Source organism: Leptosomus discolor, chromosome 3 (genome assembly GCF_034619465.1).
Source record: "Leptosomus discolor isolate bLepDis1 chromosome 3, bLepDis1.hap2, whole genome shotgun sequence".
NCBI classification, from domain to species: Eukaryota; Metazoa; Chordata; class Aves; order Leptosomiformes; family Leptosomidae; genus Leptosomus; species Leptosomus discolor.
Genome location: NC_141393.1, coordinates 13,179,275 through 13,283,680, shown reverse-complemented (window position 1 = coordinate 13,283,680; position 104,406 = coordinate 13,179,275). Strand labels below are relative to the sequence as shown.

The following is a 104,406-nucleotide window of genomic DNA, read 5'->3' as shown; positions in this document are numbered from 1 at the left end:
ATAAAAGCCTCAGTAAAACAAGCATCTCAGTCTGGAGCCACACAAGGGTTGTTTCTCTGAAAAGGCACCAGGAACAAGTCACTGGGGAGGTGACAGCGAGGGCAGCTGCACTGGGAGCAGCTCACAAACTCCGCAGGCACTACACCCCACTCCTGCTTCCAGCTGAGCTAGGCCCCATTGCATACACCTCTTTTCTTCCAGACACCTCTTTTTCCATCTCCTTACCTTCTCTACCCGGTCCAGGACCTTCTGATGGTTATTCCCCTCTTTGGATTCTCCAACCACTTTCAAAACAAAAGAGAGCAGCCAAAAAAGTCTCATACAACATCCCCCAGCACCTCCCACCACTGAGGTGGGAGCTCAGAGGTGCTGTGTTAGTGCCTGCAGGGCCAGCTGGGTTGAATGACCACATATGATCATCATCCCTAATCCAAACACGTGGCTTGGAGTCATTTCTCCCACAAAAGCCTGCCCGAAACTAGCTACTGGTGCTTTATAGGCCACAGCTGTTATCAACAAGGCCCCGACATCTGGGGCTCAAGAAAATTGTTGGTCTGCGAGGGACCGTAAATGAACCTGTGACTGTAAGGTTGAGACCAGGCCAAGGCTTGCACAATGAACCTGCTGCCAGCACCCACCTGGGCAGGGGTCAGGCAGCAGAGGTGCAGTCAGACAACAGATTTCCAAGGAAGATTTTGGGTTTCCACTTTCCAAAGCAGGCACGCAATGCCATCGCCAAGCCAGGACAGCTTTCAGCCATACCCAGTCGGTGCAGTATGAACAAGGGGGGGGGGGGGGGGGGGGGGCAGAGAGTTACAGAGGCATAGAAATGCTTGCTTGAGCCATTTCTTGCAATCATTTACTGTACTGCTGCTTGGTGCTTTGGCTCTCCTTGTCGCTCTTGCAAAAAGGCCTTGACCCTGACCCTGCACAGACCTTGTGCCAGCCCCAGGTAACTCTAACTGCCCCAGAGTCCAGGCTTCGTGGCCAGACGAGAACATAGGTAACACACCCCTCGTTTTGAAAGGCATCCTCCATCGCGCCTTCTCCTCTTACCCATGGGTTCCTGCTGTCTCACTGCTCCACAGAGTGCTGTGAAAGCCCCTCTCAGCAGATCAGTTCAGCCTCTACATTGTAACTTCCCATCTAATAAATCACTCGGGCATCTCTGTCATTCTTTAAAAAATTAATCCCCCCCTCCATTTGAAATACAGTTGACTTCCACAAACAGAGACAAAAACCCACTAGATCGTTTGCTGTGAAACGTGCTGGAGGAAGAACTGTAGAAAATCATTTGTCCAAGATGAAAAATACCCTTAAAGCTCTGGGGCTGGGGCCAGCTGAGCTCAGCTCTTGCAGAGCAGAGGCTAAAGCTGGAGCAGAGGCTGCCTGAGGTTGTATGTCCATCAGGAAAGACCCGTGTCTCACCTCTTGCCTGCAGAGCAGCCAGGACTGCCGTCTTTGGGAGCAGATTTAGGTGGGAGTTTGTGTCAGTCAAATTATTAATTAATAATCTTGAATACTTCCTATTAGTCAATGGAAATTATTATCATTTAGCTGCACATTGCATCTGTGAGCCGTGAACACGGAGCTGATTCACAGCGAATCGTGTTTGACTCACGGATGTCTGGTTCCGGCCAAACCTCCCACCATAAGAACTGCAAAGGGTACGGGACGAACTGGGGCTTTTGGCTCTCCAATGCAGCTCTGCAGCCATCTGGGTGCTCCAGCTGTGGTTTGGGTGCCGAAACCGAAGCAATCAAGCAAATAATACTTCTTCTGCATGGGGGCAGGAAAAGGTGAACTCTTAGGAAAAAGAAAAACTGAATAGCTTCTGTTTGTGCTCCGAGTTTGTATGCTGACCATGATGTCATAGGGTATGGAATATCCCTGGGGCCAGTGGGGTCAGCTGTCCTGGCTATGTTCCCTCCCAGATTCTCATGCCCCTCCAGCCTTCTCGCTGGTGGGGCATGAGAAGCTGAAAAGTCCTTGACTTAGTGTAAACACTACTTAGCAACAACTAAAACATCAGTGTGTTATCAACATCATTCTCACTCTAAATCCAAACCACAGCATTGTACCAGCTACAAGAAAGAAAATTAACTCTAGCCCAGGCAAACCCAGGACAGCTCCTGACCTCTGGAGGCCAAGATGAAGCAAGATCAACCTTTTTCCTTACAGCCACAGAAGAAAGCAGCCTGAAGAGCCCAAGCAACACTTTCTAGTGCTTTTTTCTCCCTTTACTCTCAGATCAGTGTCACCTCCTGTTCCCGGTGGCTCAATGGCTGTAGGTGCTCATCTGCTCCTGCCACCGCAGCTGCCAGTCAAAGACAAGACATTATTCACAGGCAGGATCAGAATGAGCAGAGATTTTTCTGTTAATTTTGGCAGAGGGCTTGACAGAAGCACACGCCTGTCTTAGTATGAGTCATCTTTGGAGGGCAATGCCTGTCTCTAGATTTTAATCCTCTGTTGGAGGATTGTTGGAATTGCTGTATGACAATGAAGCCCAACACCAGTATTGTTTGTGCTGTTCAGACATTTGGCTTCGTGTCTTTCATGAGTGAAACTTTTTTTAAAAATGCAAGATGGGATTGTGTTGTGGTGAAAGGGTTTTTACTTCATTTGCAATAGGGAACAATCGAAACAAGATACTGAATCCAAATTAAGTTCATCAAATGAAGAAAGTGCAGGTCAGAGAATGAAGATCTCCAGCTGGTTGGCCATTTGGGTCAACCCACCACTGAACGCTGATCAAGTCAAGCCTGAGAGTGCTGTGGGAAGTGAGAAACAAGATGCTGCAGAAACTGCAAGGTCTTGCTCATACCATGTGTCCACCAACGACCAGTGTAGGAAATCTTTCAGACTCCACTTCCCATTAAAATCAAGCTGTGAGCAAAGACATTGGAAGTACAGTTTACAGCTGTTTTGAAGAACAGACATTGGCTTTATCCTTTGCTTCATATCTACTTGTACATACAGTGCAGTATATAACTGCAAGTATGGCCAAACTACAACTGCTGCTGCAGTCTCCTCATTCCCACAGCTTACCTCGAGAAGTGCTGCTGCACCTATTATTGGTAATACATGGCTGTTATTTTTTCACAAAAATAGGGAGAACGCAGGCAGCCTTTAAATTCTTGTACTCACAGCTGTTTCCACATAACAACATGCCATTCTTCTCATCATGAAGCCTTCTCCCTGTGATATACAACAGAAGGATGTGGGAAACAAAGAAATGTCCTTGGAGTCTCCAGTCTGTGAGTACAGAAGGCAGCCGTTCTGACTGCGCCAAGGAACCATATCCAAAATACTGGATATTACATGGTACAGACATCATAAGGAGTTGTTTGTTAAGATTCTTAGTTTTCTCTTGCACGTAAGGGGCAGCATCATCTTGAGACCTGAACTGGAGGTTAGAAAACACAGCTTCAGTTATTGACCTTGGAAAAATCACATCAACCCTTTTTAAACCTTGTTTTCCTGTTTGCAAAATGTAGGTGTAATGCTGGTTTTCTTTAATCTGCCTTTGGAACGTCACAGTTGGCCAGGTAAGATGAAAGGTACTGAATTTTCTCAAAACAAAAATAAAACCAAATGTCTTCTGAGAGCAGAGTATTAATAACCCAGGAAACCACGCTGGCATTTGGAGAGGGAATTTCATTGTTAGAGACTGGCTGGACTATTGCTGTTTTACTTCCAAGTTTGTTCATGGAATACTGGAGAGGAAATATTTTTCCCTTACTTGAAATACAGCTCTTCAGTCACCCGTAGATTTCTTTGACAGCCTGATGCTGTTCTGAAGGTGAAGTATTTTATAGCAATGTCCCTGGAGCACCCATGTCTTCTTTCTTTTGAGGCTGTAAAAGCCAGTTCACTCAGCCACTTCCTTGGGTCCAAGCTGGGGCCTTGTAATTAGGATACTGAGGAGGCAAGGAAGGTGACCAGAGTGTGAATATTCAGGATCCCTTTCCTAAAACCCCAGTTATATGTGACTAACTTGCTGCTTTTTGGTTTTTTGAACGGCCTCTGTACGTTCCTCCTCTTAGCTCAATTTCATCAGTAATTGCGTCGTGTGAAGAAAGCAGGCTGTGAAGTCAGACTGAAGGCTGACACACATCACCCCACCCACCCGAGAAGCTGCAGTCCGGCTGCTGGACCGACTTCTCAGGGTGCTCTGCAGGCTGTAACACAGCGAAGTACCTGAATAATGCAGCTCCAGCACCCCCCCCGGTACATCCACACCAAAGGCACCGCCATTTCCAACGTACGATGTGATCTAATCCTGTCGGGTGAAGGACAAAGGTTACTCCAGACACTTATGTATGTTCTGCCCCACTTGAATTTTACTTCAACATTTTGCCGAACTTTGGGGGCCTATTTAGTGAAAGCCGCCTGCTTTCTGACATGTGGAGTTCTCACTTGCCTGGATACGTGCATGGCTCCGGGGGGTGAATATTGCTTGTTTTAGTTGCTACTTCCAGTGGATTTCATGCCAACTGAACATCCAGGGATGCATTAGCGTCACATGAGGAACGCAATACGCCAGTCAGCAGTTTCATTTGCAGTTTCAGCCTTTTCTGTTAAATGTTATGGCTGTGCTGCTGTTCCGACAGGCAGAGCGGACAGCACAAAAGCTGATGGGGGCTTCGGAAACTGGGCGAGGACTAAGCTGAGGTCTTGCAATAAGCTCCTTCTCTGACTGGTTGGCAAGTTTTAGCAAACCTTTTGAAGTTATCCATTTACCTCAGATAACCTAGTGTTGAGAGTCTTAGTCAGCATCCGCAAGGAATGTCTTCGCTGAGCTAGCATGGCCCTGCCTTGGGGATTTGCCTTGAGCAACAGCCCCCTTTGGCTTAGCTTCCTGGTGTGTTTTCAAAACATCCTGGTGCTGGAGTTGCTGAAATCCTGCTTGGCTGTACTGCCAGGGAACATATCTTGTGCTCTCCTTGCAAGCAGAACCGGACTGAGGGGGCTCCACGGCTGGTGGGTACAAGGACTGGCCCCACTTCATTTGAGCCTGGTCCCTTTTCACTTCACACAGCATTGCTTCAGGAATGGAGCCTGGCATCTTTAGCTGGAGTTTTGTTCTTTGAAAAGACAGAGAGTTACATGACATCCCTTCCAGCCCAAACCTTTCTATGATTCTATGATGACTTTTCGAGTGATCTGGCCACCTCTTAGAATAGAGTGTGCTGGAAGTGGTAGTTCATGTGTCAGCTGGGAGCTCTTGGGAATGAAGATGCTGTGTACATACTTATTTGCACAACTTGAAGTAGAAAAATGAAAAAAGCCTCTTGTTCTCTAAGCCAGATACCAGCTGCCAAATACCTTTTATGACCACACAGACAGAATACCACAGGAGCGGGAGGCGTATTTCCTAGGTCCTTAATGCTTCATTTTCAGATCTGCCTCAACATACAGAAGCTCTGACCAAAACTAATATCTACACTTTTGGAAAATGACTAAAATCAAGTTTATTATTCCAAACTGAAACAACATAGCAAATGCATTTAAGTTATTAACTCCAGAATGGATTAGCCTGGCAAACTCTCTAGCTCATCCACTGAAGAACCTGAAGAATACGAGCAGCAGTCAGCACGCTGCCTTTATAGTCTCACTCTCGAAAGCTTCGGTAACAACCTGGGAGAGAAGGCCACAAGAACTATCTGTGTTGTGCGCACATCATAACATCATCCCCTGTATTAATCTTAATAAATAAATTGTAAAAAAAAAAAAAAAAAAAAAGACCGTTATTTCCATATCTAGCTGAACCCGTGCTCCTGTCTCCCTAGAAAAACCCGAGGGAATCTGAAGGAAGGGGTGGCTCTTCCCAGAAGCCTTGCCTGCCCAGCCCCACCAACCCGTGCTTCTTTTAAGATCCTAAGAGAGACAGCAATAACTGGGACAGAGAGATGGACATTGCCCTTCTTAATCATCTAAACTTTTCAAGGCCCTTAGGTGTCGTTGCCTGGGTGTATAGTCTTGGCATGGATCTGCCACAGGACTTCATGAAGCAAGCAGGAGCCGGCCCTATCTATATCAATGATGATTTTGAAGCTTTAATTCTACCACCCAACTTCAACCACTGCACAAAAGAACGTTAGGGTAACTTCAGAAATTTCACAATACATTAATGACAATGCCAAGTGCTGTGGATAATGTTATTGTTGTGGTTATTGCCATACCTACTTTAGGGCACACGAAGGTTTTTTTCCTTAGTTTTTCACCAGTGCATTCCAGAATTGGAAACGTTTGCTCTTCGCTCATACACACCACCATCCCACACTGGTAGCAGAGCAGCTGTAATAGAGTTCTCCAGAAACCCCACAGATCTTGAAGGCTCAGCCTCCATGGGTGAAGGGCATTGAGGCATCTGGGGCCACTCGGACTCTGCAGCAGTTCTAGATTTCTGAGACAGTTCATACAATCCCACTAATTTTGATGGAAAAGCAGCTGTCTCCTTACCAGTTATTGGTGTCTGAAAAGCATTTTCTGGTTCAATATATATATCACTGTGGGACTCTGTAACTGAGTTTCCAGGTGTAAGACCAAGTTGTGGATCTTCTAAATGAAAAATGTCTCCCAAACCTGCTCCCTCTGGCCTGTTGCGCTTCAGCAGAGGTTTACTTCCTTCCTGATGTTTACCGCCAGTGAAATTCACGCTGCAGTCTGTGCGAAGTGATTCATCTTCTGAGCAACCACAGTAAGTGTCTAACAAACTAAAATAAAATTACTCCAAATGAGCGAGGTGAGTTCTGTGCTGCCAGGTCCATTTCCCACCACAGGAATCACCGAGATACCCGAGCGGGAGGTTTGCTGCCGTCTCCCAGTGCACAAAACTGTCTGGCACAGGGGCCAGCAAAAGCAAAGCAGGAATGTTGGAGAGCATTTTAGCGAGTAGAGCACAACCCCCAGTGGCACTCTGCAGGAGGCTATCACCGTTACCATTTCATAAGTCACTCCACACATCTTTTTATGCAACTTCTATTTTGCAACAGAAGCCTGTTAACAGCTTTTTAAATACTGCTTCATGAAGAACTAGTGGAACAGTACTTGAAAAGGCCTCTCCTCACGAAAAAAAATAGGGTTGGGGTTTTTTTTGCTTTAAAAGCTATTATGGACTACATTTTTTTCTAATACAGAAAGGCAACTCAACAGTATCTTTACAACTAGTCATAAACAGGTTAAAAAAAAAAATGACACTGTGAAATATATTGGAAACCATTCTTGCGTATTTTAAAGCACTAATAATGAAATGCTTGGCTAACAGGGCTAACAGTTCAAATCGGGAGAACCCTGTGCATCGGTAAAGCCAAACACCCTCTGCCCCGCACCCTCCTCTTCCTCACCACCCCATCGAAATGGCATCTTGGTACAAAAGAACATGCGTCTGTCATCTCTTCAGCCCACTGCTGCTGAGGCTACTGAACGCTCCTCTGACACAATTATGTCTGCTCCTCCTCAGACCAGCCACACTTTGGACGGAGTTTTATTCACCTTTTGGTTTTTTAGCCTTAATTTTAAAATATATAATGTTTTATACAATTTGCTAGAAAAAAACCCAGAAATCTTTGCCTGAAATTACTTTCTATTGTCCAGTATGACTTACTCAGATGTCTCCCAGGTAAAATTTGCTTTGTGGAAGATAAAGAACATTTAAACTAAGTAGTGAAGCATCAGAAAGATACAAACAGATCTGAAATTCAGGTCACTCCTCCTTTAGGGTGCCCTCACTATTAACCAAATTGAAAAACTCTTCATCAGCAAGACACACCACTGGCCATTTATGCTCTCACACGTTTCTGTACGTGGGCCATCCACAGCGCAGTCTAGGTGCATCTCTATCACAAAACTGAATCTGGTTCCCCCTCATTCATCACAGCACAGCATTTACCCGCCTACGTTTTCAGGGTCCTTTCCTTGTTACATTTGGAAATCCACCAAGTTTAATTGATTGTTGCAATTTCCAGGACAATTAAAGCCATTTTTCTTCTCTGTTGCCATCCATAATCTAGACTGTGTGGCATGCAAGCTGGGAGCCTTTCGTGAGAGCAACAGGGGCACCAGCCATTTACCTCCTAAGGCTCAAAACCCCAAAACACTACAGAGTAGTTTCCTTCCTGAGTGAGCAGCAGAATCAAGCGCTTCTGAATTCAGTATCCCAGGGCCTTAACGCAGCCGTGATTTCAAAAAGACTGTTACATATATAGCAAGATGTCCTGAGGAACTTTAATGAAGCCTCCATTGTCAGCAGCGTAAGCTCTAAACCAGAAGGCGAGGAGAGAACGTAACACTTCTACAATGAAGGTGGTGAAACACCAGCACAGGCTGCCCAGGGGGGTGATAGATGTCCCATCACTGGAACCATTCAAGGTCAGGTTGGACAAGGCTCTGAGCAACCTGATCTAGTTGAAGGTGTCCCTGCTCACTGCAGGGGGGTTGGGCTAGATGGCCTTTAAAGGCCCCTCCCAACCCAAACTGTTCTATTGTTAAGAGACAATATTTAGCTTAAATAAGTAAGTTTTAAACAGAACGAACCACTTGGAGTTTTACTGTTGTGTGACTCCGTATGCTCTTTGCTTGGCTTTACGTACTTGGCACAAAGCAGCTAGACCGAAAGCTTTCACCTGGAGCCCCTGTACAGGTAACACACCTTGTGCCCATTCCAGTCAGCCAAGGCCTCCAGAGCCAGCAGGAACCCGAGGGAGGCATCAAGGCTACAGCCGCCCCCAGCAGCTACAGCCGGTCACGGTGAGGGCCTGCCTGGCTGGAGGGGTCAGAGGATCCAAGGCCAGAACCACCCGTGGGCACAGGAGGATCACCCAAGGGGCAGGTGCAGTGTCTGTGAGGTTACAGGCATCCAGGGATTGCTGCTTGGGTCCCTCTCTGGAGGCTGACCCAGCTCAAGCTGTCCTGCTGCTGCACCGGTCTAGTGAATGAGCTGCTTTTGTAAGATTCAACACCCAAAACTCCGCAGTCGGAAACCCAGGGGTTGACCATTAGCACCAATTCTGTGACAATTTCAACTTATTTTAGACATTTTGTCATGAGACACCATGACAGGGGTGAAAGACAAATGCCCCACAGTGACTTGTGACTTCAAGTGCTTGTGTAGGTGCCACAAGGTAACTTCTCTAGTCACCAGGAGCTGGAACAAGCTGTGACAATCTGGCCATATAAAGCACTGGGAACTGTGGGAGGAGAGTACCTTTGAAAGGCATTTCCTTCCAAAAGCTTGGGTTCTGAACCATGGAAGTGAAGTGGCACCTATTTCCTGTTACTGTTGGCGGTACCTCCTTTCTGAAGCAACATGATTTAGTGCAAGTGTGGTCTTGAAAACAGAGAAGTCTCAGTGGGGCAGCTGGAATTGGACCTTTTCACCTTACTACAAAAGAATCCAACACATGACGCTGTTGGCATGTGGTATTTCACCTTAGGAACAGCTCAAACATGATTATGAAACAGAACAGAAATGGGAAACTGAGTCAAGAGCTGCCGAAGCAGGGCAAGACGCTCAGCACCTGCCCTGCCCGCTCCTTCCTCCTCCCAGAGTTCACCAAACTCAAGCTTGTTGCCAACACCAAGCGTTACCCGCCCAACACCACTGAAGGGCCCAAGATCCACAGCCAGCACCCAGCAGGCGGGGGAAGCTGCTGCAGTTTCCTACCAACACCTGCCCTTTCCTGCTGCCACTCTCCTTCAGAGCTAAGGGCCAGGGAACACACAAGGCCGCACAGCCTGGCCATTTCCCAAAGCCTGTACGATGCAGCACGGCCTCCCTTCACACGCAGACCTTGTCACATCACCTCAGCCCAGCCTGACAGATCAGCCTTCCAAAGTCTTCAAAAAAGTTGCTGGTCTATCAACCCAAGTCAAACCTACCTTGAGGCAAACTATCGCTTTTTCAGAGACTAAAATCGCCTTGCTATCTTTGAGGCCTGCTTGACTCCCTGCTTCGATGAGGCCCTGGTTGCACTGACGCTGCAAAGCACACGGTGTGGCAGCTTTAACGAGGCAGCAGCCGGTACTCTGAAAGCAGCAACTGATGCCAAGAGAAGGGTTTTGCTCCCAGTTAACAGACAAGTCAGCAACACAACTCATTCTTAACACTTTTATTCTTACAGTTCTAGGTTTGAACTGTACATGCAGAGTTGCATAAGTCACAATAGAGATTTACAGTGGATTCTATTCTATGGCAGAGTGCAACCAGAATCCTTGAACAGTATAAAAAACAACTTTAAACATCAAGACCTTGTTAGGAGCAAAAGGGTTAAAGCTTCCCCAAGTATTTCAGCTCTCCTAGATACCTAGTTACTAGGTACAGTATGTTAGACACATTTAGAGTTGAAGAGCTGTGTAACACTAAACACACTCGAACATCCTGGTGTCATACCATCCTCGTCACTTCTTTACCCCATTTCCGGCAATTAAGAATAAGTCAAAAACCCTGCCACCTGCAACCAGCTAATACAGACAAAAATAACTACTCCATACTTGCCTGTTTAGGGTTGTACAGTGTTAAAGAAAATATTCCCTCAATGGCATTTGTATCTCACATCAGCTGAAAAAGCAATGTAACAAAAATAAAGGTATAACATCTTTGAAAATAAATATAAAGAGGGAATGCAGACAAAGTGTCAAAGATTTTTTTTTTGGCAGGTAACATTCATAATATACAAAATATAACTTATTCGTATTAGCCAAGGAAACATTCATGAGTTCCTGTAAACTGTTTTAATCCACCTCCTCCATGCGCGATGTGTCATCATCTCCTTCAAGAGGCGGCATCTCCTCAGTAACCGCTGCACTGGCTTCCTCCGCAGCAGTATCATCTTCATCGATGCCTGCAAGGGAACGCACCTACCATTAATGCTGCTGCCAATCTCATCTTGCTTCGCCTTCAGCCCATCTCAGGGTCCCCCCTCTTCCCCGAGCACAAGGCAGCACCAAGGCCACCTCCAGACCCTCAGCACCCCGCAAGGGCGTGTAACCACACCCAGAGTTTACCAGAGACAGGACCGATTCCCAGCTTACCCAGACCAAGTTTGATCATCCTATAGATGCGGTTGGCATGTGTCTGAGGATCTTCCAAACTGAAGCCAGAGGACAGGAGCGCTGTCTCATACAGCAAGATGACAAGATCCTTCACAGACTTGTCATTCTTATCAGCCTCTGCCTTCTGCCTCAGGGTCTCAATGATGGAATGATCAGGATTGATCTCCAGATGCTTCTTTGCTGCCATGTACCCCATTGTGGAGTTGTCTCTTAATGCCTGCGCTTTCATGATCCTCTCCATGTTGGCAGTCCAGCCGTATGTACTTGTTACAATACAGCACGGAGAAGTAACTAAACGATTGGACACAACCACCTAGGGAAGGGGATACAAAGTTTCCAATTTCAACATGTACACGGCATTTGCTACCCCCACCGATTTAACCAAGGCTCAACTTTGAAATGCTGCTGCATGTCATGAAGACCTGAGACTCATGAGACAGAGCTGAAGGGTTTATAGTATCGACTCACCAGAGCCACTTCACTAAAGAACAAAGAACAAGACACCCTGTGTCTTGTATAAAGCTGTATCTGGCACAGAGATTACTCTTTCAGAAAAGGCAGCTGGTAAGACACTGTCTGAGCCTTCTCCGCAGCAGCTTAATTTCAGATCATTAAGCTTGTTACAGACAAACCGAGCACTAATAATTACCTTTTCTACTTTCTTTTCAAGGATGTCTTTCATTATTTTGCAAAGGTTTTCAAACTTGGCTTTCTTCTCCTCCTGTTTCTTTTTCTCTTCCTCATCTTCTGGAAGCTCCAAACCCTCTTTTGTTACAGAAACCAGGGTCTTGCCTTCGAATTCCTTCAGCTGCTGCACGCAGTACTCATCAATAGGCTCAATCATGTAGATCACTTCCAGGCCATGCTTGCGAAGACGCTCCACAAAAGCAGAGTTGGCCACCTGATCTTTTGTTTCACCTGCAAGAAGCAATGCCACAGTTGTGCTTTGAGGCTCTGCACTGCAAGGTAGCAGCTCATTTATTTTCTGAAGAGCCTATGACACATCTCCAGCAACGCCTGAAGTCCGTACCAGGAAAAAAAGGGGCACAAAATGGATATGACAAGCTACTGCGAAGATCAGGCTGGCCTGACACAACTCAAGCCTTTCAAGCTGACATCCCAGCTTGAAACACTTCACTAGTCTCAAAGTGAACCTACAGTTCCTGGAATGCCAGGTAAGAAGTGTTTCCCATTCCTGCCACGGAAGAACACCGCGAAGCCCTGTACGACAACATTTAACTTCTGAAAAAAGCCCTAGTATCTGATGCCAAACGCATCAAAACTGCTCTGAGCATCAAGAATTCAGATCCTCCTGACCAAATTCATTACCTGAACTTTGAACACAAAGCCATCTTAAAGGCACCTCAGACTCTAAGGTGGACTTGCTGAGGAAAAAAACGGTGGGTAAGCTGGCTGTGCAAGGGGCACTTGGATATGCAGCTAGTACTGCTCTCCTTGGGGACACGGTACCATGTAGCCACCCCAAGAAGTGACAGCCACATCCTATACACCACCATTCCCTGTATTTTTTGAATCCACCAGGACTGATATTTTCTGTTTTCTAACCCCAAAAATGTAACCCTACCTATGCACCTACGTTTACAGACAGTTTCTGTCACCAACTCACCAGTAATGTAGTAGACATGTTTCTGGTTTTCCTTCATCCGAGTGCAGTAGTCCTTCAGAGACACCATTTCATCACCAGATGCAGATGTGTAGTACCTCAGCAACTCAGAGAGCTTCTTGCGGTTCTGGGAGTCTTCATGTATACCAAGCTACAGAAGTACAAGAGAAAAATACTAAGTGATTCCTTCGGATAAATACCAAACTGTGGTAGTTTAGTATTGCAAGGCATAACAAAAATCTGTAGCTTCTACTATCAGTGTTATTCAGCAGAAAAGACTACAAACCTTTATGTTCTTGGAGAATTGCTCATAGAACTTTTTGTAGTTCTCCTTGTCTTCAGCCAACTCGGTGAAAAGTTCCAAACATTTTTTCACCAAGTTCTTCCGGATCACTTTCAGGATCTTGCTTTGCTGCAGCATTTCACGAGAAATATTCAGAGGTAGATCCTCAGAGTCCACCACACCTCTCATGAAATCTGGAAAGTGACAGTGACAATTAGCTTCACAGGTCTCAAAGAAAACAAAATTACCCATCACCACCTAAGTGGCTTTGCCCTTTTTAAAATCAGTTTCTACAAAATTCTAGATGACACAAGCTAAGCAGTACTTTTGACTGCTCAGATGAATTCCTGATCAGCTCTGTTCAGGACTCACATCTTCCCGCTCTCAAATTTCTTTAAATGTGAACAGAAACTACAAAATTGCTAAGCAGTTTCTCTAACACTTTTGGAAACTTTTTCCTGAAAAATATACTCACTCAGGTATTCAGGGATCAGTTCCTCACAGTTGTCCATGATGAAAACTCTGCGTACATACAGCTTGATATTGTTCTTCTTCTTCCTGTTTTCAAACAGATCGAAGGGTGCACGCCGTGGGACAAACAGGAGAGCTCTGAATTCCAACTGCCCTTCCACAGAGAAGTGCTGTGAAAAAATAAGATGGTAATTTTAGCCCGCTTGCACAGCTCTCACTTTACTAACCATGTAACAGCTCTTCAAATGCAGAAGGCAAAAGGCAACATCTGAGATTTCAGAAGAAATAGAGCAGGAAAGACACTGGTCAGGACAGGCACTTTCTCCAGACAGACCTATCCAAGTCCTGTTCAGTGGCCAGCAGCCAAGCAGACCCATTCAAAAGACATACTCAGTTCCCTGCCAGCTTCAGGAACCATGGGTGTTCTTACAGCACTTCCCACTACAGACACACACAGAAACGTCTCACCCACCCATCCCCTTTAGCTATAGGCCTTTTCAAAACTAAGCTACAAACCCAAGTAACTCGATTTCCATTTACCTGGAATCTACTTTTACGTTTTTCAATTAGCCTTGGTAACAACTAAGCTACAAACTGGGAAGGCATCTGCACTTACTTTTACCTACTGCAGGTTTGACTGAATCATAAACACTGCCTTACCAGTAACTAGAGTAATTGCAGCCAAGTGTCACCCTCACCTAGTGACGCGTTTGAAACAGCACCACTCCAAATACTAAGCAACTTATTGCAGGAAAATGTGGGACAACGGATCAGAGTTCAGCAGTGTGTTTCACAAGCTTCCACCTTTAGTGGCAAGAATTGTGCCTGAAAAAAGACAAGAACTTACTTTCACAGCCAAGTGGTCTTCCCAGTCGTTAGTTAGACTCTTGTAGAATTCTCCATATTCCTCATTGGTTATGTCATCTGGATTCCTGGTCCAAATGGGCTTGGTCTTGTTGAGCTCTTCCTGATCAATGTACTTCTCCTTAATCTTCTTTTTCTTCTTCTTATCTCCATCCTTCTTTTCTTCTTCTTCATCAGAACCAACATCCTCAATCTCTGGTTTATCTTCTGTCTTTTCCTCCTTCTCTTCCTTCTCCTCTTCCTTTTCCTCAGCCTCATCATCGCTCACCTCCTTATCACGTTCCTTCTCCACCTACAAGAGATCCACTAGTTAACTCAAGAAACCTACATGTTTTATCCTTAACAACCCTAGTGGATCCCTTGTCTCACAAAGCCAGAATCTACATGAACACAGTGTTAAGTTTTCCTCCTAGACTCAACTAAGGACTTGCATTCTGGGTGCTGAGGCACAAATGGCGTTTTGTTTCCATGTGCTTATACACTAGTTTATGCAATTTAGTTTCCTTAGACTAAATTACCACTAACAACACCTCAAGATGCGGGTAACCTTCTCAATGGGCTGGAGACTGCGCTACTACTAGCTTGGTATAACACATTCTTACTTGGGTCTTGTGAAAACCCTCCATTAAGAGAATTAAGCTTCATGAGAGCTATGTCCATGTAACATCTGTAACAATTTCAATTAGAAAAACACACACGGACTCTTTCTTAAGTATCTAAAAGTCACTTGTTTTAAGGTGGCAATACTTAGTTTAGTAGTATTTCAAGCAAGGTACATACGAAGAGTGTAATAGGATAGCCAATGAACTGAGAATGCTTCTTCACAATCTCCTTGATTCGCCGTTCTTCCAGGTATTCAGTCTGATCTTCTTTCAGATGCAGGATGACTTTTGTTCCACGGCCCAAAGGTTCACCTAGAGTGGAGGTCACAGGCTTTACACATGCAGAAGACTAGACTTTGACCAACTCTGAAACATGCCTTCTTTAGAAAGGCACTGCTCTATCAGTAATTTCTTCACCACTGGGGAGACTTCTTCATACAGAAACAGCATTACACTTACTGTGGCCAGCACCTATTTCAAGTAAGCTCAAGAAGGCTTTTCACCATTTAGTCTGTTCACTTGTTACCTTTCATATTTCTGTGCGTGGACTACTTGTAACAGCCTACAGAAGTATTTCCACATACAGGCTTTGAAAGCTCGGCCTTCACTGTAATGCACCATTTACTTAGGCACACCCTCACCGTTTATCAAGGCTTAGTCAAACTAACGGCCGGAGCCCAGCTGTGCCTGGGCTTCCACTGGCACACCACCAGCACACTACCAGCTTATCTGTTTTTGTCTTCTTCAATGCACAGAGTACGTATCTGAATGGCAGCCATCTTTAGAAAGCATACCTGGGCAGAAACATTTACTACTCACCATTATCAAGCCTGACAGTGAAAGAGCCTCCAGCGGACGACTCCCAAGCATACTGCTCATCATCGTTGTGCTTGGTGATCACCGTCACTTTTTCTGCAACCAGGTAGGCAGAGTAGAAGCCAACACCGAACTGACCAATCATGGATATATCAGCCCCTGCCTGCAGTGCTTCCATGAAGGCCTTGGTACCAGACTTGGCAATGGTGCCAAGGTTGTTGACCAGGTCAGCTTTGGTCATCCCTATGCCTGTATCCACAATTGTCAAAGTACGATCGTGCTTGTTTGGAATCAGGTTAATTTTCAGGTCTTTTCCAGAATCCAGTTTGCTTGGGTCAGTCAAGCTCTCATATCTTATCTTGTCCAGAGCCTTTAAGAGAAGAGGCATGTTTTAACACTCTTGGACTATTCCTAAAAATTTCAGTAGCCCTACTGACACAAACCAGGCTACAAGTTAAGGTACTTACATCTGATGAATTGGAAATCAGCTCCCGCAGAAAGATTTCCTTATTGGAGTAGAAAGTGTTGATGATCAGAGACATCAACTGAGCAATCTCAGCCTGGAAGGCAAAGGTCTCCACCTCCTCCTCCATTGGTTGGTCTTGAGTTTGCACAGCTTCCGGCATCTGTAACGAGAGGGGGAGTTGAAATCCCACCCCGAACAGCTTGGTGCACAGATCCTTTCCAGGCAGTGACAATGGCATTCTGAGAAAAAGCTAGTTAACTATGTGGTTTCAAATACAGCACCATAGGATCATAAAAAAAGACACCCAGATCTTATTTCCTACCAGTAACAATTCAGGTTTTGAGAAACGCAGAAATTAGGGGTTTTTTAACTACAGGCTTGCTTCACACTCGCTTTGGTTTGCACCGTTTCGAATACAGGATTTTTCCTCTCCTCCGTTAATTTACAAATTGCTGCACACCCTTCCTTCCCCTCTCACAGACCAAGTACGCGTTACAAGAAAGAAAAATGCGACGGCGAACCCAGCCCGGCCCTGAGCCGCCAGCGGCACTTGCACTCTAAGCCGGCTCTCATCACGGGGTCCCCTTCTCACGCCCGCCTTGCACTGCGCCCCGCTCCCACCCCCACCACCTCCAGCCGCAGACACCCCCCGCAGCTCTACGTGACGACCACGCGGGCCCGGCCCAACTCGCTACCGCGCCCCGCACGGACGCGTTGCCCGAGGACACCCCCTGCACCAGCCCACGCTCCGCACGGCAGCTCCCACCCCCGAGGGGAATCCCCTCCGACACGGCCCCAACGCCGATCGCCCCGCCGCGGCCCCGAGCCACCGCCGCCGACCAAGGCGGAAGGAGTCGATCGCCGATCGCGCCCCTCTCCGATCGCCCCAACCGGGCCGGCGCCCGTTAAGCGATGCAGCGCGGAGCCGCCGGGCGGGAGCAGGCTCCCCGCGCGCCGCCGCGCAGCGCCCCCTGCAGGCTGTCCTCAGCAGCAGGAGATTCTAGAAACTGCCAGAGCCTTCCCCGCCCGCCCTCCCTCCCCCCCCCCCCCCCCCCCCCCCCCCCCCGCCTTCCACCCACTCGCGGTCAGCACCAGCCCCGCGCAGGGCGCACCGCCCCCCCCCCGACCGGAGCAGGGGGCACGGCCAACAGCCCCCTTCCCCTGCGCCTTCCCCACGCTCGCCCCCGCCAGTCCCTCCTCCATCTTGGGCTCTCATGGCCGAGCGCCCATTCATTGCGAGCAGGGCTGCCCCGCTGTCCACCCCCAAACCGCGACTGCCCACTCCGTAGGGAAGCAGGGTCGGGTCCCCCTCCTGTAGCCCCTGCGAGGGGGGAGCTGGTCCTGCTGGCACGCCCCCCGACAAGGAACAAGCTTCTCCGCCCGCCATCTACGCCTCCCTCCCCCAGCCTAACACCACCATCCCCCCAGGAGCTGCCCGCCGGCTTCTCCCCCTTAGTCGAGAGCCAAAAAAAAATGTAACTCTGTTAAACACCCGGGCTTCAGAGGCATCACCCCCTCACTCCCTTCCACCCATACCCGGACCCAGCACCCCTCCGAGCCTCCTTTACGGGGGCTAACAGGGAAAGAGGAAGGGCACGTCCCGCACCACGCGGCCCCCGAGATTGCTCCCCCCACCGCCCCGCATCTCCAGCCCCACATCAACCGGCGGAGTTTGGGCGAATAACGCTCCCCTAGAGGAGCCCCCTGCCCGCGTACAGCCGCCTGCCGCGGCGGCCGCCCCGCCGCTCACCTTGGCAGGGGGGGAAGGGCTGCCGCTCTCCTCGCTGAAGCTCCGAACGCGCTACACCCGCTCGCTGCGCCGCCACTAGTGCGCGCTCCCCGCCGCCCGCTCGGCTTATATGCAGCCGGCGCCGCCCCCTTCCAGAACCATCGGGAACCTTCACTGACAGGCACGGGGGAGGGGGCGGCACGGGGCGGGGGGCGACGGGGGGAATGGGGGCGGAGGCTCCCGGCCACGCCGCGAAGGGGCGGGGTCCAGCCGCTCGCAGCCAATAGTAGCCGTCCGCGACGGGTGCCCGTCAGAGCGCAGGTCTCGCGCGGGCGTTTTCCGTTTGCCGCTAACTCCTAGGGCGGGGGTGGGTTCTGCGCATGAGCCGCCGGCTGAATGAGCGCGCGCGCGCGCGCGCTCCCCTTTTTGTCCAACCGCCGGCTCGGCCGGGGAGTCGGGGGGGAGGGAGGGAGGTAGCCGGTAGGCGCATGCCCGGTGGCCTCCCCGGGTGGCCGTTGGGCGCGCGCGGCGCCGAGGGGGAAGGGTGCGGAGGGGCTTGCGCAAGCGGCGGTGACGTTATTCGCTACGCTGCGCCTCTCCGAACGTCCTAGAACCGTCCGGGTGCGCCTTGGAGAAGGGCCTGGAAAGCGCAGGGCTGCCCCCGCCTCCGCCGCGGGAGAAGGGCCCGGCGCCGGGGTGCGGGGCGGGAGCCGCCCTGTCTCCCTTCAGCCCCGGCTCCGCTGCTGTAGCGGCAGCGCAGGGCCCGGCCGGCCCCGGGCGGGTTGGTCGCGCCGGGCGGCTCCCCGCAGGCCGGTTGTGCAGGTGGCTGCGGCTCCGCTTTCCCCTGCGGGCCGGGGCTGCGGGGCGGGCTGGGGAGGGCCGGCCGCCGCGTCCGTGCCCTCATGGCAGGGCAGGGCCCGTCTGCTCTGCCAGGCGTAGCCGGGTGAGTCACGGCTCAGGGATGCTGCGGGGAAGCGTTTCGCCTAATCAGGGAAAACAAAATCGCTTCTCGCACAGCGAGTTCAGTCTGCAAGTTGAACAAAACCGTGCCTCGTAGTCTCTAGTTGTTCGGGATAAAAAGAGTCAAGGGATCGAATCCGAGAAGCTCAGAAGACCTACATAGCTATGCAGTTACTTAAGGATTTAACTACTAGTAGTAGAGGTGGATGCCACTGCTGCTCGATTTGTCAACCCCCCAAAGCCTGAAACCTGCCCTGGGGTTCTCAGCCTGGACGTGGCCTTGGCCATCTAATCTCTGGGAAATCTCAGCTTGTGTTCAAAGGGCACAGCTACAGACGTCTTTATACATACATTTATACATCTTGCATAAAGGCTTTGGTTGATAAGTACACGTCTCATTCTACCTGGTAGCTCTGTGATTACGGCATTTAGCAGGGGGTATTTTTATATCCTGAACGACCTGATTGGGAGCAGGGAGTTAAATGCAGGTCTTCCTATGTCTCCGGAGAATGATCTGCATCACATGTGTTCCAAAGCAGGCTTCTGAAACTTGCTGCTTGGAGCTGATCCACTTTTTGGGATATAAATACCAAGTGAAGCTACATGTTAGAACTGTACACTGATGTAAGCATGAATCTAGACCATCTCCCTGCTCTAAAGAATAGCTGGTTTATTTATTTGATGAATAAAAAGCATCTAGTTTCTGTAGCAAAAATTCATCCCTGGTGCAACCTCTTGACGTTTTCTGTTGGCTCTTGCATGTACCCCAAACTGCTGTCTAGTTCAACATCTGACTGACTTCTGGGAATCCAGCTTCTGTATGCCTGACCTGCCCTTCTTCCAGTTCAGCACCCTAAATTACGCTGGGTATGTGCCCCATGAACTAGCTATTACAAAGGTCCATTAACGTATTTAACCAAAGATGCTTATGCTGAATTTAACATTCTTAACATCCTTTATCCTGCAGTTTGACCTAAACAAGCAAATCTGATTGAATCAGGGCCTACAGACTGGATTTATTTGCAGCGTTATGTCTTCCAGGGAGTTTTCAGCACTTCTCAGTATCTGACAAGAAGATACATTAAGCATGCGTGTAAGACATCACATGGGACCCGTCAAGGACCTAAAATTACAGCTTGTTTCGTTGCAGTTTCTGCAGTATCTGGATCAGTACCTGCATTGGTGCAATGACTTACAGGACTCTGCCCTTCTAAATAGTGGTGTTACAGCTCTCACCCAAGCAGTTGGCTGAAATACAGGGTCCTGCAAGTTATTTTAATTAGAAGGAAAAATTAATTGTGGTGTCAACAATAACATGAGAGAGTGTATAGATGAGCTGCTGCTCAGCACACAGGAGAAATCAAACTGTAACCGTGAGGTTATTTGCTCACAGTTCTAAGCCACTGAGGAAGCTGGATTTCAGCCAACGCTCAGCCTAGAAGGTTCTGCAGTTCTGTCTGGGTCACCTTTTTGGTGCTTACTCTGGCTGGTGGTTTTCTGTACCTTCTATTGAGTCTGATCTTGTGGTGCTTCTCAATGCATTTCTTTTCCTTTCTCTCAAACACACACCCTTCTACAAAATAATAAGCACCGAAATCCTTTCTGGACTATGACGTGTTCCTTTCTTTGCATAGTGACTGTGATTTCAATGGGCCGACAGCTGCTTTAGTTGTCTGCTGCTGTAAAGCAGCTTAATGGCTTTTTACCACTACCCTAATAAAGTGTGGCAGTTATACCCAAGCATAACGGTGTAACTTTCATGTTTTTCTTAGATTAAAAATGGTCCTGGTATAGATTCTATAGGACACACCTGTCAGGCTGAAACCCTCTTATATGCAGATTCCATTAACTGAAATGTTTTCTAACATTTATTTGGGTCAAAATAACGTCAGTATTTTAGAGAACTGCTAAGCTATTACAATTTATGGAAATCTGTCCAAGCATTTTTTCCCAGTAATACCCTACTAAAATTATTTGTGCGCTCTCCTTTTGAGATGTCCAAAATTTTAAGAGTGCCACTTCTATCGAAGTATTCAAGATGTTTTTCTTAAGAAAATCTTTTCCTTCCTAATCTCTTGATAAATGTGGATTCAGTCATTCAGGCTTAGGGATGTGTGTCATTTTAAGCATGTGAAGCCCTGTGGAAGGTTTTGCCTATGTCTGCAGGATCATGCACTTTTGTGCTATCTAACATAGCAGTCATATCATTCTGTTTTCCCTTTTGTGATCGTGTTACTCAGCTTTCAAAAGCAGTCTTCAAAAGCAGTCTGATTTCTTTGGTCCAAATTGTTTGACAAGTGCACTAGGAGAAAGTAGTGTCATACCAAACCATCTAAGTTTTCCCAGCTCTACTTAACCCGAGTTCCTGTGTGCCTGTGTAAAACAAGGATTTTCTTCATGACTTGTGGATAATCTATATTCTTATTGTTCTGCTATGCCATGAGGGCTGGTGAAGATAGGCACTTTGTTCCTATGGTTACTCTATTTTAACCAATGCCAGTTTTGTGTTCCTTCAGTTTTAGGCTAAAAACACTGGTTCCAAACTTGGTTTCTGTCAGACTTAATTTGGGGGGAATATCTGAGCAAATTAGTTCCATTTTTTCAACCAAGAGATTAATATAATTTCATATTTTAACCAATAGTTCTGTTAACGGGAAATACTGAAACCTGATATTTTCAAGTCTTACATTCACACACACTTGTCCCTCTCATATCCCCTAGACACCCCTGAGCCCTCTCCTCATCGTCCCAAACCTGCCTATCTCATCTGCCTTCCTTGAATGTTCCAGCGGGGCAAGAAGCAGTAGGTGCTGCAGCAGGGGCACACGGGTATGCTCGGTGAGAGCCAGCCGAGAGCCAGCCATTGCCTCCTAGCTGTTAGGACAGGCAAACAGGCAGGGCAAAGCTGAATTCTGCCTGCCCCTTCCTTCCAAAGAGGCAACAAGAGCTGCCCGCCTATTCATTTTTGCAGACCTTAATATCTCTGTGATCTCTGTTCTTTTGTTAACTCTGATTAAATTGCTTAAATAGGGGCAAACTGTTAGGGAGGGACAGATGGACAAAAATATTCTTCCATTTTCTTTCAACGACTGTGGTAGCCAATGTCTGAGGGATGGTTATATGGGATTTCATTTTTTCTGATTATACAGTATTAAAATAAATAACATGGGACAACTGCTGTTTATTCACTAAGATTTACTCCTTCAAACATTACTGTAAATGCAAAGGTGAAGAATGCCAGCCACCACAATATTAAATTCTACTTCAAAATTCAGCCCAGGCAGGTTGTTGATTTGCCATTTTCTTGTCAGAATCTGAGCAACTCTTGCTTTCAGAAAATTCAGATTTGAGTCAAATGTTGAAGAACCAGGTCTTCCTTAACCAGAAACTGTTCCATACCAACAACACATGCTGCAAAGTTAGATACATTAGATACATCAGTCCTGCATTTGCTGATTTCCTGAGGATTAGTCCCATACTTGTTCCCCATGCACATTTGTGTTGTAATAAGAGTCTTTAATTACACAATTTCATAGAGCTCCTTGCTATATGAAAGTTACAAAATGAAAAAGAACAAAGTAAAAGATGACTGGAAGATATTCAAAGCATTGAAAAAACACCCAGAAAAACTGGGGTTTATTCTTGATTCTATCAAAGGCTTCTTCTGTGTTGCTGAAGACTTTCTTCATTTTTATAAGCCACAAAGAAATTAAATTGCATTTGCATAGACAATTCTAACTCCAGCATTTAACTAACTTTTGAGTGCTTGGTGTTGTAGCCTTAATGCTTTCAGAACATTGCTTTAAAATTAATTCTGTTTGAGTTCTAACACAAATTTGTGCTTCAGGGTTTACTTAAGGAAAACAAACCAACAGCAACTGAAATTACCTAAACAGTAGATTTCAGAGACTGAGGTAAGTAGAAAGATGTGGTAATATGTGTCTAGTTTTCTTTAACACATGGAATTATGCATGTAAAATCTGTGTTATCATAATGAAATGTAAAGCTGGCTAGGGATCTCTGGCTGAGCAAAGCTTCGTGCTTTCTCAAAACTGTTCCTCAGGCTGTCTTGTGTCCTACTTTCTCATGTCTTGCTGGAAGACGAAGTGATCGTAAGATCTTTAGGTCACAAAAAAAGTGATTCATACTAGAAATAGGATCGATAGTCTCTTAGAAGGAATATTTTTGCTGTGAAAATGTACTTAAGACATCTTGAGAACAAAATCGATCTCATAAATGTAGTTGTACTTCTGAACTGTAGGTGGCAGCAATAATTGTATGCACCAAGGGCAATATGTACCCATCCTTCTTCCCAAAAGTTTATGGTTCTTGAAGTACGTGTTAGGGAGCGTGATAACTGTCAGTCATTGCTCTGAGAAGGAATCTGATGGGACTTAAACTGTTGAACAAAAATATATTTGTTATAGCAAAGGTCAACAATTCCACTACTGACAAATGTCAATTATAACTCGTAATAAAAGCTCAGCTGTATAGGAAGGCTGGGAGAATGAGTGTGGAAAGGCCTGGATTCATGCAGTGTTAACAAGGCACCAGAATAATTGTTTAGTCTTATAATAAATTACTTTCTATGCTGTTTGTTACAAAATTAATAGATGAGGTTATGTTTATAACTGCTACCATTTGATATTTTAAGTTGGTCCTCATCTTAATACTCCCTTGTGACTCAAAAAAGGGATAATGTCTCTGCAGTTTTATATCACAATTTACACTTTCCCACAATAAATGCATAATTATGCACTTCTTAGCTGAAATTATATGTACAAACCAAGAATTGTACCTATGCAAACTTAGCAATGCAGGACACTTCGTCTTCCACAGAGTTACGAGTGTTTCTTTCCAGTATCTGGTTCTGCTCTTTTAAGAGCACTATGAGATGCCTGCAGTACCTCTTTGCAGAAATGTGTGCTGTCTTTGTCCAGCATGGGACCAAAAAACCAGTACACACAGTTATTTAGTTTGGATAATGACAGTAGAATGTCATGCTCATCAGAACCCCCTTCAATCAGGAATAGTTACATAGTTCTTTGGAGAAAGAAAAACAGGTATGGTGGCAGCTGTAATCTTTATTATCTATAGCTGAGAGCTTTTTTCTATTCATAGGCATAAGTTTCAATAGATCCTAATTCAGAAGGAGAGGAAACTGGGAGAAAAAGCTCTTCCAGAGAGCACGAGATTTGACTAAAAAGCCCCCAGACAAAGAAAATCCTAGACTTCCCATGAAGACATTAAAAATTATAGTGATGGTAAAGTTACATCATAGAAAAATAACTTAATAGAGCCTCAGCATCAACTAGCATGGAAATAAACCTGATACTTTTTTCTCTGTTTATGTTCAATTCCTAAGAACTGGATTCAGTATAACAGTAAAGGTTGCGGGTGTTGTACATGTAACAGCTAAACACTGTTGCATATTTACTAGCAGGACTGGGCATGTATGGAGCACTTACATACCTTATGTTGTGTGCGTGGTAGGTTTGGTGATAAAACTATCCTTCCAGTCACCTTCAAAACAGTAGAACTAAAGAGTAAAATCTTAAATTAAATCTAAATTAATTAAAACAAGAAAGATATATATATCATTGGAAACTATGTCAGAAAGCATGTATTCTGTACTTCACTGACTTATTCTTGATGCAATAGTATTTATTCTTCAAATTACTGAACACAGATGCCATTTCAGAGTTGAGTTAGATAATTAGGACATGACAGAAAAGTCGATAGTAGGAAATAAATTTTGGATTTGTTTTAAATAGACACATGGAAGGTAAGTTCTAGTCCTGAATTTTAGGCAGGTAAGCAGATGCTGGGGGAAGTCACCTGTACTGGAAAGACCACATATTTTTATGTGAAGAAGATTTTTGTATAAAGAAGATACTATATTACATAAAGAAGACATCTTTGGCATCAAACTGTTCTAGTGCCTTCAGCAAAAGCAAGAAGAACAATTCTTGGAAAGGCCTTCATACTTCAGAAACACTTCCAAATCAGCCACTTCTTAATAAGCACAGTTCCTAGAGACAAAGAAACCTTCAAAGAAAGGTTTACCTTAGAAATCAGAGGATTCAGGAAAAGAGTGAGAGCAATCTGATGTGGAGGTCACTTACAGATTTAGTCGTAAATGCAACTTCAGTTAAGGAGTTGAGAAAGTGGGTTTACTAAGCAGCAAGGGCTGGAATCAGGGTAAACTAGGTTAAAAAAAAATAAATTACACATTTTTATTGAGGATACTGAGCATGCAATAACCTCAACCATCCCACTTTTAAGAGGGCACAGAAATGGGAAGAATTGAAGAATCTTGCAGAACTTCTGCTAAATGGGTGCGGAAAAGAATCTGATAAACCAGGTTCTAGAAAGGATTTGCAGTGAGGACTTTTAGTTAATTATTAATTTTGAATTATGGATCAAAACTAGCTCTGATATTACGCTGCCAAGTTACCTTGGATCTGACCAGTATGAAGGGAGCAGTGTGAGAAGGAACAGTAAGAAGCCTTGGCCGAGGGTTTCCCATCTTAGCTTAGGAGCTGCACATAACCTAGGCCCTTGGCTCTGATCCTTGCCTGAGCTGTGCTGTACCTGTGCTTGGGTTCAGCCTTGTACTTTGCTGATCCCAGCCTTGCCATGCTGACCTGACTTCTTGGCTTGTCCTTGGGCCTACCTCATTTTTACAGATTTGTGTGGCGATCATTGAGCTATTGGGTGAAACATCACTGCACGAGTTCTCTTCTTGTTCAGGTACTGTGGGATTATGACCCTTGTCAGCACGCTCACTGCCCCTGCCTGCCTTGTTTTCACCCCTGGCTCCCGGTTCACCCTCCCTTGTGGAGCAACCTGCTCTTTTACACCCTGACAGTCCAGTCTCTTCTTGAAAGAGGTGTCCAGGTAGAACACTTCATATTCTAGAAAACTGCTTACAAAACTTGTTATAAGTCTTCTTTCCTTCTGATGGTCAAGGAAAACTTTTAAGAATTTTACTATTATACTTTTCCTTGTCACCTGCGTAATTCTTCTCTGCTGTAATACCTGTGAAGAAATAGGTCAAGTCAGCTATTCAGAATTTAATACACCTGGACTATACTATGAGTCTGCTGCATACCTACAAGTTTCAAATTTCATCATGAAGCATGTTTCAACAAAGGTTTCAGAAATCATAGGAATTTTAAAAATCTGCAAGTTCAGATTCCACATTTTTCAGGAAGGGAGATTATTAGCATTTAAAATAGATGTCCATGAAGTTGATTCTTCATAGTACTTCAAACATAGGATATAGCCTTTTGCACTCTGTACTTGTAAGAAAAAGGCAAGAAATTAGTTTAAATCTGTCCATACGTTTTGAGTAGACTCTTTAGTACATGGTTGACAGGTTTTTATTTGTTCATATTTCAGACAGTACTTTCATTTTATTAGAGAAGAATTAGTAGGGGAAAAATAAGGTACTAAAATTATGGAGTACTTTAGATAATCACAGATTAAGGCTTCACAGCTATGCATGATGAACACTCTGCTTAGGCACAGTTTAATGTTATTTTCCTGCTGTGTCAGATCAAAAGATTTATTTCTTGTGAAAAAATAGGAGAGCTCTGAATCCCAGCTTCCTCTCCACAAAAGAATGCTGAAAAAAAGAATAGTAGCAGTAAGATAATTCTGATGAAAGCTGACTATGAGTAGGTATTTTGAGAAATTTTGTCAAGAGCTTGTAAGTACTTGATTAATCATATACAAATCTATCTGTAGGCTACAGTAACCAGGCATAGTGAATTAGAGGTAAAGTCGGTTTTCATCTCTTTCAAAGAGATGCTTCCTGTCATACAGCAGCAAATCTCCTGAAGTAACTTGGCTGAAATCCCACTTTGCAATCAGCTGAGCTGAGGGTATTCTTAGCCAGTTAATATGCATGTCAGTATAATGCAGCTGCTCTACATTATGAAAGTAGGACAGACTAGAGTTACTAGAAGTCACCAGGTTATTTCTTGATGGGAGCGGTGATGGCTAATACTTGCCAGGAGATATTTCCGCCTTTTTCTCTCATCATTGACAAAACAGAACAAGAGACGTGAAAAAACCTCCAGAATGGCTCTTTAAGCTGGGTGGGAGTAGCATTGGCTCCCATGATTGTTAAACTTAAAACAGTTTCAGGTGCCGACAGCCCAGGATTTCTGCATCTCCAATTTATTTGGGTTAGATATGACTCAAATAGTGAGAAAGTACCTTTATTTTGTCAAATTTGACTTACTTTTTAGATGTCTAGTGTTTAAAATAAAAGCAGCTAGTTCACACTACCGAGAAAAGTTCTTTATTATAAAATAAAACTACAAAAAACTGATGTTAATGTGGGTTTTTTGTGTCTTGTTCTTGCTGTCCTTCACAGTCTATCTACAAAGCTAAGTTGCAGGAAGGAGCAGTAAAGGATTGGGGTAGTAAAAGAGAGGATTTTCAGCTTGTCTTCCTCAGGGCATAGCTGCTCTAATGACTTACCTAAAATTGCATTTCCTTAGACCATTTGTTCATAATGAAATATCTCTCTTACCTCTAGTTCTGTAGAACTGTTCCACATTTATTCCATCTAACAGAAATACAGTTCTGAATTTATAACAAATATAACCATGATGGCTTGGCTTCCTTCTCCTTGGTTGTCTGAGACAGAACATTACAGTAGGCCATTCTTTTCTCTAGAAATCTCTACATTCATGTTCCTATTATATTCTTTAATTTGCATGTTATTTCCATCTTGATTGACTTCCCTGTACGTCACTGCTTTTTAAAGAGTAAACGTCATTATAGGTCTTACGAGAAGTATTTCCAACTCTGCTTTGCAGTTTTGTAGAATTCATTCATGAAACAATACCAATACACCTGGCATTCAAAGTACCTTTCTACATTGCCTTCCGCTCATCTGTTCTCAGTTTTGGAACTAGAGCCATAATAATTCTGCTTAAAAGCCACAATTACTAATTAGTCAGTACCAACCAGACCTCTTTCAGAAGCATATCTGAATATGTCAGGAGATTTCTTTGGCCCCCAGATGTACAACTTTAGGATATATCATTATAAAATATATATTCATTATAAAATACACATTCAGAGTTTATTCCTTTACCTGCATAACTAGAATCTTCAGCTACAAACACATATTTTCATTGTCAACTAGCCCAGATTTTAGCAAAAGCATGAACTGTGCCTTGCTATATTCACTAACATAAATGTTAGCTTTATAAGACACCCTCTGGGTTGGTGAATGAGAAGCTCCCCATCTAGATTTGACTGATACGTGGTATAACTCTATCCTACATAGACAGTACTCTTAAAGAGATCATTAGGAAAACAAACAAGAGAAATTACCACATAACGTAATGTAGAGTCCTTCTTGTAAATGTTAATGCCAGCAGTATAAAGACAGCTTAGTGTTGTACTAGTAGCATCTAGGAATGATGCAAGGACATTAGGTATGCAACTAGTGTTTCAAAGCATGTACTATTAGCATCTCAAACAAGGCACTTACAAAGAGTGTAATTGGATAGCTGATGAATTGAGAATGCTTCTTCACAATTTCTTTGATTTGCCTTTCTTCCAAATATTCTCTTTGGTCTTCCTTCAGATTTAGGATAATCTTTGTTCTACAGCCGTGGTGTTCCCCTTGAATGAAATCTGAGAGTTCTAGTGGCAGCACAAATGGTCAAACAGCAAGCTTTTTCTGAAATTAAGAGTTAATATAATTGTAATAAGAAATTCTTAATCATCATTGGCTACCTGATAATGATGAACTGGTGCTTTACACCCATTTTGTGCTCCAACAGATGCAGCAACTACAGCAATTATACCCTTTCAATGTATATTTCCCCCAACTTTCAAAATCCCAATGAAGCACAGCAGTACACAGCAACATATGAACTGCAAGAAGGAGTTTATAACGCAGAAATTTGTTAAGTTTGACCTTTTTCTTTAAGTGTTGTACATACTAAAAATGAAATGCAGCAGTGGTGCTGTATTGTGTGATACCATCTATATTCTCTTACTATACAAAGTTCAGTCAATGGTTATTACCCAGCCAGGGCAAACGTGTTGCTAAAGTTAGAGATACTATTATACGAGATTGTGCACTGGTGCTCCCACTGCTGTTCTGCAATACGCTCACTTGACGTTAGCCAGCCACAGGACAGAGAACAGCAAATTCCATTCACGAACATTTATTGTTATCAACAACAGCAAGAGAGCGTTGAATTGAAGGTGACATACATACTGCCTGTCTTTTCGCTTTATGAGCACAGTCACATCTGCAGTCAGGTAGGCAGAGAAGGAGCGGACCCCAAACTGACCAATCCTGGAGACACCAGCACAAGCCATGTAAAGTTTCACTGCCGGACCTCGCAGTAGTGATGAGGTCAGCTTTAGTCATCCTGTGCCTGAATCCGTGATGGTCGGAGTGCAGTTGTGCTTCTGGGTTAGTCACTCCCAGGATCCAGCTTGTTTGGATCAGTCACGGCCTCGAGTCTGATTTTGTCCAGGGACCACAACAGAAGGCTTGAGCATTCTCAGGATATACTTAAGAATTTAGGCAGTGTTTTACTGGCCGAGTCACATTAATAGCTAGATTACTTGCAACCAATTAATTGCAAACTGGTTCCCTCAGAAAGGTTCTCTTGCTGGAATAGAAAGTGTTGATAAGCAAGCATTTCAGCCTGGAAGGCAAGAGTCTTCTCTTCATCCATCTTCAGTTTGCACAGATTCAGTGTTAATAAGGATAAATAGGGCTGAAACCTTACTACATGTATATTTATACCCACACACTTGACTGTGGCATATGGCTTTTTAAACTGAGTGAAAAAATACAAATAATTTTGGATATGTGTCTTGAGAGCAAAGGACAGAGAAATATAATTATTGTTACAGATGTATCATTAATACTCCAGTGTATATTTTGGATTTTCACTTCTCTCTGATTTATAATTTCTTGCTTAAGATGAAGATAGCATAGGATGAATAATGTTTGATCAAGAGGAAATTAGTAGGCTTTTTAGTGTAGTCATCTTAGATTGTATTATAAAGCAAGAAAAGTCATCACAAGATTTGATTTCTTATCACTAACTAATTTCCCATTTACATTCTGGGACATCCCAGAGCTTAAATTTTACAGTTATGACAAAATAACAAATACTGGAGAGTCTCACTTTCCTTTAACCGAAACGTTACCTGTCTAGGAAGACGCTGAGGTGATTATTTAATTTTAAGAATAAGCTTGAAATTTCTCTGGGAGAATGGGAGATACTGGCTTAGTTGGTATAATGATGAGACTATTATGGACTTGTTCATAATCCATTCAAGTCAGAATAATACTGCAAGGAAACACACTTTATTGAAGGGACATGTTATAGCATAAAGTCTCTCCTGTTGATCATCTAACAGTAACCAAGTCTGAAACCACCTAAAGATACAGAGTTCCTGTTTAAGATACGCTCCTATTTAATGTTCCTATTTAAGTTATGCTTAAAACAGCCCACTTTATTCACCCGTTTTGAAGAAAGACCATGAGAGCCTTGTGTGTTGCTACTAGCTGGTTTTATTTTGCCCACAGTTCTCTCCTGTCACAGCTGTGGGAAGGAAAGGAGACAAGAAACAGAATACATTATAATTTAGACTGACTAGAAAAATTATGACAAGATTATGTCTGAATTTTCCAAAGGAAGTGCTGGAAAGAAACATACTGTGGCCACATTTCAGCTTACCTTAGCAGAGCAACTAATCTTCATCAGCGAAGTCTGTCAGTAAAAGAATCACTGCCATCACTCATCTTTCTGCAGAATTTGCTCTATGTAGGTAACCTTCAAACCACACTTTTTTAAAAAGTCAGCCCATCACGTGGTTTAGACATGCATCAGGAGAAAGAGAGTAGAGAGAAACTGAACAAGACTCCTTAGGCATGGAGCAAGGCAAGACAGGCGCTGAGAGTGCATTATTCTGACGCACCATGTATCAAAGGCTGACTGGGTTTGCTAACCCATATATTAGAGGCGAGCAGCCTCCTCATTTGTTGTTTAGAAACTATGATCCTCATCCTGCACTTTGAGAGCTTTTATAATCATTTATTCTTATAGAAGGTAAGTAAAATGCTATCTACTCAAAATAGTGTTCACTTACGTTGATATTGCACAAATATAAATAATAACGTTAAGGGTAAACGTACAGAATTACAGAGTGTTTGAGGTTGGAAGGAACCTCTGGAGGTCATCTCATCCAACCCCTCTGCTGAAGCAGGATCACCTACTGCAGGTTGCCCACGACTATGTCCACGAACAGCTGCTCTAAAACAAACTCTTTGATGGGTGACACCCCTCTGCAATTACACACAGTGGATGACAGCCCTCTCTCAGAACGAATCTTAAACCTAGACTTTCTGCAGGAGCAGCTGATTCTGCCCTGCCACACATGGCCTCAGCTCAAACAGCACTGAAGAACAGAAATGGAAGATCTCTGTATTTGTAAATGCGGAGGATGGCTAAAGTGCATTAATGGACTGGTCATGTTTCTGAATGCAAATGAAGATAGTAGCACCCTAACTTGTGAGATTAATCCATTAAAGCAAAAGAGAAGCTCAGAAGCCTTGTTAATAATATAGAAATGAGGATTCCTCCTCGGTGCTTGCATTTTCAGTCCAGTGGGCAAAGGGGGGAATATGGGTCTCTGTCTATGCCCTACTATCCATCTAAGAGCTGGGATGTGAAGAGTTCACCATGAAGTCTGCCTAGTGTGCAATGCTGTTAGAATTCACCAGATGGGGCTAATACAGCAAATATAAATATCCTCTATAAAAGTCATACTGAACAAATAGATATAGATAGGTAGAGAGTGTGCAATGTATGTTTGTATATATGGCATAGGGAGTTTTAATGTTCTAAAAGTATTTTTCAAATTTATTTTTAAGTTCACCTCCTCAATGAGTCCATTATTCATAATAGATACTTTGTTTCAATAATTTTCTATGCATTATATGTTTAACTATTCAACTATTCCCCACCACCCCACAAACTGGTAGCTGTCTCAGGTTAGATCAGGCTTGCTTATTTTAAACTATTTTTAAATCTCTAAACAACTATAAAACCACATATATAAAAATGGAAGAGTATATGTTGTCTTCAGTTCCTAGATATTATGCTTTTTTCCCTACGCTTAAATAAAAATACAAATAAAAATTGTAAAAATTAGTTTAAGCTTATAAATATGTAGGCTTACCCTTTTCATATGGTACACCAATACGGACTGATCCTGTCTCCTAAGTCCATCTCCCAGATTTAGTTTCATCTAGAGACTCTGAACGTATTTAGACATCACAGTAAAGTTTTATTTAGCTGATTTAAAAAAAAAAAAAAAAAAGGAAACCCCTGCATGCCAGTGCATCTATCAAATGTCCTCATCTGTGTCAAATCACTGAATCAGGAAGTTAGTATTTGCAAATTGAAAGTAATTGCCTGTGAAAGATGTCAGACTGATGCCCTCTATATTCTACTATGACTTTAAGAAGCAATTCTACCACTATTACTGTCAAAGTGGATGACAATACATTAAGATTTAGTATGTAACTACCCCTATATTTGATTTTGGTATGTTATACCTACTTATGAAAATAAAAATAACAGTGAACAAATAGACATCAGATGGCATTTAACTCAACCAACTGAATAGCTATTGGGAAATGAGATAAATCTTGTTATACCTAGCACTTGGTCATAGAAAGATGGAGGCAAAAGACAAGGAATGTCACACTAACGTGCATACCTGATTAAATGATTACTGCTAAGTATATGTTACATAAGAACATAATGAGCTGGATAAGGATGATTGTTTCGGGTAAACCAGAAAAGCAGGGACCCAAGAGCCTTCTCAGGTAATCTTCAAACCACACTTTTCTTTAGTAATCCCATCACTTGCTTTATATATGCAGCAAGAGAAAGAGAGAAACTGAACAAGTCTCATTAGGCATGAAGGAAGTCAGACTTCCAGTTAGAAAGGCACTTAGACCACTGAAAGCCTGAGTGCTGATAATTTTTTACATTAATTTTTTGTGTGTGTGATGAAATTATAATGTACATAGGATAATGACATAATAATATATGCATCATAGCAACAAATCCCCATTCTCCTCAGCCAACTTCTCTTTGTCTTGTAGATGACAAAATCCCTATCATAAAAAAAAAAAAAAATCCACTTTGATGGAAAAACTGTATTGAAAAGTTTTGTCTAAACAGTTCCACAGTTCCACTCACCACAGTTCCACTCACCAGTCTGAGTAAGTTCTGGACACCAGATGGATGGCAAAGACTTGTAAATTTAAATTACGCCCTTCTTGACTTGCAAACAAAGTCATGAGCATGACTGTGATAATGACCATAATGAAGCCAGCACATAATTCAGAGAAATAAGGTCTCCTTTCTTTAAACGTGTAATGATTCAACTAGCACTGAACGAACAGCTTGTGCTATGCAGTATCCAAAGCTCCTGTGCTTCAGCGAGCTTACAGAACTCACAAAAAGTCCCATTAGAATATCATCTATTTGAAACTTCAGTGCTTCATCTAAAACAATTTGGAGACAGTCATTGCAGCCATGGAACTGAAATTATACTTAGGACACTAATGGAGAATCTCCTCCTATGACTGGACTGAAAGCAGATAGCTGTCCTTCTTCTGAAGCTCTCTGCAACATGTTTGAGATAATATTGTCTCATGCGAGAAAGGTGATAAGGGAATGCAGAAAGTACTAACAAGTTTTCAGTCCCTCTTTGAGAAATACATCAAAGCAACAGAGAAAGATCTCACCATCTGTTAGGTAGACGATCTGCGGGATACTGAGGAACCTAGAGTAAATGTAAGACATCCACATACATACCTCTCTTAAGAGCAAAATGTTCAGAGGCTCTTGATTCTGGTCACTTCTTAGAACTTACTTCTTTGTTTTAGGCTGGTAAAACTTCCCTTTCCTTGTCTGTTCAAGTCTGTTCTTTCCAAGGACACCTTTCTCAGCTTTCCTTATCCCTGTTCTGCTTAGGGAGTCCTAAAGCACACGATGGCATCCACTTTTCCTGCCTGGATGACTGTTAACTAACTGTTGCTCACACCAGCTTCAGGTTGCTTGGCTGACCTGCAACACCTACCAATAACCATGTATTATCATAACCACAAGCTTCCCAATGAAAACCAGCTGAATGAAGTAGCTGATTCTGATGGAAGATAAAATAATTTTGAAGCATTTACGAACTGAATCTTTTGCTGCTTAAGTTACAAACACACAGAAGTCTATTGCAGACTGCACTTTAGGAGTGTTCTTGGCCTTCTCAATAGCACCGCATTCTCACACTGCAGCACTGATCAGCATCACTGTCTAGAAATTCCAGTTTTGTAAGAAACTCAGCCGTTGCTGCTGGCCAACAATCAGACCTTGCTTATTCACAGGTTTGTCATTCCTCAGTTGGATTACAGCAATACTGTATATATGGATAAGATGTCTTCCATAATCAGGGAGTTTTGAGAAGTACATAGTGCTGTAGCACATCTTAGAAACACAAGTTATTTGTGGGCATATCAAACCAATCTCTCTGGCTTTCCACAGAATTTAAATTAAATTCATTATCTCAGTCTTATCTTCAAAGAACGTAATTTCCAGGACAGCTACGGCTTCAAGATAAGAACTGTTGTTCATAAGAACAGCACCCTTCACTGTGGAGGTGAGGTAGTCTGTTCAGGAGACAACTTACAGAGAGCCGATTGCACACAGCAAAATGAAGTCCTTCAAAGATGCAACAGACTTCACTGTCATCCAATCCCAACTGCAAAGCAGACTTCTTTTACCCTGTCTTCTTCAATCCAAATCTTTGTTTTAAAAAATATCTAAGTAATAAAACCCCCCAACAATGAAAACAAAATGTTTCACATGCTTTTGCTCTTGAGGAGGGATGAAAATACAAACAACGTGAAACTTACTTGATAACACCCTTTCACTTTGTAATACATATCATAGTGCATTATCTCATGTATTTAGTGTTAAATGTATGTAGTGGTTAAGAAGAGATTCTTAATGCAAATGAGGAGCTATGAAATTATGCCATAAACAATATTTTCTCATGATGAAAGCAAATTAGATGTATTTTAAAGTCCATGTAAGTCATTAGAAACTTATTTCCAACACAGTAATTATTTTTCGTCTCCCACTTAAATGGAACTTGCATGCCCTTCTCCTCACCAGCCTCAATCTTTTGACTAGTTCAGATGTGTTGCTTACATAACTCTGTATGCCTGTGTTTGTTAATAATTCACACACATTCATAATTTGTTAAAATTTGACACATTGCAGACTCTTTTGACTCTTAAGCCAGTCACACACTAAATGCCTAAATTGCTTTTGGCATCAGAAGTCCAAGCAAGATTTGACAGACCTACTATAGTTGGCACACACTGCAGAGACGGTCTCCTGATTCCTGCCTCATAATCTGCAGGCCTTGCATGCTAGAATAGATACTGTTTGCATGGTGAAATATGGGTGTAGACACCATCCTCTCTTTTTTTTTTTTTTTGGCTCAGAAGAGCTGGTAAAAGCATCACTAATATCAGTTGTTGCACTTTTCGGGAAGTAGCAGATGGCATTCAAATTCAAGCATAGAAAAAGTTTTGTTGATAACTGTACTTGTATTGCATCAATTTTAAGGATGCAATTTCCTTATATTGCTCTGCAAAAATCAGTCTCAAAGGGCCACACTATTTTATTAACGTTAGTGAATTTTGCTCATGTCTGTTTTCAAATTTGCCAAAACATTTGTGGGAAGGCACAATACAGCAGAGATTCTGACTGACTTTATTGGTTGTGCGGTGCGTACAGAACACCACATCTAGGGGTGCCCTCATGGGATCATTTCAGAACTATCATCTTTGGTTAGCTTGACACAGAATAATTTACATGTGGTACAGAGAATTTTTTCATAAGGCTTATCTCTGTAATCTCTTTTTTTCCCATTCTTTAACCAAGTATTTGATGAGCATTGTTGATGGGGCTGTACAATAGTGTTCTTGTGACTTGCAGCTGTGTTTTTCAAATGAATATTTGTCTTGGATTCTCTGTGGAATCTCTCAGCAGCTTTTATTGATGTTTCTTGGTAAATGTTAAACAGTACATGAATTCTTTGACTTTCTGCACCATCATGTACTGCTGATAACCAGGTACTTGTTAACTTTGTTTATTCTTTGAATCACACTCATTCCATCAGTGACAGATGGCCTGCTGTGGTTTCAGTATGATTTGCATTCCACATGGTCCCTCTACCAGAGTTTTCTGCTTTGTTTCTCAAAGTGATCTATCCATAGTTGTCAGTGTGTAATGAATATTGAGTATTCCTGATTGGAGCAACAGTTTTGTGGTGGCTTTTTTTTTTTGTTAAATCCTTGTCTGTTTTGAGTATTATTATTGTTACTTCACGACGCTTGCATTTCCTGCCCTTTTTTTGGTGACTGTAAACATTCTGACCTTCTCTGTGGAAGTCCATTCATGAAATTTCCGCATGAAAGAACCACTCTTGAGGCAACAATTCTTAAAATAATTGCAGGTCTGCTCACCTAGTTTATGTGCTTTTAGGAGGTCATCAATACCATCTGGCAGGGCTGGCTGATAAGAGGACAAGACCTATTGGTCATTATTAATTGGCTTTAAGAATTTCAAGCAAGGCTTCAATACCTGGCCTTTTGGAATTTTGATTATCTGTACTTGTTCAGATATTCACTCAGATACATACTCTATTCTGCATTAATTAACCTGGAAATCTTTGGTTGTTTCATGTCTCAGCTACCTTGCACTAGTATTTTGATGGTCAGCAGCAAGATACTATTTAGCTGCAAACTAAATCTCTTTGAATTAAATTGATTTGAAACTAAATCCCTTTAACTCCCTAGAGTCTGAGTAGACTTCTGTGGTTGAGCTGATGTAGTAGAAAGAAAGGGAGGTCCTGCTTTCCTCTGGCTCTGCTGTGCATTCCTGTCCCCTCCCTTATAGTCAGTGTTTTTCATTTAACCTTATTCATTTCACATTTGCAGGGAGTTTAAATCTCTATCCATTCCTCTTTCAGAAATGGCTCTCATGAGGTCAGGTGAGCACTCCTGTTGGTGAAGGAAACAGCAGCAGCAATAGTCACAGTCAAGAAAGAAGAGAACAGGAGAACCCCTTTAGTAGCAGCCACATTAGACCAACACAGCTACAGCGTGAAACTACACCTTGAAAGGGTGTCTTTTATTGTTAATATAAGAAGGTCTAACTCTGTGCTGCTTATCTCCTCTTAGTGGCACATTCCCAGCTCCTTCCTTATTTTGGCGCTAGCAATTCTGTGATGAGTTGGATCAGACTGGTTGCTAATCAACAGTTTGCTTACCTGAGAACTCGTCATGTCTTTATGCATCTTATTTTTCAAGTGGATCTGACTCACCCTTTGGTTGCATGATTACTGATGCAAGGGACGTAATGGAAATACATACCTGAAGATACAGGAGAGGTCAAAGCCCTTTTTCACGGTTGGAGATCAGTCTTAGACTAGCTCAACTCAATCACAAGCCTGTAGCTGGACAAACTCTTCAAGCTGAAATTGCTGCCAAAAGAAAGGCCTGCCTCCCTGCCCAGTGCAAACAATCCTTTCCAACCCTATGCCGCTTCCCTCTGACATTGATCTGGTTCACCGTGCAACATAGTTGGTTGTGTAGTCGCATGATGATCACAACAACGAAGTGAGTTATCTGACAACCAGTTTTTCAGGTTAACATTTCAGGTCAGCTCCCCAGCCTGGCTCTGCCTGCAGCTGGCAGGCCAGCAGCTGGCGCAGAGCTGGAGGGATGGCGGTACTGTCTGCTTCATGGGCAGAGTGGCTTTGACATCAGAGTACACCCGCACACTCGTATTCGCTGTCTCTTAACTGACTTACCCACAGGACCCCCCCAGCAGGGTCCAGCAACGCCCCCCGACCAGCTTTCAGGAGCTGCCAGGCGCGCCGGCAGTAACCTGTGGCCAAAGCTAGCCAGGGCAGAGGCAAACGAGCCTGCGAACGCAGCCAGGGCCGTGGCACCCCGATTCGGCTGCCCCGAGGCGGTGGCTCTCGCCTGGCAGCCATCACCCCCCCACCCCCCCCCCCCCCCCCGCACCGGCACCGCTCCGGCTCCAACGGGGCACCCAGGCGGCGGTTCCCACCTCACCCCACGCGCTGCCGGGGCAGACGCCCACAGAAGGAGGTGATGGGTCCCTGTGGGCGCGAAAAGCCTCGCCTCACGCCCACCCGCCGCAGCCCGTCCCCCACAGCACTGGCCCACCCCGCTGCGCCGCCATGCTGAGCGACCCCCGCCGCGGGCGGCCACCGCCCACCCGACGCCCCGCCCCCACCCAGCAGACCACGCCCCTTCCCCGCGAAGGCCCACCCAAGGGCAGGCAGCCCGGCGCGTGCGCAGACGCGCAGTAAACAGGCGCCGCCGCTCCTCCCCCTTACGCCGTTTGCGTGGCCGCCTCCGCGCAGGGCCGCGCGAGCGCCGGCGGCGGCGGCGGTTGCGCAGTGGCGCTACATCCGGGCACTGGGGCAGGATGAATGCTCCTTTCCAAGATGGCGGCGGAGGGAGGAGGGAAGGAGATGAACGAGATTAAGACCCAGTTCACCACCCGGGAGGGGCTGTACAAGCTGCTGAGCCACTCGGAGTACAGCCGGCCTAACCGGGTGCCCTTCAACTCGCAGGGCTCTAACCCGGTCCGTGTTTCCTTCGTCAACGTCAACGACCAGAGCGGGAACGGGGACCGGCTCTGCTTTAATGTGGGCCGGGAGCTCTACTTCTACATCTACAAGGGGGTCCGCAAGGTACCGGGGCTCGGCCGCTGGGCTGGGGGGGGGTAGCGGGGACTCCGCGCCGGCAACCCGCCGAGTGTCCGCCGGCTGCCAGTGGGGTGTGGGAGCCCCGCCGCGGGGGGCTGCGCCGTGGGCGGGGGGCAGGGACCGCCCCGCCGGGCCGCCTCTGCTTCGCCCCCACCCCGTCCCCGGTGGCCTTGGGGCTGGCAGCTTCTCGGTTGCGGCCCCGTTGTGGCTGGGACTTCAGCCTCTCTCCCGATTAACTGGGCTATAGGGTAGCGGTTAGGGGAGGGGGAGCGTTAGGCTTGCGCTGGAGGGCTGTGCGAGGGGACCGGCGCTGGCTCAGTGCTAGCGGGCTACGTTAAATGTGGTGTCACCAACGGTACCTGTGTGTGTGGGGGGCCCTTTAGAGGGATGCGGTTGCTTGGGCCCTCCTTGGCGTGCAGGAATAAGGGTTGGCTTTCCATTGGCAAGGCAACCCTGGGCCTCCTTCACCTGCTGCTTCAGGTCCGAGTTTGCTGGACTCTAATGCCTGTTGTGATTATGGTGGTGTCAAATCCATACTTCCAGGATCTTTCTAGCTTTGACTGAATGGCTGCGGTATTCACTGTAATTTTATCCTTTATTGTAATTTTGAAGTATGGACTGATTTTAGGATTGTTTCTAAGTGAGAGAAGTGCAATGAGCTGAGTTTTAAATGTCAGCTAATTAACATAGAGAAAGTTACTTTTACAGGAAAGAACCATTGATGCACTCGAGAGAGACTCCTGACCTGCCATTATTTTATACTGGACTAATAGTGCATGCATTTGATCTCTCAGGGCACCATATTTATGAACAAACCCTTTCTGCTTGTTGTTTCTTAAGGCCCTTGATTTTATAGGGTTTAGAGAGGGATTCAGAGTGTGTTGTGCCAAATGATCGTGTGTCACTCCTGATACGCGTAAACACAGATACAATTAAAAAAGTGGGTGTTCATTATCTTACATACTTGGGGCTCAGCTGCCATGACATGAGTGCCTTGAAATCTTCCTGCCCTTAGTCCACCATTCAATATGGAATGAAGGCCCAGAGAACTAGTGACGTACACAAGGCTGTGCAGGAAGCTTGTAGATGAGCAAGGAATTATACCTGAATCTCCTTGTCTTAAGCTAGTGCCCATATCACTCTTCCTCTGTATATAATGTAAGCACCAACTGGAGAGTAAAGCCTATCTGGTTATTCGTTGACTGTGACTTAACAGATCTGATATTTCCTGTATAATTATATGGAAAAGGGTGCATATGGATTTTAGTTTTGCCCTTTAATAAATTTTAGTAATATAGTTGTGTTTTAAATAATGCTTGGACAATAATTTCCTTAAAAATGCAATGAGTATTTTATATCAAACAGTATTTTCTATTTATAAGCAGTTGCTATTTTTTACTGTTTACAAGGTATTGTGGGTGGCAATATCTCTGAAAATCTATATCCTAATCATTACCATGTTTGGATTCTGATTTCTTATATTCGTTTTATCCGTACAAAGTACCTGCTGAGTTCTCTTGCTTAGATTACAGAGCAGGCCTTTATGTAGTTTAGTAATGGCACATGTGATTCTTGCAAGTTATCTTAGTCATCTCTTGCCACACTTCTGAAAAATAAAAATCTAATGCCTGGAACTTCATTGAAAATAGGGAACTAAATAACTCCTTCAAGATATAAAAATCACTTTAGGCTGAGTATTTTAATTTTTTTAGCTGCTAAAAGCTGCTGATGTGATAGATAGAAACTGACAAAATTTTAGTTTGTCAGATTGTTAACTTGTGAGCTTTGAGGCGTACCTGTTACAGTGTTAAATACTTTTTTTCCTCTGGGTACTGTAAAACATGCGCATTATTGGAACAGAATTCATGTCAATGACCTTTTACAGTGTTAACAATTTTAAATACACAGTATTCTGTACATATAGTACATTAACATTAGTAAAGTGAACGAAGAGACAGAGCTGATATAGATTGAAATGCACTTAAGGAAAATGCTTTAAATGAGAATGGGGAAGATGGCCTGTCTTAAACTTGTAATACTTGCTGCTTTGGAATTTATTTTGAAACTATTTGAAACTATTCGGTTGGAAGTTACTATTTTGTCTATGTACAAAGTTGACATAAGAACAGGCTGACAGTCTCTGAGCTGATTATTTGAGCTTTTTGGAATCAAAAGTTATATCTTGTGGCTATGATAAAAGGGAGACAGCTATTGTTACCTAAACTGACAGTATGCACTTCTGCCTGAAACTGGACAAACTGTCAAATTCTGCATGTCTTCCTGGTCTTGGGAGTAGGAGAGGGACTTTATCAGTAGAAGACCAACCTATTTGTGATCCTCTGCATAATACAGATGGTAATAACTTCAGTTTTAACTGTTAATTCATAATTATCTAAGTATTCCTTTAAAAAATTTCCCTAATTACTCTGACTATAGTTTTCATTTTAGCTAAGTCATATTGGAGTATGAGTTGAATTTAGTGAAGCTGTGCTGTCTGTATATATTGGGTAGCTATGTCTTTTTTTAATCTTTTTTTTTTTTTTTTTAAGGTCTCCTTTTTTTCTTAGCCAGAAAAAGCTGTATTTTTACTAAAATGAGTGAAAGAACCACCAGGACTGTATTTTAAGTAACTGTGTCTGTTAGATACTGAAATAATTCTTTCATCGGTAATCCATTGCAGATGAGTACAAATCAAGTAAGAGTCACACTTAAGCCATGAATGACACTTAAGAATAAATAATGTAATATTGAGTCAGTGATACTACTTGAAAGGATTTTTCTTGAAATTGATGATGCTAAGCTTGCTTCTTTTAGTTTCCCTTAAATCCTGAATACATTGCTTCTGCTACGTCTGGTTTCTAAGTAATCTTTTTAAGTAGACTGCTAATGTATGTGTTCTGTTTAGAATATTTAACCTATGTAAAGAAAAAATGTTTCCAGGGATGTTTCTTTACCCTTGATCCTTTTTTCCAAGAAACTTGGTGAAAAAGTAATGCCTAGCGTCCAGGACAGCGCTGTGGAGATTGGAGTGCCAATAGACAATGACAATAGTTTGGTAGAGAGACAAGAGAGAGTTCTGGACAGCATTTCAAGCTGTCTTTAGAGACTTCTTGAGGCAAAAAGGTATTTTCTTGCAACTTTATTCTTCACCTCTTTAAAAAGGAAGCTGAGTTTCTACTGGTTTATGGTTACGTGTTACCACTAAACTTCACCATTGCCATGAAACATGTTACCGTGTTTCTGTGTTTTCCATGCCACAGAAAGCACATCAATTATGAGCCAGTGCATTGTTGGTTTTATAATGAAACTTACTCAGCTCTCTTTGTGTTAAGAAGGCAATGCAGGCTTCCAGAAAACTGCTGCTTTCTGATTTGGATCCACTGAAAAAAGAAATGAACCTATAGTTTAGTAAGGAGAAATTAAACTGTGATGGAATGAGATGTGGTTGCTTTACTTAATATAAGTATATAATTATTCTCAACTGAGTGTCAATGGACTTTCCCTTTCAGTTCTCTTTAACTTTGTCTTGAGGTTTACATGTATACAGTGATCCCTTGCTAAACAGAAGGGGTAAATTTTCATGAACTCATGTAGTTCTAGTGACAGCTGAAAATGGTGGTCTAGCAGTATAGTATCCTCTTGGCAGTGCACTCCTTGCTGTCTTTGGCAGTGCTCAACCTCTGGTTGAGCTAGTTCAGCTTGCTAAACCAGCAGCAAAGTACTTGCTGTTTTTCTGGGCAGATTTTCTCTTGATTTAGTGAGTTGAACTGTCTCATCTTGGGGTCAAATATTAGCAGGCACAGTGACAGCAAAGAAAGGGTTGAGGGGGGTGAAGGAGCAAAGCTACACCCTTCGATGGCCTGGGCTGTCCGATGGGATCCATTACCTTATGAGGTCTCTTCTGAATAAAGCCTTTAAGTCAGATACAGTGTGGTCTGTTCTTGGGGCATTGTTGACTTAATTTTGATTGAGAGTTATAGGTGTTAAAGGAAGCCTTTTCTGTTATTTTGGGTGTTTGTTTCTTCATGGAGTAGGGTTATGAGGTAATAATTCAAATATTACTGCTCAAAGTATAGTGCATTGATGGTTTGGATGGGTTGCTTTTCCTGCAGCTCCAAATCAGGAGGTAGGGCTGTTACTTGATTCTTGCTTGTGAGACAGTCAGGGTACTTAAATATGTTTTGTGGCCAGCTTTGCAAAATGATTTATTAGTTGATTCATTAGGCTGGAAAAGGAGTGTGCTGTCTTGTCTTCCTTGCCTTAGGAATGACTGACAAAGAAGGCTTTCTAGATTGCTGCTGACATTAACTATGAAACCTGTTTCCCTTTCTACTGGGAAGCTGGTGCATTTTCCTTTAAGAAATTGTGTGTGTGATAATTAATGTGTTATTCTTTGTGTATTGTAAAGGTTTCTGGGCAAGTTAATCTGCAACTGTCACTACAATACAGTCATATACAAGTACATATTAGTAGTGCAGAGTCTTAGTTTTTATGTAACATATTGGGTTGTTAAGAAATTTGAATCTGTAGTTTATGTTATTACATTATGTTAAACTTCTTGCATTGTATTTAAATTCTGACTACCTGCTCTCTTAACATGTGGCAGACTTTCCTAGTATTCATTGTTTCATTTTTTTGGAACCTCTTTCTCACAAAAAGAGGCTTTGTCTTTAGCTCTGCTTTTTTCCTGTAGCTACCTAAAGTAGCAGTCCGTCAATAACTATAGAATATTATAGTAAGTTGTAATGGTGTTGAAGTAGAAACATATGTAGGTGATAAGCTCAGGTTGGCAGAGGCGTGGAGGGCAGAATCTGTTGACTGTTTTTACAACCTTACATTGAGCAAGTGGCTTAGAAGTAGTTATATTTGTAGTCAGATGAAAGTAATCTCGTATCTCAACTTCTTTTATTAAGACTTAGCATATTGACTGTCCCTGGTTATCAGTAAAAATACTGGTGACGTGTAGGATTTCTTCCTTTGCAGTTTTTGAATTACCTTTTTTATGTCTGGCTTGATATTGGAGTCTTGGTTGTCCAGTTGAGCAGTGTTATCCTTGGTAGTGACTTTCATTCTATAGACTGTTCATTTAAGATCTTGTCACAATGACAGAATGATAATGGGTGGCATTTGTCACTGTGCTTAATATGTTGCTCTGGGAGGAGTGGTGCAAGACGGTTCTGAGTTGGAAGCTGGAATGTGTGGAGAAAACCAGTGAATTTTCTCAAGATGTGGTGGGAAGTTGAGTTTATATTACTGTATATTTAGAGATCACTAAGCTGTGATCAGGCCTCCGAAAAATATGTACATTTTAATAGCATATATGAGCTATAAAAATGCTGAGATTTGTAAGGATCTTTGAAGATACACTTGCTCTGAAGCAGAGGAAAGTATACCTATGTCTTTGACCAGTCCTTAAACTTGCTGTAACAAGAATTCCACAGCCTCCCTAAATAGCTTGTTTTATTGCTTAGTTTTCTTTCTACCCCCCAATATGTAACTAAACTTCTTCAAGGAAAAAAAAAACCAAGCTGAATGCTGTTACTGTGGACATAGAGGGCAATTGACTATTGCCTTTGGCTTTTATGTATTTGAAAACTTGTTAATTTGTCCTCTCATTTTTCGTAAGGTAAGTAAATCTAGGGTTTTTTAACCTTTCTTCTCAGATCATGAGTTCCAAATATTTGATTGCTTTCCTTGATAGTAGCTTATGTAGCTTGCGTTTGTGGTATGTAAACTAGATGCAGTACTTCCACTGTGACTTCAGGGCAGAGTGAGGGAGAATGATTGCCTTCTGTGTCTGTCTTATAATATTCTTGCTAAATGTTTTGAATAACGTTGACATTTTTGAATCCTGCTTATAGTGTTGACTCACTTGGATTGTTTCTGATTGTATTGCTGCTTTTCTCCTTTTTTTATCTATGCTTTGATTTTTTTTGTTGTTGTTGTTGTTGTTGCTTATAAATGCCATGTAACATTTTAATTTAACTTTGTTCTGTTAAGTTTATTTGAGAGTGGTTTTATTTCCAATTCGGTGCTGCCTACTGCAAAAAATCCTTCCAGTCTCGATGCCATTCACAAACTTGATGTGTACTCTCATTCATTAATGAAAGTATCTCATAGAACTTAAAAACCATGTGTTGTGCTTACTGCTGACATTTTTTAGTCCAGTTGTTTTTCCATAAGACGCTTGGATTCATTTGGTGCTTGCTTTTGGGAAGTTTACCTTGTGTCCTTTTTTCCTCTTTGTCTAGGTGCTTACGGTCTGATTTGTTTCGGTGGTTTTGATACCAGGGAAAGGTTTACTACTATGACTGTCGAATTCTACTATGAAGTGTTCTGCGTTTAAATATTTATTTATACCAGAATCAAACATCACTCTTATTGTCAAAGAGATGACAGGCAAAGGTGGCTAATGGAAGTACCACAGTAAAGACAGCAGAAGTTTTCTTAAAGGTATCTGGTGCCATCCTGCAACTGGGAAGATATTCTTTTTCTTTGCTGGAGGAATTTGCATAGCCCACACTTCTCAGGTGTGCCAGATGTGACACTCTGTAAATCTATTTTGTTCCTCTTCAAAAGGGTGTTGTAGATTTTTTTTTTCAAGAAATCCCTTGATTTCTTGCTGAGTTTTTTTTTCTTCTCTGTCTTGTAGATAATAGTTGTTACGTTGGGACTGATTCACCAGTACTGTGGAGGTATTGTGGCTAGATCAGTAGTACTTTACCTGTTGATCTGTGCTTGTGAAGGATTCGAAGGTCTCTTGGAAATTTATTTTGAGTGTTTAATGGATGGATATACTTACCACCTTGAGTTTTAGGATATAGATAGATGTTTTCTTTCTTAATCCTAGCTGGCTGTAAGGACTGACGAGACCTGTTACAAAATGTTCCTGTAGCGTTTTCTGAAGGGTGGACTTTTTTGGTAACCCCTTTCTTTAATGACACTTCTGAAGGAAATGGTTAAGAGCTAATGTAGGTTACAGGAGTTACAGGTAGAGTTCAGTGTTTAACTTTGTTGTGAGATTTATATAGAGCATCTTGGGTTGCCTTGAGTAAGTGGAAAGACTAAAACACTAGTTTAAAGACCGCTTTAAAATTGGACTGTTGCAGTTAAATGTTTCTTGCTGTGGAAGGGAACGAAATATCTGCACTTGACAGAGCTTGCAAGATGATTATCTGGGGGCTGCTTCTGAGTTGTAGGTAGTGGCATTAGCCTGTAGTGCTTTTACTTCTGGCCTGTGCTTCAAGCCTGTGTTAACAACTCTTTGACTTCAGTAAGCTATTGCAGTATGTCCTCTGAAGGATTACTCTCTGAGGTAATAGTTCCTTTATCTATGGCTGCCTATTTGGCTGGCATGTTTGAGAGTGAATACTAGACTATGCTGGCCAAACCCCCAAACGGGTATGCAGTATTTTATAGGCAGTGAATTTTTGTGTCTATATGTGGTTGGTTGCTTGGGGTGTTTTTGCCACTGAGGGTATAATTTTTTGTTTTGTATTGAAGTGGATTTGTAGTAGTATTGCACTTATATGAATTCAGTTGGGGGAATTTCAATTAGTGTAAAACCATTAATTGTGGCACTTATTGCACTTGCAGATTGACAAAATTTTAGTCATAATGCTTCACAGATGCTAATAATGGTCATTTGTGACAAACACTTTGTGTCTGTAGTGAGTTTTGTGGACCAGCTTTGTCAGAGTATTTACAAAAATGTTGTGCTATGTGTTTAAATTACAAGGAGTTTGCATTATGCTTTGACATCTGACAGTCTGCAAAACAGTTAACTAGTTAACTGTTAATGGTTAAAATGTACATTGAAGATACCTCAGACTCTAATTAAACATTGCCTAGACCCATCTCTGAGAGGATTGCAAGCCATAATTGCCTTGTTTGACATTCTAGAAGCAAATTTAATGCCCTAGTTAAAAGTATTATTGTAGTCCTCTGGCTAAAGGGAGCCATCTGAAATACTTTCTTTTGAAGGACGTGTATCCAAAGGCCGCTTGCTGTCCAGTTGTCATGACTATGAGTTGACACACTTGGACAAATTACTGCTTGAAAACAGTGCCAATAGTGCCTAATAATGCTATTGTTCTCTCAGAAAGCTTAAGGAAACCAAAGAGTAACATTAAAAGTGCCATGCTGTAAATTAAAGTAGTAATATCCTGTTGTGTCCTCAGAAACAGAGTATTTTTTCCTTCCTTACCTCACCCCACTTGTAAGTCCAAATGTGTATGCAGTTCGTCTTTGAGCATCTACACCCCTCCCATTTCTTGTCCCCGAAACTTAAAATAAAGCAGCTGCTTTTACTTGTTCTGGCTTCTGTTTAGCAGACTGTTGGTAGGCTAGACATAGCCCTCTTGTCTATGGGCAGGACCACCAGCTGCTACAGCAGAAATCTTTCCAGTGGCAGTGTCATAACTTGCTTTGGGATTTTTCTCTTGCCTTTTTCAGTATAGCTGTTCATAATGGAATGATAGATCTCTAATAGAACTTTCTGCAAATTGATTTCAGTTTTGGTTTACCAGCTGTAATTTGGCTTTAATTTCATGAGTTAATCAGAAGGTTCTCATGTGGCTGTAATGGTCAAAGAAATAATAATTTTTTTTTTTTAAATTACTTTTTATTTTTAACTCTGTGTGGGATTGGAAGGTGGCTGTATTAAGCAGTTTTTGGTTTAATAATGCCTAATTTTTGTACACCTAGAGAATGTGAAATGCTAGTCTAAGCAAGAACTTAGTAGGGAGAAAACATTGGATGTTACGAACAAATGTCGTTATCCCCAGTCTACTAGGAATAAAAGAGAAGCAATTCTTATTATCTTACAGGAAGTTTACATACACTTTGTCAGGAAAGTGATAGCACATAAAACTTTGAGAGGACTCTGGTTTATGGCTTTAATGTTCCTTTTCAGCTAAAGAAAGGGGGAGCAGTGACGACAGGAGACTTAATGGATGCCAATACATATTGAAACTATCTGTAAAAAATCCACAGGTCTGATGAAATAAACTATAACTGTCCTTTATCACAAGGATAACTCAGTAAATATGAGTAACATAAATGTCTTCTCTTCCTGACTAACAAATGGAACCGTAACAAATAGGCAACCCTACAAGTCATAGTCTCATCATATTTTAACTGTGGCAATTTATTTCTAAGGATTTTTATTTGGTCACAGTTCTTGTAACTAAGACTTCTACAAAAGTTGTGCAGGTTTTCTTTAGATTTGAGGTGAATGTTGGAGCATGGCCCTGATAAAAGTTTGAAACTCATTGAAATTGAAGTTTTAGAAGTTATTGTAGATTGTTTTTTTGTTATTGTCATGATTTCTCAGGTTTTCTATTGGTTACTGTCCTCAGTATTATAGAAAAAGTTATGCAATGATTTTTTTTTTAAATCATGTTTATAAGCTTTAAATTACAGTTTAGATGTTTGGATTTGCATAATTTAGTGGTCTGAATGGCAAATACTACCTCTAGAAATCAACTTTAACACTGTGTTGTGAAGCCATAGCTAGATGCTCAGTCTGCATTTTCCTTCAAATTTCCATCTTTATTTCCTACTAGGATCTATATAGCAAACAGTTGATTTATTTTTCAGACTTTCTTCTTAAATGAAAGTGTTTCTAGAGGGTTTATTGGGTTGTGGTTTTTTTATCCTTTTTTAATAGGACAGTGGGCCAAGACCTTCAGTAGCTACCTGTTTGCACTTAGGGTGTCAAGAGGCTGTATCCTCAAAAAATAATTTGAGGGCAGGAGTAGTTGCATGGCTGGGCAATACTACTTTTGAAGTTTGATAGCCTGTACACTGCTGAATGCAGCATTTCTTACCTGTCTCCTAGCCAGTCTTGCGTGTGTCAGTATGTGTCAATTTAAATTGCTACTCTATTGCTTATAAATAGCAAAAAAAAATTTTTTTAAAGTGTGCCTGTTCAGTGTGATGTATTGATCCAGGAGGAGTTTTTTACCAATGATGACTTTCTGAAATACAGGGTGGAGCTTGTAAAAGAGAGGTGCTTGGGTTGACTAGGGAATTACACTGTTTAGTAGCATTAGCTGTGTATCTCAACAGGTGACTTCTAGCAAAATGTTGCTGTTACTTCAAAATGTGGACTAATGCTCGATCCCCTCTAAAGGAAACTGTGCAGTTACGTTCACATGACATGGGGATGGCCTGCCTTTCTTACCCTCAGCACTGAAACTGTGGTCCCTTGTGCAGAATAACTTCTATCTCTGTGTCATGTACAGTTAGCAAACTGCAAAATTTTAAGGTGCTGTTCTAGGTGAAGTTTCTAACCTTCTAACAGTGTTGTCAGAATAGACTGTGCCAGTGAAGTCACTGTTCAAGTGTAGTTCTGTGTTTTAGCCAAAATGCAGCCTCTATAAATGCAGTAGTCTGAACTGGGATGGTTAAGTGTTGGCACGTTAGCACCTTTGAATTGGAGAGATGGGGCAAAAAACCGTTCTGAACAACTCAAATAGAGGCCCAGATGAAGCTGCCTTTAGTGATGCTCAAGATGATTCATACTTTTCCTCATTGTTAGAGTAACAAAGTGCTCGTTGTCAGTTAAGCTACTGCAGCAGTCTAGAGGCAGCTTGCTCAGCTGGTCTGATCTGTGTTGCACTGTAGCAGCATGCAAGTCTGTTCCCTTTGAGCAACAGGTAGCCCCTTTTGCAAAAAAAGTTTTGGGCTGGCATTGATCTGGTTGATCTGTGTATTGTTTTTTGTTAGTCCTAAATTGACAGAGGCTTTGCTTGTATGTAAGAGAGCCAGACAAAGGGGAATGCTAGTGAGATCAGTGCTTGGAGAAGTCCAGTTTTATGACACTAGAAAATGATTCTGCTGTGCTTTCTTTTCAGTCATTTGGGAACCTTGTCTTCATTTGTGTCACCTCTGATTAGTAGGTGTCTTGCAGCAGTGACGCTTCCAGTGCAAGTTGATATAATGGAGAATTTAGATTTGGACAGTCTGCTGTTACCAGTGCTGGTTAAAGGTATGATTATTTTTGACAGCAGAAATCCCTAGCATGCGTAGTATTAGTATGGCCGTATCAGTGGGAGTGATGACTTAATAGCTGGGCTGTGTTCTGTCAGTAGCCTGACTGTGTTCAGTCCTGTGCCCTCATGCAGGCTTCTGTTAGGACCTTTAGCAAAATGCTTGAGATGGATGTGGGCAGTTACTCAGCGGCCAGCCTACTGTCTGCAAGAAGATTAGTAGGTGACAATAGATAGTCTGATCACTCCCTCCTACTCTTGAGACAGAAATCAGCCTGAGGAAAGAGGCAATGTTGTGTGACCATTTGGTATGTTAAACACTTCTAGCCCTTTAATGGTAATTTTTAAAGAAAGTGATTAATAGTAGGCAAAAGGGTTGTTTTTCCCACATATTATCTGTACCAGTGAAACTGTCAGCACTTACTATTGCTTAAAGTATCTTAATACTTTGCTTGCTTTAAAAAAAGGCTATTGGCAAAGCTAGTGCTGAAATTGGGAACGGGCTGCCTTTTGCTCTAAAACTTCTGAAGCAGGATTCTGGTTTGCAGATTAGGTGGTATCCTAGACCTTGTATGTATGGGATTGTGGGAAATCTGAGTTCACTGCAGTGTATCTGTTAGGGATTTGGTCCTTGATACTTGTTTTCTGGTAGGGTGTTCTGTTCCTATTCTTGTTCTGTAACACTTTTTTGCCTTGTTGGGTTGGGTCGTTATGGAAGGAAGATGCATTGCAAATGAGCCACTTCAGGACAAGAGTTAAGGCAAATATGTTATTTAATCTGTCTGTTACTAAATATGACCACAAAAAGCACAAACCAATGGGCCTCGTTCTGGTTTTGGAGTATGGGTTATACATTTGTTTGATAATTTATTCACATAACTTTTGTAGGACTGTTCTGGGGCTCTTAGAATAACAGCCAGTTACATCTTATTTTTAGTACAAAAGTAATTAGGGCTTTGTTCTAGTAATATTTTGTTAACATGATAGAGTTATGGGCTTAATAAAACACTGTATCAAAAATGTCCAGCATTCCTGTAGGGCTTGCAAAATCCAGTAGTAGCCAGAAAAGACCTAATTCTGACTTGCTGGACAGGCATCACCGTGTTGTGTTTGACTCTTACTGAGCTTTGTAATGAGAAAAATATAAATTGATTAACAATTAACTGCTACAGTGAAGTAAGTTTCTATAGCAACAGGGCAGTGCAGGGTACAATTATTCAGACTGCTTTTCTGTAAGAGATAATTTCTTCTTACAAGCAGTGAATATACACTGTTGGACTAAAATATTGTTTTGTTATAGCAATGGCTAGTCCTGAGCTCTTTTGTTGCTGCCTCTAATCCGCCGCCCCCCCCCCCCCCCCCCCCCCCCCCGAGAAATAACTTCCCCTTATGTGATGAAAAGGGGATGGGGGAAACTTTCAAAGATAAATACCAGGATGATAGACTAGTGGGAACTCAACCTACTGCTGCTTACTTGTATGTTATTTAGTATGATGGAGCTGTACTGGATATGTTGTTATGCAGTACAAATTTATACTTCACTTCTACCTGTTGACAAGTCTAGGTGAAACTGAACCTGCTCTAATTTAATAGTAATGATCTCATAGTAGCTTGCAAATTTCAAGTAAATCAGTTTAGTTTATGCCTGATGCCAATTCCCTGAATCAGGCAGGCTTTGGGGTTTTTGTTCTTTGTATGTTTAAAGTATGTGTATATTTTGTTTCAGTACTTCAGAATACGCTTAAAGAGAGAAATGTTCTACTTCAAGCTTCACTGCTAAAATTGGAAAAGATTGAGGTATTGTCAAGGGACTGCAGGTATTGGGGGATTTTGCCCGTAAAGCACACTTGTAAAGCCAAGTTTTGAGTGTTACTGTATCTTGATCTTTTTGAAGTTGGAAGAAATGACATTTGAACAACTTCAGTGGTGAAGCTGCAGCAGCCTTAGTCTTTCAACAAGGAAATGGTTTTGTGTGATTTATTTTAAGGATACTTTGGATGTCTGATCACTTGAAAGAAAAAACAAAAGCAGCACTTCTGTCTCTGGCAAGCTGTATATACAGTCAACCTCAACAAATGCTATTGATAGGTGTGCATTTTTCTGATATTGTAACAAAAACATACCAATGTTTTAGAGAAGAAAAAAATAAGATTCAAAGCTGAAGTGAAAGTAATGGCTTTGAGGGTGTGACTGACTAGAACACTAGTACAACAGGTCAGGTAACTTTTTGTGAGTGCGTGGGGAGGAGATGAACAAGTCTGAGATGACGCTATCATTAAGCCATGCGATGTTTCCAGTTTATTCCATGTTTTGAGAGCCATCTGAAAGCAGTCTTCCAGTTCTAATTTAAATGGGTGTCAACTTTAACAGGTATAATTTTCTAACCAGTTTTGCTTACAGAGCTGAGCCAGTTTAAACAATTTCCCAGTGAAAGTAACTTACTAAGTGTTTAATAGGTATCCCAGCTGAGTCTGCGAACTGAATGAGAGCAGTTGCTGAATTGTGCCAGAATGTGTGGTTTTACTTGGAGTCCATTTGATATTTACATACGTATTGTCTTTATTTTAATTTGCTTCTTGCATCTAGTATATGTATCTTATTTTTTTCAGATCATCTGAATCATGCCTCATTCAGCATTAAAAACAGGTGAGAGAGGACCCATGGTTAGTGTAGGTAACAGTGTGACTAGACTGTAGGAGTAGGAGGAAATGGAAGGATCCACTGGAAGATAAGGAACAAGAAGGAGATTGTAGAATCATAGAATGGTATGGGTTGGAAGGGACCTTAAAGATCATCCCCAGAGCTGAACACAGGTGAGGTCTCACCAGAGCAGACAAGGAGAATCACCTCCCTTGACCTGCTGGCCACGCTTCTCTTGATGCAGCCCAGGATGTGATTGGCTTTCTGGGCTGCAAGCACACATTACTGGCTTGTGTTCGGTTTTTCATCCACCAACACCCCCAAGTCCTTCTCTGCAGGGCTGCTCTCGATCCACTCATCGCCCAGCCTGTATTTGTGCTTGGGATTGCCCTGACCCAGTGCAGGACCTTGCACTTGGCCTTGTTGAACTTCATGAGGTTTGCATGGGCCCACCTCTCCAGCCTGTCCAGGTCCCTCTGGATGGCCTCCCTTCCCTCCAGTGTGTTGACCTCACCACACAGCTCGGTGTCATCGGCAAACGTGCTGAGGGTGCACTCAATCCCGCTGTCCGTGTCACTGACAAAGACGTTAAACAGTACCAAAGAGATCACCAAGATAACTATTACTTTTTTACTTTAGAGCTATGAATCTGTTAACTTAGAGATTGTAACTATTGAGAAAGGAGTTATGGTTAACTAAGCATAAATCTTAAGTGAACCTTGCAGAACTTAATTATGAAGTGTAGATAAGAAAAGAGATAATTGTTACAGTACACTGAATTTTCTCAGTTCCTTGAAGGTGAGGAGACTAAAATGTGTTCTTCAGTGCATTCCAGTCTTTACACAAGGTGATACATTCTTTACACAGCATGTGACAGTCCGTAAGTAGAATTGCAGCATGAACTTTATTCAGTGCCCGTGAATATTTGTTATACTCTCTTCTATTCTGAAATCAGTTGCTTTTTAATTCACCGTATTCCTAACAGTGAAAACTTCTGCTAAAAATGCTTTAGCTGTCTGTGACTCCAGTAACAGGCAGGTGTTTTCTTAAGGCTTATCCTTGATTGTGTGTAGGTAGAGAAAAACATGCAAGAGTGCTACTCAACACACACCCTACCACAACAACAAACCACCCCAAAAACCGGAGAATTCTTAACTGGTTTGTGTTACTTCAGTTCTAGCTTTTGAAATTCTGAGGTAGTATACTGACTTCTGTGTTAGTTTTCTGTTTTGCTTAAAGTAAAACGTTGTCTCCCTGCGGTGGGAAAAAGTTAGTGTGTAGCATGTATTATATAGACAGCTTTATTTGAAGTTCAGGTGCTCAGCCTTTCTACTGTAACATTCTGATAGTAAGAGAGAATTGTAACTTAAGTTCATCTCCTTGTATGGACTGGCAATTTTATATTGGTATAATAGGCATTTTAACTGAGGAAGGTCTAGAACCTTAAACTCATCCTGTTCTGAAATAGGGAGAGAATTAAAATGCTCAGTTCTTGATATCTTTTTACTTATTTTACTGATTACAGGGATTGTGACAACTGTTTGAGAAGAGAGCTTCAAGTTGAGGTCTTCTAGTTGTGGTTTTGGAAACACTTAATATTTTCATTGGTGAAGTTGGGACAAAGAAGTACGAGCATGTACCTGATGGAAAAGTTCTTGTAATAAGGTTGGGAGGCATCACTGTTCATAATCAGAGTTATTTTATAAGGAGAAACAAGCTGATACCAGAACAGTAACTGAAGTGAAAATTCACTGAAAAAATATCTAGTTAGGGAATTTTTGCTTCAGCCAGAAAACGGAAAAGATGATAACCAGAGTGCAATGTTGATTACAAGCTGAGCCAGCTTGTGATACAGCTGTTGAAGGCAGGAGAAGATAAATGCAATTCAAAGTTCTATCAAATGAGGTTTACCAGTAGAAATAAGGAAGTATCTTTAGTGCCATTGTACAAGGCATTGAAAAGATGGCTTTAATATTATATGAAATTCTCGTTGCTTGTGTTGATGAAGGTGAATGTCAACTCTGCTACTAGGAGAAGATAGTGTCTAATGTAAAAATGGAGAAGGAAGACTGTGATTTTTAATTAGGTGAGCAAATCAATCACTATTTTGTAAAGCTCTAAAAGGAAGAAGAAAAGAAAGAAGATAATAAATAATATAAAACTTTTTCTAGATGTATGAGACACGTTGCTAGATCTCCCACGAATCCCAATCATGCAAAATTTACCATTGATTCAGAAGGATCCTGCTCTTTGACCAGCCCTGCTGTAAGCTATTGCTCATAGTTGAACAGCATAATGAAAATACTGTGGTGTGATAGGCTACAGACTGTATGGGAATGTCTTGGTTTGAAAGACAGGTGTCTGGGGAGGAAGGCAGGAGCCTCCCTTGAAATGGAAAGTGCAACCCCCTTCCCTCCAAATTATTATAATTTTGAAATTAACGGGCCTTCAGGCAAAGATATGGGGAATAGGAATAACAGTTCTTTACTAATAAATATATATATATATAACACAAGGCAGGGAAAAACAAACAACCCACTGGTTTACACTGACAGAGTCAGAAATACAACCTGACACCCTGTTAGGGTGGCAGTAGCAGTCCGATAAGATGCTGGCTGCAGTCCTCCTGAAGCGATGGATGTAGTTTTGCGGAAGCAGCAATCAGGTAAAAGAGTCTGGTCTTCCTCCGAAGGTCCAGTGGTAGGTAGGTAGCTCTTGCCCTCTGGAACTCCAGTGGGGGGGAAAACTCCTCTGGGAATCTAGTGGAAGAAGGCTGCTAGGGTGTTGGAGATCTCAGTTTATATTTGGCATGGACTGCTTGGCTCCTTCCCCCCCGGGCGGAGCATCTCACAATGGGATGGGGAGTCGTGAGGCAGTTCCTTGATGGGCCATTGACAGGAGATAGTCCAGGAGCAGTTATCGATGGGTCAGGCGATAAGGCATTGTTGTGCCCAGTAACAGGAGATAGTCCAGAGGGGGGAGGCAGGGAGCGCCGCCCCACCTGGTCTCAACAGCTCCTGAAGATGGTAATAGAATACTTTTTTTTTCCTTTTGGCACATTTTACACTGTAACCTAGGACAGGGAAGTACGGAATAGACTTTAAAAAGAGGTAAAACGTTTCATCCAGAAGCTTCTTAGAGAAGGTCTTAGAGCCAGATCAATAGAATGAAGAAAATGTGTTTATAGTGATACAAATCCAACTATCTGTGTGGTACCCAGCGAGGCTACCTTACTGGCTTTTACATCCAGGAGCGGAAATGGGGTGTAAGATACTGTGGAGTGGGAGGCAGTAATCATAGAATGGTTTGGGTTGGAAGAGACCCTAAGGATCATCTAGTTCCAGGCCCCCTGCTGTGTCTGACAGGTCTGCATTTATGTAGCAGGCGTGGGAGGTCAGAATTATTTCATCCTATCTTTAACCATGAGCGGAGTAATTTTCTTGAACAGTAACATCAAGTAATAGTGGGTGCATTAATTTATTATAAAAAGAGGTGACCAGCCAACCCTTACTACTTTTTTTTTTATCATATGGGTTAGTGAGACTGAAAAAATGAAGCAGTAAGCCTTGTTTTGCTTCAGGTTTTCCTAATCTGTTTCGTAGTTACTTTTATATGAAATTTTAGTCTGCTGAGGTATTTGGTATGTTTTCTGGTAATTAGGAAAGATTCCACAGGCTTAAAACAGCTGTTTTCTTATTCTTGATCCTGTATTTGAGATAAATGATTGAAGAAAGTTCTTTCTTCAAAATGGAAATTAAGAGAAGCTAGCAACTGTGGCTTGGCTTTGCCCTGCTAATGTTAATCTTAGAACTTCAAGTAAGTTAGCCAGTTACCTGTCCCCTCTTGCATCAGAACAGAACAGTTTTCCACCAGGATACAAGTTTTAATATATGGAAACTGTATTTCTCATTCAAATGCATTCTTGGAACAAATTTTCCTTTCTGCTGTGAATGCAAATTCTTGATTCACAGGAGAGAAGATCGTGTCAAATAGAGACTCTTTGCTCTTCTAGTATAGCTCCTTATATAGTGAATGTACCTTGTTCCTCATATCTGAGTGCTTTCTCTTTATTTGGTAGCTATATGCACATCTTTGGCAATGAAGTTCCCCATTACCCTCCCATCTTAACCAACAGCAATAATCCTTTGAGGTTTGTAATAGTTAATAAGGTGATTACTCCAGTATGAGAATTGCTCACTTCACTCTTTGGAATACATTAGAATGTTGAGGTGTCTTGATCAATATGCAACACTAAACAGTTAAACAGAATTTCAAGTAGGGGCTCAGGCTGCTTGGTTACCATGGCAAACACAGTAGGAAATTCAAGCCAAAGTTTGGAAAATAAGATACACAAAAGAAAACTTGTAAACTGAAATAATCACCTTGGAGAGCAAATGCAGTTATTTATAATTTATTAGAGTCTGTTTCACAAAGAAAACAGTACTAAAATCCTATTTTATCAAGCAAATCTTTATTGTCAGTACAGAGTTTTACACAAATCAGGCCATATTCACAAGCAGGGAAGAGTGACATTCTTTGTTGGCTTGCCTTCTAACTGTAAGGGCATTGAGTGAATAGAATAGCCTCTTTGAGACAGATAAATTACTTAAGGACTGTAATCAAGGTTGACATGTTTTCAGCGTGCCATGTCTTGTTTAACAGATGTGACCAGGATAGTCTAGAGAGATATGTAAAGATGTGTCTACATTAATGATTATATGATCTATATATATTTAATGATTTGTCTGTATTCAAAGAATCATAGGATCATTTAGGTTGGAAAAGACCTTTAAGATCATTGAGTCCAACCGTTAACCTAACACTGCCAAGTCCCTCCTAAACCATGTCCCTAAATCATGATTATGTATATTATATAATTTTTTAAATTATTTGTGCTTGTTAAAGATCTTGGAGTATTTAGTTCACTTCCTGCAGTTGTTTGTCTTGAGGCTAACTAGCTGTAACAAAGATCTCTATGTTGGTATTTTAATGGGGTGATTTTCAGGTTGATGGGTTCCCTGTTTAGTCAGCTGCCTTTGAACTGTCTGTGAACACAGTATTTCATGTTGGAGTCCAGTCCTGATATTATTGCATGTGACTTGCTGTACAGTTTTCCGTAGGTGTGGTCACATGCAAATCATGCATTATTTTTTTTCTTTCTGAATGTAAGTTAGTATGTGTATTTATATGCATCTTTTCCAAAATCTCATCCCCCCAAAGGGGAAGCTGTTATATAGAAAGGTCAGTCTGGCTTGAGAGAGACACTGCTTCTAGAAACTTCCTGAAGATCAGGGCTAGAGTTGTGGTTGGACATTGTGTGCACCTACCCTGACATGTGACTCGACTTCATCACTTTATGCATTGTGTAATCTGGATTGGGGATTATGTTAGCTAGTTGGAGGCTGAGGGAAAGCAGTTTAGGTTATTGCTGAGAAACTACAATTAATTTGCCTCTGCCTTTATAGCACATGGTGTGTCCTGGGAAGGAAGGAAAGCTTGATGGTGTGATAACTGGGAAGTGGTGTTACTGGAACACAAAGTGTTGGAGGTGATGGAACATGCAGTTTAGTGTTAGGCTGAAACAGCGTTCAGGAGTTCTCACGAATGTTAAGTGTCAAGAGGTTGAGCTGCAAACTTGTTACAAATGGTAACTGTTACAGTGAATTACAGGTTAGTCTGTGCTTTTTGCTGACCTCTGCAAAAAAAGACTTACTATCACTTCATAATTAAAACAAGAGTAGAATGTGAAAACATGTGGAAGACTGTACTAGGGTTTAACTCAAAGGAAAGTAGGATCTTGGAGGCCACAGGAAGTGATGAACTGTGCCGCTGATTAGCCACAGTAAATAAAACTTTAAGTAGCTTTCATCCCACTGAGTTTAAATCTTGTAAACTATAGTTCTGTGGTAGATCCATAACTTCAGGAAAAGAAGTAAAGGAGAAGAGCAGCAGAAACTGAAGGTGGACTGATTTGACTAACTAAATGTCAAGGCAAGAGGCAATTGTAAGAAACTTGGGAGATACAGTTATGCTAGGTGGATGAGCAGGAGTGTTCGCACTAACTCTGGTGGCACAAGCTGGAGGAAAAAAATTGAGTCGGTTTGGAACCACTACACGAAAAGAAGGGGGGATTGCTATAGATAACTGCCTTAATTGATCAGTACTTGAGTTCTGATTTTTCTTTATAGCAAGAAATGGAATGGGAAGAGTATTAGAAACAAGAATGGAGTAAATTATATTGCATTGTATAAATCAGTAGATCCATCTGTAAGTGTTCATACAGGTCTAAAAAAAGGATTATTACAGAGGGATTTAGAGAAATGGTGAAAATTGTGATAGATGAAAACTGTGGAAATACTGAAAAGGATAGGACTGCTTATTCTAGTAAGCAGTATGAGTGCTGTGTATATAAGGAACGTTGGACATCATTGCCTCTTCCTGGGATCAAGAAAGTATTTAGTAGAATCAGAGGAGAACAAAATTCAGAACAGATAGGGTTTTTTCCACGTATTTAACTTCATCAGGATGTGTTGCTTCAGTCATCTTAAGTAAATAATGAACAGAAAGTGGGTGTTAAAACAAAAATGTGGCAATATCCGCAGTTCCATGCAGTAGTAAAAGCAAGGAAATCCTGTAAAAGGCTACTAAACTTCCATATATGCAATGCAAATGGCTTCTTGAAAGAAACCTAGGATGGACAATAATCCATTAATGCTACTTACTTCTGGAATATGTATCTGCCCACTGTTGAAGAGATGGTATTAGAGTAATAGGTCTTGGATTGTGGTCCAGTTCTGCGGTCCATTATTATGAGGTATGTATGTGCCATGACTTGTTAAATCTGTTTTAATTTTTGAGGCAGTGAGGGAAAGACCAGTATAAATAAAATAAAAATGTGACCTGTTACCCATGGTTTATTAATAGCCCTGAGGGATCATTGTTTTGAACTTAAAACTGCACAGTGAGATCTTTCTTGCATATCTCCTTAAAAAGAGCTGAGTAGGGGGAGAAGAGGAGGAAGGTGTCTGCATTGCATGCAGAACATACGTGATTCTGAATTAGGTTTCTGTTAGAGAGTTTTTTATCCAGCAGGCTGAGCTACAGTTGAGCCAAAATTCTGTAGACCAGCCACTGGGAAGAGACTGTAATACTGATATCATGCCTTCTTTTCCCTTCTTCCTATTAAAAAAAGGAGGCAACTAATTACTTAAACCAAAAATAGAATATCTAATTCAGTTCACGTCTGTTGGGAGTGTGTGATACAGTGACTATATTCAGAGTTGTTTGAGTTTAACCAGCCTGTTTACAGATTTAGTGTGGCCAAACGTGTAACACTGAACTCAGTCTCAGTTTTTATCTGAATTGATCATGTCATTAACTGACACCCACAATAAGGTGAACTTGCAAAAGGAGCTGTGAAATACTGCTTTTGTTAGCTGTTGTTCAGTATGGGGTTTTGAGTGATTGCTTCGATGCTCAGGAACAAGTTAAAGCTCTTGTGCTCTTTGTGTTGCATAGTAGAGCAGTATTGTGCAAAGTGTGATTTAAAGGATTGGAGTGCTTCTAGGGAGGAAAGGGATGGGCTTTTTTTTCTGCAGGTCTAATAAAAAATGAACTTTCTTAAATACGTAGAGACAAACAACTTTTGAAAAGTTAAGGTACAATGTCATGTCATTTCCATGAAGTTTTAGTGATTTGATTATAGTGCAGCTGAAGATTGCTGGAGTTGCTTGGAGTGCGTCCTGTCTCCTTCCTGGAGTGTGCAGGCTGTTCCGTTTCTTTCGGAGATGCTAAGCACTGCTCGCAGACCTTTTCAGGACTGACCAGGACTTACTCTGTCTGGAGAGCTGTGCTGAGGGTCGTGGGCAGTTCATTAGAACACTTTGGGTCTGACCTGACTCTTTGAACAGCGTTGTCACAAGTTGTATGTTTTGGTCTTCCACTCAAAAGGAGCAGTGTCAGCACGGGTGTGAATTTTACCAAATGAGTAACGTGTTGAATTGCAAATGTTTGAAGTTTCTAAAGGAGCAATTTCAGTGACTTGAGACTTCTGTTGGGTTGTGAAAGGCGGAAGCAGCAGCAGTGTTCTCTGCTCAGAGTGTGTGGAGGGGTTCAAAACCTTGTTTCAATTTCCCTCAACCTCCCTGGCCTACGGTAGTTCAAGTGTGTTAAAGTTCCTGTCCTACTTCAGTGCCCTTTGCCCAGTCTTACAGAGAAACAAAGGGTAAGTTGATTTTGTATGCACCTGTGAAGTGAATGGGGATTTGGAAACAAAAAAGGATTTCACTTTTTTGGGGAGTCTGCTGTTCTGGGGTTTTCAACTTTTTTTTTTTTTTTTTAAATAAAAATGTCTACTTTTTCTAGAATTAACGGTAGACTGGTGCTTTCACCTTAGATAACTTCTAATAAGATATGCTTATCTGTACTGTAACCAGATAAATATTTTGGTTTATAGCCTTACTAAAATATATTTAACATTGTTGTGGTAAGTTGTAAATCAAAGAGTCCTTTATGTGTGTTCTTTATGCTGTTCACATCCACTTTCTTGATCTTGCCAGTTATATAACCACTGGTTCAGTTAATATCATGTAGATTTATTTCAAACCAGTAAGTGCTTTTTATTGTGTTTGAGAGCTTAGAATAATTCTTCTGGAAACAGGCTATGATTATTTTATTGGATGTTTCAGAAAACTAAACTGATCTTTGCCTAAATATGGATTTATGTCCAGTTGTCTGGACTAGAGCTTTTATCTTAATGTATGTGGTCATAGTTGTGTGCTGTATGAATAAATGCTGGAATCTTGTTAAGTAATGCTTTTCTCCTTTCAAAGCTCAGGTATGTCTCGTATGGCCCCAAGTGGAAGTTAAATCTAGATGGGAGAAGAAATGCAAGTGGCTTTGCACAAAATTGATCTTTAAGACTTTGTTATGGATGAATTGTGTGGAACACCTGAAAAAAATTAGGTTAAATAAAATTACTTGGTGTCCCTGTTTTACTAACAGAGCTGTTCTTATACAGTATCCTAGAAACTCTGTCACATGCCTTAAGTGTTCCTGTTCAGCATTTAATCAAGTGCTTTGTAACTTATAAAAAACCTTCTGCAAAGATACAGGAACCTATTTATGAGGAGCAGTGTTGTTCAGGAGCGTAAATGTTCTGTTGAGTGGAAATAAGTCTTGAAATGCTTTTGTTGGGAGTGAGTATACATGCAAATTGTTTTAAACTTTAAGTGAGATCGTTCAAAATATTTATGTATGAAAAAAAGTACATTGGAAGTTATGCACTGGAGCCAAATTAATAATGATTATGTCTTGAAGATCAGGATCTTAAGATTTATGAAAGTAAAATGGCACAAATTGGCAGCTGCACTTTCTGGAGACTTTCCAGAGAAAGGAAGCTATAGAGACACACCTTAATGGAAAGTCTTTGAGGCAGTATGTTAAAAGTAGCAGATTCTTTTTCCTGCCTGCTAATTGTTTTTGTCCCAGTTTCTTTTTGATTTCCAGTGCAACTTTCATCCCTTTCTCATAGGTTCCCTTGCCTTCAATTAGAGTGGAATAAGGGAAAGTGAATGTTCATGCTTATTTTTAGTGTTACTTCATACTTGCCCTTGTATTAATTGGCAGCAAATCCAGCATTGGTTGTGCTGTTGCGAGTGTTATGCTATTAGTACTTCAATTCATAGAGTTGAAAGTTCAGCCAAATTTTAAAAACAAAACTAAAAATGAAATTATAGTTTTCTTGAGGTTTACAAATGTGACTTTAATATAAAGCAGGTGCATTGCATGCAATGTTGCAAAATAGAGACCTAAAATTTCCCTAGCATTAATGGCTTTGCAAGGCTTAGGAGACACTTAAAACTAGTCTGTGTGTAGCCACAAAACACCTATTATGCAACCCTTAGAGCTAATCACATCAGTCAAGTAAGAGCTGCTTTTTCCATACCCATTTAAGAAACTATCCTTATGTTTAAGAAACCTAAAGCTATTTATAAATAGGGCAACTTTACACATGGTGATTTTTCTGCTGGCTTTTTGTAGAATACTAAAGAGAATTTATACCTCTTTTTTTTTAGTCTGTGAGTGTTCCCAGAAGCTTTCAAACTGTTTTTTTCTGGGGGCTTCTGAAGTGGCCCTGAATGTGTGTTTACTTGTACACATGCTGTGTTCATGCTGTTGAATCTGAAGAGGTCCTGGGACTGATGTGAGTTCTTGCCAGACATTAAACTTTCTACTGAGAAAGCTAAGGCCATGAGTCAGCAGTCTGAGCTTACATGCAGTTGTATTTGTAGAAACCATTTTGTTACTGGCTGGCTATGGCACTGGCAGCTGCACTGAAAAGTGTTTTATTAGGGCTTTGTAGTTGCAGGAGGCGTTGCCTGGACTTTCTGTTGCATATCTCATAAATTGAAGCAGAACTTTTGCTCTATATCATTGCTCATTATAGAGAAAGGCAACTGTTCCTGTAGTTTTCTTCCTGCCTGAGGTTCCTTTATGACATAAACCAGACCAGTTAAGTAAGCTGGAAGTGGTCATGTTGATGCTGCCTTGGTTGATCCTAAGCTTAGGATCTCAGGGTCATTCAGGTTGGAAGGGACCTCTGAGAGTCTCTAGTCTAACCTCCTGCCCAAAGCAGGGTCAGCTACAAGATCAGACCAGCTTGAGGCAACAGCGAAGTGACTACAAATTATTCTGTTGCTAATATTAAGTAAGCTGTATTTGGGCTCTACAAAAACAAATTTAGAAATCTACTTTGATAATAAAGTAATTAGAGGGATTTCCAGGATGAAGCATTGAAGCTAGTGCTTCTGGCAGAAACGTTTGTGTACAGAAACAATGGACAGAGTTTGCCAGAAAATTCTACAAAAGTGCCTAGGATAACTTGGTGTTCTGGCTGTGTTCCTCAGCTTTCTCTGTCCTTCAGCTAGCTGTGCAGGAAGGAGAAGGAGACCAGCACAGACATGGAGGAAGAATAAACAAACTGTAAGGGCCTCCTGGTTTAGGTTTTCCCTGTCCTTGCTGATACAGTGTGCAAGTCTGTCTTGGAAGACCCTGCCCTGTTCACTGGGGGATACTGTAAAGGCAAAGTGCTGCAGCAGGGGTTACATGGCCTCTTTTTTTCAGCTAGGGTTTAAAGAACATCTGTGAAGTTCAATAAAGTTCACTTAGTAATAATTCTAAGAGTTGATTTCTCATGTTACTTGTATAGCATGATAACAAGCACAGCTTTCTCAAATTTTCTGGTTTATAGACCAGGGATCATTAAATCCCTGGACAGCAAGGTGTTGAAGAGATATCAAGCCACAGGTAGTAAGTTGTGAATTCCAGGCTCCAGAAATGCTGAGGAAATTGTTTTCAGAAGTGTAATATCTTGGTTCTTTGCGCCCTCTCCTTTATTTTGCTCTAGAGTTCTATGTACATAGCCAATCTGTAATCTGCTGTTCAAGATCAATTAATTCTCTGGACAAGAGAGATTTTTTCTTAAAGAGGATTTTTGGAAGCAAAATTTTTATTAAATGTTTGCCCTCACTTCTGAGCTTAAAGATCTAATATTCTGTCTCGATCTCACTTATAGCTATGACCTATTGAAAGCCAGTCTCCTGGCAAATGTGGTGTTAAATACTATTAAGTGTCTAAAGGAAACGTTTTGATGACTACAGTTGAAATTATCTGAGATTAAATGAATAAATAACTCCTTTTCTGGTCTCAGGGATATTTTTTAGCTTTGAAGGAAACGTAGCATCTATGATACATTTCATTCAACTAAAATCTGTAGAAAGCTGCAGATGTAAGTTAGGAAAAGAAAAGATACAGGAAGAAATCACATCTGTCAAGGAGCATGATTAAATGCTGACTTGAAATAATGTGATTCACTGGGAAATCTTAGTATGAAAGCTCTAAGTCTCGGATCAATAGTACATAAAAAGAATGAATCTTGGACAGATATTAATCTGGCTTTGACCTTAGAATTACACACAGTTACAGAACCAAGGTTGTTGATGCCCATCCTACTCAGACATTTCAGACATCAGAATCTGAAAACTTAAATACTTGTTTCAGACTGAGGTAACTGAATTTTTTTTTTCTTCCTAGTGTTTAGGTATTTAAAGCTGTGGTTAAGATGTTCTATTTGACTGCCTTTCTGCTGGAAGTCATGATTCAGGGTGAATGGGCAACTGCTAGACTGTTAGATGATTTTTTTTTTTTTTTCCTTCCTACCCCAGCAGAGTGGGTGTAATTTTGCTGAAATAGCATGCTGTGAGAGTTAACTAAATGGGTCTAGGAAGTCCTCAAAACAGTTAAATGGTTCACGCTCTATTATGACTATGAATTTATCACAAAGAACTAAATAGCAAAGTTGGTCAATTTTTCTTCAGTAAGTGTAAGATTCTCTGGAGAGTTTTAATCTGTTCAAAGATGGGACTGGGAAGTTGTTGGTGCCCAAGTTACACCAGTTTTGTTCAGCTGGATCACTGATTTTAGGCAAGTGTTGTGTGAGATTCCTCTTGTTGCCTGATAACCATTATTCCTTGTTACTTTGCCCAAGAGGTACTTGAAATACCACTGTATGTTGGAGGGAACAGACTTGTAACGCAGGTATAAGCTGGCCAAAGTGCTAATACCAGAGTCTGGTTTAGCTAAGGTACACTTCAGTGGCTTGCACAGATTTTTATTGGCAGGGAGGATGGTATTGATTCTTAGCCTTGCATTAGGTGTCCCAGCCTTCTTTCAGTCGTGATTACAAAGTGTTGCTGCCATCATGAATCATCCACAATGGAGTAAGTTTCCCAAAGTGGACAGGCTGAAATAGTACTGGGTGTTTTTTAAGAAGAAAATCTGCAAGGAACTGGGACAGAAGGCATGCAAATAGCTTGCTAACATCTCAAGCAGAGGTGAGGGTGCCTGATCTGTGCTTTTAACCTCCATGTTTGGTAACACTTGGAACCAAGATCTTTCTGTTCTCTTTCAAAGTACATCACCATTCTTCTGAGAGAGGGGCAGTTCACATCACCTTGTTCAGTAAATAGTGTCATGATTTGACAGTTATGGACTTGGATATCACGTAAAAGCTCTTTTCTGAGAATCAGCTCTTCCACAAAATATATAGCAAATGGACTTGGTGGTGAACTAATGAAGTGCTGAGTCCTAGATGCAATTGAATTTTATGAGTAAGCATTTTTCTTGTTCTTATTAAAATCCAACAGCAACCTTAAACTGTGCAGAAATAAAGAAAATGTCTCCTAGTTCTTATGCTCATTGATTCTACCCTGTCTTTCAATTAAGAGAGTTTGAGACCAGAAAAGTACTTTTGTACTTGTAGATTTGACTTATCTCCAGGAGACAACTATATTATAACTGAGAACACTAGCTGCATGTAAATAAAAGACGGGGCATCACTGGCAGTAGAAGCCTAGTTAATTCTGGGTTGAATTAGTTTATACTCCATTTAAGTTCAGACAGATTGTCACTACCATCTGGTTTCCAGAGAACAGCTAGAGCAAGCACGGTGAAGTCTGTGCTTAGATTTAATTGACCAGAATTTCATGTCTTGCTAGATCTGTTATCACACGATTTCAGAAGATGAGGAACTTCAGTCACACCAAATTTGTTGGACAACAAACCCAAAAGCTAGTGACATGAAACCTCACCCAGACAAAAGAGGAAGGTATAGTTCCAGTCTGAAAATAGCTGCCTCTTGATTCTTTGCTGCTTAAAGTGATAGTGAGGATTCAAAAGAACAACTTGGGAATACCCATGTTTTCTGCTGGCTGGGAGAGTCTGTGGTTCTCTGGTGATTCAGCATGATTCAGGCTGGGTTCTGTTTACTTTGAAAGGGATCTTCCTCCTTAAGCATTGGGTCCTGCTGGAACTTTTGTCCAGAGGACACAACCTTGAGTCTCATAGGTTAACCTTGTTAACTCTGCATTTCTCTGAGGTACAGAGGGATGCATCTCTGTGTTTCAGTAGAATGGTCTTCCAGATAGAAACGCTACCTCAGTTTTGAGAGTTATCCCTTGATAGCACTTATTTTGTGGTGATACAGGACAAGGGAGTCTTTCACAATATAAGAGATAACTGCATGGCCTTTAGGATTTGGATCTTTCAGCTTCAAATTACAGATTTACATGTGTCTGTGAATGCTCTTTGGTAGGCATGTGCCTTTATCCTGTGATCTCCCAGTAGAGCTAGTATTCTATTTAAGTTCTCCTTGAAGAGGTATTGCTAATATTCTTTTTTAACTTATAATGGATCTCTAGGCTCTGGAGAGTAACTTTTTAATCTGCTATTAATCTGCTGACTTTAGAAGTTGGAATACATCATCTCATTTTTGAGTTTTCAACCAGGAGGCCATACACCTGATTAAACTGCTTTATAATATATTCTGGAAAACATAAGTGCAACTTTAATACTGTTGTGCGTGTATGCTTAGCATGTGTATGCCATAGTTAAATTTGCCTTGGAAATGGCTCAGCTGACATGGTGCACTGTGTAGCTAGTTAAAATTTTTCCCTATGGACAGGTCTATTTTGTCTGTGTAACTCCATGCACACCAAGGATTTGCAGCTCTTTAGACCTCATCCTCGAAGGTTTCGTGCGCTGGAGCAATTTTCTTTTATGTGACGCTTGTCCTGTTCCTCAAAGAAGTTTCATTTGTTACATTGCTGGCCCGATTTCCTCTGACAGAAAAAGTATTTATCAAAATTAGAATCCAAGTCCCAGATCACAGCTACATCTCGGGTTTGTAATGTTGTTGAGTATCTGCAGCTTTCTAATTACAGAGTCTGAACCTAGTAAATAGGGAGGCGTGGTTTTTTAAAAAAAAAAGTTTGAACCTGGTGTGTGATCTTGGATATTAAATGTGTGGGTTTTAATCTCTGGATGATGAAAGATTAGGTTGTCTGTTCAGAAGTGATATGGGGATAAACACGGGTTACACAACTGAGAGAGCATTTTAAATTGCTTTTCTGTTCCTTTTGATTCTTCTGACACTTTAGTGCCAGATCTTCAGTTGTTGTGTTGAAGTTCCTCCGTTTTGTTAGCACTTATTTTGTCTGAGCTATATTTGAATTCTGTGTTCAGTGTCAGAAGCACAATTACTCTGTAGCTTAATGGCTTGGAATGTATTTTGTAATCACAGTATCAGCATCTTGAGTCAGTGTTCCTCAAAAATGTTCTCCTAGGATCTAGTTGATAATTTTTTTAATTATTGAGACTGATACCCTGTGTTCGCCTGTTACAAAAGGATAGACTTGCAGTACAGGAATTATGATTGAGAGTACACTGTTTTTAATTCAAAATTGGTTGTACTTGAGAAAGCTGCTACTAGGAAAGTAGAAGATATCTTGTCGCTGTGCGATGGAATGCGTCTTCAGGCAGGAGAAGCTGTCTGGGAATAGGTTGATCTTGAGAACTCACTGGAGCCTTTGTGTTACTGAATCGTTGTTGTTGGTTTGTCACGTGATGTAGTTGCAAAGGCCAGGTAGGTATAGTGTTCAGCAAAATTGAAAACCACAAATATTATTGCATTATATGAAAAGCTAGATGTTTCGATGACATCTCAGATGTCTTTGATAAATACAAAGGTGCTTTTTAAAGTAGGGTTTTGTGACTGTAAATTGTTGCTTAGTATAACCACTGTTTGCAAATAGAACTGGTTATATGCACACATTGTGATAAACTCTGTTAATTCTGTTTGCTCTCTTTGCAGGCTGCGGACTTGAGTAAACCGATAGACAAAAGGATATACAAAGGAACACAACCTACATGCCATGACTTCAATCACTTAACAGCCACAGCAGAAAGTGTGTCTCTTCTAGTGGGCTTCTCTGCAGGCCAGGTCCAACTTATAGACCCCATTAAAAAAGAAACTAGCAAATTATTTAATGAGGAAGTAAGTAGAAATCTTAACATTGTTGCATGCAATCTATTTGTGATACTAAAGATCTTAGATTCTCCAAGTTCTGTAGGTAGCTCCGTTTGCCTATACAGCTTATCACTCAGTCACTATTGTTTTTCAGCAGTTTCGTTGGCTTGGCATACCTACACAAAAATGTTATTCATGAAGGGATCTTTGGTGTTTAAGACGAAAAATTGGGACTTCCTAGTTTGGGTAATACTGTAACTAGAGTTAATGACAGTTAACTGATGGCAAAAAGGTCTACAAATCTAAATGTTGCAGCATGTGCTCTGCAGTCAGTTGTTTCTGAGGCTTCTGGTTCTGAATGAAGAAGAAAACATTTAAGCCCCTATTTAACTAATACATTGCAGTCAGAATGTTAAATAATTTAATTTTTATGGTCAGGATGTAAGAGCAGAAAGTCTATATCAAGGATTCCTGAAGGCTTGCTTGGCTAAGACTGGGATATCAAGCTGACTGCTGCATAGAAAAGGCTGAAGGCTTATGAGGTGTTGGCCATGTGCTGTTCCTGAAAGAAACTCTCCATATGGTTTTTCTGCTGCTGTGCAATAAGGAAAGATAGAAGGGAGTGCTATGGGGGGACTAATGCCAAGTTACAAGACCACTGGCTCTAATTATCTGGTAGTATTGGCATTCTTAGAAGAGTAAGTGTCTGGATGCTGACAAGGAAAGAAATCTGGCAACTGGTACAACTTTTGACAGCGTTTCTACAGAGGATTAGCTGTGGGGAATTTGAGTGGTTTGGAGAGGTGATGATTGTTTTTTGGGGGGTGGCTTTTTACTCATTTTTGTATTTTAATCCAGCTGCAGATGAGTTGTTGGGGGGGTGATAGCAAACAGCTTTGCAGGTCTGTTTGTTTTTTTTTTTACTAAATTTCAAGTCTAGATAAGAGCTTTGCAGATGAAGTTAAGCCTTGCTCAGCTTTCAAACTGAGCAAGTGTCTTTCCCACCTCAGAGAGATGTGTTGCCTTGTTCTGTCTTTGTGCAAAGAAGATAGAAGTATTGTTCTCAATGGGGATGTTTCATAATTAGAACTGTCTAATTCCTCCTCAGCTTTCTAAAAGTAGCTACATCTAGATCAGAAGAGGGTGTTTTTCTTCTTACCTAGCCTTTTCCCACCTGCTCTGTCTCTCTGCTTGTGTTGAGTGGGAAACAGTGCTGTGGAATCTTTTAATATTGCATGAAGTACTCTGTTTGGTAGAAACCTTTGTGGAAGTAGTTGAAATGTTTGTTTTTAGCATTGTCCTAACACCTCTTCTCCCTGCACTACTGCCCCCCCCCCCCCCCCCCCCCCCAAACTCCCCCCCCCCAAACCAAAAAACCTCAAACTTTGTCATTGGTGCAGCTTCACCACTGGGAGTGCTAGTCTGGATGTGAACAAGTTACTTGTGTAAGTACAGCTCTGATTTAATTTTGTATGATGTAGTGTAAGTATTACAAATAGCTGTAGGAATACTATAACCAGCTGGAGTTTCGTATCACAGAGCAGTTCCTATTCTTGTAGCTGAACTGTAGTTATTTGAGAGAAACTACTGCTGAAATACATAAACGTCCAGCGTATTTACCTGCCTTGGTGTTGTTTGACTGTAGTGTCTACAGTGTAAAGCTGCATTGCAGGCTGAATAGTTCTTGTGATAGTCCACAAATGATGGAAGCACTGAAGTCACTTCCATTAGACAGTATTGTCTTTTCTCTGTTCTATAACCAGCATTACTTCACTGTGGTGGGAATACATCTTTTGACAGTTTGGAAATTAAATGAGATTATCTATTTTCTACAAAGCTAACATAAGGATTTGCTCAGTGCTAGCAAAACTGTGTGCAGAGTAGGCTAGAGTTAAATGACAAATTCTTGTTTCCTACACTGATCTTATCTGTAGTTACAACAGATTCTAAAGCTTTTATGTATTTTTAATCTGTCAGTTACAGTATTGAAGTTTGACCTGGATGTGTTTGGAAGTTCTGGATTGTATCTAAAAGCCATTTCAGAGAAACATCAGTGAGCATTTCTGTTTGAGCCAGTTCATTTGCTCCAAGACGAAGGTGCCTGTTGGGTTTTGAATGTCTTTAGAGTTTAGAGGATGTTTGAGAATAAACATGTCTTCATAGGCAGAAGGTGGTCTAAATGAGTGCTTTACCTCTTTTGACAGATTTAGCAGCAGTGCTAGAGGTAGTAGAACTCACCTCCTGTCCTGTTAGTAATTTGGTGATTCAGGTAGCCCAAAGCTCGGTTTTGGCTATCACCTATGGTAAAGCAATCAGGATAGCACTTAAATGTATGTGATAGGGGAAAAAACGTAACCTGTTGTGACACAGAAAGCTATGTTGAACTTAGGCTGCGTTAAGGCCTATTGCTTTTTAACTTGTTACTCTTCCCTTTTTTTTTGTAATTCTATTGATATAGAAGACTATAGGGACTCGAAAGGCTGAGGTGAGTGATACTGTGCAGCTTGTGGCTGCCTACCTGAATCAATCTGTATCAACAGTGGTATTCCTTCTAGCTGTGTCAGAATTACATTAGTGGTATTTTCTTATTCCCAAAACCACCCAAGTATACCTCACAGATTCAGTTGTTTCCAAGTGGTAGTTGGTTATTCTCAAGCTAGCCAATTGAATTATGTTTCTTTCATCTTACTTTTTTATTACTGCTGAATTTAAAGCTCTGCTGGCTGAGAAGGACATGAGTTGTAGCCACTTGCTACGTATCAGCTTAAAGTCTCTCTGCATCTTGTCTCCTTGAGCCAATCTGTTCTCATGGCAGATTGCAATGTTCTGTTTTGTTCGTAGCCTCCTTGAAGTAAAGATCAGGTTTGCACGGTTACTGTACAGTATTTAAGGTTGCGTAGACCAACAAGGTTATGGATTTAAAATGCCATTTCTAGTATAAAAGTTGAGCAACTGCACTTATGAGTCAAGGTTGTATGTCAGGGTGAGCTGCTCTAGTAGAGGAGAGCAAGAAGTTTTGCTTTGTTGCCATATTAGCAATGGCAACAAAATGGTAGTTTCATAACAAGAAGGCTATTGCCTATAGCAAGCCAGATGGGCTGATGTTCCCTGTCCATGTTGTCTTGGTGTGTGCCAGGTAACTTACTGTCTAATTTCTGCTATCATCATTCCTGAGACATGAATGATATGTATCAATGCACACATGACAAACTGTTTAAAGTCTCACAACAGAAGCTCAGAATGTGTGGTTTTAAAGCTACCGCATTTGAGGAAAAGTGCCCAGATTAAGTTAGATCTCTCGGCTCTCGAGTATAAAATGGCTAATTTAACCAATGCGGAGTTGCAGAAGAGAAGCTTCCTGGTCTTACACTGAGGTTGGCAGCAGCAAAAGTATAATCTAAAATGACCAGGTGCTGCTTTCCAGTGATAGTCTCAGACCCAGAATGGATAACAATCAGTGCATTATCCATTAGTTTGGGGTTTTGTGACAAACAGCATAGCAAGGTTTTGGGGGGATGATTTTTTTTTTCTTCTGTGTTTTTTACTGCTTTTGTAACTTATTATGGTATTTCCTTAGGCTCTTTGTATTTGCATTCTTGCCTTTTGTGTAGCTTACCTCCTTTTTTTTTTTGACTACAATCAATCTATGCCAAATACAAATCTTGAAAGTGCATGTAAAGAATTACTTGTCTCCCAAGTTGCAGTTGAGTGATGCCATGACTGACTGGGTAAGTTTTAGAAGTCCACCAGAACTACACTGGCAAACTCAAGGAGTCAAACTTTATCTTTCTGTTCCCACAGCACTGAAGACATTATGATCAGGAATGTTTGTTTAATGTGTGTGTTCATTCTTTTGTGATGATGGACTCTCTTAAAATGTTTTTCTTTAAAGGGAACTTCTTAAGCAGGTGGTAACTGGGAGTATTGACAGGTCCTTGGCTAATGAGTGAAAGTAATTGGAGGATGGGGATTCCAAGGTGAAGAGTATGTGGGTCCTTCTGAATTTACTGAACTGCGTGTGTTTAACTCCTGACTTTCCAGCCACGTAATAACGGGGTGTTATGTCTATGTAGCTTTTGCTCCCTGATTCAGTAAAAGCTGGTAAAGGCTCCTAAAGCCTCTTTTTATTCTTTTTTTTTCTTTTTTTCCAGAGGATGGATTTTATTTGTGATTTCAGATAAAACCAGAGTCTAAATTTACTGTTGTTGATTCTTAACCAGTTTGCTGTGTAGTACAGATGAGTAACTGCCTTTTTTCCCTTTAGCTTATTCTGTGTTTTCTGGATTGTTTCCTTTTTTGCTCTTCAACCTACACAGCGAAAAATAAACCTAAGAGCACTATCTTTAGATTCATAACAACAGATTGGCTTGATTTGAAGTATGTTCTTTGTGGAATGTGACTGGACCATAATGGTAGCCTTTGCTAGCACTTTGTCTAAAAATTTATTTTCTCTTTACTGCCTGATAAGGTTGTAAGTTTTTGCAAATACAGTCACATAGCTCCTTTCTAGAAAGTTGAGTTCACTTTGCTTAAGTATTGTTCCTCATCCCCTAGAAAGCTTGAGATTTACCATTAATCATTAAAACTTTAATTTTCAGACTTTCTGATGTGTATCTTCTTTGTTTTTCACAGAGACTAATAGACAAGTCCAGAGTAACCTGTGTAAAATGGGTACCAGGTTCGGAAAGCCTTTTCCTAGTAGCCCATTCCAGTGGCAATATGTACTTGTATAACGTGGAGCACACTTGTGGTACCACAGCCCCGCACTACCAGCTACTTAAACAAGGAGAAAGTTTTGCAGTTCACACTTGCAAGAGTAAATCCACAAGAAACCCTCTGCTTAAATGGACAGTAGGTGAGGGTGCCCTGAACGAATTTGCCTTTTCCCCAGATGGGAAGTTCTTGGCGTGCGTGAGCCAGGATGGTTTTCTTCGTGTATTTAACTTTGATTCAGTGGAATTGCATGGTACAATGAAAAGCTACTTTGGAGGACTGCTGTGTGTGTGTTGGAGTCCCGATGGGAAATACATAGTGACAGGTGGAGAGGATGACTTGGTAACAGTTTGGTCTTTCGTGGACTGTCGAGTAATAGCGAGAGGCCACGGACATAAATCGTGGGTCAGTGTTGTTGCGTTTGACCCATATACCACTAGTGTAGAAGAGAGTGACCCGATGGAATTTAGCGGAAGTGACGAGGATTTCCAAGACCTTCATTTTGGCAGAGATCGAGCAAATAGTACGCAATCTAGGCTATCCAAAAGGAACTCTACAGACAGTCGTCCAGTGAGCGTTACGTATAGATTTGGTTCAGTAGGCCAGGACACACAGCTCTGTTTGTGGGATCTTACAGAAGATATCCTCTTCCCCCACCAACCTCTCTCAAGAGCAAGGACACATACAAATGTCATGAATGCCACAAGTCCACCTGCTGGAAGTGGTGGAACTAACCCAGGAAGCAATGGAAACAGTATCACAACACCTGGAAACTCTGTACCCCCTCCTCTTCCGCGGTCAAACAGCCTTCCACACTCGGCAGTCTCAAACGCTGGCAGTAAAAGCAGCGTCATGGATGGTGCCATTGCTTCTGGCGTTAGTAAATTTGCGACCTTATCGCTACACGATCGGAAGGAAAGACACCATGAAAAAGATCACAAGAGAAATCATAGCATGGGACATATATCTAGCAAGAGCAGTGACAAACTGAACCTAGTTACTAAAACCAAAACGGACCCAGCTAAAACTTTGGGAACACCTCTCTGTCCCCGAATGGAAGATGTTCCCTTGTTAGAGCCTCTTATCTGTAAAAAGATAGCACATGAAAGACTGACTGTGTTAATTTTTCTTGAAGACTGTATAGTCACTGCTTGTCAGGAGGGATTTATTTGCACATGGGCAAGGCCTGGTAAAGTGGTAAGTTTTAATCCTTAATGCTGCATCAAAGAACTAGAACTCTGAATAGGTAGTTTTCTTGAAAATATAAATGAATGTTGAATATAAAATTTCTTTATGCTTAATGTAAAAAAAAAAATAATAAAAAAATCCTCAGAGCCATACTTTTGGATACTGCATGCCATATTTCTGAATGATTTGAAGTGTCTTGGATACAATTATTAAGTATAGTTGCCTTCCAGCAGAAGAAATAAATACTGTGCATTGAAACTATTGATCAGTGTTCTTATACTTAAGCATAACCACAATATGGTGAAAGCTATTTATGTAAAAAATTAAGTAAAATCTGTCAATCACTAAATTATAATCCTTCTAATGTTTTCTGCAAAATAGAGCACTCCCAATGACAGTAGCTTATGAAAAGCTGCTGCTTTTAAGTCTAATGACAAATGTGAGCCTCTGAAAAAATTAAAACCAAAGTATTTTATTACTCCGTACTTTTCTGTGGTGGCCTGCCATTAATGTGAAACCGCTTCTTATTAAAACATCAGCCATTTTATGCACAGATTTGTGAGCCCTTTACTGATTGTAGTTTATGTTCTTGGAATTGTGAATCAGTATTATCAAGGAACTCTTAATTTTAGCCAGGTCTTGATTTATGTATTTGTTCAGTTACGGAAAATCACGCAAGCTTTCTCTAAGTAGTTTCAGTGTTACGTTACTGTCAGTTTTGTTAGGCAATTTGATCATTGAAAGATCGTGCTTTTTGATGGCACCTGTTCTATCAGTTGAACCTTCATTAAAATATATTACTAGTTTTAACTCTTGTTGTAAATGCACTTGAACGCAGTTAAAACTTTTTTTCTGTCCAGTGTACAGCAAGCTAAATTTTGAATGAAGCAAAATGTGGTCATTTTATTAAAAAGTGCTTTGTGCTACAATAGCGTTGTTTGCCAGCAACATTTGAAAAGAATAGAACTATGAAAACATTACTAGAGTTGATCTAGCAAAAAGGACCATTATTTTTGTGAAAATTTCTGAAAGGGCATGTAGGTTATCACCTGAAGAAAAAGTAAGAATCTGGTAATACCTGAATATTACCATGTTGGGCAACCTAAATGAAAATCTGATGTTCATTAGGTTTTAACCGTTTGGTTCATAAATTTGACTTTTGAAGTGGAGGTACTGTATATATTTAGATACCACATCTTCATTGCTATAAGCTTTTAAGTAAAACTCAATAATTTTTCTTAAAACTGTTTGTATAATGTAGGTTTCTTTGAGACGTTATCAAATTTGTCACAACATAGGTATGCGTAGAGAGCTATATCCGCTCTGCATCTTAATGCATAAAGGTTCAATCAAAAACTAAAAATTGTAAACCCTTTTCTGGAGAAAAGGGAGGAGGGTGTTACCTAAAAGTATTCTTTGCCTAAGAACTACAGATCCAGCATCAATTTACTACAAAGAAAAAAAAAAAGGCAGCAGCACCCCCAAAACACTGTAAACTATTTAAAATGTTTGTCTTAAATGAAAATACTAAAGCAGTTATTGCCTCTGTGACTCAGTGCAATTCTTACGAATTACCTTCATACACGTACAGCAGTGCCTCAGATTTCCATCGCGACCTATATTTTCTTTGTTCTAAAACTTTCACGTACTGCTAAACGCTACACCGTTAACTTTATTTTCAGTGGCTGAGGTGGGTTTTGTTAGACTGGGTATAACTTAGATATTTTTGTGTATTGACTTTGATTTGGAATATGACATTTCAAATATTTCAGAGATAAAGTATGCAGTACCAAAAATCAGGATTTATGTATTGGCCAATATGGAAAACTTTAATTACAGGTAAGTAATTTTCATGCTGAAGTTATCACTTTCAAAATTAATATATTGCACACTGATGTAAATGCCATATTGTTTAGGAAGTATTTACTTAGAAATTTTGAAATGAATTTGTTTTTCTGATTTCACTTGCATTTCTAGCGAGCTCACTCTGCTGGTAAAATCTAAATTTTGGTGGCATGTTTACAGGGCTTTGGTAGGAAAATATTTGTGCCAGAAGGACGTTATGAACATCCTTTTTGTTTGTAGGAAAGCACTTAATTTTATTTAATGAAAATTGTCAAAGTATAAAACACTCATGGTAATGTCTTTCTTACTGGGTTATATACCGTTCATTTCTGTTTTGCCAGCTGTTTTATCTTAGGCTATCCCATTACTCTGGGGTTTAAAGCTGCTATTTCTAGTCTTCCTTTTGAAATATGGGTCCCCAAGTGATCTTAAAACTCAGTCACTTTTTTTGTCTGCCAACTCTAGAGTGAAAGCCTCTGCATCTTGCTGCTGCTTCCATCATTGCCTCAAAAGGCCTGCATTAAATTCATGCCACTGCCAGCCTAAAGAAAGAGTTGAGTGGAGAGCTGAAGCAGGCTCGCAGTGTCTTAATGTAATTTCCATTGAGCCAGTGCTACCTTTCCCTCTCATTTTTAATAGTCATCAAAAGACATGCTGGATAATTGGTCAGTGAATGACAAGTTCTCATCATTTTTGTGGCTGGGCTGGTGCCGCCCTTAGTGGGGGCGGAAAAAATAAATCCAGAAACAACTCTTCAGCTGTGACCCTTATGGTAGTTGATAGCTGTACAGTGCTTACCGGGTGTCCTGACTGTTTATAAACTTTCCAAATTACTGCTTCAGTGTGTACATAATCATACCTTGAGCTTCCTCACTGGATGTACCATTCTTGCATTGCACTTCCAGAACTGTTGTACTAACTCCCTGCCACAGTGAGGTGACGTGAATGGCAACATTCAATGAGGAGCAAGTTGAGTGAGGCTGAGGGTTCATTAGTTTCAATTTTTTTACTCTCATTTTTTTGGTAGCCTGTTTCTGCAGAAGAAGGTTCAGGGTGGTGAGAAAGATAGGTTGCCTTAACAAGAGTATGTTGTTTTTCTCAACACAGAGGTGACAGGTAACTGTCACCTCTCCCCCGTCTTTCCCAGGCTCTGGTGGGAAACCTACGTGGGATTATAGAACTGTTCTATTAATCTGAAAATGCATAAAAATAATTCTAAAGGAGCCAAGGTGAACTTCATGTGCTATCATTATAGCTGCTTCAAAGTGAATTACAGGACCTGCAGAAGCAGTTTTAAAAAACCAACAGAAGTAACCCTCAAAACCCCTGAAAAACCAAAGTGGTACCTGGATATGCAAAACAAGCTTTCTCTGAACTCAGTGGTCAGAGGAACTATCTGTGTGACTTCTGTGTTTGACTTCAGCATTAGCTGTTCACCATCTTGTGCAGTGACTCCATTGTATCTGAATGGAAGTTGCTGATCAGTTGTTTCCTCTGTAGGAAAGCTCAAGGTAAGATTGGCCAGCAGTGTGAACAGGTGAAATGGCAGTGTATAACCTAGCAAGATAAACATGCTACCGTTTTGTAAAACAAATGCACATGGAATTTATTTATTTGACTTGTTGTACAGGAAAACTTAGGCTTAAATTATAACATCCTTGAATTTTCTAGTTAACTACAATTGTAGTACAGTATCATGTTTTAGTATGACTTCTGTTTTAGTGAAAGTACTTAAACATTCATGTACTATATTTGAGTGAGGTGAGCAGCTATACATACTAATTCTTCCTCAATGGAAAGGAGCATTTCATCATTACAATTGAAGTTCAATTGCTGGTATTTAAGTGCTATCAAATAGATTTCTTTCAACGTGATACGGTATCTGTATAAACTTCAGGGACGATTATCATAGAACTGAAAGACAGCTATATGACTTCAGGTTACCACACTAAAATTTGAAGCTTTCTGTAATGTGCATGATAGCAAAGTTGCACATCGCACACCCGCGTTATCAGGGTGAATCTAAACCTAGTACACTGGTGGGATGTTTATAGCGAGGTGTGCGTGTTTGTGCGTGTGCGTGCGTGAGGAGGTGTGCCCGGTGGCTCCAGTAAAGCCAGGAGAGATCATGACCCTGTAAAGGGTTTATGATGGGGATGTCTGCATTAGGAAATAACATGACTTTTACTAAACACTTTTTAGAAAACCCATGTTCTGAAATATCACCTCTTAAAATTTGATTATGTACTTGGAATGACTGTATATGTCTGCCCCTCTAACAACATAAAGCTACTAAATTAATATTTTAAATGCTGGCCTGCTTATGTTACAGTAATAAAATTTGTGTCAGTTAATTTACTGTCAATTTACGTGTAAAGATTAAACTATTTTTTTCTGCATTTTATGAATTCTGTATACTGGAGTTTGTTAAGGATTGACATGTTAGGTGATACTGTACAAAATTGTATTGACTACCTTTAGTGAAAATCAAAAGTAAAATTCATATGTATTTCCTTTTTACACTTCCATTTAATTTCTTGACAACTTGAATAAATTTCATAGAGCCTTTCTAACATGAACTATTGTTAATTTAACTGTTGCAATAATTAAGCTTTAAGAAGTATTGTTGGTATATTTATAATTTCAAGAAGATCATGTTTGTTTCATACTGCTTATTTTTAGCTGTTCTATTGTCACTGTTACAGCTGAAAAACTTTACTAAATACTTGACAGTACAAAATAACTTGCTGGGGTTGTCCTCTGTATACTGATGTTAAATAAAAATGTGTGATTGAACTGTAAATGTAGATAACTTTCAATAGTCCTTTCCACATTTGAGTTTTAATTTATCTTGCAGTCCTTAGGTGGTCTTATGTTATCATACTGTGCTGAACAAACGGCCACCATGAAAGCTGTTAACTTGCCGTATTTTAAAGGAGTTGATTGCATCCTGTAACCTGCTCTGAGTAAATGTTTCACTTCATCTCAAGATGATGCATACATTTTGGTGTTTAAATCTTGCTGATGAGGTCACATCTCATTGTACTATTTTTTTTCTAGGACTAGAGTAATATGAAACGGAATACTTGCCAAACCACTTACCAAACTTGTTTAAACTCAGATTCAGTAAAACACGGACAGGAATGTATCTTGATTCTCTCTGCCTACCTGTCAGATAGGAGCTGGGGCAGAGTGTTGTCGTTTCTTCTAGGACTCTACAGGAGCTCTTTCCTCTATGGACTCTGGTGCAGGGCATGTTCTTCATTCCAGCTTCAGATTGTGATGTTTACCCAGTGAATGCTGAATTTACAGCCCTGAGGATATGGCTCACTCAGATGATTCAAGCATTTGCCATCTAGAAGAACTGTGGCTAGTCTAGAACTAAACTGGTCTGAACTAAAACTAAACTAGTCTAAAACTTTGGCTGCAAAACTTCGTGGAACCAATTTAGGCAGAGACGTTGCCCTTCCATCTGGGTGGACTAGGGATTGTGTCCTCCTTGCAGCAGTAGTTCTGTGTAAATGGATGGAGGAGCCAAACAAAAATATTTACTAAAGTGTTTCAAGGGCACTTTTAAGAAATTTCAACGAAAAATTTAGTTACTTTGGGCCCAGCCTAATTGAGGTAGGACTGTTTGTCTCTTAGGCAAAAATACTCTGTAGACTAAAGCTGAGGAAATCATCTTTCTTATGGGAACTTGAGAACTTTCTGGTATTTCAGAAGGTATTGATGGACCACTGTGATGGTCTCTATATATAACATATATGCATATTGAAGAAGAGGTAGCAGTGGAGGAACAAAATTAAATCCATCCTGAAAGCTTCTGGGAACATGGAGTTGCATCAGATGATGCAAGAACCTGTTGGCTGGACCAGTTCCTCAGCAGTCAGTGTGAGCATGAAACAAAACTTCCACAAGTTCTGTGGTCATAGAAGATACTTTGGCAAAAGATGTCATGCAACACGGAAGTGTCATCTTGCTTGTCTTTATTTAATAACCTCGCACAATAACCTCAAGGAAATAACTTGTATGATCACATCGTTTTCTGGTTTTTGAAGTTGAATTTTAGGTAGGTGCTGATCAACCTTATTCATTTGGCTCATTTCTTCTGATAAGACCACACTTACTTTACAGCGAACCCAAATGAGGTTGCCTTAAGTCATATGCTTTTCCCTGAGGTTTTCTCTGGTTTATCTCAGTTTCATTATTTTCCAATATGAAAATATTAAACCGTACTGACTTTTGTAGTTCGAGGAAACTAGAGAAACAGCTGTTCCTACGCATGTGAGCCCTTACTGCCTCAATGAAGCTTAAGGTCTATTGCTCGAGGCAGATCAGGTTCCTGCTGGCAAAAGCCTTTTTTGCTTTTCCCAGCACAGAAGTAGTTGCATTTTAAATTATTTTTCTTTTGTCTTACTGCATATCTTCCATTTGCCAATCATATTCTAGTCTCAAAGTAATCTTACCTAGTACCACTAGACAGGTTTTTAGTCTCTCTGCTGGTTTTATAGCAGCTTTGGCTTTTCTTTTTGTTGACAATGAGTAAAATGGCGATAATGGTAACCTCTGTTAGGAGAAACTCCTGTATGTACGCAGAAGAGAAGTTGCAAGTGAAAGGTCCTTGATGCTACTACATGCTTTTACAAGATCTGGTGTCAAATGGTTTAAGTGTTTATACTTCTCTGTAACACTGCTAGAACAAAGAAGAAAAAGGCAAATGGAAGACAAGTAACAGATTCAAAACTCTTAGTGAACACATAGACTGTGTAAAGATAGGTATCAGCTTTGTATCTCCCTAAATACCATACCAAATATTTCTGTGGTATGTTACGTGAATATTCAGCATGTGCTTCCTTGAACGTTCTCAAATAATTTTATGACTCCATTACAGATTAATATTTGATATAGTGAGCAGATGCAGTTCAGAGACTTATGCTAATAAATGTTCATTCATTTGGATAAGAAACTGTTGGAGATTTTGTTCATGCAAATCTTAAGACCAGTTCAGCTGATTTGACTGCAGAATATTAAGCAAATGTGAAAAATCTCATTCTGTTTTGGCACATTATTATTGCTCAAGTACTGTATTGGACCGTGGGCTCCTTTGTCAAGCAAAGGTCTCAGTCCAGATTACTTTTTCAAATTATTCCAGGAATATCACAGTTCTGGACAAGAATAAACTACCCATGGAATATACTTCAAATAATAAATTCCCATTATTTCATATCCTGGCAACAGCAGAAATGCTGTAACGAATCAATGCCACTTTTGTGTGGGCATTTGATATTTCGGACTTTTTTTTTAATTGGTTTAGTTGCGGTAGTGAAGTAGTGTACTGGGAGCCCTTTTTACATTGGTTGGTTGTTACATTGGACCCTTTGCTTTCTTTTTTTTTCTACCTTTCCATTTCAAAACACAGCAGGAAAGCTGCGCAGAGCTCTGACATCCAGCGAGTTACCCAGTGTCAGCTGCGCTCTTTGATGGAAGGAGCGCGCTCTTGTCCAGGGCGCAGGCTGTGCGGGTGCCGAGAGCAGGTAGACATTAACTTCCCATGTCCTGCTCGTGTCCAAACTTGCAGTTTATTATCTAGATTAGTGAAACTATGAGTGAGTCCATCTTTGCCTCCAATTAATCCCATTCTAACTTACGAAGGAAATATTAACTTAGTAGTTACTGATGCCTTTTTTCTTAGTAGTATCTTCACAACTTTTTTTTTTTTTAATATAGCAATTAAGTGCTGATCTTTCATAGAACTAGTTTCTGTTGTGAAACCATGTTTCGTATCTTTGGAAAAAAAAAAAAAACAACTTTTGGCTGGAGCATGTGTGGTATTTAAAAAAAAAAATAAAAATACCCGCCCCTGCACTGAATTGTGCAGAGAGTTAGTCTTAACGCTGCTGCAGGTATTTCTGAACAGACCACAGCTCTGAGTGCCGTGAACCTTGGGTGGAAATGACCTTACTGATCACGTTTGTTATAGTGCTTCATTCCTACCCATGCAAGCCTTTTTTTACCAAATACGCGAAGTCCTGTGTGTTTTGGGAAGCCAGGGAATGCATAGGTAAACACGGGATACCCTAGCATGAGGGCCGGAGCAGCCTGTGTTCGGTGCTCTCAGATCGCTGACTGACGTAAGAAAAATGGCACCGTCCTCTGCGGAAGAAGCACGTTTCAGCTGCAGAGTGTTCCCTTAAGATGGCAGATGATGTAGCGCCTCCTTGGAGGACCCTCTCTGAGGTTGTTTTATCAAATTCCTGACTTGGGTCTCATAGCTGTTCCACTTCCCACCCCCTGCTTCGACCCACATGCTGACAAAATAATACTACTAATACAAGACATTTATTTTCAAATCTTTTTTCAACAATCTCTTAATTTGTTTCCGCTGCTAGCTCAGTAGGGTCTGTTTGTTCTTGAACTTCAAGCTGATGCACTGTACTGCACGGCAGATGTGCAGGTGTCACATCTCAGTTCTTGCGTTTGTCACGGCTGTTACACTGCAGCTTTGCTGTTGCGCTAATGAGTTGCTGCAGCTTTTGTTCCATCTTTTCCCACCTGGTTGACTAGACTGGGTGGTTTCATCACAGAAGGCATGGCAGTCTGATGTCTTTATTCTTGCTTTACAGGCACGAGCTTTCTATATTTTTTTCATAATCTTACCCATCATATTATTCCCAGAGAACGCAATTTCAAGTATTCTAGTCCCGTGCCCTTTGTATTACAGATTGGTCAGGCTCTTACAGGGTAACTTCTGTATCGAAACTGTAGCATTTTTGAGCCCTCACTTGCTTTTTCTAATGTGGCTTTCTAAAGTTTCCTATGTTAGACCTAACATAACTTCTTAAATGGCTTTGCTTGAAAGGCTCTGGTACAATGGCAATACTCTATAGAACCTTCTTTCTTACTCAGAACCCCCGCAGAACACTCACCATTTCAGTAAAACTTCTATGCCTAAAAAACAAGTTCTTACTCTTGCTTTTGTATGAACATCTGAGGTCTAAGATGTCTTCTGAAATTAAGTACTTGAAAGAACTCACAAAATTTCTCATCTCCCACAGAAGAGAAGTTGTGGGATGGCCATCGGAGCCTGGTTAAGGCAGTACTTGTAAAATATTTGAAATGTCTGTCTGCAGTAGCATGAGGATATTGATCTTGAGATTCTTCCCGCTTTGGTGTTCCTCTGGCTTGCCTGCTTGGAGTTGCAGAATTAATTCAGAGCAAGGATTGAAATCCTTGAAAGGAGTTCCCAGGATTCACTTACTTAGAGCCACCTGCACTGCGCTTCTGCGCTGTAAAGCCGGGAGTATTCATGGCCTGGGCCGTGAAACCAGCGCTGAGTGACTCCTTGTTCCCACCCCTGGAACTTGAATCCCAGAGCGTCTGGTCGTTCACGGGGAACAAGGCACCACACTGAATTTCAGTCTGTGCTGCCTGTTTCTAGAGGAGTTGTAGGAAAATGATTCTTCATTTTGTCTCCCAACCATTGGTTGTGTTACAGTGTGTAAATCTGGTATTAGAGTAGCGCTTATTTTTCTTCGTCTGTATGGCATGGTTATGAGCCTGTTGAGGAAGACTTCCATATTATGTCATTTTCTTTCTATGTGCTTATAAAGCATACTTTTGCATATGAACAGCTTGGATCACTGATTTATTAAAGACTGAAACTAATACCTTTGGATGTATTTTTCCAGGGCACTTTAAAGTTGCTTAGTGGATGTAATCTTCTGGCAAGAAAGACCTTCCAGTTGCTGCTGGATTTAATAGACTTCTGAAGAATGCTTTGGTAACGAACTGTAGAGTTCTGATTCATCTTCATCACTTTTGAACAAAATTTTCTTGGTAAAAAATTTTCTGAAGTGCTTCAGTAGCTTGTTTGCTCTAAAATTCTGCCTTTTTTCACCATTTATTCCTTAACTAACAACTAGGAAACTTTTTGTACTCTTCTCGTTAAATATGCAATAACTTTGCACATCTTGAACGTCAAACGGCTTTGAAGAGGAACCCACTTCAGTCTACCTCAACAGTGTTTGAATTGGATATCCAGTAGCTACACAAGTAAAAATAAGGAAGTGTTCCAGTTCCTGCAGGTGTGATCTAGGGAGGGCTCTAAATTAAGCACCGCGTACTTCATTCTGTAGAAATGTAATGTGAAGTGGGTGCACATGCATGCACACACACAGCCTGCTATAAATCCTACAGCTGTATCCAGACTCATCTGTCCGAACCAGTACATTAGATGGTTTTCAAAAGGAAGGGCTGTGGTTTATTAGAAACGTGATGTCTTGAATCCAGCCAGTCCAGCCCTCCTTCCACCTCTTTGGTCTGTGATCAGGCTTTCCATCCACTAGTGATGACTTTTCAGTTCTTGGATCCAAGCAAGAAAGAGCTCCTGTAGACTCTGAAGATGTGACCTAATTCTACGTTGTGTGCTACTTGCTGTCTGAGCTTGTCTAGTTTGATGGATCTGAGTCACAGGATCTTAATTTTGAGGTAAGAACCTAAGCTGGCAGCTGTTCAGAGCCATTGCTAGAGGTGCATTTACCGTGCCTGCGTAGTGAGGAGCTGCACAGCGGTGCTCCGTGGTGTGCTTCCAGCTTAGCTGCCATGGCACTCCTCAGCCTGCTGGCACTCGTAGCTAAATAATGACCTTGCAAGAAGAGAAAACGGTATTTTGATATTAAGCTTTTCCTAAAAAATCAGATATATAGTTACTTTTATGTGAATGATTAAAAAGGGGCTGCTATACGTAAATCTGAAATGGAATCTGTCCGTTGACGTCTATCTGTAAGGTTCAGTTGCCTTAATCGGGAAGAGTAGCCTCTGTCTAGGGGTGCCACGCAGTGGCGGGGTTTTGTCTGAGATAAAGTCAGTCTCATTTGATTTGAATGGCGATGTAGTTAAACGAGTGGGTAAAAAGCTTTCCTCAGTGCAAGCTTAGGTTGTCTTGGGAAGTCTTTACTGAACTCTTGCTCAGTGTTTCGTTCTCTTTTAAAATTACCCCAAAAAATTTACTTGGTTAGATAATCTATTTTTCTATTCAAAGCTTGTAATACTCAATAGCATGTAAGAGATTGAGTGTTTCCCTGTATCAGGTTAGGTGTCAAACTTGTTGATACTGGAATAGGTTGGTTTGTTGCTACCCTAATAAAATGCTGATCGCTTTTTTTGGTGTATGATTTTTAAAGTTTCACAGTTCATAATGACTCAAAATGCAAGGTAGATTAAATCAAATGCTGGGATCAGACTCATCGTGTGTCATAAACACACACTTTCTTACTGAAAGCTCTCTTGTGTGCTGCTCGACTGATAACGCTAGTGGCTTAGATTCTTCTGTGGGAAAGGAGGTGCAGGTGTCTAAAGTGAGCAAGTGGTGGTAAAAATAAATTGTACTCATTTTAGCTTCAGGCTAAGAACTTTATAAAATTGATGTCAGGTTCTCTTGCTGGATTAATGTAAACTGCTTTGTTTGCAGGGTTTATTGTCATCCCAAACCCAGGCCAATTCTCCAAGTGGAACTGTAGTATAGCCACCACACTACTGCTAGCAAATCTCTGAACGCAGGACAAGAAGTAATGACAGTGGAACCAGGAGCTGTTCTTCAGGCACAGAGCATCACAAATTATAATGTGGCAGAGTGTAAACATGGAATTATGTGAATCACATAGTAATCTGCAAAGGAATAATGTACTGAGTTCTTACTACAGCGAGTACTGCTAGGCTGCTCACCCAAGGAAGGGTTTTCATTTAAAAAGAAAAAACCAAAAAAACTTCCTTTGGTGCTGCGGGGAAAAATAGTAATGTTTTTGGTTTTCTTTATACTTTTGAGTCCAGTGTAATTTAATCTCTATCTATAAATATATAAATAATATATATATATATATAGTGTAAAATAAAGTATGTTTCTTAAATTCAAGTAAGTTCAATGGTTAAACTAGTACTTCACCATTGTTTATTTTGCACTGATTTTTTTAACCAGAGATGGCTAGAAGACAGCCTGGAATGCACTCATGGAAAATGAAAGTCATTACTTTCTGGCTTCAAAATGTTATTCAGGAAGATGGATGCTGCAATCATAGATTTTTAAAACAAAATTGTTTTGCACTTAAATAGTTTAATGCTAATAGAGAATTACTTTAAAATTGGTGTCCAGACACCAGAAAAAACTATGTTGTGGAGAAAAGATCCTTTGTATCTATTAAACATTTATTTTAATATTGTTGTTTCCAACTGACGTCGGCTCTGTATTATATGTATAAATAATGTAATTCAGTGGTGGGGAAGGGGAGTGATGGATTATTACACTAGAAATTCTCATTCATTTAAGAAATTGATATTTCTAATTCAGAAAATACATATTAAACTATCTTGAATATGCATTTTTGTTTACTTTCTGTTCAAATTCAATCACTTTTGATGTAATCAATCCTTTGTTGAATTAAATGTTTGGTACAGAAATATCATCTAAACTTTGTAGAACAACTTCCTTTCAAACATTGCTAATATTTAATACAGTTGAATTCCAGTTAGGGAAGTGAAATAACATGTTCTGTTCTTGTTCTTAATGGTTTATCTCTACATACATCATACGGTGGAAATCTTGCAGACAGACAACTTTGTGGGGTAAGGATTTTGTCATCACATCGTCCCGTATGTTTGTCTCGGGAGTTGTGAAGGGAAAGATCCAGCCGCAGCAGCTGTACCCACACTCCGACTTGGCAGTCTGAAATCGGGTCAACACATCGGAGCAGATGCGTTCCTGAGACAACTTGTTTGTCTTACATCAGGCACCTCATTTATAATTCAGCGCTCTTAAACTGCTCAGTGCTACGGAGACAGACGTACCCATCTCTTTGTACAGTTCAGTGCCGCTTGCCTGAACACACGTTGTTTTTAATCATTCGGCAACAGAACACTTCACTGTTTTCAGTAGTTCTTGTAATGCAGCTAGCGTGTAGGAAACTGCCAGCTACGCTTATAAGCTGGCAATTCGATTGTCTACTTTAATAAAGGTGGAGCTGTACTTCATAATTCTTACCTACTTGCATTCTTCTAAAATATGAGGAATGGAGAAAATACTGAAACTGAGCAGGATTATTGTTCAGAAGTTTTGTTTTATTAACGTAGTGGGTTTAACTGTTAAAATACAGATAAACCTCATCACTGAAAACTAGTTATCTCCCTGTAGACTTCTTTTATGTAAGTGCTTCATGCGGTCTGAGTCACAAAACTGAAACAGTTGAGAAAATACATAATAGCTTTAAAAGACTTTTTTTCCTTCGGCTGGAAAAACATAGAACCAGTACGGAAAGAACCATAGTACCCACATTAGGGCAGCAATAGCAGCTACTTGCATATGCGTTTGCAGAGTATATCCCTGCTACAAGTCATAGATCCAACAGCCTACAAGGCACGGATGTGGTTTTTCTTTTTTCAGCCTCTTTACTGTCAGGCAATCACCTATGAGCTTGACTGGCCCCTCCCATCCTTTATTCCATACAGAAAAAAAATTATTTTAGGAAGAAAAGGGACACTAATAACTTACCCGGAAAGAAAAGTTCTACTATAGATACAGCTCTTAATAAATAACTTTTTCCTACTATGTTAAAAAAATTTAAAAGCAAGTGGAACACAGGTCATCTCAATATGGAATTTTAGTGGGAAGAAGGAGGGTAGAAACAATCCTTGCCAGGTGGTAGTTTAAAGTTGAGTGTATTTTAACTATAAAGCAGGTGGGAAAACTCAATTTTGCCTACTAATCCATCAGCCAGAGAAGTGTGAGTTGTCTCCAGAGGTATAATGGCAAAGAACTTGTTATGAAATAAATACCCGTGAAGCACTGTATGTGCCCAACTGTGTAAGATCCACCTGAAAGCATAAAATAAAGAAAAACTCCAATGTGGTCCTTCACTTCAAATTTCCAGTTTTCATAGCAAAACCCATCAATCTGCTGAATGTGAATGTGCCTTTTTCATGGTAACAGCCTGACAGCCCCAGACAGAGTACGTGCGAGAGAACTGCTGGTAACATACAAGATATTACTCCGATAAGTTTTAACTTGGAGAGAAAAGGCTAACAGAAATTGTGACCATCTTTCTCAAAAAAAACCCAACCACTTCCCTGGTGTATGAGTAATTACCTACCTGATGTATCAATGACAGAAGCCACAGTTGCAGTCACACTTTTGAAAACAGGAAAGTATCTTGTGCGTACACAATTGGAGGGCACTTTATTTTTAGTTGAAAAGCTGAAATATTTCAACTTCAGCATCTGGGGTTTGAGGTTTCTAGAAAAACATTATGGGAAGCTACCAGTACAATTAACTTGTCTCCATCAGGAACATACTCTTGATGACAGAAGCCTTAGCCTACTGTAGCACGCTAGTAAGAGAGCGCCGAGTCTGTATGATCAGTCAAACGTGGGTAGTAGGATTTGTCCCTTTTTTTTCATCTTGTAAGAAATCAATAACTGTGGAGAGCAAGATCCCTCAGATACAATATGTTACCTGGTTTTAGACCATCATTTTTACTGGTGCACACCATGCCCAATTTCAGATATATTGGCACCAAGCAACTCACCATCCTCCTCTCTGGAAAAAACACTCGACAAGCTCATGGCACCTTTTGCTGAGAGTTCCAAAGTAAGAAGTCAGAGGTTACTGTTCCGCTGTGTTGCCTGCAGAGCTGCAGTCCTTAATTCCATTTCCTAAGCTTAGCATCACACCTTCCATTTATATATAAAAATAGATATAAAATAAATATATAGAAACCTATGCTAGGTATTCAAACAAATAATTGTATTGCCTTATGGCTGAAGTTCTGTATCTGTTCTGTCAGCATGAGCTGCTAACACAAAAGCATGATGAAGTGGGGGCAGATGATTAACTGTAACAGAGCAGTAAAAGCCAGGAACTCCCTCTGTCTTTATGTACTGCACTTTGGGATACCATGGTCAGGAGCATATTTTCTGCTTGGAACTGGAGGAGAGACAGCATCCATCCGGTGTAAGTGTCAATAAAATGAGACAGAGCAGTTAGCTATACTGTTATGTTCTGCTGTTTAATTCTCCCTTTATTATGTTGTTCTCTCTCTACTGGTGTAGAACACTTCCCCCACTAAACCTCTGCTTATGTATTTGTTCACTCCTAGTAAGAGAAATCTGCTGTCCCTCTGGCATACTTAGGATGAGTAGCAGTTGTGCAGGTTTCCCCGCAGAGCCTTGTTCATGTGTATAGCCTTATTTTACAAGAATTCTTGCCTGGGCTGGGATGTTTTTCCATTCTTGCTATTGAGATTCTGAAAGTTTGCTATGAAGAAATGGAATAAAATGAGCAAAGGTACAGTAGGCCATGATGCAGGTGCAAGATATTCAACTTGGATAGTCAAATTTGAATCAATACCAAAAAATGACTCCCACAGTATGTACCACAAACATTTAGCCTGATAATATTTTCACATTTAAAAAAAAAAATCTGCAAGTAAATGTCACGTTGATCCTCAGTACGGTATGTGAAAATAATACCCACTTCAAAACATGAAGATAAATATAAGACAGACAAGTGCTTTTAAGCAGTAGATCTCAAAAGGATTCATAAAGAACTCGAGTCTCATACGCGTCCCCACACTGAAAAGCTGCAGTGTGGAATTTGGGCGTGCTTGAAGCTATCCGGAAGCTGAATGGTAGAACGAGGAATAGGATCTAATGCAGTCACAACAGAATCCTACGGGTGTTGAGATGCTGATTCTTAAAAACCCAACCAGCCAACCAAAAAACCCAACAAAAAAGCCACCTACTGGAAAACCGCTAATTGAATGAGAAGAATTGTTATTTTCACAAATGCCTAATAACATCTCAGGAGAGCTCAGAGCATGATGGGCATAACTTTTACTCTAGATAACTATTATTTTTATAAAATCTTCATGTTAATGTGTATTTTACTGCATTGTTTGAGCTGCAGCTTAACTGATTAGAACAAACAGTTTGCCTGGATTTAGAGCCTGAATCTCAAATTGATGCCTAAGGGTTGGCTTAGTGAGTTGAACAGGATCTGCTGCACAGGGCGTTTTTTCATACTGCCTCATGCGCAGCAGTGACCTCTAAGACGACATGCCCCTCGCCTGCCTTCTCACTGCTTGGTTTTCACTTTTTTGTTGCACAGAAAATTTTGAACAGCAGCAGCCGCCCCAGAGGTGTTTGGTTACTGGAAAAAAAGCTGATCACTTCCCAATTATCAACAAAGTAACTTCTAGAAATATTAAAAACCAAAAGTTATTTGCTAAACCTGTCTCACATGCCTACTTTGTGGGCAGAAGATTTTTAGACCCCCCAACTAAGTACGACTTGCAGAAACTCATTTGGTTTTTAAATAGCAAAACTGTTTTGTAACACACCACCAAATTTAAATACTGCAAATTAATTATTGCAAATTGTTAGGAGATCTCAGGAGTTTTAACATCAATGGTATCAAATTGCAATAACTACTCTTTCCAAGTAAGAAATGCTGCCTTTTAACTCTCACCTTTTATAGCACTAGGAAGCAGTAACGTGATGTTAAATCGTTACTGATGATCTGTGTGCAAAACTTCTGAAACACGGTACCATACGCGCCTGTACTGCTCTTTCAGGCAACTCGCTGCACTATCAGTCACTGTTAGAACTTTTGATTAATATTAAGATCAATGGCTTGAAGAAAACTGACTCAATTTTATTTGCTTTTGAATCAGATTAAAAGTTGCTTTAGCTTTTAGCTAGACTGTAGTTATATAAAAACATTCAGCAGTTACAGAAACTGCATCAAAATAAAGTATCTCCTATGATTGCACAATCTGCACATTCTCAATAAAACTTGAAGCTACTGAACACGGAAGGCAAATACTTTCCCGAGTTGACTGAAAAATAAGATTTTTTTACATCTGAAAAGTATCCAGAAGTTAGCTGTCATTTATAATATAATATGAAAACTTGTATTTTGTAGATAACATTCCATTCCTAATACTGAAGCTCAAAGAATCCTTTCATGTTATTTTTAGCCAACCTCCTCCTCCATCAGGTTCTAAAAGGAAAAGAGACTTGGGAAGCTGAATACAGAGTGCTCTCTGAGCGCTGCCCGAGCGATGCGGCAATGGAATACCGATGCCCTTCAGGAGCAGAATACCAAAACGGCAGGCGAGCGGCCCTCGTAACCTTCTGGGGTTTTCCTGCCCGTTGTCAGAGAACCACAAAATGCGGCACTGCTGTTCTTGTTAGACCTCTGACAACGGAGGGACGATTTGGTCTCTCTCACTGCTTAGTCATGCTTTTCCTCACACGCCAAACACTACAAGGTGGTCAGTAACCTCCCCCTCTTCGCTCTAGAGCAGGTAAGTGGAAATGTTTCAGTGCCCCCTGTTTCTCAGACTGTTGAGGAAAGAAGTTTGAAATACTCTCTGTCAAACACATTTTGCTATTCCACTCTAAGAGGAAAGTTAGAGTCCGTACCTCGGTATTTGATCCAATACATCTAACAGACTGTAACACATGGGGTTTCACCCCTCTCCTGAGGTGCCCAGAAAACTGAATGCAACGGAGGAGCAGAACAGGGAGTCAATGTGGCTACTCCAGAAGGATTTAATTTTGATAATTCTCCATGAGGAGGTCCATGTTGGTTTGGGTTTTTTCCTGGATTTTCCTAAAAGAATGCTTTTGAAAGACAGAAACAAGATTCAATTTATTTCTGAGAACATCTTAAGGAATAAAATTAAAAAAGAAAATCCAATTAATCAGAAAAAAAAAAAACAAACAAAACAACTCAGCTATATACTACTTCAGCTAATTCTTTTTTTTTTTAAATTACTGCCTCACTTGGTGTTTCTTGCAATTTTTCCTGAAGGAGCTTCTTACAAAACCTACATTGATGAACATCAGAACTGAACTGGTGGAAAAAGTGGCTGCTCGTATGGAAGGAGAGTTCATGCTTTCAAGGTTAAATGCACAGCAGAAATGAATTTATAATGGTTTTGCTACTCTCATTTGTTTTTTTGAGAAAAACTTGTATTTGAGAGTTTTTCATGTAGTACTAACTTCCGTCTCACCTTGCAGATACGGCGAACCCTTAAAAGTGAATATGTAGAGTATTTTTCACATAGCTTGAATATAAACAAAGTTTTAATTTGCCAGAATTTTTAATCAGATATTAATGTCTTGATTTCCGGTGTCAATTACAAGTTTAGGATTTTCCCAGATATCATCTACATACAGGATGATAATTAAGTTTTAAAAAATAATTATTATTTGCTCAAAATGTAGACTGAAGGCCTGAAAAGGCAAAAGTAGACTTTCTATCTGTGCTACAACTTCTGAAACCCTTTAACTCAAAGGCAGACAGCAAAAAGAGGATGATGATACTTAAAAAAAAAAAGTGGAACTGACCCTTTAAGTAATACCCAGTGTGACAAGAGTCTACTGGAGGGATTATGTGGTATCAAAGCTTCTGGATTCCAACTCAGGGGTTTCAGGGCTTTGGAGGGAGTGGGGAACTCTATCAGACGAAATAAAGGTCAGTGTTTAGACAGACTGAATAAAACCAAGTAATCAGCTTAGGTGAAACATTTGTTTCTAGCTAACAAGCTCAGTGCCACGAATTACTTTCTCTGAATGGGCTGACAGTTCTTCCAGTTAAATATTGCCTGTCTTTGACTTTCCTTTGAAGTTTGCCACAAATGCAGAGGTACTTGCCCTGACGTATTTCCTAGTAATCTGAAATTTTTGTGCATGGCTAAAGCTTGTCTATCAGCTGCCCGAAAAAGTTTAGGGGGGGAAAAAAAAAAAGGAAGAGAAAAACATCTGTTGTGCTTTAGCTGAAGTCTGGACTTGAAGCAAAGAATTATGCTGGCTGAACTACGTTCATTCATTGCCAGTGAAGTACTAGCACTGTAAGCAAACGTCGTTTAAGTCCACTTTAAATAATAAGCCACAGCACTCCCCCCACTTTTAATTTTAATCTTCAAGATGGAAGTGATTTGAAGTCACTTGCCAGGGTTCTTGAAAATAAGGGTGCTGTAATGCTTGATGGGCAGCAATTCTCTCATCGGGATCATATTTTATCATTGCATAGAGGAGAGAGAGAGAAGCCTTTGGGAGACAAATTATGCACAGTGGGAGGTATTCCTTTGCCTTTTTTAAAGGGGAAATCAAAACTCACAATTCTTGACCTGTGTTAAACAAGTTGAGAACAGTTATTCATGCACATTCAAAGAGAATTACAATTTACTGAAAAAGAAATTCTCATCTGATGTAGGTAATCCTTTATCAGGGACAAGTAAGTAATAATTAGGAAAAAAGATGTTTTCTTTCCTAACAAGTTATGTCACTGGCCTTAAAGATACTATGGAAATAAAAGGCCAAATAGATTGAAAACAGGCTCAGATTTCTCTGCTCTGCCTACAGGGATCATGAATGTGTGACTGTCTCTGGGTAGGGACAGCCGACACCGCTCTTTGGTCAGCAGCCGTCACAACAGAATTAGATTGTTGCGGTGGTTCCCTGAGCAGAAGTTGCACACGGTTGCACAGTAATATCGTACTGATGAATAACTACGGGAGTGCGTACTTACTGCTTGACCTGGTGGAGAGTCTTGGTAGCAGGAGTGCCTATAACGTGATGGATTTTTGAAATTTGGTCCAGCACATTGGATCCAGGAAGGACAGGCTCAAAACTGCAAGGCAAGAGATGGCATTAGCAGTGGAGAAGGCACAGTTAAACTAGATTAAGTGGCATAGCTGCCACTTTGGTTAAAAAGTTTTCATTTATGAGGAAGATACATTTCAGAATTACTCATTGGTGGACAGTTTAATACCAAGCAATAACTGAAGGATAACACGTGAGAAGCAGAGCAATACAACTGTGTGCTTGGATGGAAACAGTAGTTTGGGTTATTACGCAGAAACCTGTAGTTGTCCTCTCCTCACAGGTTTGGGGTAAAATATTAAAGAGAACTTCCCTCCTGGTGAAAGGCAGTGGTTATCAGACTGTGTTTTCTTCTAGTGAAGCAGCAGATCCCAGAAGACAATGTGTTTTCCTCATTCCAAGACAGCAGAGTCAAGCAGTCCCTCTTGCTGTGTATGCACATAGACATATATAAGAAACATTCCATTCCTAACACACAGGTTCCTTGCAAGCAGCAATACTGGAAATATGGTAATTCGAACTGTGTTCCTGAGCTTGATCCACAGTCAATATGAAACGTGCATAGAGTCCTTGAAGACACCGTTACCACAGCAGAGCAATCTGACATAACAGGTTAGGTCCACTAACATTGGTTTCCTGCACATGTCGCTTTTTTCTGTATTAGAACATTTCTTTGACTTATAATTTAAGAAACACTTCAGTAGCACCACATGATTACTGAAAGCAAAACACTCAGCCCCCTTTGTAGACAGTGGAAACTCGTTTTAACTGTTTGCAAATTCAATCAAACAGCTAGCTGCACACTTCGCTGAATGTCTTCTTAAAGCTTTGAGTAGAGGAAGGAGAGAAAAGAGATCTGATTCATGTTGAGCAACTATATCAAGACAAGCAGTTGGGGGTAGCTTTTGTGTGAACTACAAAAATGTGCTGTCTCTAAATATAAAACTCTAACATAGTAAAGAACAACCGTGCTATCCACACAAAAATGCCATCCAGGAACCATGATTTATAAGGAACAGAAAGAGGGAGGCCAAGACTTGAAAGATAAGCATGGCTGAGTAAAAGACTAAAAATTCTTACACAATGTGTTGTAAGGCATAAAGGCTTACGCAAACGTTCAACAGCAAAGACTGCAAGATGCACTTAAAAAGAAACAAACCAGTCCATAACTTCCTTTAGCTTGGCAAGACCATATCTTTTCTAATTCGGTAATTTCCAATAAACATCCCCCATTTCTCTCTGAACACATCTATCAGGTCTCTGAAAATGTGCAGTGGTTGCAAAGAATGAAATTTGTTACATTGAGCTAAAATTACAAGGAAATATCTTTAAGGTTTTTCGCCCTAAGAAAACTTAAGTTTGCAGCGTGTAATCTTCTTGCCAAACTTCAAAGCCCACCTGATTCAAATTGAAATGGAAAAGCATAGCATTTTTAAAGCTCTTGGTCCCAATTTACTTTGCAGGAGAACTGCCACATTTGGGATTTTTCTGTTAACAGTTTTCTGACCGAAGTAGAACTGTTTCTACAAGTTAGCAGGCAAAGCATAAGGGTTGTCATTTAATGTGATGGCGATGGCAGCAGCTGCACTTGCCATGTGGAGGAGGAGGAAAAAAGCAAAGCAAATGTTATCACTCCTGGTTGCATATCAGAGACAGCAGTGTGGGAGGAGAATAAAGAAGAGCTGCTGCTGTTGCTAGGGCACAAAGATATTGGAGAAATACTCATGGCGGTTATATTCCCTTTTTTCTTGAAGACCAGTGACAAATTTTTTGTGTTATAGCTTCATTGTCATCAAAAAGCTTAAAGGACTTTAATCTGGGTTTTCCTGAGCTCTTCCTTCATCAGAATCGGACTTCAAAATATTCTAGGACTATATAAGGTCCTGGCACAAGCATCTTAAACACATCTTATTATAAATCAAAGTAGTAAATCAGAGGGAGTGTCTTCTCTAAGCCTCTCTGGTTTTGCAGAATGGTGAGTCAAAAAAAAAAAAAGAGGGAAAAATTTTCCTATCAAGGGCATTAACAAGATTTAGGACAGTCAATGATGCTCATGAGTGGAAATGAGCCGTACTCTCTTCAGAGATACAGCAGAGAAAATACATTTTTACCAAACTCAAATATGAAGCCAATGGGGGCGGGGGGGGGCAGCAGAACCCAAACAAACAACAAAACAACAAACTGTTCAAAAATGTTCTTTTCCTTGAAAATAATTTTTTCTTGGTACTATGCTCTCTTGAACATCCCACTGCTTTATTACTAACCTGCCATAGGGTGAGGAGTGCCAGACAAGAGAGGATTACTGCCTCATGAACCCTGCAGACTAATCACAGAAGCAGCTTCCACAAAACCATGGAAGCAAAGATCGTATTACCCACACCACGTGCTCCTTATTTGAGTTATTTACCTTTGTTTTTCTTCGTTAGTGATAAGCAAAACCCTCCACTGAACACTGTACCTTGTGATTTCATGGAAAACACAGCCAGCACCCCACATACCATTTGGTAACTCTAGCAGCCATTTGTAAGTAAGCATTCAGGTGCTCGGTACCAGTGTGTGGAGATATATTCCGTACGCGGCTGCTTATAATAGATACTCCTACAAGATCCAAAATCTCCTGACTGCAGGGTATTGGGCTGCAAAAATAAATAAAGTGTTTTGACATAAATTAGAAACACTGAAATATTCAAGCAAAGATTTTCCTTAAATGTGTGAAGTAGTCATCATAAAAGAAATCACAGATTACTTTAAGAATAAACTTTCAGAAACCCCAGCGGTAGTATTACAGCATTTAAACAGCAATTGGCTCCAGGCTTGTGTCCCATAATATGTGCAAATACCGTTCTGTATATCATTAAAAGAAAGACCTAAGAGTAAATTGAAAAGCACATGGACTATTACTGGAGGGAAGACTGCTAAACACGGCACCTGGATTTATTTTCTTAAGAGTTCTTGTGTTTAGCAGCGATATAATAGGTGGCTTTGGCTTCTCTTTGTAATGGCTTCTCCTGTACACTTCTAAGACTTAAAAGAAAAATTTATCTCCAGAAAATAAAATTTCATAAACTGAATTTTGAAATCCTTGCTTTTCAGACATTAGCAAAATAACATTCTGAAACTGCCAGAATAGATTTCAATGGAGAATCTTCTGACAGCTAATACCCTCTGCTCGCTTTTGTACGAATAACATCCCGTAAAGGTAGGAACTGACTGTAGAAAGAGCGAGCTGCAGAACTGAACCCCACTGCTTGTTTCTAGGTTAACACAGAAAGGAAAATATATATTAATAGGGGATATAGAACAGGTTTTTAGATTGGAGTGAACACATGCAGGCTGTGACGCATCCGATCATTTCAGGTTTTAGCCAAGAACAAACTTGCTTGTTCATTCCTCTAGATCAGGAATACGGTATTAGAGGTAACTGTCTATATATTTTTTTAAAATGTACTTTTATTCATGAAGAAACCTCAGGGTAAAGAGAAAAATACTGATATACTTCACTTTCAGTTAAATATTCTCACATAAAATTAATTACCTTTATTAACGTTCTCTGGTTTCACATCTCTCTGAAATATCCCATTTCTATACCAATACAAACACACCAGAGAGAAGAGTTCAGTAAGAAAGATAAAACATTATCAGTCCTTACAGTTATTTGTAAAAAAATACTTAAAGAAACTAACACTTTCTTCAAACTTACCAACAGCATAATAAAAAAAATTAATTTTGCCACCACAATGAGATGGCAGTTGCAGGTGTGGGAATAGGGAAAGGGCAAGCCCGGGAAGGCGAGCCCAGGCTTTCTGCTTCTGTGCTCACCGGGGTTACCAAGGGATGGCAGGGGCCACCCGCTCCCAGGAGGGCTCCCTGCAGCAGGGGCTAGAGCCCCTCTGGGGCGCTGGCACCGGCTGGCTGCGTCCTGCCTGCCAGCTCTGCTACTGGCAAAGATGCACCTGGGCAATGGCCTTTTTTCTCCCTGCAGCAGTCTGCTGCCCCGGGCAATTGTGGGTCTCTGCTTAGAGAGGACCCTGAAATAAATGTACGATACACTTACTGTAAAGCTGTTGCTGAACCAGGTCTCTTACCCGTGTATGTAATCAAGAGATTTGCGTAACTGGTACATGCATTTTCAGGTAATGGCTTTCTCCTTCCTAGAATTAAATTTCAGGTTGTACAAGTCCTTTTTAGCAAACATCAGAATAAAAAAAAAAAAAATTACTCTTCAGCTTCCAATAATGCATTGATATTACCTTTTTCAGTCATCCTGTTTCTGTCATTTATAGCTAGCTTTATAATCCCTTTTCCACTCAACTTCAGACATAATTTAGATTTCAGTATGCACCAGAATGGCTCAGCCAACAACTGTCAATTCAATAGTCTGTAATCTGCCATAGCTTTTACTGCATGTTTTTCTTGCAGTATCTGTTTCCCCAAGTTCCAACAGAACTGCAGTATTTCACTTCTAATCTTCTAATTTCCTCTCTAAACAAAGTAACTGTCCTTCAGGTTCAAGATTCATATCAATCACCTCTAATTACTGCAATGCTTAAATGACTGTGATTCACATTTGACTTGCAAATTAAAGGTAAACCTTTGTAGTTTAGCTTGCTATTGCCATTGCACAATAATGACAGTTATAAAATTTATCAGGTTTTCGGGGCCATTCAGTAACTACTCAGCTTTTTTCTTTTGCAGGCTCCGAAGGCCTTTTAATCTTGCTGTAATGCCTTTATGTAACGCTGCAATGTCATCAACAGAGGCAGAAATGATCACATTTTTGAAAAACAAAGCAGGTACTGATCTGCCTGATGACAGCAGTATGAGTAATTGGCTGGGAGGAGGAGGGAGAAGATCAGGACACTAACTCATTGAGGCTGCAAGTCCAAGCAGCCAGCGGGGCTCGTGTTCCTGACTGAGGGCAGTATTCCTCCAGTCGGCCACATAACGCACTGGGCAGGGCTAGATCACAGAGCACTTGAAGTGGAGTACCATTACATCGGGAATTGGAGTATTATTACCCCAGTAGAGATAAATGGTGTTTTCAACAATAAGATTTTTCTCATTTATAGTAGAAGAGATTTTATAAAACACAGCTATTAAACCAACTCAGATTATTATTAGTATTTAAAAAACTAGGCCTTCATAAAACGAAGTCATGCTCAGTTGTTTTTTCATTACAGGTCACTATTAAAATGTGGAGCAGATGCTCTTCTACTTCCAGATTTACCATTAGACAAACCTCAGCTGGAAGTAATGATGAAGCGAATCATAAGGCAGCAGTGCTTGACGCCACAATTGTTTTTGCTTGAGGCACCTTCCCCACCTCCCTCTGAGCCCTATTTTTTTCATGGCTTTAAGTGGCCAAGCTGTTCTTGATTAAACAAAAGGCAAGACTGTTTTTCAGATATTACATGACTTGTGATACCACTATAAATTCATAGCAAGAGCATTATGACTTTGTGTAAGGACAAACAGCCTCGTCTTGACTGAAATAACACAGATCTGTCCGTTTATTAAGGAAAATACCAAAAGGATCAACTTTCCTCATTAGCATTACAGTGAACTGTTCTCCCAATTACACAAGTGTCTCCCTACACCTTTTTAAATTGGAAACTCATTTTCAGTCAGCCCCTGCTTCAAGTTTTTCTTCATGACAAAATTTTGTACAAACCATGCTTGCCACTACATGTTTCTAACTGAAAACTTTTAAAAATTGTTCTGCACATATATTAAACTTAATTTTGCAAAATTCAGCATAGTCAGAACATGACAAGCATTCGCATTACTATACACTGTAGAAATTTACAAAAGATTACAAATCATATGAAATATAACTACTTTTGTATACTCTGAAACGCATTTTGTGACAGAGCGGTGCTAATGAACACAACTGAATTGTTCTAAAAATTAGTAACGTGCTCCTTCAAATCACTGCACTGAAAATTCGAAAGGAGCTCCTTCTACTTGGCATTGTTACCTAGACATCCTCAGTTGATAAGTGTTCTGGCCCAGAACTAAGACTAATTTTCCAGTTTAATTACATACTTGGAATTTTGGCCATATTTATTGTTTGAAATGACTGCTACTTGTTACCTTTCTTGACTTTGCAATAAGCCACAAGTAGAGTTGTTTGGGGCAGAAAACGAATAAAAAGCTATTTCTGCCCCATAGGGAATTGTGGTGTTGACATGTCTACTTTGAAACTCCAAAATTAATTTCTGAAAAATGCAAAACACTAGACACAAATTAAATACTTCAAAGTATTAAAATACTTTTTAAAATTTATTATAATCTCCATAGGAATCTGTTGTTCATTTTCCCGTTTTATTCTATGGTTTGACGAGCTCCACCCTGTGTGCCACCACCTTGTACAAGGTGAAAAAAAGACATTGTATCATGGGAAACACAGTTCAGACACAAAATCCAGACCATAAAGAAGAACCAACAATTTACAGAAGTTCAGGCAGACCAGAATTAATTAGATAACCCCTAACTGCACCATTTCAGATGAAATCTGTGTTCAGTTGTAATCTTGAACTGATTCACCATGCCAAAAAGGAGGTTTTTAAAACTAAGTGTCGGGAAAACAATCTTCTCATGGAAAACCTGAATTTGATAAAAACTGTATTTTAAAATAAACAAAAAAAAACCATAGTAGAACATAGCGAAACTATTAGACCATTTTCCGTCCATATACAATATGAAAAGAATGAGAGAAACACTAAGAGAAATGTAACCAAATGAAAGCAAATACCCTGAGGTAAAAAAAGGCGGTTAAAGAATAAACCTAAACATTCTGATTTTTCATAACTGAAGTACAGTATCTTTCCTGGAAGGAGAAGATGCAGGATTGTTTTTAATGCACTGAACTAACTTACTATCCAACAAGGACTCCCTCCTATACGCTATTACTCTGACTTTACAACTTATTTATCCTGGAAGAATAAAACGTCTTATTAAAACCAGCAAATACTCATGTCTCCTTCAGTGATCAGAAGAAAACTGTATTTTAACCTCAAATCCTTATCTAGGTCAGGAACAGCGTTACTCCCTTTGCAGAGATCTGAATACTCCAGTGTTACTAACACAATGTTTGGGAGCAAGTCTTTTATCTGTTCTATTACACTGAACCACAGTTACATGCTCAGTTATTTAAATGAATCTCACAACTGTTAAGACATTACAACTTTTTAATTATCAGGAAAAAAAAATCCACTTTTAATATTGAATTATAAGCAAGTGTCCCTTCATTTGCTGTATCCAACTCCTTCGGTGTCTATATGAGATTTGGTTTTAAATCAGCTTTTGTTCTAAACTTTTTTGTAGGAACTCTTCCTTAAGCTTTATGATCTCCCATTTGCTTTGACAAACAGCTCCAGCATTTTTAAATATAGGAGGTTTCCGGGAACAATGTTATTTTATAGAGAAAACTTGGTAAAAGGCATTTTTACTAGATATAAAAAACCTGAAAATCATTATTCATTGATTCAGTAGCTTTTGAAACAAATGGGAGTAATTTTCTTGTTATATCATTACAGTCCTGATCTAACAAAGAACCTGTTTAAGTTGCACTTTTTGTTACATAAAGCAATTATTTTGTGTTTCGCAGTCAAGGTTGTTTCCCTATTTTCATGTAGAGTTTGGCTGTAGAAATAGACCTGCCATTGACCTCTGCCTGATCTGAAACCCTGTGCATGCACCCATGCCTTAAACAAGTGAGTATATTGCACCGGAAAGAGAGTAAAGCAGTAGAGCACAAAATTTCCCAATGGATTTTATAATATGTAATGGTGAACAACTGAGTAAAAACCAGCTAAGTTTGTGATCTATACATGAGGGTTTGTGTGTTTCTTAAGCATATGCTACACTTCTTTTATCGACTCACAACTACTCATGTCCGTAAGTTCACATATCAGCGAAAGGGACACAGCTTTTTTTATCACTGAAGAAACAAATAAGGATGCTTTAAGCTAGAAATGTTGATTTGTACACAGTGTAGAAAAAAAAAAGTACTTCGTTTAACCAGCATTAAAATGGACATTTTCATTTTTAATTGATACTTTCTCATAGAAGTTTTTCAACTTAGGGTCTGAGGTATCACAGTTTTAGTTTATACTATCCAAATTGTCCGTTGCAAAAGTTCCTCTATGAAGTTATTTGAAGGCGTGGGTTTTTGTGTGTATCACACTGTTCACTATCAAGAAATTTCCAGGAAACTAACTCATACAATCTTACCATAGAAGATAGGAAAGCCATTATGCCATATATGAAAATACTTTCTAGTTAGGTAACCAGTAGTGTTCTATTGCATGGAAACGAGTATCTGACTGGAATCTGTGTTTTGCTGACAAAAGCACTTTTAATCATTATCACGACACGATAATACATCTGACACTTTATTTCCCATTTCAGTGCCCTGCAGAGACAGATGTCTTTAGGTCGTCATTTTTTCTTATATTTGCATGAAAGTGCATCCCCTCTGCCATGTTCCATTAACCCAGACAGCAAAAGGTTGAGGGTACGATCTGCAATTCAGTTTGCAGACAGACTGTGAAAGAGCTAGGCGAGCTGGCTGGCCATCTGGATTACACTTCGTTAACAACACGGCAGCTGAAGCTGAGAATTCCAGAAAGCTAAGCTGCTGACACGATTACCGGCTTTCCATGTATTTGTAGAAAACGGGCCTGTCAATAACAGTATAGTACCAGAGCCTTGAGCAGAGGAATAAGACAGCCTGAAGAGCAAGCAAAAAATATTTTAAAGCAGTCAACAAGTTTTGTGTCAAGTACTTGAATAATGAAGTATAAGTCTGCTGTTGCACAGTGATGAAGTGTAACGCACAGTAACAGAGTAAATGCTGTCATAAAACCTGATCTCTTTGCGAGACAGAACATGTCCCCAGAAGACACTCAAGGGCCTAATGAGGCTGAGGAACTCAACTTCATCACTGATTGATCTCTTTCCAAATTCATAGCTCAGCTGCTGCCTAATTCAGAGGTCTGAAATTCTATGATTTGCAAAGGGGTGTCTGTGAAGTTGCCTAAGAAATGATGCTGCCAAATCGTTTGCTTTGATCCCTAGTTCAAACTGACAAGTCAAACCAAGATCCTTGAAGTACCAGAGCCTATCCCAGCAGATAAGCTCTGAGCGTGCCTCGCCAAAATACTATCTCCAGCAGACATGATGCTGTGCAGTTAAAGCACCCACTGGATATGGAACACGGGTTGAAACCACCAGCAACTATTACATATAATGATAAGAAGTTTAGCTATGCTTAAAATATATCTAGTCTGTAATTTTAATACTGATGTTGAAATACTTTTGGTCTGCTGCAAAAGAGCCAGAGAAGGTGAAAGCTACATTGGATTTTCTTAACAAAAAAGGCATTAAGACTTCAGAATTTTACTAATTTGTTGGGTTTTTTCTTTCTGTTGGAATAAATAGCTGGTTAAGTGCTTACAGGTTTCCTCTAAACCCAAAAGCTACTGGATATCATACAAATAAAGGAATAAGGAAGAGAGAAATGAATGCACCACACTTAGAAAACAACTTCATGTAACATAAGGGTATTAGGATGCAGACTCTGCCTCCTTAGCAATTGTATTTCTCTCAGATTATTCACTTGTTCTACACTAACGTTAAATTAAAAAGAAAAGAAGACTGACTTGCAATCAGGAACTGGATTATAATTGTCCTTCTTCCCTGCCATGAGACTGTCAGAATCTACTCCACTTTATTCTACAACTAAACTTTCAAATGCAAGACCTGGTAAGTTGTTTGCCTGCTTTGTTTCTTTACAGAGCAAATCAGTGATCAGAACAGCAGCTTTATTCCTCCTTGCAGTCTGGAGTAGCTGGCCTTACCCAAACAAGATAAGTAGTAATGCACCGTGCTCCAGACATCAGTTACCATGCCAAGGAGCTATCTGGGAGGAATTTTGTGTTGCATAAGAGTATGGATGACACTATTTGTTCTGCACTGGTGTAGCATACATTCCAACTACTGCTCAGCGTGATGCTGAAAGTGACAATCTAGCCTTGCTAAATTTAATATTTAAAATTAAGTTTTCTTACATGAAAAATAGACACTAGTCAACCATAGTTTAATTATTACGTTGCAGAAACTCTAGGGAGGAAGCAGGAAACAAAGAGCTTTGCACACTCTTCAGTGGATCAGAACAGAACATATACGTGGTTTCACAGTCAGTCTTAAAGCTAAAGACCAAAACAGTATTTTCCAGTTTGAAACTAGAAGAAATACCTTGTACAGGCAGGTTCTGTTTAAAACACTTATCTGTTGCTAAAAGAGTTCATTTCATCAAAAGAATTTGTCAGTCAATTTATCAAAGGGTTAAAGGCCTAAAAGATGTTTTAAATATGCTAAACGAACAAAAAGAGTCTGCTTGTTATGCCCTGCCACTGAACTGTATACCATCTGCCCTTGATACAGTTAAGCTGTTAGTTTAAACACTCTTTTGATCATAAACTGGACAATTTGGTCAGTTGTAGGTAACATATAAAAGCACCAACAGTTCTCTAACAACTCAAGAGAGAATCAGAAGCCACATTACTTGAAGGTATTTGAGCTCCTTTTTTTTTTTTTTTTTTTTAACGTACAGTCTTTGAAGCTCTGAGTTACACTGTGAAATCTCACCCCAGAGCAAAATGTCCCATTTTACTTTGTACGTACAAATGTGTCACTCGCACTGATTTCCCTAGGAACTTAATGTATTTAACTGAGAAT

At 40.7% G+C, this 104,406-nt stretch overlaps 3 protein-coding genes across 8 annotated transcripts; 1 reads left to right on the top strand and 2 right to left on the bottom strand.

Moving 5' to 3' along the window:
• Positions 1 to 10,100: 10,100 nt before the first annotated feature.
• On the bottom strand, positions 10,101 to 18,014 carry HSP90AA1 (heat shock protein 90 alpha family class A member 1). 3 transcript variants are annotated; one of them, XM_086463499.1, is made up of 11 exons: positions 17,935 to 18,014; positions 16,186 to 16,344; positions 15,722 to 16,088; positions 15,081 to 15,214; positions 14,284 to 14,592; positions 13,441 to 13,606; positions 12,969 to 13,159; positions 12,686 to 12,833; positions 11,708 to 11,976; positions 11,038 to 11,371; positions 10,101 to 10,847 (listed from the first exon to the last, which is right to left on the bottom strand). In XM_086463499.1, the coding sequence occupies exons 2-11, from the start codon at positions 16,342 to 16,344 to the stop codon at positions 10,738 to 10,740; spliced, it is 2,187 nt and encodes a 728-aa protein (XP_086319625.1). In that variant the 5' UTR covers positions 17,935 to 18,014; the 3' UTR covers positions 10,101 to 10,737. The 3 variants fall into 3 exon arrangements, with proteins under 3 accessions (XP_086319625.1, XP_009953881.2, XP_009953880.2); XM_009955579.2 differs by lacking the exon at positions 17,935 to 18,014 and having other exon boundaries at positions 15,722 to 15,873; positions 16,018 to 16,088; positions 16,186 to 16,594; XM_009955578.2 differs by lacking the exon at positions 17,935 to 18,014 and having other exon boundaries at positions 16,186 to 16,594.
• Positions 18,015 to 38,481: 20,467 nt separating this feature from the next.
• Positions 38,482 to 86,378, top strand: WDR20 (WD repeat domain 20). 4 transcript variants are annotated; one of them, XR_015183435.1, is made up of 5 exons: positions 38,482 to 38,745; positions 68,104 to 68,286; positions 72,892 to 74,169; positions 75,933 to 75,999; positions 85,475 to 85,507. XR_015183435.1 is itself a non-coding variant. In XM_086463486.1 (4 exons), exons 1-4 carry the CDS (start codon positions 38,482 to 38,484, stop codon positions 85,526 to 85,528), a joined length of 1,779 nt encoding a protein of 592 aa, XP_086319612.1. In that variant the 3' UTR covers positions 85,529 to 86,378. The 4 variants fall into 4 exon arrangements, 3 of the variants coding, with proteins under 3 accessions (XP_086319612.1, XP_086319611.1, XP_086319614.1); XM_086463486.1 differs by lacking the exon at positions 75,933 to 75,999 and having other exon boundaries at positions 85,475 to 86,378; XM_086463485.1 differs by lacking the exon at positions 75,933 to 75,999 and having other exon boundaries at positions 83,694 to 85,516.
• A 6,595-nt stretch (positions 86,379 to 92,973) lies between these two features.
• On the bottom strand, positions 92,974 to 97,786 carry MOK (MOK protein kinase). The gene is given in 7 exon segments (XM_086462971.1): positions 92,974 to 93,108; positions 93,110 to 93,188; positions 93,590 to 93,691; positions 96,122 to 96,161; positions 96,164 to 96,299; positions 97,209 to 97,245; positions 97,749 to 97,786. Coding segments are annotated over 7 exon segments (567 nt in total).
• Positions 97,787 to 104,406: the final 6,620 nt, after the last annotated feature.

What these genes read in the sequence shown, in the direction of transcription:
- HSP90AA1 (XM_009955578.2), bottom strand. Translation starts at nt 16,422, where the DNA reads ATGCCATTGTCACTGCCTGGAAAGGATCTGTGCACCAAGCTGTTCGGG. An exon ending in ACATGTCTACTACATTACTG is followed by an intron (nt 11,977 to 12,685) that starts GTGAGTTGGTGA and finishes TGCTTCTTGCAG; the next exon opens with GTGAAACAAAAGATCAGGTG. An exon ending in GATGATCAAACTTGGTCTGG is followed by an intron (nt 10,848 to 11,037) that starts GTAAGCTGGGAA and finishes GTTCCCTTGCAG; the next exon opens with GCATCGATGAAGATGATACT.
- WDR20 (XM_086463485.1), top strand. Translation starts at nt 38,482, where the DNA reads ATGCTCCTTTCCAAGATGGCGGCGGAGGGAGGAGGGAAGGAGATGAAC. An exon ending in TCTACAAGGGGGTCCGCAAG is followed by an intron (nt 38,746 to 68,103) that starts GTACCGGGGCTC and finishes CTCTCTTTGCAG; the next exon opens with GCTGCGGACTTGAGTAAACC. An exon ending in GCAAATTATTTAATGAGGAA is followed by an intron (nt 68,287 to 72,891) that starts GTAAGTAGAAAT and finishes TGTTTTTCACAG; the next exon opens with AGACTAATAGACAAGTCCAG.